At 45.9% G+C, this 144,179-nt stretch overlaps 1 pseudogene; it reads left to right on the top strand.

The window, feature by feature from the left end:
* Nucleotides 1-93,624: 93,624 nt before the first annotated feature.
* On the top strand, nucleotides 93,625-93,743 carry LOC134948651 (5S ribosomal RNA; annotated as a pseudogene).
* The last annotated feature ends 50,436 nt before the right edge of the window (nucleotides 93,744-144,179 follow it).

The raw sequence follows: 144,179 nt of genomic DNA, 5'->3' as shown, positions 1-144,179 counted from the left end.
ATTAACCTCAATAACAATCATTTCCACTAATTTCCAGTCTATTCTGAACACCTCACAATATTGTTTTTAGGCTTAAAAGTTGCACCGAGGTGGCTGTACGACTAAGCTAAGCGACACAAGTGTGCGGAACAAACACCTGGCCCATCTAGGAGTGGCACTGCAGTTGCAGACAAGATGGCACTATTCAAAAACTAGTCCCCAAACAGCACATAATGCAAAGAAGAAAAAGAGGTGCAATTAGGTAGCTGGATGGCAAAGCTAAGCGACACAAGTGTGTGGCACAAACACCTGTCCCTTCTAGGAGTGGAACTGCAGTTACAGACAGGATGGCAGATTTAAAAAATAGGCCCCAAACAGCACACGATGCAAAGAAGAAAAAGAGGTGCAATGAGGTAGCTGTACGACTAAGCTAAGCGACACAAGTGTGCGGCACAAACACCTGGCCCATCTAGGAGTGGCACTGCAGTGGCAGACATGGTGGCAGATTTAAATAATAGGCCCCAAACAGCACATGATGCAAAGAAGAAAAAGAGGCGCAATGAGGTAGCTGGATGGCCAAGCTAAGCGACACAAGTGTGCGGCACAAACACCTGGCCCATCTAGGAGTGACACTGCAGTTACAGACAGGATGTCACTTAAAAAAACTAGTCCCCAAACAGCACATGATGCAAAGAGGAAAAAGAGGTGCAAGATGGAATTGTCCTTGGCCCCTCCCACCCACCCTTATGTTGTATAAAGAGGATATGCACACTTTAACAAACCAATCATTTCAGCGACAGGGTCTGCCACACGACTGTTGCTAAAATGATGGGTTTGTTTGGGCCCCCACCAAAAAAGAAGCAAATAATCTCTCCTTGCACAAACTGGCTCTATAGAGGCAAGATGTCCACCTCATCATCATCTTCCAATTCCTCACCCCTTTCACTGCGTACATCCTCCTCACTGATTATTAATTCGTCCCCACTGGAATCCACCATCACAGGTCCCTGTGTACTTTCTGGAGGCAATTGCTGGTAAAGGTCTCCCTGGAGGACTTTATAATTCATTTTGATGAACATCATCTTCTCCACATTTAGTGGAAGCAACCTCCTACGCCAATCGCTGACAAGGTTACCGGCTGCACTATACACTCTTTTGGAGTACACACTGGAGGGGGGGGGGGGGGGGGGGCAACTTAGGTAAAATAAAGCCAGTTTGTGCAAGGGCTTCCAATTGCCTCTTTTTCCTGCCAGTATACGTACGGACTGTCTGACATGCCTACTTGGATGCTGTCACTCATATAATCCTCCACCATTCTTTCAATGGTGACAGAATCATATGCAGTGACAGTAGACATGTGAGTAATCGTTGGCAGGTCCTTCAGTCTCGACCAGATGTCAGCTTTCACTCCTGACTGCCCTGCATCACCGCCAGCGGGTGGGCTAGGAAATCTTATACTTTTCCTTGCAGCCCCAGTGGCGGGAGAAATTGAATGAGGAGCTGTTGACGGGTCAAGTTCGGATTGAGTTGACAATTTACTAACCAGCAGGTCTTTGCATACTTGTGTCTGCTGGAAAGAGAGATACAACGTAGGCTTTAAACCTAGGATCGAGCTTGGTGGCCAAAATGTAGTGCTCTGATTTCAACAGATTGACCACCCTTGAATCCTGGCAAATCGAATGAAGGGCTCCATCCACAAGTCCCACATACTTTGCAGAATCATCTTAGCACCTTCTTCAATTTCTCCAGCTGCTTCTGCAAAAGCCTGATGAGGGGAATGACCTGACTCAAGCTGGCAGTGTCTGAACTGACTTCACGTGTGGCAAGTTCGAAGGGTTGGAGAACCTTGCACAAGACGGAAATCATTCTCCACTGCGCTTGAGTCAGGTGCATTACCCCTCCTTTGCATATATCGTAGGTGGATGTATAGGCTTGAATGGCCTTTTGCTGCTCCTCCATCCTCTGAAGCATATAGAGGGTTGAATTCCACCTCGTTACCACCTCTTGCTTCAGTTGATGGCAGGGCAGGTTCAGGAGTGTTTGCTGGCGCTCCAGTCTTTGGCACGCTGTGGCAGAACGTCGAAAGTGGCCCACAATTTTTCGGGCCACCGACAGCATCTCCTGCACACCCCTCTAATTTTTCCAAAAATTCTGCACCACCAAATGAATTGTATGTGCAAAAGATGGGACATGCTGGAAGTTGCCCAGATGCAATGCACGCACAATATTGGTGGCGTTGTCCGATATTGAAAATCCCCAGGAGAGTCCAATTGGGGTAAGCCATTCTGCGATGATGTTCCTCAGTTTCCATAAGAGGTTGTCAGCTGTGTGCCTCTTATGGAAAGCGGTGATACATAGTGTAGCCTGCCTAGGAACGAGTTGGCATTTGCAAGATGCTTCTACTGGTGCCGCTGAGGGAGGCCATACATCTACCCAGTGGGCTGTTACTGTCATATAGTCCTTAGTCTGCCCTGTTCCATTTGTCCACATGTCCATGGTTAAGTGGACACTGGATACAACTGCATTTTGTAGGACACTGGTGACTCTTTTTCTGACGTCTGTGTACATTCTCGGTATCGCCTGCCTAGAGAAGTGGAACCTAGATGGGATTTGATACCGGGGACACACTATCTCTATCAAATCTTTAAGTGACACTGAACTAATGGTGGATACCGGAGGCACCTCTAACACCAACATAGCTGTCAAGGCCTCAGTTATCCGCTTTGCAAAAGGATGACTGCTGTCAAATTTCATCTTCCTCACAAAGGACTGTTGGACAGTCAATTGCTTACTGGAATGAGAGGGGTGTGCAGGAGATGCTGTCGGTGGCCTGAAAAATTGCGGGCCACTTTCGGCATTCTGCCACAGCGTGCCAAAGACTGGAGCGCCAGCAAACACTCCTGAACCTGCCCTGCCATCAACTGAAGCAAGAGGTGGTAACAAGGTGGAATTCAACCCTCTCTATGCTTCAGAGTATGGAGGAGCAGCAAAAGGCCATTCAAGCCTATACATCCACCTACGATATAGGCAAAGGAGGGGTAATGCACCTGACTCAAGCGCAGTGGAGAATGATTTCCGTCTTGTGCAAGGTTCTCCAACCCTTCGAACTTGCCACACGTGAAGTCAGTTCAAACACTGCCAGCTTGAGTCAGGTTGTTCCCCTCATCAGGCTTTTGCAGAAGCAGCTGGAGAAATTGAAGGAGGAGCTAAGACGGAGCGATTCTGCAAAGTATGTGGGACTTGTGGATGGAGCCCTTTATTCACTGTGCCAGGATTCAAGGGTGGTCAATCTGTTGAAATCAGAGCACTACATTTTGGCCACCAAGCTCGATCCTAGGTTTAAAGCCTACATTGTATCTCTCTTTCTGGCAGAGACAAGTGTGCAGAGGTGCAAAGACCTGCTGGTTAGTAAATTGTCAACTCAATCGGAACGTGACCCATCAACAGATCCTCCTTCACTTTCTCCCGCAACTGGGGCTGCAAGGAATAGGAAAAGATTTCCTAGCCCACCCGCTGGCGGTGATGCAGGGCAGTCAGGAGCGAAAGCTGACATCTGGTCCGAACTGAAGTACCTGCCAACGATTACCCACATGTCTCCTGTCACTGCATATGATTCTGTAACCATTGAAAGAATGGTTGACGATTATATGAGTGACAGAAGCCAAGTAGGCATGTCAGACAGTCCGTATGTATACTGACAGGAAAAAGAGACAATTTGGATGCCCTTGCACAAACTGGATTTATTTTACCTAAGTTGCCCCGCCTCCAGTGTGTACTCCGAAAGAGTGTTTAGTACAGCCGGTAACCTTGTCAGCGATCGGTGTAAGAGGTTACTTCCACAAAATGTGGAGAAGATGATGTTCATTGAAATGAATTATAAAGTCCTCCGGGAAGACCTTTACCAGCAATTGCCTCCAGAAAGTACATAGGGACCTGTGATGGTGGATTCTAGTGGGGACGAATTAATACTCTGTGAGGTGCAGGATGTACAAAGTGAAAGGGGTGAGGAATCAGAGGATGAGGTCGACATCTTGCCTCTGTAGAGCCAGTTTGTGCGAGGAGATATTGATTGCTTCTTTTGTGATGGGGGCCCAAACAAACCAGTCATTTCAGCAACAGCCGTGTGGCAGACCCTGTCGCTGAAATGATTGGTTTGTTAAAGTGTGCATGTCCTGTTTATACAACATAAGGGTGAGTGGAAGGGCCCAAGATCAATTACATCTTGCACCTTTTTTTGTTCTTTGCATCATGTGCTGTTTGGGGCCTAGTTTTTGAATAGTTCCATTCTGTCTGCCACTGCAGTGCCACTCCTAGATGGGCCAGCTGTTTGTGCCGCACACTTGTGTCGCATAGCATGGCCATTCAGCTACCTCATTGCACATCTTTTTCTTCTTTGCATTATGTGCTGTTTGGGGCCTAGTTTTTTTAAGTGCCATCCTGTCTGACACTGCGGTGCCACTCCTAGATGGGCCAGCTGTTTGTGCCGCACACTTGTGTCGCATAGCATGGCCATTCAGCTACCTCATTGCACATCTTTTTCTTCTTTGCATCATGTGCTGTTTGGGGCCTAGTTTTTTTAAGTGCCATCCTGTCTGACACTGCGGTGCCACTCCTAGATGGGCCAGGTGTTTGTGCCGCACACTTGTGTCGCTTAACTTAGTCATACAGCTACCTCATTGCGCCTGTTTTACTTCTTTGCATCATGTGCTGTTTGGGGCCTGGGTTTTTTTGAAGTGCCATCCTGTCTGCCACTGCAGTGCCACTCCTAGATGGGCCAGCACACTTGTGTCGCTTAGCTTATCCATCCAGTACCTCATTGCACCTCTTTTTCTTCTTTGCATTATGTGCTGTTTGGGGCCTAGTTTTTTAATAGTTCCATTCTGTCTGACACTGCAGTGACACTCCTAGATTGGGCCAGGTGTCTGTGCCGCACACTTGTGTCGCTTAGCTTAGTCATACAGCTACTTCATTGCACATCTTATTTCTTTGCATGATGTGCTGTTTGGGGCCTTGTTTTTTAATTGACATCCTGTCTACCACTGCAGTGCCACTCCTAGATGGGCCAGGTGTTTGTGCCGCACACTTGTGTTGCTTAGCTTAGTCATACAGCTAGCTCATTGCACCTCTTTTTCTTCTTTGCATGATGTGCTGTTTGGGGCCTTTTTTTAAATCTACCATCCTGTCTGCCACTGCAGTGCCACTCCTAGATGGGCCAGGTGTTTGTGCCGCACACTTGTGTAGCTTAGCTTAGTCATCCAGCCACCTCGGTGCAACCTTTTGGCCTAAAAACAATATTGTGAGGTGTGATGTGTTTAGAATAGACTGGAAATGAGTAGAAATTAATATTATTGAGATTAATAATACCGTAGGTAGAGATGTGCAGCGGACACTTTTCGTGTTTTTGTTCTAATTTCATTTTCGTGTTTTGGTTTTGGCTTGGTTTTTGCCAAAACCACCCTTTCGAGTTTTGGTTTTGGTTTTGAATCTGGAAGATTTTAAAAAAAAAAAAAACATAAAAACAGCTAAAATCACAGAATTTGGAGGTAATTTTGCTCCTACAGTATTATTAACCTCAATAACAATCATTTCCACTAATTTCCAGTCTATTCTGAACACCTCACAATATTGTTTTTAGGCTTAAAAGTTGCACCGAGGTGGCTGTACGACTAAGCTAAGCGACACAAGTGTGCGGAACAAACACCTGGCCCATCTAGGAGTGGCACTGCAGTTGCAGACAAGATGGCACTATTCAAAAACTAGTCCCCAAACAGCACATAATGCAAAGAAGAAAAAGAGGTGCAATTAGGTAGCTGGATGGCAAAGCTAAGCGACACAAGTGTGTGGCACAAACACCTGTCCCTTCTAGGAGTGGAACTGCAGTTACAGACAGGATGGCAGATTTAAAAAATAGGCCCCAAACAGCACACGATGCAAAGAAGAAAAAGAGGTGCAATGAGGTAGCTGTACGACTAAGCTAAGCGACACAAGTGTGCGGCACAAACACCTGGCCCATCTAGGAGTGGCACTGCAGTGGCAGACATGGTGGCAGATTTAAATAATAGGCCCCAAACAGCACATGATGCAAAGAAGAAAAAGAGGCGCAATGAGGTAGCTGGATGGCCAAGCTAAGCGACACAAGTGTGCGGCACAAACACCTGGCCCATCTAGGAGTGACACTGCAGTTACAGACAGGATGTCACTTAAAAAAACTAGTCCCCAAACAGCACATGATGCAAAGAGGAAAAAGAGGTGCAAGATGGAATTGTCCTTGGCCCCTCCCACCCACCCTTATGTTGTATAAAGAGGATATGCACACTTTAACAAACCAATCATTTCAGCGACAGGGTCTGCCACACGACTGTTGCTAAAATGATGGGTTTGTTTGGGCCCCCACCAAAAAAGAAGCAAATAATCTCTCCTTGCACAAACTGGCTCTATAGAGGCAAGATGTCCACCTCATCATCATCTTCCAATTCCTCACCCCTTTCACTGCGTACATCCTCCTCACTGATTATTAATTCGTCCCCACTGGAATCCACCATCACAGGTCCCTGTGTACTTTCTGGAGGCAATTGCTGGTAAAGGTCTCCGGTCTCCCTGGAGGACTTTATAATTCATTTTGATGAACATCATCTTCTCCACATTTAGTGGAAGCAACCTCCTACGCCAATCGCTGACAAGGTTACCGGCTGCACTATACACTCTTTTGGAGTACACACTGGAGGGGGGGGGGGGGGCAACTTAGGTAAAATAAAGCCAGTTTGTGCAAGGGCTTCCAAATTGCCTCTTTTTCCTGCCAGTATACGTACGGACTGTCTGACATGCCTACTTGGATGCTGTCACTCATATAATCCTCCACCATTCTTTCAATGGTGACAGAATCATATGCAGTGACAGTAGACATGTGAGTAATCGTTGGCAGGTCCTTCAGTCTCGACCAGATGTCAGCTTTCACTCCTGACTGCCCTGCATCACCGCCAGCGGGTGGGCTAGGAAATCTTATACTTTTCCTTGCAGCCCCAGTGGCGGGAGAAATTGAATGAGGAGCTGTTGACGGGTCAAGTTCGGATTGAGTTGACAATTTACTAACCAGCAGGTCTTTGCATACTTGTGTTTGCTGGAAAGAGAGATACAACGTAGGCTTTAAACCTAGGATCGAGCTTGGTGGCCAAAATGTAGTGCTCTGATTTCAACAGATTGACCACCCTTGAATCCTGGCAAATCGAATGAAGGGCTCCATCCACAAGTCCCACATACTTTGCAGAATCATCTTAGCACCTTCTTCAATTTCTCCAGCTGCTTCTGCAAAAGCCTGATGAGGGGAATGACCTGACTCAAGCTGGCAGTGTCTGAACTGACTTCACGTGTGGCAAGTTCGAAGGGTTGGAGAACCTTGCACAAGACGGAAATCATTCTCCACTGCGCTTGAGTCAGGTGCATTACCCCTCCTTTGCATATATCGTAGGTGGATGTATAGGCTTGAATGGCCTTTTGCTGCTCCTCCATCCTCTGAAGCATATAGAGTGTTGAATTCCACCTCGTTACCACCTCTTGCTTCAGTTGATGGCAGGGCAGGTTCAGGAGTGTTTGCTGGCGCTCCAGTCTTTGGCACGCTGTGGCAGAACGTCGAAAGTGGCCCACAATTTTTCGGGCCACCGACAGCATCTCCTGCACACCCCTCTAATTTTTCCAAAAATTCTGCACCACCAAATGAATTGTATGTGCAAAAGATGGGACATGCTGGAAGTTGCCCAGATGCAATGCACGCACAATATTGGTGGCGTTGTCCGATATTGCAAATCCCCAGGAGAGTCCAATTGGGGTAAGCCATTCTGCGATGATGTTCCTCAGTTTCCATAAGAGGTTGTCAGCTGTGTGCCTCTTATGGAAAGCGGTGATACATAGTGTAGCCTGCCTAGGAACGAGTTGGCATTTGCAAGATGCTTCTACTGGTGCCGCTGAGGGAGGCCATACATCTACCCAGTGGGCTGTTACAGTCATATAGTCCTTAGTCTGCCCTGTTCCATTTGTCCACATGTCCATGGTTAAGTGGACACTGGATACAACTGCATTTTGTAGGACACTGGTGACTCTTTTTCTGACGTCTGTGTACATTCTCGGTATCACCTGCCTAGAGAAGTGGAACCTAGATGGGATTTGATACCGGGGACACACTATCTCTATCAAATCTTTAAGTGACACTGAACTAATGGTGGATACCGGAGGCACCTCTAACACCAACATAGCTGTCAAGGCCTCAGTTATCCGCTTTGCAAAAGGATGACTGCTGTCAAATTTCATCTTCCTCACAAAGGACTGTTGGACAGTCAATTGCTTACTGGAATGAGAGGGGTGTGCAGGAGATGCTGTCGGTGGCCTGAAAAATTGCGGGCCACTTTCGGCATTCTGCCACAGCGTGCCAAAGACTGGAGCGCCAGCAAACACTCCTGAACCTGCCCTGCCATCAACTGAAGCAAGAGGTGGTAACAAGGTGGAATTCAACCCTCTCTATGCTTCAGAGTATGGAGGAGCAGCAAAAGGCCATTCAAGCCTACACATCCACCTACGATATAGGCAAAGGAGGGGTAATGCACCTGACTCAAGCGCAGTGGAGAATGATTTCCGTCTTGTGCAAGGTTCTCCAACCCTTCGAACTTGCCACACGTGAAGTCAGTTCAAACACTGCCAGCTTGAGTCAGGTTGTTCCCCTCATCAGGCTTTTGCAGAAGCAGCTGGAGAAATTGAAGGAGGAGCTAAGACGGAGCGATTCTGCAAAGTATGTGGGACTTGTGGATGGAGCCCTTTATTCACTGTGCCAGGATTCAAGGGTGGTCAATCTGTTGAAATCAGAGCACTACATTTTGGCCACCAAGCTCGATCCTAGGTTTAAAGCCTACATTGTATCTCTCTTTCTGGCAGAGACAAGTGTGCAGAGGTGCAAAGACCTGCTGGTTAGTAAATTGTCAACTCAATCGGAACGTGACCCATCAACAGATCCTCCTTCACTTTCTCCCGCAACTGGGGCTGCAAGGAATAGGAAAAGATTTCCTAGCCCACCCGCTGGCGGTGATGCAGGGCAGTCAGGAGCGAAAGCTGACATCTGGTCCGAACTGAAGTACCTGCCAACGATTACCCACATGTCTCCTGTCACTGCATATGATTCTGTAACCATTGAAAGAATGGTTGACGATTATATGAGTGACAGCAGCCAAGTAGGCATGTCAGACAGTCCGTATGTATACTGACAGGAAAAAGAGACAATTTGGATGCCCTTGCACAAACTGGATTTATTTTACCTAAGTTGCCCCGCCTCCAGTGTGTACTCCGAAAGAGTGTTTAGTACAGCCGGTAACCTTGTCAGCGATCGGTGTAAGAGGTTACTTCCACAAAATGTGGAGAAGATGATGTTCATTGAAATGAATTATAAAGTCCTCCGGGAAGACCTTTACCAGCAATTGCCTCCAGAAAGTACATAGGGACCTGTGATGGTGGATTCTAGTGGGGACGAATTAATACTCTGTGAGGTGCAGGATGTACAAAGTGAAAGGGGTGAGGAATCAGAGGATGAGGATGAGGTCGACATCTTGCCTCTGTAGAGCCAGTTTGTGCGAGGAGATATTGATTGCTTCTTTTGTGATGGGGGCCCAAACAAACCAGTCATTTCAGCAACAGCCGTGTGGCAGACCCTGTCGCTGAAATGATTGGTTTGTTAAAGTGTGCATGTCCTGTTTATACAACATAAGGGTGAGTGGAAGGGCCCAAGATCAATTACATCTTGCACCTTTTTTTGTTCTTTGCATCATGTGCTGTTTGGGGCCTAGTTTTTGAATAGTTCCATTCTGTCTGCCACTGCAGTGCCACTCCTAGATGGGCCAGCTGTTTGTGCCGCACACTTGTGTCGCATAGCATGGCCATTCAGCTACCTCATTGCACATCTTTTTCTTCTTTGCATTATGTGCTGTTTGGGGCCTAGTTTTTTTAAGTGCCATCCTGTCTGACACTGCGGTGCCACTCCTAGATGGGCCAGCTGTTTGTGCCGCACACTTGTGTCGCATAGCATGGCCATTCAGCTACCTCATTGCACATCTTTTTCTTCTTTGCATCATGTGCTGTTTGGGGCCTAGTTTTTTTAAGTGCCATCCTGTCTGACACTGCGGTGCCACTCCTAGATGGGCCAGGTGTTTGTGCCGCACACTTGTGTCGCTTAACTTAGTCATACAGCTACCTCATTGCGCCTGTTTTACTTCTTTGCATCATGTGCTGTTTGGGGCCTGGGTTTTTTTGAAGTGCCATCCTGTCTGCCACTGCAGTGCCACTCCTAGATGGGCCAGCACACTTGTGTCGCTTAGCTTAGCCATCCAGTACCTCATTGCACCTCTTTTTCTTCTTTGCATCATGTGCTGTTTGGGGCCTAGTTTTTGAATAGTTCCATTCTGTCTGACACTGCAGTGACACTCCTAGATTGGGCCAGGTGTCTGTGCCGCACACTTGTGTCGCTTAGCTTAGTCATACAGCTACTTCATTGCACATCTTATTTCTTTGCATGATGTGCTGTTTGGGGCCTTGTTTTTTAATTGACATCCTGTCTACCACTGCAGTGCCACTCCTAGATGGGCCAGGTGTTTGTGCCGCACACTTGTGTTGCTTAGCTTAGTCATACAGCTAGCTCATTGCACCTCTTTTTCTTCTTTGCATGATGTGCTGTTTGGGGCCTTTTTTTAAATCTACCATCCTGTCTGCCACTGCAGTGCCACTCCTAGATGGGCCAGGTGTTTGTGCCGCACACTTGTGTAGCTTAGCTTAGTCATCCAGCCACCTCGGTGCAACTTTTTGGCCTAAAAACAATATTGTGAGGTGTGATGTGTTTAGAATAGACTGGAAATGAGTAGAAATTAATATTATTGAGATTAATAATACCGTAGGTAGAGATGTGCAGCGGACACTTTTCGTGTTTTTGTTCTAATTTCATTTTCGTGTTTTGGTTTTGGCTTGGTTTTTGCCAAAACCACCCTTTCGAGTTTTGGTTTTGGTTTTGAATCTGGATGATTTAAAAAAAAAAAAAACATAAAAACAGCTAAAATCACAGAATTTGGAGGTAATTTTGCTCCTACAGTATTATTAACCTCAATAACAATAATTTCCACTAATTTCCAGTCTATTCTGAACACCTCACTATATTGTTTTTAGGCTTAAAAGTTGCACCGAGGTGGCTGTACGACTAAGCTAAGCGACACAAGTGTGCGGAACAAACACCTGGCCCATCTAGGAGTGGCACTGCAGTTGCAGACAAGATGGCACTATTCAAAAACTAGTCCCCAAACAGCACATAATGCAAAGAAGAAAAAGAGGTGCAATTAGGTAGCTGGATGGCAAAGCTAAGCGACACAAGTGTGTGGCACAAACACCTGTCCCTTCTAGGAGTGGAACTGCAGTTACAGACAGGATGGCAGATTTAAAAAATAGGCCCCAAACAGCACACGATGCAAAGAAGAAAAAGAGGTGCAATGAGGTAGCTGTACGACTAAGCTAAGCGACACAAGTGTGCGGCACAAACACCTGGCCCATCTAGGAGTGGCACTGCAGTGGCAGACATGGTGGCAGATTTAAATAATAGGCCCCAAACAGCACATGATGCAAAGAAGAAAAAGAGGCGCAATGAGGTAGCTGGATGGCCAAGCTAAGCGACACAAGTGTGCGGCACAAACACCTGGCCCATCTAGGAGTGACACTGCAGTTACAGACAGGATGTCACTTAAAAAAACTAGTCCCCAAACAGCACATGATGCAAAGAGGAAAAAGAGGTGCAAGATGGAATTGTCCTTGGCCCCTCCCACCCACCCTTATGTTGTATAAAGAGGATATGCACACTTTAACAAACCAATCATTTCAGCGACAGGGTCTGCCACACGACTGTTGCTAAAATGATGGGTTTGTTTGGGCCCCCACCAAAAAAGAAGCAAATAATCTCTCCTTGCACAAACTGGCTCTATAGAGGCAAGATGTCCACCTCATCATCATCTTCCAATTCCTCACCCCTTTCACTGCGTACATCCTCCTCACTGATTATTAATTCGTCCCCACTGGAATCCACCATCACAGGTCCCTGTGTACTTTCTGGAGGCAATTGCTGGTAAAGGTCTCCCTGGAGGACTTTATAATTCATTTTGATGAACATCATCTTCTCCACATTTAGTGGAAGCAACCTCCTACGCCAATCGCTGACAAGGTTACCGGCTGCACTATACACTCTTTTGGAGTACACACTGGAGGGGGGGGGGGGGGGGGGGGGGGGGGGGCAACTTAGGTAAAATAAATCCAGTTTGTGCAAGGGCTTCCAAATTGCCTCTTTTTCCTGCCAGTATACGTACGGACTGTCTGACATGCCTACTTGGATGCTGTCACTCATATAATCCTCCACCATTCTTTCAATGGTGACAGAATCATATGCAGTGACAGTAGACATGTGAGTAATCGTTGGCAGGTCCTTCAGTCTCGACCAGATGTCAGCTTTCACTCCTGACTGCCCTGCATCACCGCCAGCGGGTGGGCTAGGAAATCTTATACTTTTCCTTGCAGCCCCAGTGGCGGGAGAAATTGAATGAGGAGCTGTTGACGGGTCAAGTTCGGATTGAGTTGACAATTTACTAACCAGCAGGTCTTTGCATACTTGTGTCTGCTGGAAAGAGAGATACAACGTAGGCTTTAAACCTAGGATCGAGCTTGGTGGCCAAAATGTAGTGCTCTGATTTCAACAGATTGACCACCCTTGAATCCTGGCAAATCGAATGAAGGGCTCCATCCACAAGTCCCACATACTTTGCAGAATCATCTTAGCACCTTCTTCAATTTCTCCAGCTGCTTCTGCAAAAGCCTGATGAGGGGAATGACCTGACTCAAGCTGGCAGTGTCTGAACTGACTTCACGTGTGGCAAGTTCGAAGGGTTGGAGAACCTTGCACAAGACGGAAATCATTCTCCACTGCGCTTGAGTCAGGTGCATTACCCCTCCTTTGCATATATCGTAGGTGGATGTATAGGCTTGAATGGCCTTTTGCTGCTCCTCCATCCTCTGAAGCATATAGAGGGTTGAATTCCACCTCGTTACCACCTCTTGCTTCAGTTGATGGCAGGGCAGGTTCAGGAGTGTTTGCTGGCGCTCCAGTCTTTGGCACGCTGTGGCAGAACGTCGAAAGTGGCCCACAATTTTTCGGGCCACCGACAGCATCTCCTGCACACCCCTCTAATTTTTCCAAAAATTCTGCACCACCAAATGAATTGTATGTGCAAAAGATGGGACATGCTGGAAGTTGCCCAGATGCAATGCACGCACAATATTGGTGGCGTTGTCCGATATTGCAAATACCCAGGAGAGTCCAATTGGGGTAAGCCATTCTGCGATGATGTTCCTCAGTTTCCATAAGAGGTTGTCAGCTGTGTGCCTCTTATGGAAAGCGGTGATACATAGTGTAGCCTGCCTAGGAACGAGTTGGCATTTGCAAGATGCTTCTACTGGTGCCGCTGAGGGAGGCCATACATCTACCCAGTGGGCTGTTACAGTCATATAGTCCTTAGTCTGCCCTGTTCCATTTGTCCACATGTCCATGGTTAAGTGGACACTGGATACAACTGCATTTTGTAGGACACTGGTGACTCTTTTTCTGACGTCTGTGTACATTCTCGGTATCGCCTGCCTAGAGAAGTGGAACCTAGATGGGATTTGATACCGGGGACACACTATCTCTATCAAATCTTTAAGTGACACTGAACTAATGGTGGATACCGGAGGCACCTCTAACACCAACATAGCTGTCAAGGCCTCAGTTATCCGCTTTGCAAAAGGATGACTGCTGTCAAATTTCATCTTCCTCACAAAGGACTGTTGGACAGTCAATTGCTTACTGGAAGTAGTACAAGTGGTCTTCCGACTTCCCCTCTGGGATGACCATCAAATCCCAGCAGCGGCAGCAACAGCAGGCATAACACTCAAGGATCCTACGGAGGAATCCCGGTTAGGAGAGAACGCCTCAGCCTTGACAGTGACATGGCCTGCAGGAATACGGACATTCCTGATTGAGGAGGAAGTTGACGTTGAGGGAGTTGGTGGTGTGTCTTGCAGGAGCTTGGGTACAGGAGGAAGAAGGGATTTAGGTGTCAGTGGACTGCTTACGCTCTTACCCAAAGTTTCTGAACTTGACAGTGACTTCTGATGAATGCGCAGCAGGTGACGTAACTGGGAGGATGTTCCTAGGTGGATAACATCCTTACCCCTACTTATTAAAGATTTACTGAGGCAACAGATGGCTTGACACCTGTTGTCCGGATTTGTGGAGAAATAATTCCACGCCGAAGTGGTGGTTTTTTGTCAGTTTACCCGGGCATCTCAAAGGGCTTCTTCGTCCCAAGGAGAACAGGTGTCTCCCCCGGTGCCTGACTTAAACAAACCACATCACCATCAGAATTCTCATTGTCAACTTCTTCCTCAGCGCCAGCAACACTCATTTCCTCATCCTGGTGTACTTCAACAGTGACTTCTGCTATTTGAATATCAGGAACTGGACTGTGGTGCTCCTTCCAGCACTTGCAGGGGGAGGGCAAATGGTGGAAGGAGCCACCTCTTCCCTGGGAAGGTCAGGCATCGCAACCGCCGACACACTTGGACTCTCCTTGAGGATTTGTGATACCATCTCAGAGCACACAGTTCTTTTCTGTGCTCTTTCCAGCTTAACTCTTTTAATTTTTCTAGCTTGAGGATGTGTGAAGCTGAACCATTAGCCATGAACATAGGCCAGGGCCTTAGCCCATGTCGCAAATGGCATATTTACTTTTTACTGAACTTTGGCTTTTTGGATTTTACACGCCCTCTACCATCACATTGGGCATCGGCCTTGGCAGACGACGTTGATGGCATTTCATTGTCTATGACATGGCTAGTGGCAGCAGCTTCAGCACTTGGAGGAAGTGGTTCTTCTTGATCTTTCCCTATTTTCTCCTCAAAATTTTTGTTCTCCATTATTTTTTGGGAGTTATGTGAGACAATATGTGTCACAGGAATGATTGGTATTACTGATGACACAGGACACTACCACTGGTCTGATGCAGCACAACACATTGTTGTTATAATTATTATACTGCAGCAGTGGACATCTGGCAGCAGCGTATATAGTCACAGGAATTACTGATGACACAGGACACTACCACTGGTCTGATGCAGCACAACTAGTGATGTGCACCGGAAATGTTTTGGGTTTTGTGTTTTGGTTTTGGATTCGGTTCCGCGGCCGTGTTTTGGATTCGGACGCGTTTTGGCAAAACCTCAATGAAATTTTTTTGTCGGATTCGGGTGTGTTTTGATTCGGGTGTTTTTTTACAAACAACCCTCAAAAACAGCTTAAATCATAGAATTTGGGGGTCACTTTGATCCCATAGTATTATTAACCTCAATAACCATAATTTCCACTCATTTTCAGTCTATTCTGAATACCTTACAATATTATTTTTAGTCCTAAAATTTGCACCGAGGTCGCTGGATGACTAAGCTAATCGACCCAAGTGGCCGACACAAACACCTGGCCCATCTAGGAGTGGCACTGCAGTGTCAGACAGGATGGCACTTCAAAAAAATAGTCCCCAAACAGCACATGATGCAAAGAAAAAAAGAGGTGCACCAAGGTCGCTGGATGGCTAAGCTAAGCGACCCAAGTGGCCGACACAAACACCTGACCCATCTAGGAGTGGCACTGCAATGTCAGACAGGATGGCAGATTTAAAAAATAGTCCCCAAACAGCACATGATGCAAAGAAAAAAAGAGGTGCAATGAGGTAGCTGTGTGACTAAGCTAAGCGACCCAAGTGGCCGACACAAACACCTGGCCCATCTAGGAGTGGCACTGCAGTGTCAGACAGGATGGAACTTCAAAAAAATAGTCCCCAAACAGCACATGATGCAAAGAAAAAAAGAGGCGCAATGAGGCTGTGTGACTAAGCTAAGCGACCCAAGTGGCCGACACAAACACCTGGCCCATCTAGGAGTGGCACTGCAGTGTCAGACAGGATGGCAGATTTAAAAAAATAGTCCCCAAACAGCACATGATGCAAAGAAAAAAAGAGGTGCACCAAGGTCGCTGGATGGCTAAGCTAAGCGACCCAGGTGGTCGACACAAACACCTGGCCCATCTAGGAGTGGCACTGCAGTGTCAGGCAGGATGGCACTTCAAAAAAATAGTCCCCAAACAGGACATGATGCAAAGAAAAATGAAAGAAAAAAGAGGTGCAAGATGGAATTGTCCTTGGGCCCTCCCACCCACCCTTATGTTGTATAAACAGGACATGCACACTTTAACAAACCCATCATTTCAGCGACAGGGTCGGCCACACAACTGTGACTGAAATGACTGGTTGGTTTGGGCCCCCACCAAAAAAGAAGCAATCAATCTCTCCTTGCACAAACTGGCTCTACAGAGGCAAGATGTCCACCTCCTCCTCATCGTCCGATTCCTCACCCCTTTCACTGTGTACATCCCCCTCCTCACAGATTATTAATTCGTCCCCACTGGAATCCACCATCTCAGGTCCCTGTGTACTTTCTGGAGGCAATTGCTGGTGAATGTCTCCACGGGTGAATTGATTATAATTCATTTTTATGAACATCATCTTCTCCACATTTTCTGGAAGTAACCTCGTACGCCGATTGCTGACAAGGTGAGCGGCTGCACTAAACACTCTTTCGGAGTACACACTGGAGGGGGGGCAACTTAGGTAAAATAAAGCCAGTTTGTGCAAGGGCCTCCAAATTGCCTCTTTTTCCTGCCAGTATACGTATGGACTGTCTGACGTGCCTACTTGGATGCGGTCACTCATATAATCCTCCACCATTCTTTCAATGGTGACAGAATCATATGCAGTGACAGTAGACGACATCTAAGTAATCGTTGGCAGGTCCTTCAGTCCGGACCAGATGTCAGCACTCGCTCCAGACTGCCCAGCATCACCGCCAGCGGGTGGGCTCGGAATTCTTAGCCTTTTCCTCGCAGCCCCAGTTGCGGGAGAATGTGAAGGATCACATTCACGGGTCACGTTCCGCTTGACTTGACAATTTTCTCACCAGCAGGTCTTTGAACCTCTGCAGACTTGTGTCTGCCGGAAAGAGAGATACAACTTAGGTTTTAAATCTAGGATCGAGCACGGTGGCCAAAATGTAGTGCTCTGATTTCAACAGATTGACCACCCGTGAATCCTGGTTAAGCGAATTAAGGGCTCCATCCACAAGTCCCACATGCCTGGCAGTGTCTGAACTGACTTCACGTGTGGCAAGTTCAAAGGGTTGCAGAACCTTGCACAACGTTGAAATCATTCTCCACTGCGCTTGAGTCAGGTGCATTCCCCCTCCTTTGCCTATATCGTAGGCAGATGTATAGGCTTGAATGGCCTTTTGCTGCTCCTCCATCCTCTGAAGCATATAGAGGGTTGAATTCCACCTCGTTACCACCTCTTGCTTCAGATGATGGCAGGGCAGGTTCAGGACTGTTTGCTGGTGCTCCAGTCTTCGGAACGCGGTGGCTGAATGCCGAAAGTGGCCCGCAATTCTTCGGGCCACCGACACCATCTCTTGCACGCCCCTGTCGTTTTTTAAATAATTCTGCACCACCAAATTCAATGTATGTGCAAAACATGGGACGTGCTGGAATTTGCTCAGATGTAATGCACGCACAATATTGCTGGCGTTGTCCGATGTCACAAATCCCCAGGAGAGTCCAATTGGGGTAAGCCATTCTGCGATGATGTTCCTCAGTTTCCGTAAGAGGTTGTCAGCTGTGTGCCTCTTATGGAAAGCGGTGATACAGAGCGTAGCCTGCCTAGGAACGAGTTGGTGTTTGTGAGATGCTGCTACTGGTGCCGCCGCTGCTGTTCTTGCTGCGGGAGGCAATACATCTACCCAGTGGGCTGTCACAGTCATATAGTCCTGAGTCTGCCCTGCTCCACTTGTCCACATGTCAGTGGTTAAATGGACATTGGGTACAACTGCATTTTTTAGGACACTGGTGACTCTTTTTCTGAGGTCTGTGTACATTTTCGGTATCGCCTGCCTAGAGAAATGGAACCTAGATGGTATTTGGTACCGGGGACACAGTACCTCAATCAAGTTTTTAGTTCCCTGTGAATTAACGGTGGATACCGGAAACACGTTTCTCACCACCCAGGCTGCCAAGGCCCGAGTTATCCGCTTTGCAGCAGGATGACTGCTGTGATATTTCATCTTCTCGCAAAGGACTGTTGGACAGTCAATTGCTTACTGTAAGTAGTACAAGTGGTCTTCCGACTTCCCCTCTGTGATGACGATCGACTCCCAGCAGCAACATCAGCAGCGCCAGCAGCAGTAGGCGTTACACTCAAGGATGCATTGGAGGAATCCCAGGCAGGAGAGAACTCGTCAGACTTGACAGTGACGTGGCCTGCAGGACTATTGGCTTTCCTGTGTAAGGAGGAAATTGACACTGAGGGAGTTGGTGGTGTGGTTTGCAGGAGCTTGGTTACAAGAGGAAGGGATTTAGTGGTAAGTGGACTGCTTCCGCTGTCATCCAAAGTTTTTGAACAGGTCACTGACTTCTGATGAATGCGGTCCAGGTGACGTATAAGGGAGGATGTTCCTAGGTGGTTAACGTCCTTACCCCTACTTATTACAGCTTGACAAAGGCAACACACGGCTTGACACCAGTTGTCCGCATTTCTGTCTAAATAATTCCATACCGAAGAGGTAATTTTTTTTGTGTTTTGACCAGGCATGTCAATGGCCAAATTAGTTCCACGGACAACAGGTGTCTCTCCGGGTGCCTGACTTAAACAAACCACCTCACCATCAGAATCCTCCTTGTCAATTTCCTCCTCAGCGCCAGCAACACCCATATCCTCATCCTGGTGTACTTCAATAGTGACATCTTCAATTTGACTATCAGGAACTGGACTGCGGGTGCTCCTACCAGCACTTGCAGGGGGCGTGCAAATGGTGGAAGCCACAACCTCTTCCCATCCAGTGTTGGGAAGGTCAGGCATCGCAACTGACACAATTGGACTCTCCTTGGGGATTTGTGATTTAGAAGAACGCACAGTTCTTTGCTGTGCTTTTGCCATCTTAACTCTTTTAAGTTTTCTAGCAGGAGGATGAGTGCTTCCATCCTCAGGTCAAGCTGAACCACTAGCCTTGAACATAGGCCAGGGCCTCAGCCGTTCCTTGCCACTCCGTGTCGTATATGGCACATTGGCAAGTTTACGCTTCTCCTCAGACGATTTTGATTTAGATTTTTGGGTCATTTTACTGAGCTTTATTTTTTTGGATTTTACATGCTCTCTACTATGACATTGGGCATCGGCCTTGGCAGACGACGTTGATGGCATTTCATCGTCTCGGCCATGACCAGTGGCAGCAGCTTCAGCACAAGGTGGCAGTGGATCTTGATCTTTCCCTATTTTACCCTCCACATTTTTGTTCTCCATTTTTTAATGTGTGGAATTATATGCCAGTAATATATCAATAGCAATGGCCTACTACTATATATAATGCGCACAACTGAAATGCACCACAGTTTAGTGACGTGCACCGGAAATTTTTCGGGTTTTGTGTTTTGGTTTTGGGTTCGGTTCCGCGGCCGTGTTTTGGATTCGGACGCATTTGGGCAAAACCTTACCGAAAATTTTTGTCGGATTCGGGTGTGTTTTGGATTCGGGTGTTTTTTTCAAAAACCCCTCAAAAACAGCTTAAATCATAGAATTTGGGGGTCATTTTGATCCCATAGTATTATTAACCTCAATAACCATAATTTCCACTCATTTTCAGTCTATTCTGAACACCTCACACCTCACAATATTATTTTTAGTCCTAAAATTTGCACCGAGGTCGCTGGATGGCTAAGCTAAGCGACCCAAGTGGCCGACACAAACACCTGGCCCATCTAGGAGTGGCACTGCAGTGTCAGGCAGGATGGCACTTCCAAAAAATTGTCTCCAAACAGCACATGATGCAAAGAAAAAAAAGAGGCGCATCAAGGTCGCTGTGTGACTAAGCTAAGCGACCTAAGTGGCCGACACAAACACCTGGCCCATCTAGGAGTGGCACTGCAGTGTCAGACAGGATGGCACTTCAAAAAAATAGTCCCCAAACAGCACATGATGCATAGAAAAAAAGAGGCGCACCAAGGTCGCTGTGTGACTAAGCTAAGCGACACAAGTGGCCGACACAAATACCTGGCCCATCTAGGAGTGGCACTGCAGTGTCAATCAAGACAGGAAGGCCCTTCAAAAAAATACTCCCCAAACAGCACATGATGCAAAGAAAAAAAGAGGCGCACCAAGGTGGCTGTGTGACTAAGCTAAGCGACACAAGTGGCCGACACAAACACCTGGCCCATCTAGGAGTGGCACTGCAGTGTCAATCAAGACAGGATGGCCCTTCCAAAAAATACTCCCCAAACAGCACATGATGCAAAGAAAAAAAGAGGCGCACCAAGGTGGCTGTGTGACTAACCTAAGCGACACAAGTGGCCGACACAAACACCTGGCCCATCTAGGAGTGGCACTGCAGTGTTAATCAAGACAGGATGGCCCTTCCAAAAAATACTCCCCAAACAGCACATGATGCAAAGAAAAAAAGAGGCGCACCAAGGTCGCTGTGTGACTAAGCTAAGCGACACAAGTGGCCGACACAAACACCTGGCCCATCTAGGAGTGGCACTGCAGTGTCAATAAAGACAGGATGGCCCTTCAAAAAAATTGTCCCCAAACAGCACATGATGCAAAGAAAAAAAGAGGCGCACCAAGGTCGCTGTGTGACTAAGCTAAGCGACACAAGTGGCCGACACAAACACCTGGCCCATCTAGGAGTGGCACTGCAGTGTCAATCAAGACAGGATGGCCCTTCAAAAAAATACTCCCCAAACAGCACATGATGCAAAGAAAAAAAGAGGCGCACCAAGGTGGCTGTGTGACTAAGCTAAGCGACACAAGTGGCCAACACAAACACCTGGCCCATCTAGGAGTGGCACTGCAGAGTCAATCAAGACAGGATGGCCCTTCCAAAAAATTGTCCCCAAACAGCACATGATGCAAAGAAAAAAAGAGGCGCACCAAGGTCGCTGTGTGACTAAGCTAAGCGACACAAGTGGCCGACACAAACACCTGGCCCATCTAGGAGTGGCACTGCAGTGTCAGGCAGGATGGCCCTTCAAAAAAATTGTCCCCAAACAGCACATGATGCAAAGAAAAATGAAAGAAAAAAGAGGTGCAAGATGGAATTGTCCTTGGGCCCTCCCACCCACCCTTATGTTGTATAAACAGGACATGCACACTTTAACGAACCCATCATTTCAGCGACAGGGTCTGCCACACGACTGTGACTGAAATGACTGGTTGGTTTGGGCCCCCACCAAAAAAGAAGCAATCAATCTCTCCTTGCACAAACTGGCTCTACAGAGGCAAGATGTCCACCTCATCATCATCCTCCGATTGCTCACCCCTTTCACTGTGTACATCCCCCTCCTCACAGATTATTAATTTGTCCCCACTGGAATCCACCATCTCAGGTCCCCGTGTACTTTCTGGAGGCAATTGCTGCTGGTGAATGTCTCCACGGAGGAATTGATTATAATTCATTTTAATGAACATCATCTTCTCCACATTTTCTGGAAGTAACCTCGTACGCCGATTGCTGACAAGGTGAGCGGCTGCACTAAACACTCTTTCGGAGTACACACTGGAGGGAGGGCAACTTAGGTAGAATAAAGCCAGTTTCTGCAAGGGCCTCCAAATTGCTTCTTTTTCCTGCCAGTATACGTACGGACTGTCTGACGTGCCTACTTGGATGCGGTCACTCATATAATCCTCCACCATTCTTTCAATGGTGAGAGAATCATATGCAGTGACAGTAGACGACATGTCAGTAATCGTTGCCGGGTCCTTCAGTCTGGACCAGATGTCAGCACTCGCTCCAGACTGCCCTGCATCACCGCCAGCGGGTGGGCTCGGAATTCTTAGCCTTTTCCTCGCACCCCCAGTTGCGGGAGAATGTGAAGGAGGAGATGGTGACGGGTCACGTTCCGCTTGACTTGACAATTTTCTCACCAGCAGGTCTTTGAACCTGCTGCAGACTTGTGTCTGCCGGAAAGAGAGATACAACGTAGGTTTTAAATCTAGGATCGAGCACGGTGGCCAAAATGTAGTGCTCTGATTTCAACAGATTGACCACCCGTGAATCCTGGTTAAGCGAATTAAGGGCTCCATCCACAAGTCCCACATGCCTAGCGGAATCGCTCTGTTTTAGCTCCTCCTTCAATGTCTCCAGCTTCTTCTGCAAAAGCCTGATGAGGGGAATGACCTGACTCAGGCTGGCAGTGTCTGAACTGACTTCACGTGTGGCAAGTTCAAAGGGTTGCAGAACCTTGCACAACGTTGAAATCATTCTCCACTGCGCTTGAGTCAGGTGCATTCCACCTCCTTTGCCTATATCGTGGCCAGATGTATAAGCTTGAATGGCCTTTTGCTGCTCCTCCATCCTCTGAAGCATATAGAGGGTTGAATTCCACCTCGTTACCACCTCTTGCTTCAGATGATGGCAGGGCAGGTTCAGGACTGTTTGCTGGTGCTCCAGTCTTCGGTTCGCGGTGCCTGAATGCCGAAAGTGGCCCGCAAAACTTCGGGCCACCGACAGCATCTCTTGCACGCCCCTGTCGTTTTTTAAATAATTCTGCACCACCAAATTCAAGGTATGTGCAATACATGGGACGTGATGGAATTTGCCCAGATGTAATGCACGCACAATATTGCTGGCGTTGTCCGATGTCACAAAATCCCCAGGAGAGTCCAATTGGGGTAAGCCATTCTGCGATGATCTTCCTCAGTTGCCGTAAGAGGTTTTCAGCTGTGTGGCTATTATGGAAAGCGGTGATACAAAGCGTAGCCTGCCTAGGAACGAGTTGGCGTTTGCGAGATGCTGCTACTGGTGCCGCCGCTGCTGTTCTTGCTGCGGGAGGCAATACATCTACCCAGTGGGCTGTCACAGTCATATAGTCCTGAGTCTGCCCTGCTCCACTTGTCCACATGTCCGTGGTTAAGTGGACATTGGGTACAACTGCATTTTTTAGGACACTGGTGAGTCTTTTTCTGAGGTCTGTGTACATTTTCAGTATCGCCTGCCTAGAGAAATGGAACCTAGATGGTATTTGGTACCGGGGACACAGTACCTCAATCAAGTCTCTAGTTGGCTCTGAATTAATGATGGATACCGGATCCACGTTTCTCACCGCCCAGGCTGCCAAGGCCTCAGTTATCCGCTTTGCAGCAGGATGACTGCTGTGATATTTCATCTTCCTTGCAAAGGACTGTTGGACAGTCAATTGCTTACTGGAAGTAGTACAAGTGGTCTTCCGACTTCCCCTCTGGGATGATGATCGATTCCCAGCAGCAACAACAGCAGCACCAGCAGCAGTAGGCGTTACACTCAAGGATGCATCGGAGGAATCCCAGGCTGGAGAGGACTCGTCAGACTTGCCAGTGACATGGTCTGCAGGACAATTGGCTTTCCTGGGTAAGGAGGAAATTGACACTGAGGGAGTTGGTGGTGTGGTTTGCAGGAGCTTGGTTACAAGAGGAAGGGATTTAGTGGTAAGTGAACTGCTTCCGCTGTCACCCAAATTTTTTGAACTTGTCACTGACTTATGATGAATGCGCTGCAGGTGACGTATAAGGGAGGATGTTCCGAGGTGGTTAACGTCCTTACCCCTACTTATTACAGCTTGACAAAGGCAACACACGGCTTGACACCTGTTGTCCGCATTTGTGTTGAAATAATTCCACACCGAAGAGCTGATTTTTTTTAGTATTTTGACCAGCCATATCAATGGCCATATTCCTCCCACGGACAACAGGTGTCTCTCCGGGTGCCTGACTTAAACAAACCACCTCACCATCAGAATCCTCCTTGTCAATTTCCTCCCCAGCGCCAGCAACACCCATATCCTCATCCTGGTGTACTTCAACAGTGACATCTTCAATTTGACTATCAGGAACTGGACTGCGGGTGCTCCTTCCAGCACTTGCAGGGGGCGTGCAAATGGTGGAAGGCGCAAGCTCTTCCCGTCCAGTGTTGGGAAGGTCAGGCATCGCAACCGACACAATTAGACTCTCCTTGGGGATTTGTGATTTTGAAGAACGCACAGTTCTTTGCTGTGCTTTTGCCAGCTTAAGTCTTTTCTTTTTTCTAGCGAGAGGATGAGTGCTTCCATCCTCATTTGAAGCTGAACCACTAGCCATGAACATAGGCCTGGGCCTCAGCCGTTCCTTCCCACTCCGTGTCGTAAATGGCATATTGGCAAGTTTACGCTTCTCCTCAGACGCTTTTAATTTTGATTTTAGGGTCATTTTACTGAACTTTTGTGTTTTGGATTTTACATGCTCTCTACTATGACATTGGGCATCGGCCTTGGCAGACGACGTTGATGGCATTTCATCGTCTCGGCCATGACTAGTGGCAGCAGCTTCAGCACGAGGTGGAAGTGGATCTTGATCTTTCCCTTTAACCTCCACATTTTTGTTCTCCATTTTTTAATGTGTGGAATTATATGCCAGTATCAATAGCAATGGCCAACTACTATATTTACTGCGCACAACTAAAATGCACCACAGGTATAGAATGTAGATGGATAGTATACTTAATGGATGACGAGTGACGACACAGAGGTAGGTACAGCAGTGGCCTACCGGTCTGCTATATACAGTATACTGGACCTGGTGGACACTGTCAGCAAACTGCTAAACTAGTCTAAAAAAAAGGCACCACAGGTATACAATGTAGATGGATGGATAGTATACTTAATGGATGACGAGTGACGACACAGAGGTAGGTACAGCAGTGGCCTACCGTACTGCTATATACAGTATACTGGACCTGGTGGACACTGTCAGCAAACTGCTAAACTAGTCTAAATAAAAGGCACCACAGGTATACAATGTAGATGGATGGATAGTATACTTAATGGATGACGAGTGACGACACAGAGGTAGGTACAGCAGTGGCCTACAGTACTGCTATATACAGTATACTGGACCTGGTGGACACTGTCAGCAAACTGCTAAACTAGTCTAAAAAAAAGGCACCACAGGTATACAATGTAGATGGATGGATAGTATACTTAATGGATGACGAGTGACGACACAGAGGTAGGTACAGCAGTGGCCTACCGTACTGCTATATACAGTATACTGGACCTGGTGGACACTGTCAGCAAACTGCTAAACTAGTCTAAAAAAAAGGCACCACAGGTATACAATGTAGATGGATGGATAGTATACTTAATGGATGACGAGTGGTGACACAGAGGTAGGTACAGCAGTGGCCTACCGTACTGCTATATACAGTATACTGGACCTGGTGGACACTGTCAGCAAACTGCTAAACTAGTCTAAAAAAAAAGCACCACAGGTATACAATGTAGATGGATGGATAGTATACTTAATGGATGACGAGTGACGACACAGAGGTAGGTACAGCAGTGGCCTACCGGTCTGCTATATACAGTATACTGGACCTGGTGGACACTGTCAGCAAACTGCTAAACTAGTCTAAAAAAAAGGCACCACAGGTATACAATGTAGATGGATGGATAGTATACTTAATGGATGACGAGTGACGACACAGAGGTAGGTACAGCAGTGGCTACCGTACTGCTATATATAGTATACTGGACCTGGTGGACACTGTCAGCAAACTGCTAAACTAAAATGCACCACAGGTATAGATAGATGGATAGTATACTTAATGGATGACGACACAGAGGTAGGTACAGCAGTGCACTCTGCACTGTACTCCTCCTATATAATATTAATTATACTGGTGGTCCCCAGTCCCCACAATAAAGCAGCACACTGTGAGCACAGATATGGAGTGTTTTTCAGGCAGACAAACGTATACTGGTGGTCACTGTCAGCAAAACTCTGCACTGTACTCCTGCTATAGCTGCTCCCCAGTCCCCACAATTAAGCAGTGTGAGCACTCAGCACAGATATATCATGCAGCACACTGAGCACAGATATGGTATGGAGCGTTTTTTTTCAGGCAGAGAACGGATAAAAACTAAACTCTGCACTGTACTCCTCCTAACAGCTGCTCCCCAATCCTCCCCACAATTATAGTAATAAACAAGCAATCAAATCAACTGTCTTCTACTAAACGGAGAGGACGCCAGCCACGTCCTCTCCCTATCATCTCCAATGCACGTGTGAAAATGGCGGTGACGCGCGGCTGCTTATAGAATCCGAATCTCGCGAGAATCCGACAGCGGGATGATGACGTTCGGGCGCGCTCTGGTTAACCGAGCCATACGGGAGAATCCGAGTATGGCTCGGACCCGTGTAAAAAAGGTAAAGCTCGGGGGGGTTTGGTTTCTCAGAAACTGAACCCGCTCATCACTACCACAGTTATGGATGGATAGTATACTTGACGACACAGAGGTAGGTAGAGCAGTGGCTTTCTGTACCGTACTGCTATATAGTATATACTGGTGGTCAGCAAACTGTGCAAAACTGAAATGCACCACAGGTATGGATGGATAGTATACTTGACGACACAGAGGTAGGTAGAGCAGTGGCCTTCTGTACCGTACTGCTATATAGTATATACTGGTGGTCAGCAAACTGTGCAAAACTGAAATGCACCACAGGTATGGATGGATAGTATACTTGACGACACAGAGGAAGGTAGAGCAGTGGCCTTCTGTACCGTACTGCTATATAGTATATACTGGTGGTCAGCAAACCGTGCAAAACTGAAATGCACCACAGGTATGGGTGGATAGTATACTTGACGACACAGAGGTAGGTAGAGCAGTGGCCTTCTGAACCGTACTGCTATATAGTATATACTGGTGGTCAGCAAACTGTGCAAAACTGAAATGCACCACAGGTAAGGATGGATAGTATACTTGACGACACAGAGGTAGGTAGAGCAGTGGCCTTCTGTACCGTACTGCTATATAGTATATACTGGTGGTCAGCAAACTGTGCAAAACTGAAATGCACCACAGGTATGGATGGATAGTATACTTGACGACACAGAGGTAGGTAGAGCAGTGGCCTACTGTACCGTACTGCTATATATTATATACTGGTGGTCATCAAACTGTGCAAAACTGAAATGCACCACAGGTATGGATGGATAGTATACTTGACAACACAGAGGTAGGTAGAGCAGTGGCCTTCTGTACCGTACTGCTATATAGTATATACTGGTGGTCAGCAAACTGTGCAAAACTGAGATGCACCACAGGTATGGATGGATAGTATACTTGACGACACAGAGGTAGGTAGAGCAGTGGACTACTGTACCGTACTGCTATATATATAGTTATACTGGTGTTCAGCAAACTGTGCAAAACTGAAATGCACCACAGGTATGGATGGATAGTATACTTGATGACACAGAGGTAGGTAGAGCAGTGGCCTTCTGTACCATACTGCTATATAGTATATACTGGTGGTCAGCAAACTGTGCAAAACTGAAATGCACCACAGGTATGGATGGATAGTTAACTTGTCGACACAGAGGTAGGTAGAGCAGTGGCCTTCTGTACCGTACTGCTATATAGTATATACTGGTGGTCAGCAAACTGTGCAAAACTGAAATGCACCACAGGTATGGATGGATAGTATACTTGACGACACAGAGGTAGGTAGAGCAGTGGACTACTGTACCGTAATGCTATATATATAGTTATACTGGTGGTCAGCAAAATTCTGCACTGTCCTCCTACTATATACTACAATGCAGCACAGATATGGAGCGTTTTTCAGGCAGAGAACGTACAGTGGGGATTGAAAGTTTGGGCACCCCAGGCAAAAATTCATTTTAATGTGCAAAAAGAAGCCAAGGAAAGATGGAAAAAAACTCCAAAAGGCATCAAATTACAGATTAGACATTCTTATAACATGTCAAAAAAAAGTTTGATTTTATTTCCATCATTTACACTTTCAAAAGAACAGAAAACAAAAAATGGCGTCTGCAAAAGTTTGGGCACCCTGCAGATTTAATACCTTGTACTGCCCCCTTTGGACAGCTGAGACCTGGCAGTGTCATGGATTGTTCTCAATCATCGTCTGGAAAGACCAGGTGATGTCGATCTCAAAGGTTTTAAAAGCCCAGACTCATCTGACCTTGCTCCAACAATCAGCACAATGGGGTCCTCTAAGCAGTTGTGTAGAACGCTGAAACTGAGAATAGTTGACGCTCACAAAGCAGGAGAAGGCTATAAGAAGATAGCAAAGCGTTATCAGATGCCCATATCCTCTGTTCGGAATGTAATTAAGAAATGGCAGTCATAAGGAACAGTGGAAGTTAAAGCAAGATCTTGAAGACCAAGAAAAATATTAGACAGAACAGCTTGCAGAATTGTGAGAAAAGCAAGTCAAAATCCACGTTTGACTGCACAATCCCTCCAGGAAGATCTGGCAGACACTGGAGTTGTGGTACACTATTCCACTATAAAGAGATACTTGTACAAATATGGTCTTCATGGAAGAGTCATCAGAAGAAAACCTCTTCTACGTCCTCACCACAAAAATCAGCATTTGAAGCTTGCAAATGAACATATAGACAAGCCTGATGCATTTTGGAATAAAGTTCTGTGGACCGATGAGGTTAAAATAGAACTTTTTTGCCGGAATGAGCAAAGGTACGTTTGGAGAAGGAAGGGCACAGAATTTAATGAAAAGAACCTCTGTCCAACTGTTAAGCATGGGGGTGGATCAATCATGCTTTGGGGTTGTATTGCAGCCAGTGGCACAGGGAACATTTCACGAGTAGAAGGAAAAATGGATTCAATAAGATTCCAGCAAATTTTGGACGCTAACTTGATGCCATCTGTGAAAAAGCTGAAGTTAAAGAGAGGCTGGCTTCTACAAATGGATAATGATCCTAAACACACCTCAAAATCCACGGTGGATTACATCAAGAGGCGTAAACTGAAGGTTTTGCCATGACCTTCACAATCTCCTGACCTCAACATAATTGAAAATCTATGGATAGACCTTAAAAGCGCAGTGCGTCACAGACGGCCCAGGAATCTCAGAGAACTGGAAGACTTTTGTAAGGAAGAATGGGCGAAGATACCTCAAACAAGAATTGAAAGACTCTTGGCTGGCTACAAAAAGCGTTTACAAGCCGTGATACTTGCCAAAGGGGGCAGTACAAGGTATTAACTCTGCAGGGTGCCCAAACTTTTGCAGACGCCATTTTTTGTTTTCTGTTCTTTTGAAAGTGTAAATGATGGAAATAAAATCAAACTTTTTTTGACATGTTATAAGAATGTCTAATCTGTAATTTGATGCCTTTTGGAAATTTTTCCATCTTTCCTTGGCTTCTTTTTGCACATTAAAATGAATTTTTGCCTGGGGTGCCCAAACTTTCAATCCCCACTGTATAATACTGGTGGTCACTGGTCAGCAAAACTCTGCACTGTCCTCCTACTATATAATACTGCTGGTCCCCAGTCCCCACAATAAAGCAATTAGCACACTAAGCACAGATATTTGCAGCACACTGAGCACAGTCAGATATGGAGCGTTTTTCAGGCAGAGAACGTAGATATTTGCACTTGCAGCACACTGAGCACAGATATTTGCAGCACACTGAGCACAGCTATTTGCAGCACAATTTGCAGCCCACTGAACATAGAAACTGAGAGGACGCCAGCCACGTCCTCTCACGATCATCTCCAATGCACGAGTGAAAAATGGCGGCGACGCGCGGCTCCTTATATAGAATACGAATCTCGCGAGAATCTGACCGCGGGATGATGACGTTCGGGTGCGCTCGGGTTAACCGAGCAAGGCAGGAGGATCCAAGTCTGCTCGGACCCGTGCAAAAAAGGGTGAGGTTCGGGGGGGTTCGGATCATCACTAAGCACAACACGTTGTTGTTGTTGTTATAATTATTATACTGCAGCAGTGGACATATAGCAGCAGCGTATATCGCCACTAGAATTACTGATGACACAGGACACTACCACTGGTCTGATGCAGCACGACATGTTGTTGTTGTTATAATTATTATACTGCAGCAGTGGACATATAGCAGCAGCGTATATCGTCACTGGAATTACTGATGACACAGGACACTACCACTGGTCTGATGCAGCACAACACGTTGTTGTTATAATTATTATACTGCAGCAGTGGACATATAGCAGCAGCGTATATCGTCACTGGAATTACTGATGACACAGGACACTACCACTGGTCTGATGCAGCACAACACGTTGTTGTTATAATTATTATACTGCAGCAGTGGACATATAGCAGCAGCGTATATCGTCACTGGAATTAATGATGACACAGGACATTACCACTGGTCTACACAACACAGCAGAGAACACCAACACTGTGAATGGCTGGACTGATGCAGCACAATACACTGTCTACACTGGACTGGTCTGCACAACACATCACCACTTATACAGCTACACTGGATATATGGCAGCAGAGAACACCAACACTGTGACTGCCTGGACTGATGCCGCACAATACACTGAGTGACTACACTGGACTGGACAACACTTGCCACCCCACTTTCCCGCCCCAACACACAGACACTGAACACTGAGGACACGTCCTCTCTATACACTCTCCAAGACTGGAGTTAAAAATGGCCGTGACGTGCGGCTTCTTATATGGAATCCAAATCCCGCGAGAATTCGACAGCGGGATGATGACTTTTGCCGCGTTCGGGTTTCCGAGTCAGGCGGGTAAAACCCGAGCCGGGATCGGATCCCGACTCGGAAGGCAAAGTCCGGTAGGGTTCGGTTCTCTGAGAACCGAACCCGCTCATCTCTAGTTTTAATTTGGCTGTGGATCAATACAAGTTTGGTCGCAAAATACGATTAAAGGAGTTTTTTTCACAATAAAGACACCGGTGATGTTGGTACGTTGGATTCCAACTCGCTTCGGAGACCAAGCATGTTTGATCCACAGTGTATGAACACTAGTGTACGCACTTATCTGCGGATGGTAGATCAAGATTTTGGTGCACAGGATGTGAAGCCGCAATATAATAAATTATCAGCTGATCAATACCAAGTTCTAAAGACCCTCAGGAGTAACCGGTCCATTACTATACGTCCCGCAGATAAGGGAGGGGCGGTAGTTGCACAGGACACCTGCGACTACGATCGTGAGATTAGATGTCAGTTGGCTGATAGCTCCACTTATTTACGCTGTAGTTCTAATTAGAGATGAGCGCCTGAAATTTTTCGGGTTTTGTGTTTTGGTTTTGGGTTCGGTTCCGCGGCCGTGTTTTGGGTTCGAACGCGTTTTGGCAAAACCTCACCGAATTTTTTTTGTCGGATTCGGGTGTGTTTTGGATTCGGGTGTTTTTTTCAAAAAACACTAAAAAACAGCTTAAATCATAGAATTTGGGGGTCATTTTGATCCCAAAGTATTATTAACCTCAAAAACCATAATTTACACTCATTTTCAGTCTATTCTGAATACCTCACACCTCACAATATTATTTTTAGTCCTAAAATTTGCACCGAGGTCGCTGTGTGAGTAAGATAAGCGACCCTAGTGGCCGACACAAACACCGGGCCCATCTAGGAGTGGCACTGCAGTGTCACGCAGGATGTCCCTTCCAAAAAACCCTCCCCAAACAGCACATGACGCAAAGAAAAAAAGAGGCGCAATGAGGTAGCTGTGTGAGTAAGATTAGCGACCCTAGTGGCCGACACAAACACCGGGCCCATCTAGGAGTGGCACTGCAGTGTCACGCAGGATGGCCCTTCCAAAAAACCCTCCCCAAACAGCACATGACGCAAAGAAAAAAAGAGGCGCAATGAGGTAGCTGTGTGAGTAAGATTAGCGACCCTAGTGGCCGACACAAACACCGGGCCCATCTAGGAGTGGCACTGCAGTGTCACGCAGGATGTCCCTTCCAAAAAACCCTCCCCAAACAGCACATGACGCAAAGAAAAAAAGAGGCGCAATGAGGTAGCTGTGTGAGTAAGATTAGCGACCCTAGTGGCCGACACAAACACCGGGCCCATCTAGGAGTGGCACTGCAGTGTCACGCAGGATGTCCCTTCCAAAAAACCCTCCCCAAACAGCACATGACGCAAAGAAAAAAAGAGGCGCAATGAGGTAGCTGACTGTGTGAGTAAGATTAGCGACCCTAGTGGCCGACACAAACACCGGGCCCATCTAGGAGTGGCACTGCAGTGTCACGCAGGATGTCCCTTCCAAAAAACCCTCCCCAATCAGCACATGATGCAAAGAAAAAGAAAAGAAAAAAGAGGTGCAAGATGGAATTGTCCTTGGGCCCTCCCACCCACCCTTATGTTGTATAAACAAAACAGGACATGCACACTTTAACCAACCCATCATTTCAGTGACAGGGTCTGCCACACGACTGTGACTGATATGACGGGTTGGTTTGGACCCCCCCAAAAAAAGAAGCAATTAATCTCTCCTTGCACAAACTGGCTCTACAGAGGCAAGATGTCCACCTCATCTTCACCCTCCGATATATCACCGTGTACATCCCCCTCCTCACAGATTATCAATTCGTCCCCACTGGAATCCACCATCTCAGCTCCCTGTGTACTTTGTGGAGGCAATTGCTGCTGGTCAATGTCTCCGCGGAGGAATTGATTATAATTCATTTTAATGAACATCATCTTCTCCACATTTTCTGGATGTAACCTCGTACGCCGATTGCTGACAAGGTGAGCGGCGGCACTAAACACTCTTTCGGAGTACACACTTGTGGGAGGGCAACTTAGGTAGAATAAAGCCAGTTTGTGCAAGGGCCTCCAAATTGCCTCTTTTTCCTGCCAGTATAAGTACGGACTGTGTGACGTGCCTACTTGGATGCGGTCACTCATATAATCCTCCACCATTCTATCAATGTTGAGAGAATCATATGCAGTGACAGTAGACGACATGTCCGTAATCGTTGTCAGGTCCTTCAGTCCGGACCAGATGTCAGCATCAGCAGTCGCTCCAGACTGCCCTGCATCACCGCCAGCGGGTGGGCTCGGAATTCTGAGCCTTTTCCTCGCACCCCCAGTTGCGGGAGAATGTGAAGGAGGAGATGTTGACAGGTCGCGTTCCGCTTGACTTGACAATTTTGTCACCAGCAGGTCTTTCAACCCCAGCAGACCTGTGTCTGCCGGAAAGAGAGATCCAAGGTAGGCTTTAAATCTAGGATCGAGCACGGTGGCCAAAATGTAGTGCTCTGATTTCAACAGATTGACCACCCGTGAATCCTTGTTAAGCGAATTAAGGGCTGCATCCACAAGTCCCACATGCCTAGCGGAATCGCTCCCTTTTAGCTCCTTCTTCAATGCCTCCAGCTTCTTCTGCAAAAGCCTGATGAGGGGAATGACCTGACTCAGGCTGGCAGTGTCTGAACTGACTTCACGAGTGGCAAGTTCAAAGGGCATCAGAACCTTGCACAACGTTGAAATCATTCTCCACTGCACTTGAGACAGGTGCATTCCACCTACTATATCGTGCTCAATTGTATAGGCTTGAATGGCCTTTTGCTGCTCCTCCAACCTCTGAAGCATATAGAGGGTTGAATTCCACCTCGTTACCACTTCTTGCTTCAGATGATGGCAGGGCAGGTTCAGTAGTTTTTGGTGGTGCTCCAGTCTTCTGTACGTGGTGCCTGTACGCCGAAAGTGTCCCGCAATTTTTCTGGCCACCGACAGCATCTCTTGCACGCCCCTGTCGTTTTTTTAAAAATTCTGCACCACCAAATTCAAGGTATGTGCAAAACATGGGACGTGCTGGAATTTGCCCATATTTAATGCACACACAATATTGCTGGCGTTGTCCGATGCCACAAATCCACAGGAGAGTCCAATTGGGGTAAGCCATTCCGCGATGATCTTCCTCAGTTGCCGTAAGAGGTTTTCAGCTGTGTGCGTATTCTGGAAAGCGGTGATACAAAGCGTAGCCTGCCTAGGAAAGAGTTGGCGTTTGCGAGATGCTGCTACTGGTGCCGCCGCTGCTGTTCTTGCGGCGGGAGTCCATACATCTACCCAGTGGGCTGTCACAGTCATATAGTCCTGACCCTGCCCTGCTCCACTTGTCCACATGTCCGTGGTTAAGTGGACATTGGGTACAACTGCATTTTTTAGGACACTGGTGAGTCTTTTTCTGACGTCCGTGTACATTCTCGGTATCGCCTGCCTAGAGAAGTGGAACCTAGATGGTATTTGGTAACGGGGGCACACTGCCTCAATAAATTGTCTAGTTCCCTGTGAACTAACGGCGGATACCGGACGCACGTCTAACACCAACATAGTTGTCAAGGACTCAGTTATCCGCTTTGCAGTAGGATGACTGCTGTGATATTTCATCTTCCTCGCAAAGGACTGTTGAACAGTCAATTGCTTACTGGAAGTAGTACAAGTGGGCTTACGACTTCCCCTCTGGGATGACCATCGACTCCCAGCGGAAACAACAGCAGCGCCAGCAGCAGTAGGCGTTACACGCAAGGATGCATCGGAGGAATCCCAGGCAGGAGAGGACTCGTCAGAATTGCCAGTGACATGGCCTGCAGGACTATTGGCATTCCTGGGGAAGGAGGAAATTGACACTGAGGGAGTTGGTGGGGTGGTTTGCGTGAGCTTGGTTACAAGAGGAAGGGATTTACTGGTCAGTGGACTGCTTCCGCTGTCACCCAAAGTTTTTGAACTTGTCACTGACTTATTATGAATGCGCTGCAGGTGACGTATAAGGGAGGATGTTCCGAGGTGGTTAACGTCCTTACCCCTACTTATTACAGCTTGACAAAGGGAACACACGGCTTGACACCTGTTGTCCGCATTTCTGGTGAAATACCTCCACACCGAAGAGCTGATTTTTTTGGTATTTTCACCTGGCATGTCAACGGCCATATTCCTCCCACGGACAACAGGTGTCTCCCCGGGTGCCTGACTTAAACAAACCACCTCACCATCAGAATCCTCCTGGTCAATTTCCTCCCCAGCGCCAGCAACACCCATATCCTCCTCATCCTGGTGTACTTCAACACTGACATCTTCAATCTGACTATCAGGAACTGGACTGCGGGTGCTCCTTCCAGCACTTGCAGGGGGCGTGCAAATGGTGGAAGGCGCATGCTCTTCACGTCCAGTGTTGGGAAGGTCAGGCATCGCAACCGACACAATTGGACTCTCCTTGTGGATTTGGGATTTCAAAGAACGCACAGTTCTTTGCGGTGCTTTTGCCAGCTTGAGTCTTTTCAGTTTTCTAGCGAGAGGCTGAGTGCTTCCATCCTCATGTGAAGCTGAACCACTAGCCATGAACATAGGCCAGGGCCTCAGCCGTTCCTTGCCACTCCGTGTGGTAAATGGCATATTGGCAAGTTTACGCTTCTCCTCCAACAATTTTATTTTAGGTTTTGGAGTCCTTTTTTTACTGATATTTGGTGTTTTGGTTTTGACATGCTCTGTACTATGCCATTGGGCATCGGCCTTGGCAGACGACGTTGCTGGCATTTCATCGTCTCGGCCATGACTAGTGGCAGCAGCTTCAGCACGAGGTGGAAGTGGATCTTGATCTTTCCCTAATTTTGGAACCTCAACATTTTTGTTCTCCATATTTTAATAGGCACAACTAAAAGGCACCTCAGGTAAACAATGGAGATGGATGGATTGGATACTAGTATACAATTATGGACGGGCTGCCGAGTGCCGACACAGAGGTAGCCACAGCCGTGAACTACCGCACTGTACTGTGTCTGCTGCTAATATATAGACTGGTTGATAAAGAGATAGTATACTCGTAACTAGTATGTATGTATAAAGAAAGAAAAAAAAACCACGGTTAGGTGGTATATACAATTATGGACGGGCTGCCGAGTGCCGACACAGAGGTAGCCACAGCCGTGAACTACCGCACTGTACTGTGTCTGCTGCTAATATATAGACTGGTTGATAAAGAGATAGTATACTCGTAACTAGTATGTATGTATAAAGAAAGAAAAAAAAACCACGGTTAGGTGGTATATACAATTATGGACGGGCTGCCGAGTGCCGACACAGAGGTAGCCACAGCCGTGAACTACCGCACTGTACTGTGTCTGCTGCTAATATATAGACTGGTTGATAAAGAGATAGTATACTCGTAACTAGTATGTATGTATAAAGAAAGAAAAAAAAACCACGGTTAGGTGGTATATACAATTATGGACGGGCTGCCGAGTGCCGACACAGAGGTAGCCACAGCCGTGAACTACCGCACTGTACTGTGTCTGCTGCTAATATATAGACTGGTTGATAAAGAGATAGTATACTACTAATATTATATATACTGGTGGTCAGGTCACTGGTCACTAGTCACACTGGCAGTGGCACTCCTGCAGCAAAAGTGTGCACTGTTTTAATATAATATTATGTACTCCTGGCTCCTGCTATAACCTATAACTGGCACTGCAGTAGTGCTCCCCAGTCTCCCCCACAATTATAAGCTGTGTGAGCTGAGCAGTCAGACAGATATATAATATATATAGATGATGCAGCACACTGGCCTGAGCCTGAGCAGTGCACACAGATATGGTATGTGACTGACTGAGTCACTGTGTGTATCGCTTTTTTCAGGCAGAGAACGGATATATTAAATAAACTGCACTGTGTGTCTGGTGGTCACTCACTATATAATATATTATGTACTCCTGGCTCCTGCTATAACCTATAACTGGCACTGCAGTAGTGCTCCCCAGTCTCCCCCACAATTATAAGCTGTGTGAGCTGAGCAGTCAGACAGATAATCAGATATATATAATATTATATATAGATAATAGATGATGCAGCACACTAGCCTGAGCCTGAGCAGTGCACACAGATATGGTATGTGACTGAGTCACTGTGTGCTGTGTATCGCTTTTTTCAGGCAGAGAACGGATTATAAATAAAACTGGTGGTCACTATCAGCAAAACTCTGCACTGTACTGAGTACTCCTAATGCTCCCCAAAATTAGTAAATCAAGTGTCTCTCTAATCTATTCTAAACGGAGAGGACGCCAGCCACGTCCTCTCCCTATCAATCTCAATGCACGTGTGAAAATGGCGGCGACGCGCGGCTCCTTATATAGAATCCGAGTCTCGCGATAGAATCCGAGCCTCGCGAGAATCCGACAGCGTCATGATGACGTTCGGGCGCGCTCGGGTTAACCGAGCAAGGCGGGAAGATCCGAGTCGCTCGGACCCGTGAAAAAAAACATGAAGTTCGTGCGGGTTCGGATTCAGAGAAACCGAACCCGCTCATCTCTAGTTCTAATCCGATTCCACAGATTAAAAGAACTATTGACAATGCCCTTGACAGAGCAGTTAGTCATGGTTGTCTCACTGAACAGATTGTGGAATATTTTAAGGTTGACCATCCAGTGTGTCCGGTAATTTACTCTTTACCAAAGGTTCACAAAACCTTAATAGATCCCCCTGGCAGGCCTATTATCTCCACCAGGGGTTCAATTCTGCAGCCTTTGGCCATTTTTGTTGATAATTTTTTACAGGGCCTTGTCCAAGATTCTGACTCTTGATGATCTAACTGAGGACATACTCCTTAACACATTAGATGTGTCCTCCTTGTATACAATTATCCCGCATGACCAGGGTATTGCGGCAGTTCGAAAACTGATGACTAGGCATGCATTTGTCGTAGAGATGATTTTGGAGTTACTTGAACTTATTTTAGTCCACAATCATTTCATGTATGAGGGCGATTATTGCATTCAATGCGCTGGGACCGCAATGGGGTCTAATGTGGCCCCCATTTATGCAGGGGTCTATATGCATGAATATGAATCTACACACATTTTTCCTAGGTTTAATGATAGGATTATTTATTATAAGAGATATATTGATGACATCTTCCCGCTGTGGAGGGGCACCGAGGAGAATTTTAATGACATGTTGATTACATTCAATTCTCTCGACAGCACTGTCCGTTTCACAGGACATTGCAGTCGCGAGTTTATACATTTTTTGGATGTAACTGTTTCACGGGATGGCCCAAAATTAAAGACAACCCTATTTCGTAAAGATATGGACAGGAACACTATACTGCACGCCGCAAGTAATCACCCTCCACATTTGAAAAATAGCTTCCCCATCTCACAGTTTATGCGGGTGAGAAGAAACAACTCTGATCCTGTTGTAGCTGAAGGTCAACCAGCAGAAATGATACAGCGTTTCTTGGACAGGGGCTACAACATTAAAACCATAGAGGGTTGCCTCACCAAAGCACATAGAAAGACATGCAGACATGTAAACAAGAAACGTGAGTGGATGACTTTTGTGACCCAATTAGAGGGGAGATCACCTTGGGTCACTAGATCCATTAAGCGGCACTGGCCAATTGTCTCCACAGATCCAGCCTCAGCATTGCATAACAATGAGGTACCAATGATGTCCTATAGAAGGGGCAGAAACTTAAAACAACTGTTGATGCACCCCAGCAGAGTGAACAAGACTGAAGACAGTAATTGGTTATTAACACAGAAACCTGGCTGTATCAAGTGTACTGGTTGTTACATAGTTACATAGTTACATAGTCAATGAGGTTGAAAAGAGGCAAAATGCCCATCGGGTTCAACCTGTATTCTGCATTAATCTGTTCATATTATACTGTGCATGTTGAAGTAATGGTTTAGTACCGATTTACAACAATGATTCCAACCACTCCCAGATAATATTAATGTCAATATGCTAAATGCTAAAGCCCTTGATACATTTTCCTGTTAGAAATTTGTCCAATCCGTTTTTAAATGCAATTAGAGAGTCTACCATTACTACCTTCTCCGGCAGTGAGTTCCAAATCTTTATTCCCCTTACGGAGAAGAACCCTTTCCTATGTTGTGTATGGAATTTTCTCTCTTCTAGCCTCAATGAGTGCCCACACGTCCTATACAGAGTTCTTTTAACAAACAAATCCGCTGCTAACTCCTTGTAATGACCCTTTACATATTTGAAGATATTAATAATGTCTCCTCTTAGTCTCCTCTTTTCTAGTGAATACATATTTAATTTAGTAAGCTTCTCCTCATATTCCAGTGTCTCTAACCCTTTAATCAATTTAGTAGCTCATCTTTGAACTCTTTCTAGTTCCCCGATATCCTTTTTGTAATATGGGGCCCAAACTGAACGCAATATTCCAGGTGTGGGCATACCAATGATTTGTACAATGGCAGAATTACATCCTCATCCCTGGTCTCAATGCCCCGTTTAATGCACGCAAGCACTTTACTTGCCTTCTTTGCTGCAGTTTGGCATTGTGTACTGTTACTAAGCCTATGGTCTGTGAGCACCCCCAAATCTTTTTCCACCATAGTTACCCCTAGATTTTCTCCATCTAGAGTGTAGGATGCAAGTGTGTTTTATGTCCCAAAATGCATAACTTTGCATTTTTCTATATTGAATCTCATTTTCCATTTAGATGCCCAGAATTCCAGTTTAATTAAGTCATTCAGTAGAGACTCCACATCGGTTTCTGAGTTAATTACCTTACACAGTTTAGTGTCGTCTGCAAAGATTGACATTGTGCTTTCCAGGCCTATTCCTAGATCATTGAAAAATATAATGAACAGCAGTGGGCCAAGAACGGACCCTTGTGGTATTCCGCTGACTACTGGTGCCCAGCTGGAGAACATCCCATTGACCACTACTCGTTGTATCCTGTTATCCAGCCAATTACCTATCCATGTACAAATAGTATTTCATAGGCCAAGTTCCCTTAATTTGTGGACCAGTCTCCTATGTGGCACTGTATCAAAAGCTTTTGCAAAATCTAAGTAAACCACGTCCACTGCTTTTCCATGGTAAAGATTCTTGCTCACTTCCTCGTAGAAGCTAATTAAGTTGGTTTGACATGATCTGTTCCTTACAAACCCATGCTGACTTTTAGTAATAAACTTAGTTGCCTGTAGATGATCCTCCATGCTATCCCTCAAAATGCCTGCTAATATTTTACCCACTATAGAGGTTAAACTAACTGGTCTATAGTTTCCAGGATTATTTTTAGTTCCTTTTTTAAATAAAGGCACTACCTCAGCTATGTGCCAATCCTTTGGTACCATGCCTGATCTAATCGAACTATTGAAAATCAGGTATAGGGGCTTTGCTAGCTGTGTCCTAAGCTCAATAATAACCCTATGATGAAACCGTCTGGGCCTGGTGATTTATTAATCTTTATCTTGCTTAGCCTCTCCAGGACTACTTCCTCACTTAAACAGGTATCTAGCCAAGAGTCATTACCTTCACTGTCGTTAAGCACTACTGTCACCTGTGCATCCTCCCTGGTGAATACTGCCGAAAAAAATTTGTTCAATATTTCCGCTTTTAATTTGTCATCGTTTGTCAATGATCCCAAGTAATCTTCTAATGGACCCACGTTCTCCTTCTTCAATCTTTTGCTGTCGTTCGATGGTGCCTGGTAAGAGCTTCCCACATCCACAGACAGGTAGGCCGATCCATATACGATACAAGCTCCACTGCCACATGGAATATGTGATCTATCTACTCACCTGCCCGTGCGGGTTGTCCTATGTCAGGATGACCACGTGCACCTTCCAGGAGAGAATGGCTAATCACAGGATGACGATACGCCAGGCTTTATCTACTGGGGCCACTGACAAACCAGTTGCGCATCATTTTATGACCTTTGGACACCAGATCTCCACTTTGCAATGTCGTATCATCGATTGGGTTCCACCATTGGCACGGGGTAGTGATAGAGCACTGATTCTTAAAAAACTTGAAGCAAGATGGATCTTCCGTTTAGGAACTGTCTCACCCCATGGATTAAACGAATATAATTCACTCAACGTGTTCCTTCGTTGATCTTGGACCATCCTTATTAATAATAATTGTTAATGATAATTATTAATAATTAACATCACCACTTGGTCTTTTGACTTGTTTTTTTTTTTGTTTGTTTGTTTTTTTGTTTTGGTTTCTTTATTCACCCCATATTGGCTAATTATTGATTTGGCAAATATTATAATCTTTTCTCTGACGTCCTAGTGGATGCTGGGAACTCCGTAAGGACCATGGGGAATAGCGGCTCCGCAGGAGACTGGGCACAAAAGTAAAAGCTTTAGGACTACCTGGTGTGCACTGGCTCCTCCCCCTATGACCCCCCTCCAAGCCTCAGTTAGATTTTTGTGCCCGAACGAGAAGGGTGCACACTAGGTGGCTCTCCTGAGCTGCTTAGTGAAAAAGTTTAAGTATAGGTTTTTTATTTTCAGTGAGTCCTGCTGGCAACAGGTTCACTGCACCGAGGGACTAAGGGGAGAAGAAGCGAACTCACCTGCGTGCAGAGTGGATTGGGCTTCTTAGGCTACTGGACATTAGCTCCAGAGGGACGATCACAGGCCCAGCCATGAATGGGTCCCAGAGCCGCGCCACCGGCCCCCTTACAGAGCCAGAAGACAGAAGAGGTCCGGGAAATTGGCGGCAGAAGACGTCCTGTCTTCAATAAGGTAGCGCACAGCACCGCAGCTGTGCGCCATTGCTCTCAGCACACTTCACACTCCAGTCACTGAGGGTGCAGGGCGCTGGGGGGGGGGCGCCCTGAGACGCAATAAAAACACCTTAGATGGCGAAAAATACATCACATATAGCTCCTGGGCTATATGGATGCATTTAACCCCTGCCAGTTTTCCTTAAAAAAGCGGGAGAAAGGCCGCCGAGAAGGGGGCGGAGCCTATCTCCTCAGCACACAAGCGCCATTTTCCCTCACAGCTCCGCTGGAAGGACGTCTCCCTGACTCTCCCCTGCAGTCCTGCACTACAGAAACAGGGTAAAACAAGAGAGGGGGGGCACTAATTTGGCAGATTAATCAATACAGCAGCTATATAAGGGAAAAACACTTATATAAGGTTATCCCTGTATATATATAGCGCTCTGGTGTGTGCTGGCAAACTCTCCCTCTGTCTCCCCAAAGGGCTAGTGGGGTCCTGTCCTCTATCAGAGCATTCCCTGTGTGTGTGCTGTGTGTCGGTACGTTTGTGTCGACATGTATGAGGAGAAAAATGGTATGGAGGCGGAGCAATTGCCTGTAATAGTGATGTCACCCCCTAGGGAGTTGACACCTGACTGGATGGTCTTATGGAAGGAATTACGTGATAGCGTCAGCACTTTACAAAAGACTGTTGACGACATGAGACAGCCGGCAAATCAGTTAGTACCTGTCCAGGCGTCTCAAACACCGTCAGGGGCTCTAAAGCGCCCGTTACCTCAGATGGTCGACACAGACCCAGACACGGACACTGACTCCAGTGTCGACGGTGAGGAAACAAACGTGATTTCCAGTAGGGCCACACGTTACATGATCACGGCAATGAAGGAGGTTTTGAACATTTCTGATACTACAGGTACCACAAAAAAGGGTATTATGTGGGGTGTGAAAAAACTACCCGTAGTTTTTCCTGAATCAGATGAATTAAATGAGGTGTGTGATGAAGCGTGGGTTTCCCCCGATAAAAAACTGCTAATTTCTAAAAAATTATTGGCATTATACCCTTTCCCGCCAGAGGTTAGGGCGCGTTGGGAAACACCCCCTAGGGTAGATAAGGCGCTCACACGCTTATCAAAACAAGTGGCGTTACCGTCTCCTGATACGGCCGCCCTCAAGGAGCCAGCTGATAGGAAGCTGGAAAATATCCTAAAAAGTATATACACACATACTGGTGTTATACTGCGACCAGCAATCGCCTCAGCCTGGATGTGCAGTGCTGGGGTGGCTTGGTCGGATTCCCTGACTGAAAATATTGATACCCTGGACAGGGACAGTATATTATTGACTATAGAGCATTTAAAGGATGCATTTCTATATATGCGAGATGCACAGAGGGATATTTGCACTCTGGCATCAAGAGTAAGTGCGCTGTCCATTTCTGCCAGAAGAGGGTTATGGACGCGACAGTGGTCAGGTGATGCGGATTCCAAACGGCATATGGAAGTATTGCCGTATAAAGGGGAGGAGTTATTTGGGGTCGGTCTATCGGACCTGGTGGCCACGGCAACGGCTGGGAAATCCACCTTTTTACCCCAGGTCACCTCTCAGCAGAAAAAGACACCGTCTTTTCAGGCTCAGTCCTTTCGTCCCCATAAGGGCAAGCGGGCAAAAGGCCACTCATTTCTGCCCCGGGGCAGAGGAAGGGGAAAAAGACTGCAGCAGGCAGCCTCTTCCCAGGAACAGAAGCCCTCCCCCGCTTCTGCCAAGTCATCAGCATGACGCTGGGGCCTTACAAGCGGACTCAGGTACGGTGGGGGGTCGTCTCAAGAATTTCAGCGCGCAGTGGGCTCACTCGCAAGTGGACCCCTGGATCCTGCATGTAGTATCTCAGGGGTACAAATTGGAATTCGAGACGTCTCCCCCTCGCCGGTTCCTGAAGTCTGCTTTACCAACGTCTCCCTCCGACAGGGAGGCGGTATTGGAAGCCATTCACAAGCTGTATTCCCAGCAGGTGATAATCAAGGTACCCCTCCTACAACAGGGAAAGGGGTATTATTCCACGCTGTTTGTGGTACCGAAGCCGGATGGCTCGGTGAGACCTATTTTAAATCTGAAATCCTTGAACACTTACATACAAAGGTTCAAATTCAAGATGGAGTCACTCAGAGCAGTGATAGCGAACCTGGAAGAAGGGGACTATATGGTGTCTCTGGACATCAAGGATGCTTACCTCCATGTCACAATTTGCCCTTCTCACCAAGGGTACCTCAGGTTTGTGGTACAGAACTGTCACTATCAGTTTCAGACGCTGCCGTTTGGATTGTCCACGGCACCCCGGGTCTTTACCAAGGTAATGGCCGAAATGATGATTCTTCTTCGAAGAAAAGGCGTCTTAATTATCCCTTACTTGGACGATCTCCTGATAAGGGCAAGGTCCAGGGAACAGTTAGAGGTCGGAGTAGCACTATCTCAAGTAGTACTACGACAGCACGGGTGGATTCTAAATATTCCAAAATCGCAGCTGATTCCGACGACACGTCTGCTGTTCCTAGGGATGATTCTGGACACAGTCCAGAAAAAGGTGTTTCTCCCGGAGGAGAAAGCCAGGGAGTTATCCGAGCTAGTCAGGAACCTCCTAAAACCAGGCCAAGTGTCAGTGCATCAATGCACAAGGGTCCTGGGAAAAATGGTGGCTTCTTACAAAGCGATTCCATTCGGCAGATTCCACGCAAGAACTTTTCAGTGGGATCTGCTGGACAAATGGTCCGGATCGCATCTTCAGATGCATCAGCGGATAACCCTGTCTCCAAGGACAAGGGTGTCTCTCCTGTGGTGGTTGCAGAGTGCTCATCTTCTAGAGGGCCGCAGATTCGGCATTCAGGACTGGGTCCTGGTGACCACGGATGCCAGCCTGAGAGGCTGGGGAGCAGTCACACAGGGAAGAAATTTCCAGGGCTTGTGGTCAAGCATGGAAACGTCATTTCACATAAATATCCTGGAACTAAGGGCCATTTACAATGCCCTAAGTCAAGCAAGGCCTCTGCTTCAGGGTCAGCCGGTGTTGATCCAGTCGGACAACATCACGGCAGTCGCCCACGTAAACAGACAGGGCGGCACAAGAAGCAGGAGGGCAATGGCAGAAGTTGCAAGGATTCTTCGCTGGGCGGAAAATCATGTGATAGCACTGTCAGCAGTGTTCATTCCGGGAGTGGACAACTGGGAAGCAGACTTCCTCAGCAGACACGACCTACACCCGAGGGAGTGGGGACTTCACCCAGAAGTCTTCCACATGATTGTGAACCGTTGGGAAAAACCAAAGGTGGACATGATGGCGTCCCGCCTCAACAAAAAACTAGACAGATATTGCGCCAGGTCAAGGGACCCTCAGGCAATAGCTGTGGACGCTCTGATAACACCGTGGGTGTACCAGTCAGTGTATGTGTTCCCTCCTCTGCCTCTCATACCCAAGGTACTGAGAATCATAAGAAGGAGAGGAGTAAGGACTATACTCGTGGCTCCGGATTGGCCAAGAAGGACTTGGTACCCGGAACTTCAAGAGATGCTCACGGAGGACCCGTGGCCTCTACCTCTAAGAAAGGACCTGCTCCAGCAGGGACCCTGTCTGTTCCAAGACTTACCGCGGCTGCGTTTGACGGCATGGCGGTTGAACGCCGGATCCTGAAGGAAAAAGGCATTCCGGATGAAGTCATCCCTACCCTGATCAAAGCCAGGAAGGATGTAACCGTGCAACATTATCACCGTATTTGGTGTAAATATGTTGCGTGGTGTGAGGCCAGGAAGGCCCCTACAGAGGAATTTCAACTGGGTCGTTTCCTGCATTTCCTGCAAACAGGACTGTCTATGGGCCTAAAATTAGGGTCCATTAAGGTTCAAATTTCGGCCCTGTCGATTTTCTTCCAGAAAGAACTGGCTTCAGTTCCTGAAGTTCAGACGTTTGTCAAGGGGGTACTGCATATACAGCCTCCTTTTGTGCCTCCAGTGGCACCTTGGGATCTCAGTGTAGTTTTGGGGTTCCTAAAATCACATTGGTTTGAACCACTCACCACTGTGGACTTAAAATATCGCACATGGAAAGTGGTAATGCTGTTAGCCCTGGCTTCAGCCAGGCATGTCTCAGAATTGGCGGCTTTATCCTATAAAAGCCCTTACCTAATTTTTCATACGGACAGGGCAGAATTGAGGACTCGTCCTCAATTTCTCCCTAAGGTGGTTTCAGCGTTTCACTTGAACCAGCCTATTGTGGTACCTGCGGCTACTAGGGACTTGGAGGACTCCAAGTTGCTGGACGTAGTCAGGGCCCTGAAAATATATGTTTCCAGGACGGCTGGAGTCAGAAAATCTGACTCGCTGTTTATCCTGTATGCACCCAACAAGCTGGGTGCTCCTGCTTCTAAGCAGACTATTGCTCGTTGGATTTGTAGTACAATTCAGCTTGCACATTCTGTGGCAGGCCTGCCACAGCCAAAATCTGTAAAAGCCCATTCCACAAGGAAGGTGGGCTCATCTTGGGCGGCTGCCCGAGGGGTCTCGGCTTTACAACTTTGCCGAGCAGCTACTTGGTCAGGGGCAAACACGTTTGCTAAATTCTACAAATTTGATACCCTGGCTGAGGAGGACCTGGAGTTCTCTCATTCGGTGCTGCAGAGTCATCCGCACTCTCCCGCCCGTTTGGGAGCTTTGGTATAATCCCCATGGTCCTTACGGAGTTCCCAGCATCCACTAGGACGTCAGAGAAAATAAGAATTTACTTACCGATAATTCTATTTCTCATAGTCCGTAGTGGATGCTGGGCGCCCATCCCAAGTGCGGATTGTCTGCAATACTTGTACATAGTTATTGTTACAAAAATCGGGTTTTTGTTGTTGTGAGCCATCTTTTCAGAGGCTCCGCTGTTATCATGCTGTTAACTGGGTTCAGATCACAGGTTGCAGGTTGTACGGTGTGATTGGTGTGGCTGGTATGAGTCTTACCCGGGATTCAAAATCCTTCCTTATTGTGTACGCTCGTCCGGGCACAGTATCCTAACTGAGGCTTGGAGGGGGGTCATAGGGGGAGGAGCCAGTGCACACCAGGTAGTCCTAAAGCTTTTACTTTTGTGCCCAGTCTCCTGCGGAGCCGCTATTCCCCATGGTCCTTACGGAGTTCCCAGCATCCACTACGGACTATGAGAAATAGAATTATCGGTAAGTAAATTCTTATTTTTTGGATATATATAAAAAGTTTTTTTGGTATTGTTTGTCTGGCCAGCACATTCTCCATTTTTGTTTTATTTTTATAATGTATTTATGTGGGGTTAAATGTTGTTTGTGAATTTTTACTACAAACTGTGTTGTTTGTTGTTTATATGCATGTGTTTACACATTTATAAGTATATGTTTACTAATATTGCTACTCTCTGACAGGCTCCTTGTGTACACGCAGCGGTCTCTGATATGCTTTTGCGTACACTAAGTATTGAATATAGGATCTATGTTTTGGTAGTGATAATCATCATCCGTAACGCATCGGGGGTGATGTTCACCCTTTTGGCACATTGTTTGATATTTCTCATCACTGTAGTGTCTGCTGTGATGGAGGTTAATTCCCAGGCACTGTGGTAGTGGACCCAGGTGACAGGATACTCCGAGGGACACCGTTACTATGTATGAAGCGTTACCGGAGGTGACGTGGAGATGTGTGGCCACATCAGTTCCAGGAAGCACTGTGCGTTCCACTGGGGGTTAGTGGAGCGCACGTCGGCGCTGACCTACCCCGTCCACGGTTTGATTTGGTTAGTACCATTTTGTGAGGTAAACCTTCTATTGTTTGCACTCTGTTTTCAGTGCCCTATAGTTGGTGCTCTACGTTGTATCCCCCATTTGAAAATAGTCTATCCTTGAAACAATGACAGTACTTGAATTTTGGCGCAATTTCTGAGAATGTTGCAGGTATATATAGGGGCCCATCAGGCATACATCATTTGATGCTGGTATCCATGGGCAATTGAGTCATGTTGTCTTTTGCTGCATAAATTGAAAATCCTGAGGAAGATCCGGAATGGATCGAAACGTTGAGGAGATTGGATCTGTAAATTGTCAAGTATGAATTAAACATTCTTTTAAGTGCAAATTTCTGGTGAGTGCCCCTCTACTCTGCTTTCTATATTTGGTTGTCTGGACGCTGTCCTGGACTTCGTGGGAGTCACCCCAGTTAATGTGATGCTGACTTTGATGTGAGTGCAACCCATTAGGGAGATATATATATATATATATATATATATATATATATAATATATAGAAAAGGATAAAAAAAACTATCCTACTGCGCTATTAAAGAAAAATGAAAAGAAGAATTTATAATTAGGCTGCCTTGTCTCACTGGGTTCCCTGTTAGGAAGAACTCAAGAAATAGAAAACATACAACAATAGTAAGACTGGCGCCTCGGGGTTCTATCAACACCCTAACACTTATTGCCCCTAATATAGAGGTTACGTATATGCTCAGATGAAATACGCTATTATACGAGGAGTAATGTTAAACAGTGTATTCTGCTAATATAATTTATTAAAAAATTCATGAAATATGAAAACAGTCCATAATTACAGACATTTCAAAATAGGAAATAATTCCAGATGGTAACAACAATTTAAAATTCACCACTGATATCGATGTACAGATGTATAGATGTTCGTTTACAGTCTCCTCCTTCTGTAAGAGATCATGGTAAATGTATCAAAAGTCCCACGCGTTTCATCTCATAACGAGACTTCATCAGGGGTACATCTTAATTTGTGAATAATTACCATCTTTACAATAATGAAACCGCAAATGTTATAGTTCATGGACACTTTATAACATGGGTCCCTAACATCCCTAATACTATCACATTATATACATTTATCAAGGTCTTACCTTCCAATTCCCCTCTGGGGTAGAGAATGCTGTTTTTGCCTTAGCAGCTTCAGCCAAAGGAATTTGCCAGTGCCCTTTTGTCTGGTCAAGACAAAAGGGCGCTGGCAAATCCAGTTGGTTCCCAGTTGGTTCCTCAGTATCAGTAGTTCCCGAGCAATAGTACTAGACTTCATATTACTTAATGGAATAGCCTACGGATACCTGGTAGCTTAATCAACCACTATTAGTATATACTAATGCCCACAAGCAGATTTTTCCACTGGCACTATCAGATCCATACCAATTCGCTCAAAAGGCAAATGATAGGTAGGTTAACCAAGGGCGCTCTAAACTTTGGTCGTGGTGCTGTCTTTTGGCACTCTGGACACTCCTGACAATATTTATTTACTGCCGCATGAATGTCTGACCAAAAGATCTGTAACTGGATACCCTGGAGAGTATTCTCCTCCCCAAAATGGCCACCGCAAAAATGCATGTGAGCCACCCTTAATACCAGTTGCTCGTGTTTCTGGGGAACAAACAGCTGGTCTACTCACTTACCCTGCAAATAGGTTGCCCGGTACAATAAATCATTTTTCAACATAAAATATGACACACCTTCTGGTGGCAAAGCAGTAACTACTATACAATTTACCTCCACAACATTTTCAAATGCATTTATTAAATTACCATAATTCTGTTGGTCCCACCCACAGTCATGTAAAGACACTCTCTAATCAATGGGAGACCAAGGCCTCTCAGTCTCATTTTCCTCCTGCCGCTCACTGGCCAAAGAGGGATTTACAGTCATAGAACTTTGGCAACTTATAAATTTGCTTTCCTGATGTCTTAAGCCTCAATTTACCCGTCTCTGTTATGCCATGTAACCACCTCTTGTAACAGCGGAAAGTCCCGTCCTAAAATGTTCATGATCGTCCTATTATCACCAAGGGAAGGTGCACCTGTGGTCTTTCTTCTAAATACCCTTGGATACATAGCACTTTTACAGGGGGTTACACCTGATCAGCCCCGGGAGGAACCAGGTTAGCAGAGATAAGGGATAATTCCCTGCTAGTATCACCTATGGCCCAGACCTCCGATCCTTCCACCTGCACCATCAGACAGAACAGAGTAGTTTCTGCCAGGGAAATGCTTCTAGGTGTCATGCTGGTCACATTCGTGATTTTCCCTGTGCTGAAGTCCATTGGCTCACTCTGCTTTGGGCAGTTTTGGCATATATGTCCTGGCTCGCCACAGTCAAAACACACTGGTGGAGGCGGGTTAGTTTGTTTAACAACTGGGACCCTGGACCTGGGTTTAGGTACTGGTGGTAACCCTTGGGTGGCTTTATACAATTTCTCTAGGGTCAGGTACTGCTCAATTGCTACAGCTAACTCTTAAAACATTTGAGGGTCAGTCTGCAGGGCCCACTGTTGTATGTGACGGTACAATACCCATATAGCATGGTCTTAAGCAATAAATTCTACTATAAGTAAAGCAGTATGTTTCTCTGGCTGTAGCCATGCTTTACTCAGTCTGGCTAATTTGGCCAGCTGGACCCTTGGAGGCTCTGATGGGCTCAGCCACCACTCATGAAACTCTTGGGCTTTACTGGGGCCTGTCACCCCAACTCTGCTGAGTATAGACTCCTTGAGATGAGGATAAGAGCTAGCTTCAGATATTGGCAAGTCAATAAAGGCTCGCCGCGACTCCCCTGTGAGGGAGAGTGCTAACCTGGCAGCCCATTCCTCCTCTGGCCTCTTTAACCATGTGGCAGTGCATTCAAAGATGCACAAAAATGCCTCAATATCATCTGATGGTGTAAGTTATTCTAACACTTACCGGTGCTGCCCACCTTGTCTTATTTCTGTTAACTCAGCATGCAATAACTGTATTTGGGTTTTGTTAGCCTATAGCCTGCTCAGCAAACACTTTCATCAGCTCTTTCATGTTTCTCTGCTTTTCATACACAAATTTAGCACTACCTCAGCTGGTTTCCCCTAATACTGCACACTATTCCCTGGGCTTCTAACTAGAGATGAGCGCCTGAAATTTTTCGGGTTTTGTGTTTTGGTTTTGGGTTCGGTTCCGCGGCCGTGTTTTGGGTTCGAACGCGTTTTGGCAACACCTCACCGAATTTTTTTTGACGGATTCGGGTGTGTTTTGGATTCGGGTGTTTTTTTCAAAAAACACTAAAAAACAGCTTAAATCATAGAATTTGGGGGTCATTTTGATCCCAAAGTATTATTAACCTCAAAAACCATAATTTACACTCATTTTCAGTCTATTCTGAATACCTCACACCTCACAATATTATTTTTAGTCCTAAAATTTGCACCGAGGTCGCTGTGTGAGTAAGATAAGCGACCCTAGTGGCCGACACAAACACCGGGCCCATCTAGGAGTGGCACTGCAGTGTCACGCAGGATGTCCCTTCCAAAAAACCCTCCCCAAACAGCACATGACGCAAAGAAAAAAAGAGGCGCAATGAGGTAGCTGTGTGAGTAAGATTAGCGACCCTAGTGGCCGACACAAACACCGGGCCCATCTAGGAGTGGCACTGCAGTGTCACGCAGGATGGCCCTTCCAAAAAACCCTCCCCAAACAGCACATGACGCAAAGAAAAAAAGAGGCGCAATGAGGTAGCTGACTGTGTGAGTAAGATTAGCGACCCTAGTGGCCGACACAAACACCGGGCCCATCTAGGAGTGGCACTGCAGTGTCACGCAGGATGTCCCTTCCAAAAAAACCCTCCCCAATCAGCACATGATGCAAAGAAAAAGAAAAGAAAAAAGAGGTGCAAGATGGAATTGTCCTTGGGCCCTCCCACCCACCCTTATGTTGTATAAACAAAACAGGACATGCACACTTTAACCAACCCATCATTTCAGTGACAGGGTCTGCCACACGACTGTGACTGATATGACGGGTTGGTTTGGACCCCCCCCAAAAAAGAAGCAATTAATCTCTCCTTGCACAAACTGGCTCTACAGAGGCAAGATGTCCACCTCATCTTCACCCTCCGATATATCACCGTGTACATCCCCCTCCTCACAGATTATCAATTCGTCCCCACTGGAATCCACCATCTCAGCTCCCTGTGTACTTTGTGGAGGCAATTGCTGCTGGTCAATGTCTCCGCGGAGGAATTGATTATAATTCATTTTAATGAACATCATCTTCTCCACATTTTCTGGATGTAACCTCGTACGCCGATTGCTGACAAGGTGAGCGGCGGCACTAAACACTCTTTCGGAGTACACACTTGTGGGAGGGCAACTTAGGTAGAATAAAGCCAGTTTGTGCAAGGGCCTCCAAATTGCCTCTTTTTCCTGCCAGTATAAGTACGGACTGTGTGACGTGCCTACTTGGATGCGGTCACTCATATAATCCTCCACCATTCTATCAATGTTGAGAGAATCATATGCAGTGACAGTAGACGACATGTCCGTAATCGTTGTCAGGTCCTTCAGTCCGGACCAGATGTCAGCATCAGCAGTCGCTCCAGACTGCCCTGCATCACCGCCAGCGGGTGGGCTCGGAATTCTGAGCCTTTTCCTCGCACCCCCAGTTGCGGGAGAATGTGAAGGAGGAGATGTTGACAGGTCGCGTTCCGCTTGACTTGACAATTTTGTCACCAGCAGGTCTTTCAACCCCAGCAGACCTGTGTCTGCCGGAAAGAGAGATCCAAGGTAGGCTTTAAATCTAGGATCGAGCACGGTGGCCAAAATGTAGTGCTCTGATTTCAACAGATTGACCACCCGTGAATCCTTGTTAAGCGAATTAAGGGCTGCATCCACAAGTCCCACATGCCTAGCGGAATCGCTCCCTTTTAGCTCCTTCTTCAATGCCTCCAGCTTCTTCTGCAAAAGCCTGATGAGGGGAATGACCTGACTCAGGCTGGCAGTGTCTGAACTGACTTCACGTGTGGCAAGTTCAAAGGGCATCAGAACCTTGCACAACGTTGAAATCATTCTCCACTGCGCTTGAGACAGGTGCATTCCATCTCCTATATCGTGCTCAATTGTATAGGCTTGAATGGCCCTTTGCTGCTCCTCCAACCTCTGAAGCATATAGAGGGTTGAATTCCACCTCGTTACCACTTCTTGCTTCAGATGATGGCAGGGCAGGTTCAGTAGTTTTTGGTGGTGCTCCAGTCTTCTGTACGTGGTGCCTGTACGCCGAAAGTGTCCCGCAATTTTTCTGGCCACCGACAGCATCTCTTGCACGCCCCTGTCGTTTTTTAAAAAATTCTGCACCACCAAATTCAAGGTATGTGCAAAACATGGGACGTGCTGGAATTTGCCCATATTTAATGCACACACAATATTGCTGGCGTTGTCCGATGCCACAAATCCACAGGAGAGTCCAATTGGGGTAAGCCATTCCGCGATGATCTTCCTCAGTTGCCGTAAGAGGTTTTCAGCTGTGTGCGTATTCTGGAAAGCGGTGATACAAAGCGTAGCCTGCCTAGGAAAGAGTTGGCGTTTGCGAGATGCTGCTACTGGTGCCGCCGCTGCTGTTCTTGCGGCGGGAGTCCATACATCTACCCAGTGGGCTGTCACAGTCATATAGTCCTGACCCTGCCCTGCTCCACTTGTCCACATGTCCGTGGTTAAGTGGACATTGGGTACAACTGCATTTTTTAGGACACTGGTGAGTCTTTTTCTGACGTCCGTGTACATTCTCGGTATCGCCTGCCTACAGAAGTGGAACCTAGATGGTATTTTGTAACGGGGGCACACTGCCTCAATAAATTGTCTAGTTCCCTGTGAACTAACGGCGGATACCGGACGCACGTCTAACACCAACATAGTTGTCAAGGACTCAGTTATCCGCTTTGCAGTAGGATGACTGCTGTGATATTTCATCTTCCTCGCAAAGGACTGTTGAACAGTCAATTGCTTACTGGAAGTAGTACAAGTGGGCTTACGACTTCCCCTCTGGGATGACCATCGACTCCCAGCGGCAACAACAGCAGCGCCAGCAGCAGTAGGCGTTACACGCAAGGATGCATCGGAGGAATCCCAGGCAGGAGAGGACTCGTCAGACTTGCCAGTGACATGGCCTGCAGGACTATTGGCATTCCTGGGGAAGGAGGAAATTGACACTGAGGGAGTTGGTGGGGTGGTTTGCGTGAGCTTGGTTACAAGAGGAAGGGATTTACTGGTCAGTGGACTGCTTCCGCTGTCACCCAAAGTTTTTGAACTTGTCACTGACTTATTATGAATGCGCTGCAGGTGACGTATAAGGGAGGATGTTCCGAGGTGGTTAACGTCCTTACCCCTACTTATTACAGCTTGACAAAGGGAACACACGGCTTGACACCTGTTGTCCGCATTTCTGGTGAAATACCTCCACACCGAAGAGCTGATTTTTTTGGTATTTTCACCTGGCATGTCAACGGCCATATTCCTCCCACGGACAACAGGTGTCTCCCCGGGTGCCTGACTTAAACAAACCACCTCACCATCAGAATCCTCCTGGTCAATTTCCTCCCCAGCGCCAGCAACACCCATATCCTCCTCATCCTGGTGTACTTCAACACTGACATCTTCAATCTGACTATCAGGAACTGGACTGCGGGTGCTCCTTCCAGCACTTGCAGGGGGCGTGCAAATGGTGGAAGGCGCATGCTCTTCACGTCCAGTGTTGGGAAGGTCAGGCATCGCAACCGACACAATTGGACTCTCCTTGTGGATTTGGGATTTCAAAGAACGCACAGTTCTTTGCGGTGCTTTTGCCAGCTTGAGTCTTTTCAGTTTTCTAGCGAGAGGCTGAGTGCTTCCATCCTCATGTGAAGCTGAACCACTAGCCATGAACATAGGCCAGGGCCTCAGCCGTTCCTTGCCACTCCGTGTGGTAAATGGCATATTGGCAAGTTTACGCTTCTCCTCCGACAATTTTATTTTAGGTTTTGGAGTCCTTTTTTTACTGATATTTGGTGTTTTGGTTTTGACATGCTCTGTACTATGCCATTGGGCATCGGCCTTGGCAGACGACGTTGCTGGCATTTCATCGTCTCGGCCATGACTAGTGGCAGCAGCTTCAGCACGAGGTGGAAGTGGATCTTGATCTTTCCCTAATTTTGGAACCTCAACATTTTTGTTCTCCATATTTTAATAGGCACAACTAAAAGGCACCTCAGGTAAACAATGGAGATGGATGGATTGGATACTAGTATACAATTATGGACGGGCTGCCGAGTGCCGACACAGAGGTAGCCACAGCCGTGAACTACCGCACTGTACTGTGTCTGCTGCTAATATATAGACTGGTTGATAAAGAGATAGTATACTCGTAACTAGTATGTATGTATAAAGAAAGAAAAAAAAACCACGGTTAGGTGGTATATACAATTATGGACGGGCTGCCGAGTGCCGACACAGAGGTAGCCACAGCCGTGAACTACCGCACTGTACTGTGTCTGCTGCTAATATATAGACTGGTTGATAAAGAGATAGTATACTCGTAACTAGTATGTATGTATAAAGAAAGAAAAAAAAACCACGGTTAGGTGGTATATACAATTATGGACGGGCTGCCGAGTGCCGACACAGAGGTAGCCACAGCCGTGAACTACCGCACTGTACTGTGTCTGCTGCTAATATATAGACTGGTTGATAAAGAGATAGTATACTCGTAACTAGTATGTATGTATAAAGAAAGAAAAAAAAACCACGGTTAGGTGGTATATACAATTATGGACGGGCTGCCGAGTGCCGACACAGAGGTAGCCACAGCCGTGAACTACCGCACTGTACTGTGTCTGCTGCTAATATATAGACTGGTTGATAAAGAGATAGTATACTCGTAACTAGTATGTATGTATAAAGAAAGAAAAAAAAACCACGGTTAGGTGGTATATACAATTATGGACGGGCTGCCGAGTGCCGACACAGAGGTAGCCACAGCCGTGAACTACCGCACTGTACTGTGTCTGCTGCTAATATATAGACTGGTTGATAAAGAGATAGTATACTCGTAACTAGTATGTATGTATAAAGAAAGAAAAAAAAACCACGGTTAGGTGGTATATACAATTATGGACGGGCTGCCGAGTGCCGACACAGAGGTAGCCACAGCCGTGAACTACCGCACTGTACTGTGTCTGCTGCTAATATATAGACTGGTTGATAAAGAGATAGTATACTCGTAACTAGTATGTATGTATAAAGAAAGAAAAAAAAACCACGGTTAGGTGGTATATACAATTATGGACGGGCTGCCGAGTGCCGACACAGAGGTAGCCACAGCCGTGAACTACCGCACTGTACTGTGTCTGCTGCTAATATAGACTGGTTGATAAAGAGATAGTATACTACTAATATTATATATACTGGTGGTCAGGTCACTGGTCACTAGTCACACTGGCAGTGGCACTCCTGCAGCAAAAGTGTGCACTGTTTAATTTTAATATAATATTATGTACTCCTGGCTCCTGCTATAACCTATAACTGGCACTGCAGTAGTGCTCCCCAGTCTCCCCCACAATTATAAGCTGTGTGAGCTGAGCAGTCAGACAGATATATAATATATATAGATGATGCAGCACACTGGCCTGAGCCTGAGCAGTGCACACAGATATGGTATGTGACTGACTGAGTCACTGTGTGTATCGCTTTTTTCAGGCAGAGAACGGATATATTAAATAAACTGCACTGTGTGTCTGGTGGTCACTCACTATATAATATATTATGTACTCCTGGCTCCTGCTATAACCTATAACTGGCACTGCAGTAGTGCTCCCCAGTCTCCCCCACAATTATAAGCTGTGTGAGCTGAGCAGTCAGACAGATATATAATATTATATATAGATAATAGATGATGCAGCACACTGGCCTGAGCCTGAGCAGTGCACACAGATATGGTATGTGACTGAGTCACTGTGTGCTGTGTATCGCTTTTTTCAGGCAGAGAACGGATTATAAATAAAAGTGGTGGTCACTGGTCACTATCAGCAAAACTCTGCACTGTACACTACTGAGTACTCCTAATGCTCCCCAAAATTAGTAAATCAAGTGTCTAAACGGAGAGGACGCCAGCCACGTCCTCTCCCTATCAATCTCAATGCACGTGTGAAAATGGCGGCGACGCGCGGCTCCTTATATAGAATCCGAGTCTCGCGATAGAATCCGAGCCTCGCGAGAATCCGACAGCGTGATGATGACGTTCGGGCGCGCTCGGGTTAACCGAGCAAGGCGGGAAGATCCGAGTCGCTCGGACCCGTGAAAAAAACATGAAGTTCTGGCGGGTTCGGATTCAGAGAAACCGAACCCGCTCATCTCTACTTCTAACCCGATATTTGGAATTGATCAATTATATTTACTGTGCACAGACTGCAAAAGCCACGCATAAGTATACACTGCCATTTTATTCAGACTCAACAAGCCGCTCTGCAGCTAGTAGTGTCCTGCAATGTGTTTCACTGCCATTGTGGATGGATCTGGTTATACCCCTTTTACACTCGCATGAAAATCCCGGGATATTGCACGTGAACGCGCATCATCCCGGGTTTTTTGTCAGTGTGAAAGGGTACAGGGATAATTTCCCGGGTCGAGCATCCCGGGATTTCAACCCAGGTCTCGACCAGGGTTGAATCCGGGACCGTCCCGGGAAGCTGGGTAGTGTGAAAGGGCCCGTCCCAGGATTCACTACCCGGGACTGTTAAAAGGCCTCCGATTGGAGCTTTCATGGGCTCAGAAAAGATGATGTCATCTTCCAGAGCCCTGGGGAGCAGCCTGGATGCGTGTGAGGAAGGCAGCATGGCGACCTGGACAGACCAGGAGGTTAGAGAGTTGCTGAGCATTAGGGGAGAGGAGGAAATAATGAGGCAGATCACAGGCACAGTTAAAGATGCAGTGATTTATAAAAACATCTCCAAGATGCTGGAAGCCAGAGGAATCATCCGCACACAGCAGCAAGTGTTAAACAAAATGAAAACTCTTAAAAAGCAGTTCCTGAAGGTGCATGACAACAACAGGAAAAAGAGCGGTGTTGGCCGTATCGACTGGCAGTACTATGACATCTGCGCCAATATCTTTGGAAACACAGCTATATGCAGTCCGGTGAGTCTGTCTTCCAGTTCACAGTACACAGCTACAGAAGGCACTCCAGAAGAGACACAGACAAGCAGTGACGTCTGTCCGTCATCACCGTTGTTAATTGACGACACACCTGAGGACAGCGACACATCCTCCCAGCTGTCCATAAACACATCCAGAAACTACGACAGTATAACTGCAACCTTTGAAGACGTCGTGGATGCTCAGACCAGTGACAGTGGGACTGTACAAAGTGACGTCACTTCCGGTAACGCGGCTTCCGGGATTTTGAAGTGGAGCGCAAACGTCACTTCCGGTGACGTGTATGTGACAACCGGGAGGACGCCAGAGATTCTAACAGCTGTTCCCATTTTTATCAATCAGTGGGCTATTTAAGGCTTCTAAGTTCAGTTGTCCCTCACGCTTCTGAAGAAGGATAGACAATCCGAAAGCGCTTAAGTCTGGGGTACTCACCTGTGTGGCATCAACGGAGGATCCGGAGGACGTACTCGGCAGTTTGGGGACACCTTTAGTAACCGAGACTTTGGGTGACTATACTTCTACACTGTCCGCTGCGGTTTCCTGATTGTCCTGGATGCTTTTTACTACTTGCTGTTTTTTAACCTTTGTTTGTGAGTGTGTCTTGTATTAAAATTAATTTTTCAAATACATAGACGATATTGCACTATCATTATTCTCTGTTCAAGCTCCATATGGAAATTATATGGTCAACACATCTATGAAGTAGAGCCAGCCAGAATGAGATTCTGCTAACTACATGCAAATTTATCAGCTGTGCTATGTGAGTGGGGCCATTGATTAATAAAATCACACTTCTATTCAAGCGGAATACACTATGTGTTGTATTTTTCTGTTATCTTTTTAGTACATTGTTAATCGATTTGGAGCTGGAATCATTCTGCTTTAACATTTGTGTAAGCTATTTTTGACCACATAGCTCTTGATGTGTTAAGGTTGCGCCACTTGGTCTCACTAATTTTGGGGTTCACGAGTGGAAATAGTCCCTGTTGGTCGGCATGCCGACCATCGGGATAGTGAGGGGGCGGGATGGTAGAGGAGGTCATGTGACTGTCGGTCTCCCGACCGCCGGTCACATCCATACCACCCGTACAGGATCATATATGTCAGTTTTGACCAATATATCCCGTAAATTCCTGGTACGTCTATAGCAAGGCCTAAGCCTCATATTATCTGGTTTTAAATCAGGATCTGATTGTACCAATTGCCAATGTTTCTTAACAGAACCTTTAATTGAGTCACTAATAGAATTAAAACCATGCACCCATGGTATATAGGTATTCTCCGATTTTACTTTATGTGAGTGAAGGAGTTGATGGCGATCTAATTTTACTTTTGTAATGGACCTACATTTGAAATAATCCACTCATATATCATTTGAGAAATGACTATCTATATTACAATATCCAGGGTTATAGGTCTGCAACTTTTGTATCCAATTACATGTCCAGAGATATATTGGGGCAATTTTTCGACCCCTCAATGGCTTTGGCTGGGAATCAGGAATATTAAACATGTTTAAAAATCCCGACCGAAAATGATCAGATTTGGCAAATCTGGAATTTTTAACATGTTTAATGGATTCTCAGACAGATCTCTGATTATCTCTGGCTGCCGATCAGCAAAACGGCGGTGCCAGCAAATTAGGAAGTCGGGGAAATGAGGCCACAAATGGGGGTCTGAACTCCCTCTGAGGACATAGTGTAAAGCTGTGCCTACTGGTAACACAAACAGACAAGAATAAGCATGAAGGTGTGGACTAGCAGTGACATGGTCAATAGAGTGTCAGAGCTGAGGAGCCATGAGGTAGGGAGGTCCCACGTTCCACCAATGAGGGAGAAGAGCTTGGCCATGGCTACCACCACAATACCCATCCAATGTCCATGAAAAGTCCCCATTGCAATAAGAGGATTGCAGCCAGAAGCAGTCAGCATGGCCATACCACTGATATCTCACTCTGCAGCACCCATGAAAGGTGAAAGAGCTGCAGGTTCATATTTAGAGGGGGAGTCCCTATTAAAATTAAAGAACACTGTGTTCACTCCTGGAGAGCAGCTGCCGGAGCAGCATTGTATCTTATAGAGTTTGGCTATAGAGCCTGGTGTCATAGAGACAGTTTATTAAAGTTTATTTGTTTTGAATGAGAGATGGTCTGAGGGCCATCTTGTTCATCCAGGTACTGTTAATGTATTTCATGCCAACTGTGATCATATTTTGACTGTTATTACACCTGCATAACTTCTAGTCATGAAGAGCTGGCCGGGGTATGGGAAAAAAGTGTTATTAAGTAGGAATGCATTGAAGTACATTTGTGATGTATTCAATTCTATATAATGGGATACAGCACCATATCGACATTTTAACCACGTCGACAATCTCACTTGCGCTCCAAAATGTCCCAAACGCTTAACAATCCTCAATTTGATGTTTTCACAACAATGAAATGTCCAATGGTAATCTCTAAAGGAACAGAAAATCACAAAATAGTGTGATACTGTAAAAATATTCAATTTAACTCAATTGGTGTTTTTAAGCAAAAAGGAGGTGATGTAGAAATAATTCCATTCCAATTTCAGGTTTTCTCCCTCCTCCACGTCAACACCAGAGGTAGTGACAGATAACACTTGAACAGGATGCTTACACGAATGCTTACTTGTAAACAACAGATGCAAAGCACATAAAGGCTTCTTTGGTTCTCTATGTAGTCCTCATCAGATATATTGGGGACTGGTGCCTCATTACATATGTATATAAAACCAGAGATGGACCGTATTAGAATCCAAAACTATTTAACAAATATATATGGAACAATACAACCATACCATAATCATGTTGGACATGCAATGCACTGAAAGCTGTAACCCAGATATAAATACACAGTGGGTGCAGGAGTATGGAGTAGGTTGTTTGACCGATATAATAACACTGCTTTCCATGCATTTCGACACTCTGTGGCGTCTTTTTCAAGTTGACAGCAGTGTAGCATACCCTCCAACATGACCCGTTCCATTAGGTACACATAAGCTCTGTTCCTGGACTTCTTTACCAGTGGCAGTTACAGAGGTGAGGCTGCAGCACAGTCCAAAATTAAATAGGAGAGCCACACCAACTGCCACCCCAAACACTGCCTAACATCACCGGCCAGGACTCAATGGCAGTTGGTGTGGCTCTTCTAATTGAATTTTGGACTGCGCTGCAGCCCCACCTCTTATACTGCCACTGGCAAAGAAGTCCAGGAACAGAGTATTTTGTACCTAATGGAACGGGTCATGTTGGAGGGTATGGTGTAGTAAGCTATAAAAAAAGACATTATCAATGTCTATCCATAAACAATCTTAATAAACTTACATAATAAATGTAATTATATTTAAAACAATATAAATATCATAATCAGCTATAGCCATACATTTCTATACGATAGCATTTTAAGTAAATGCATAAATAATTCACATGGCACATACCACTGATGTGTCAGAATAGTTCCCAGTTGGTGTGTCTGTTAAAACAACCCCACAATGCACTTCTGTAAGGATAAAAACTCATCAGTTGCTTAGCAACTGACAGTTGGAGCCAATAGGACGTTACCATGATGCCCCTCTGAAAAGTCATCAGCCAATCATAACCAAAATCCTGCTAAAAGCACGAAGACGACGGGAACATGTGCAGTAACCAAAGGCCAAAGGAACAGGGCCAACAATGAGCAACTGAAAACTGGAAAACCAAAACTCTAAGCTAACCACTTGGCCATGGTGTCCAGAAACAACACTTATTATTAGCAGAAACTATGGTGGGTGGCAGTGGTGTACAATGGAGGGTGGTTTATTGACCAGGTATAAAACAGGAACTGGTAACACAGGGTTAACAGCAGGATCCATGCAATTTCAATCTGAAACCCCCAGCAGAAAACACTGGGCCGCATGCACAGTGCCGTGTATATTGTGGTAGGTTTGGTGACCCATTTTGTACTTTCTTTTGCTGCTTCAATTGACAACGCCATAGGAGGAATTGTTTTCTTACATAGGATCATGGATACACGGACACTAAAAATACAGTGCTCACATTCCCACCTTATTAACATACTGAATTGTGACATTCTAATGTCGACATTTTGAAAAATAATATACAAAATATAATAAACCCCTATATAAAAGCTATACTTTATTGATGATTGAAGCTAGGGATCCAACTGACCCAGTTAGTGATCATTTTGCTGCCTGTGTGAGGGACTTTAGTCCTTCATGCAGGGATATACAGACTAGAGATGAGCGGGTTCGGTTCCTCGGAATCCGAACCCTCCCGAACTTCAGCCTTCTTACACGGGTCCGAGGCAGACTCGGATCTTCCCGCCTTGCTCGGCTAACCCGAGCGCGCCCGAACGTCATCATCCCGCTGTCGGATTCTCGCGAGGCTCGTATTCTATCGCGAGACTCGGATTCTATATAAGGAGCCGCGCGTCGCCGCCATTTTCACACGTGCATTGAGATTGATAGGGAGAGGACGTGGCTGGCGTCCTCTCCGTTTAGATAGAGAGTGAGACACTTGATTTACTAGTAATTTAATTTTAGTAATTTTGGGGAGCATTAGGAGTACTCAGAGAGTGCAGAGTTTTGCTGATAGTTATACTAGTGACCACCAGTTTTATTTATTATTTAAAATCCGTTCTCTGCCTGAAAAAAAACGATACACAGTCACATACCATCAGGGCCGGTGCAAGGTTTCTCAGCACCCTAGGCAAATTGTCAGCTGCCCCCCCCCCCCCACATATATGTGTGTGTATGTAGTCTCATATATATATATATAAATATATATATATATATATATATATATATACACAGTGGTCGAAGTGGAAATTTTGAAGTGGGGGTATGCAAAAGTCAAGGAAAAGGGGGCATGGTCACCCAAAAGGGGGCGTGTCTCGTGTAGTAGAACCCCTTATACTATCTAGTACTGGGGCCCCTTTCACATTATAGCACACGGTACGAGCCGAAATTCACATTATAGCACACTGAATGAGCCGAAATTCACATTATAGCACACTGAATGAGCCGAAATTCACATTATAGCACACTGAGTGAGCCGAAATTCACATTATAGCACACTGAATGAGCCGAAATTCACATTGTAGCACACTGAATGAGCCGAAATTGACATCGTAGCACACTGAATGAGCCGAAATTCACCTTGTAGCACACTGAATGAGCCGAAATTCACATTATAGCACACTGAATGAGCCGAAATTCACATTATAGCACACTGAATGAGCCGAAATTCACATTATAGCACACTGAGTGAGCCGAAATTCACATTATAGGACACTGAATGAGCCGAAATTCACATTATAGCACACTGAATGAGCCGAAATTCACATTATAGCACACTGAGTGAGCCGAAATTCACATTATAGCACACTGAATGAGCCGAAATAGACATCGTAGCACACTGAATGAGCCGAAATTCACCTTGTAATACACTGAATGAGCCAAAATTCACCTTGTAGCACACTGAATGAGCCGAAATTCACCTTGTAGCACACTGAATGAGCCGAAATTCACTTTATACCACACTCGGAGGGAGACAGTGCAAGCCACAGCCGCTGGATAGAAGAGGGACGGGTGCCACAGGCCGCCTGATCACTGCCAGCGACAGTGATCGATTCGGGGGGGGGAAAAAAAATCATATCTCTGCATAATTCGAGATTATATATATATATATATATATATATATATATATATATAAACAGTAGAAACATGCAGCGGCACTCAGAGACTCCTCCCAACACGTTAAAATGTAAACAGTGATTTATTGCATCCTGAAAGTGACCAACGTTTCGGGGCCGTGGCGCCCCTTTGTCAAGGTGATCACCAAAGGGGCGCCACGGCCCCGAAACGTTGGTCACTTTCAGGATGCAATAAATCACCGTTTACATTTTAACATGTTGGGAGGAGTCTCTGAGTGCCGCTGCATGTTTCTACTGGTTTCATGTCAATTCCCCCCAGAGGGCACCGGAGCTTAAAGTAAATAGGGTGTGTGCCGGGTCTAATACCGTGTGTGTGTGTGTGTGTGTGTGTGTGTGTGTGTGTGTGTGTGTGTGTGTGTGTGTGTGTGTACATATATATATATATATATATACACACACACAATGTATATCACTGTAGTAAAATAATACATTGAAAATATACATTGCCAGGATGCATGAGCAATTGTTTTATACAACAGAGACTTGACTCACCAAGCCCTGAGCACAGTAGAGATCCCGTGCAGTAGCATGTAGAGGGAGAAATGAGAGTGCAGGGAGAGAGACACTTTCCGTTTCACATTAGCAGAAGTCCGTGCCTTAGGAGGAATTTTTATGGCTGTTGGTGTATTTAGCGTGGATTTCCATGACCCCACGCCCCCTGCATGCAGCTGTGAATACTGTGGCCGAGAAAGAGATCCACAGTGCGGCAGGGACATCACAGCTGTGCAGGGGACACTACAAAACAAACTGCCACCCTCACTCTCTCTGCAGCCTGCTCACTTCTGACAAGCAGGAGCTGAATCGACTTGTGAATGTGAGTGTTCGGGCCGGCCAGCAGCATGGCGAGCCGGCCAGACAAGAGAGGAGACTGGGGCTGGTGATCTCTCCCGATGTCCCTGTGGCAGATAATGTGAACGGGGGGGGCGAGCTAGTAACAAGATGCAAGGAGGGGGGGAGGCAGCAGGTAACACTCTGAAGCGAGAGCCCAATTGCGCGGGGGGGGGGGAGGGGCGCGGCATAGCGGGTAACGAGATGCGGCAGCAGAGTGCTGGTGCTGGAGGTGGGGGGACGGCAGGATGATATAGACAGCATTCTCTCATTCACTGACTGTGCGGTGCCGCCCTCCAGTGGTCGCCGCCCATAGGCAGCTGCCTAAAGCTGCCTAGTGGTAGCGCCGGCCCTGCATACCATATCTGTGCTCAGCCTCAGTGTGCTGCATGATAATATCATCTATGTATATCTGACTGTGCTGAGTGCTCACTGCTCACACAGCTTAATTGTGGGGGAGACTGGGGAGCAGTTATAGCAGGAGTACATAACAGTGCACACTTTTGCTGCCAGTGTGACTGACCAGTGACCACCAGTATATTGTCTGCCTGAAAAAGTTAAACACTCGTGTGGTGTTTTTTTTTTTTATTCTATAAACGCATTCTGCTGACAGACAGTGTCCAGCAGGTCCGTCATTCATTATATTATAATATATACCTGCAGTAGTGATATATATATATTTTTTATATCATTATCATCCAGTCTATACTAGCAGACGCAGTACGGTAGTCCACGGCTGTAGCTACCTCTGTGTCGGCAGTGCTCGTCCATAATTGTATACCTACCTGTGGTGGGTTTTTTTTTTTCTATCTTCTTCATACTAGTAGTTTAGGAGTCTGCTGCTGACAGTGTCCAGCAGGTCCGTCATTATATAATATATACCTGTCCTGCAGTAGTGATATATATATATTTTTTATATCATTATCATCCAGTCTATACTAGCAGACGCAGTACGGTAGTCCACGGCTGTAGCTACCTCTGTGTCGGCGGTGCTCGTCCATAATTGTATACCTACCTGTGGTGGGTTTTTTTTTTCTATCTTCTTCATACTAGTAGTTTAGGAGTCTGCTGCTGACAGTGTCCAGCAGGTCCGTCATTATATAATATATACCTGTCCTGCAGTAGTGATATATATATATTTTTTATATCATTATCATCCAGTCTATACTAGCAGACGCAGTACGGTAGTCCACGGCTGTAGCTACCTCTGTGTCGGCAGTGCTCGTCCATAATTGTATACCTACCTGTGGTGGTTTTTTTTTTCTATCTTCTTCATACTAGTAGTTTAGGATTCTGCTGCTGACAGTGTCCAGCAGGTCCGTCATTATATAATATATACCTGTCCTGCAGTAGTGATATATATATATTTTTTATATCATTATCATCCAGTCTATACTAGCAGACGCAGTACGGTAGTCCACGGCTGTAGCTACCTCTGTGTCGGCAGTGCTCGTCCATAATTGTATACCTACCTGTGGTGGGTGTTTTTTTTCTATCTTCTTCATACTAGTAGTTTAGGAGTCTGCTGCTGACAGTGTCCAGCAGGTCCGTCATTATATAATATATACCTGTCCTGCAGTAGTGCTATATATATATTTTTTATATCATTATCATCCAGTCTATACTAGCAGACGCAGTACGGTAGTCCACGGCTGTAGCTACCTCTGTGTCGGCAGTGCTCGTCCATAATTGTATACCTACCTGTGGTGGGGGGTTTTTTTTCTATCTTCTTCATACTAGTAGTTTAGGAGTCTGCTGCTGACAGTGTCCAGCAGGTCAGTCATTATATAATATATACCTGTCCTGCAGTAGTGATATATATATATATATTTTATATCATTATCATCCAGTCTATACTAGCAGACGCAGTACGGTAGTCCACGGCTGTAGCTACCTCTGTGTCGGCAGTGCTCGTCCATAATTGTATACCTACCTGTGGTGGGGTTTTTTTTTCTATCTTCTTCATACTAGTAGTTTAGGAGTCTGCTGCTGACAGTGTCCAGCAGGTCCGTCATTATATAATATATACCTGTCCTGCAGTAGTGATATATATATATTTTTTATATCATTATCATCCAGTCTATACTAGCAGACGCAGTACGGTAGTCCACGGCTGTAGCTACCTCTGTGTCGGCAGTGCTCGTCCATAATTGTATACCTACCTGTGGTGGTTTTTTTTTTCTATCTTCTTCATACTAGTAGTTTAGGAGTCTGCTGCTGACAGTGTCCAGCAGGTCCGTCATTATATAATATATACCTGTCCTGCAGTAGTGATATATATATATTTTTATATCATTATCATCCAGTCTATACTAGCAGACGCAGTACGGTAGTCCACGGCTGTAGCTACCTCTGTGTCGGCAGTGCTCGTCCATAATTGTATACCTACCTGTGGTGGGGTTTTTTTTTCTATCTTCTTCATACTAGTAGTTTAGGAGTCTGCTGCTGACAGTGTCCAGCAGGTCCGTCATTATATAATATATACCTGTCCTGCAGTAGTGATATATATATATTTTTTATATCATTATCATCCAGTCTATACTAGCAGACGCAGTACGGTAGTCCACGGCTGTAGCTACCTCTGTGTCGGCAGTCACTCGTCATCCATAAGTATACTAGTATCCATCCATCTCCATTGTTTACCTGAGGTGCCTTTTAGTTGTGCCTATTAAAATATGGAGAACAAAAATGTTGAGGTTCCAAAAATAGGGAAAGATCAAGATCGACTTCCACCTCGTGCTGAAGCTGCTGCCACTAGTCATGGCCGAGACGATTAATGCCATCAACGTCGTCTGCCAAGGCCGATGCCCAATGTCATAGTACAGAGCATGTAAAATCCAAAACACCAAATATCAGTAAAAAAAGGACTCAAAAATCTAAAATAAAATCGTCGGAGGAGAAGCGTAAACTTGCCAATATGCCATTTACCACACGGAGTGGCAAGGAACGGCTGAGGCCCTGGCCTATGTTCATGGCTAGTGGTTCAGCTTCACATGAGGATGGAAGCACTCAGCCTCTTGCTAGAAAAATGAAAAAACTTAAGCTGGCAAAAGCACAGCAAAGAACTGTGCGTTCTTCGAAGTCACAAATCCACAAGGAGAGTCCAATTGTGTCGGTTGCGATGCCTGACCTTCCCAACACTGGACGTGAAGAGCATGCGCCTTCCACCATTTGCACGCCCCATGCAAGTGCTGGAAGGAGCACCCGCAGTCCAGTTCCTGATAGTCAGATTGAAGATGTCAGTGTTGAAGTACACCAGGATGAGGAGGATATGGGTGTTGCTGGCGCTGGGGAGGAAATTGACCAGGAGGATTCTGATGGTGAGGTGGTTTGTTTAAGTCAGGCACCCGGGGAGACACCTGTTGTCCGTGGGAGGAATATGGCCATTGACATGCCTGGTGAAAATACCAAAAAAATCAGCTCTTCGGTGTGGAAGTATTTCAACAGAAATGCGGACAACATTTGTCAAGCCGTGTGTTGCCTTTGTCAAGCTGTAATAAGTAGGGGTAAGGACGTTAACCACCTCGGAACATCCTACCTTATACGTCACCTGCAGTGCATTCATCATAAGTCAGTGACAAGTTCAAAAACTTTGGGCGACAGCGGAAGCAGTCCACTGACCATTAAATCCCTTCCTCTTGTAACCAAGCTCACGCAAACCACCCCACCAACTCCCTCAGTGTCAATTTCCTCCTTCCCCAGGAATGCCAATAGTCCTGCAGGCCATGTCACTGGCAATTCTGACGAGTCCTCTCCTGCCTGGGATTCCTCCGATGCATCCTTGCGTGTAACGCCTACTGCTGCTGGCGCTGCTGTTGTTGCTGCTGGGAGTCGATGGTCATCCCAGAGGGGAAGTCGTAAGACCACTTTTACTACTTCCACCAAGCAATTGACTGTCCAACAGTCCTTTGCGAAGAAGATGAAATATCACAGCAGTCATCCTGCTACAAAGCGGATAACTGAGGCCTTGGCATCCTGGGCGGTGAGAAACGTGGTTCCGGTATCCATCATTACTGCAGAGCCAACTAGAGACTTGTTTGAGGTACTGTGTCCCTGGTACCAAATACCATCTAGGTTCCATTTCTCTAGGCAGGTGATACCGAAAATGTACACAGACCTCAGAAAAAGACTCACCAGTGTCCTAAAAAATGCAGTTGTACCCAATGTCCACTTAACCACGGACATGTGGACAAATGGAGCAGGGCAGACTCAGGACTATATGACTGTGACAGCCCACTGGGTAGATGTATGGACTCCCGCCGCAAGAACAGCAGCGGCGGCACCAGTAGCAGCATCTCGCAAACGCCAACTCTTTCCTAGGCAGGCTACGCTTTGTATCACCGCTTTCCAGAATACGCACACAGCTAAAAACCTCTTACGGCAACTGAGGAAGATCATCGCAGAATGGCTTACCCCAATTGGACTCTCCTGTGGATTTGTGGCATCGGACAACGCCAGCAATATTGTGTGTGCATTAAATATGGGAAAATTCCAGCACGTCCCATGTTTTGCACATACCTTGAATTTGGTGGTGCAGAATTATTTAAAAAACGAGAGGGGCGTGCAAGAGATGCTGTCGGTGGCCAGAAGAATTGCGGGACACTTTCGGCGTACAGGCACCACGTACAGAAGACTGGAGCAACACCAAAAACGCCTGAACCTGCCCTGCCATCATCTGAAGCAAGAAGTGGTAACGAGGTGGAATTCAACCCTCTATATGCTTCATAGGTTGGAGGAGCAGCAAAAGGCCATTCAAGCCTATACAACTGAGCACGATATAGGAGGTGGAATGCACCTGACTCAAGCGCAGTGGAAAATGATTTCAACGTTGTGCAAGGTTCTGCAACCTTTTGAACTTGCCACACGTGAAGTCAGTTCAGACACTGCCAGCCTGAGTCAGGTCATTCCCCTCATCAGGCTTTTGCAGAAGAAGCTGGAGACATTGAAGGAGGAGCTAACACAGAGCGATTCCGCTAGGCATGTGGGACTTGTGGATGGAGCCCTTAATTCGCTTAACAAGGATTCACGGGTGGTCAATCTGTTGAAATCAGAGCACTACATTTTGGCCACCGTGCTCGATCCTAGATTTAAAACCTACCTTGGATCTCTCTTTCCGGCAGTCACAAATCTGCAGGGGTTCAAAGAACTGCTGGTGAGAAAATGGTCAAGTCAAGCGGAACGCGACCTGTCAACATCTCCTCCTTCACATTCTCCCGCAACTGGGGGTGCGAGGAAAAGGCTCAGAATTCCGAGCCCACCCGCTGGCGGTGATGCAGGGCAGTCTGGAGCGACTGCTGATGCTGACATCTGGTCCGGACTGAAGGACCTGCCAACGATTACGGACATGTCGTCTACTGTCACTGCATATGATTCTCTCCCCATTGAAAGAATGGTGGAGGATTATATGAGTGACCGCATCCAAGTAGGCACGTCAGACAGTCCGTACGTATACTGGCAGGAAAAAGAGGCAATTTGGAGGCCCTTGCACAAACTGGCTTTATTCTACCTAAGTTGCCCTCCCACAAGTGTGTACTCCGAAAGAGTGTTTAGTGCCGCCGCTCACCTTGTCAGCAATCGGCGTACGAGGTTACTTCCAGAAAATGTGGAGAAGATGATGTTCATTAAAATTAATTATAATCAATTCCTCCATGGAGACATTCACCAGCAGCAATTGCCTCCACAAAGTACACAGGGAGCTGTGATTGTGGATTCCAGTGGGGACGAATTGATAATCTGTGAGGAGGGGGATGTACACGGTGATGAATCGGAGGATGATGATAAGGTGGACATCTTGCCTCTGTAGAGCCAGTTTGTGCAAGGAGAGATTAATTGCTTCTTTTTTGGTGGGGGTCCAAACCAACCCGTCATTTCAGTCACAGTCGTGTGGCAGACCCTGTCACTGAAATGATGGGTTGGTTAAAGTGTGCATGTCCTGTTTATACAACATAAGGGTGGGTGGGAGGGCCCAAGGACAATTCCATCTTGCACCTCTTTTTTCTTTCATTTTTCTTTGCGTCATGTGCTGTTTGGGGAGTGTTTTTTGGAAGGGCCAGCCTGCGTGACACTGCAGTGCCACTCCTAGATGGGCCAGGTGTTTGCGTCGGCCACTAGGGTCGCTTATCTTACTCACACAGCTACCTCATTGCGCCTCTTTTTTTCTTTGCGTCATGTGCTGTTTGGGGAGTATTTTTTGGAAGGGCCATCCTGCCTGACACTGCAGTGCCACTCCTAGATGGGCCAGGTGTTTGTGTCGGCCACTTGGGTCGCTGAGCTTAGTCACACAGCTACCTCATTGCGCCTCTTTTTTTCTTTGCGTCATGTGCTGTTTGGGGAGTGTTTTTTTGAAGGGCCATCCTGCGTGACACTGCAGTGCCACTCCTAGATGGGCCAGGTGTTTGTGTCGGCCACTAGGGTTGCTTAGCTTACTCACACAGCTACCTCATTGCGCCTCTTTTTTTCTTTGCGTCATGTGCTGTTTGGGGAGTGTTTTTTTGAAGGGCCATCCTGCCTGACACTGCAGTGCCACTCCTAGATGGGCCAGGTGTTTGTGTCGGCCACTAGAGTCGCTGAGCTTAGTCACACAGCTACCTCATTGCGCCTCTTTTTTTCTTTGCATCATGTGCTGTTTGGGGAGTATTTTTTGGAAGGGCCATCCTGCGTGACACTGCAGTGCCACTCCTAGATGGGCCAGGTGTTTGTGTCGGCCACTTGGGTCGCTGAGCTTAGTCATCCAGCGACCTCGGTGCAAATTTTAGGACTAAAAATAATATTGTGAGGTGTGAGGTGTTCAGAATAGACTGAAAATGAGTGGAAATTATGGTTATTGAGGTTAATAATACTTTGGGATTAAAATGACCCCCAAATTCTATGATTTAAGCTGCTTTTTAGGGTTTTTTGAAAAAAACACCCGAATCCAAAACACACCCGAATCCGACAAAAAAAATTCGGTGAGGTTTTGCCAAAACGCGTTCGAACCCAAAACACGACCGCGGAACCGAACCCAAAACCAAAACACAAAACCCGAAAAATTTCCGGTGCACATCTCTAATACAGACCCACCTCGCTGTTAGAGGGGTAGGAGTGTTCTGTAGAAAAAGCCACAAAGTTAGACATACTGCACTATTACAAAACAAAAACTCTGCTTTACTGGACTAGCGGCTCCATCTACCGTAACCGGTATGATTATGTTCCCATTCGACTCAATGTTTTAAATCTGCATGATATATGTGTTTATTTGTATTTTAATACATTTTACACTTGTATCGTTATTCATATAGTGTAAGTGTGAAGCTTTTCTGATAATTTGCACCCTGCAATCGGTGTACTACTTATGCACATTACACCTATACAAAAGGGTGAAGGATTTAGCGCCAAAGGAAAATTTAACTTTTTCTAGTTTTATACTGTACTATTAAACTACATGAAAATAAATACTGTGCTTTACAGACAGCCACCAAAACCTTCAGCCATGTGGTGTATTGGTAAGAAGTGATAGATTAAATAATATTGTGTTTCAATTGCTAACATTGTAGGATAAATAATGATTTATCAGGATACTGAAATAACAGCTCTTCTTTTTCATCTTTGAGGGATTTTCTTCATAATAAGACCACTGTTTGTAATTGTTAATTATTGGGATCCAGAGGGACAGTGGGGCTAATAGTCCTGTTTTGCACTGAAAATTGTATTTTTCCCCAAGAAATACTCCCATAGCACTGAGGTATTTCTTCCCTGTTACAGATAATGGAGACTAATAGAGCAGTGAGAGTATACATGGTATATTCCAGGGTGGGCATCTGAGGCTCCATATTTGTTTTGATGTGTTTATACAGTATATAAATACAATAACAAAGAAAATAAGAAAATTCACTACTGAAAAAAGGTGAATTGCAAATAGTAAAAAAAAAGGGATATACCTCTCAGCCGTGACTAAAACAAGACATGCATAGTGTAGTGTTCTACTTTTTATTGTTACTGCTGTTATTGTTATCCCAAAATTAGTGGTATTACAAGTTGTGGTGTGACCATAGCTTTATAGACATGGACCCTACTCAAAATACTTTAAACCAGTCTCACTACCTGCCTCTAGTTCCTCTAGTGTCCACCAGCCCTGTACATCAGAAACCAGTCCCAGGGTTGCGACCTGCGTATCAGATGCAGGAAAACTCAAATCCTCTTCCGTGGTTTCTCAGAAGGGGAAACCACAATTACTGTCAATATCCACGCCAACCCTGCAAGAGTTGTGACAATAACAGTTAATAACCAGACATGAACACACTATTGGTTGGACACACTAGAATCTAAGGCTTTACATTGAAAACAAAGGGACACGTACCAAGATCACCAAGAGAAGAACCTATAAAGAACTACACAATAAAAAATGATGTACGCAATAGTATTAAAATATCAATAAACATATTACAAATGTAAGTCTTTGTATACATGGAGGGCATTTACCATCTAATAATGGTGAGACCTACTGATGCTAATGGTGGTCCTCTTGACTTTCCAACCACGACAAGCCAAGCTGAACAAGCCCAACAGAAACTGTGTCTGGCGCACTGTTTAATTTCCCCTGCAACTTCAACACTTGTCTGATGGGAGATGACAGTGGCTACACACACTAAAGCAGCAATGTGCTGAATTATATGAAAAATGCACAGGACATGGAATGCCCCATAGGCCAGCACTTGTCTATGCACTATCTGTCATCCATGGAAAATCCACTGTACCTGAAAGAATCAGGATACAAAGGAAGCAAATGAAAAGCAAAGTCAGCATCTCCATTACCCAAAACGGCTTTACCAGGTCCAAGGGCAAGTGATGGAACAAAATGTTTATGGAACACTATCATTAACTGACATCCCCGCAGGTTACGATAGATGCTTAATAAAGCAAAAAGGTTCTGGTGTTTTCTTAGGGAAACCAAACCTGCAATAAGTGGTTTTGAGAATGAGCCAATCATGTTGCTTAGCTGAACATCCTTGATGATCAGCAACAGATTCTATACTCTTTAAAAAACGACAGGGGCGTGCAAGAGATGCTGTCGGTGGCCCGAAGAATTGCGGGCCACTTTCGGCATTCATGCACCGCGTACAGAAGACTGGAGCACCACCAAACATTCCTGAACCTGCCCTGCCATCATCTGAAGCAAGAGGTGGTAACGAGGTGGAATTCAACCCTCTATATGCTTCAGAGGATGGAGGAGCAGCAAAAGGCAATTCAAGCCTATACATCTGGCCACGATATAGGCAAAGGAGGTGGAATGCAGTGCACCTGACTCAAGCGCAGTGGAGAATGATTTCAACGTTGTGCAAGGTTCTGCAACCCTTTGAACTTGCCACACGTGAAGTCAGTTCAGACACTGCCAGCCTGAATTAGGTCATTCCCCTCATCAGGCTTTTGCAGAAGAAGCTGGAGACATTGAAGGAGGAGCTAAAACAGAGCGATTCCGCTAGGCACGTGGGACTTGTGGATGGAGCCCTTAATTTGCTTAACCAGGATTCACGGGTGGTCAATCTGTTGAAATCAGAGCACTACATTTTGGCCACCTGCTCGATCCTAGATTTAAAGCCTACGTTGTATCTCTCTTTCCGGCAGACACAAGTCTGCAGAGGTTCAAAGACCTGCTGGTGAGAAAATTGTCAAGTCAAGCGGAACGTGACCCGTCACCATCTCCTCCTTCACATTCTCCCGCAACTGGGGGTGCGAGGAAAAGGCTAAGAATTCCGAGCCCACCCGCTGGCGGTGATGCATGGCAGTCTGGAGCGAGTGCTGACATCTGGTCCGGACTGAAGGACCTGGCAACGATTACTGACATGTCGTCTACTGTCACTGCATATGATTCTCTCACCATTGAAAGAATGGTGGAGGATTATATGAGTGACCGCATCCAAGTAGGCACGTCAGACAGTCCGTACGTATACTGGCAGGAAAAAGAGGCAATTTGGAGGCCCTTGCAGAAACTGGCTTTATTCTACCTAAGTTGCCCTCCCTCCAGTGTGTACTCCGAAAGAGTGTTTAGTGCAGCCGCTCACCTTGTCAGCAATCAGCGTACAATCACTGGCCACCATCACTTGATTCTATACTCTAAAATTTCTAATGAAGGCCAAAGGAACAGGGCTAACAATGAGCAACTGAAAACCGGAAAACCAAAACTCTAAGCTAACCACTAGGCCATGATGTCTACAAAAAACACTTATTATTGGAAGAAACTATGGTGGGTGATAGCTGTGTGCAAATGGAGGGTGGTTTATTAACCATGTAGAAAACAGGATCCCCCAGTAGTAAACATTGGGACGCATGCACAATGCCGTAACTAAACATTTTGAGAATTGGTGCGCCCTTCCCCCATATTCAAAACAGAGATAGCACGCGCCAAAAATAAACAACATGACTTTGTGGGAAAAGGGGCATGACCAAATAGTACCAATGCACATTACACCGCACAGCAGTGTTCCTTATTCACACTGTACCATCTCCGGAGATACAGCATCTCAGTGGATAGCATTGCTGCCTAGCAGGTCATAAGGTCATAGGTTCAGTTTCGGACAGGTCCCTGTCTGTGCACAGTTTTTATGCTCTTTCCGACAGAGAGAGAGAGAGATAGGATATGTATATAAAACGAGAGAGAGAGATAGGATAGATATGTACATAGACAGTATATCACAGGTGGAATCAGACGGTTCTCCACCCACAGGGCATGTGCACTGTGTGCTGAGCACTATCAGCACCACACTAGATATAGTATGTGCAGGTGAGGCAAAACCATGGGGTGCTGGCACCCGATTCAGAATCACCCCCAAAGTGCCTAATTCACTGAACCTCACGTGAAACATTTAGCAGAGCGGCACTATATCCCACTTACCCATACAGTGCTGCTCACCTCACAATGGTCAGAGCAAGCAGCCCCATATACTCCCCTTAGCTTACAGCCAATCACAATGGGCTTCCCTCTCTGGCCATTTGTGAGTGACTTGTAGCGAAAGGAGAGCAATGAATAAATGTCAAAGAATGAACATTCTTCCTTGTCATAATAATCCAGATAAGTGCCAACCCACCAAGTAATTCAATTCAGCAGCATAGAGATGCCACGGCACTCTCTGTCTCTGGAGCCGGCCCACCACAACAGGACTTTGGGGCAGAAAACAGGCAACAGCTGCAGATTATGTGACGGTTATATAGTTTTATAAATATACTGTATGTGCATTTGCATGAAATTACATGTAGCACATGTAACTATAGTGTATGTTTATTAGGGGGTATATTCAATTAGAGTCAGATCCTCTCCAGCAGGTTTTGCCCGTTTTTGACAATAGCGATCTGACTCTTTTTTAAGTCGAACTGGCATTGTCGAAAACTGGTCAAAAACCAGTTGGAAACGCCTGCAAATTCGACAAAAAACGTGGATCCGCAGATCCACGTGTTTTCCGAGAAGTCAGAAAAACGGCACTGGACTTAAACGTGTCAAATCCAGATTCGACCTAAAAAGTCAGAAAGTGACGTTTTTCCGACTTTTTGGAAATTCCGTCAATAATTGAATAGATCCCTAGATTGCAATTCAAGAACATCTCACCATCCTCAGCATGGGGAGCATATTCATTTGATAACAATTTATTGTACACATAAGAAAGTTACACATGTGGTGTACTGATTAGGGCCCTTAATTTCAATGCTAATACACTCACAGCTGCAAATTTGAACAGGACTGGGCAATTGCTGCTACACCCACTTACCTTATCTGCATAGAGAGCAGACCACCATCAATGTCAAATCACACATACACCTCGTTAAGGACAAGACCTCAGATGAATGTGGGGTGACAACTCAATTACAGTGTAATATGCTCACCTGGTCCTGGCTGCCTTCTGTCCCCCCCATCTCTTGTTTCTTACAGCTTTGTGTTCTTTGATTGGTGGATAGTTTCAGTTTTTCTTCCTTGCAGTGCATGTGGATACCAACGTGTACCAGTAGACAGGTAGAAGAAGATGCTTCCCGGCCACTATGATTGTATCTTTTCACTGCATCTTGACTGTCTTTAATATGCCTGCAGCCCTAAGAATCAAAAATTGAAGCTGTCCAGGAGGCAGATGCCACCCTGTGTCCTGGCCCATCCCACCCATGGTCAACAAAAAATGCATCCCAGGATGGCCACCTAATAGGCAATTGTGCACATGGTTGGAGGGGGATAACCTGTGGGTACTGGACCCGTGGTGCAAATTGCGAGCGGATGATGTTGATGGCTGCTGCCCACGTCTGATTCATCAACTGCGTCTAAGACACGCCTGGCATTTTTCCTAACCGCAATTTACTTTTGCGCTTAGTAAAATAAGGCTCAAATTATACAATGTACCATTTACGCTTCAACAAACTCAGCATGATTCAAATAGTTTATCTTGATCACATTTCTCTCATTTATTAATTTACTTATTAATTTATTTATTGATTGATTACAGAATTCATCGTACATTTTCAAAGTTTAAAAACAGCTCAAAAACCACTTTGAAACATTTTTAGGTGGTGGTAATATCAAAATTTTCAGTACCAAAGTAACTATCTCATAAATGATCCATACCCACTTCACATAAACCATACCCTGCCCCCATTTGCTTCACTACGTGGCATGCCCAGCACTATCCAAGACGCTGGGCTGCCGCCAGGCTCTCCCTACACTGTGTATAGATGTTGTGCAGATGTTATGCAGAGTAACGGTAAGGTATCAGTGTGCTCCCCCCCCCCCCCAACTCCCGTTTCCCCCGTGAGTGAGGCAGCAAGTCAGTCCCAGAAATACACATAACTAAGAGGGAGATTTATCAAAGCTTGGTGAGAGAGGAAGTGGAGAGAGATAAAGTACTAACCGATCAGCTTCTAAAGCTAGGTACACACTATACAATTATCTGTCCAATCTGGCTGGTTGGAATGAAAATCTGGTAATGTATGGGAGTAACTGACAGTCAGGGGTGAATTGGTCATAAGATTTACTGGGGAGATTCCCGGGAGACTGACACCCTGTCCTGTGTGTGTGCCAGCCCCCACTAAAGGGTCAGGAGTTGGTATTAACTTTGTATTTCTGGGGTGATTCCTGGCTCCATGGGTGGGGGTGATGATATTTGTGATCTTTGGGCAATGAGTTTGGTCTCTCTGTGGTAATGATTGTGTATCTATTTGGTGGAGGTTTTGGGGTCTGTGTTCAGTCTTGGTGGTGGTGGCTGGGTGTTATTTGGAATATGGAGGTTTGGGGTTTGTCACTGCAGGTTAAAGGTCTGTGTGTGTGTTTCGGCCAACACTACCAATTACCGTATATACTCGAGTATAAGTCGACCCGAATATAAGCCGAGGCACCTAATTTTACCACAAAAACCTGGGAAAACTTATTGACTCGAGTATAAGCCTAGGGTGGGAAATGCAGCTCTAGCCGTACACAGCCCTCATAGTGCCAGATATGCCCTCATACTGCCAGATATGCCCCCACAGGGCCAGATATGCCCTCATGCTGCCAGATATGCCCCACAGTGCCAGATATGCCCTCATGCTGCCAGATATGCCCCACAATGCCAGATGTGCCAGATATGCCCTCATGCTGCCAGATATGCCCCACAGTGCCAGATGTGCCCGATATGCCCCACAGTGCCAGATATGCCCTCATGCTGCCAGATATGCCCCACAATGACAGATGTGCCCCACAGTGCCAGATATGCCCTCATGCTTTCAGCTATGCCCCACAGTGCCAGATGTGCCAGATATACCCCACAGTGCCAGATATGCCCTCATGCTGCCAGATATGCCCCACAGTGCCAGATATGCCCTCATGCTGCCAGATATGCCCCACAGTGTCATATGTGCCAGATATGCCCAACAGTGCCAGATATGCCGCACAGTGCCATAGATGCCCTCATGCTGCCAGATAAGCCCTACAATGCCAGATATGCCCCACAGTGCCAATTTGTTACTTACCCTCCGTCGCTCCCGCGCTGTCCCGTCGCTCCCGCGCTGTCTTCTGAAGGAGGGACACGGATGGCACAGCGCGCGGCTCTCCTGTGTCCCTCCTGCGTCTCCGGCGGCAGCGGCGTGTGTGTGTTAAAGGAAGTGCACTTCCTTTAACACACACACGCCGCTGCCTCCGGAGACGCAGGAGGGACACAGGAGAGCCGATTGCTGTGCCCTCCGTGTCCCTCATAAATACTCACTCGAGTATAAGCCGAAGTGGCTTTTTCAGCACAAGAAAAGGTGCTGAAAAAGTCGGCTTATACTCGAGTATATACGGTATATATATTGAAACCAATAACTTCCACACAAGTGTTGTGATGTCCTAATCCCGCTTACTTTTGTGTTGGTCCCGCCTACCGTTCATTTGGTGCTGCCAATGTGAGGCCACTTCTAGAAATTTTTCCAGGACCACTTTTAGGTCCCAATTCGCACCTGGTGACAATTGATCATTTCGTCCCGCACACTGGATTATGAATACAAATGGTCGTTCAGATAAATTGAATACATCAAACAGATTTTACCAATTCGTCTGAACAATTGTTTTGCCTGTTTTCCAGTGTTTGGGAGCAAATGGTCGATTATCATTTGCTTCCATACATTACCAGATTTTCACTCCAACCAGCCAGATTGGACAGATAGTTGTATAGTGTGTACCTAGCTAGATTAATTGTCATTTTTTAAACATAACCTGTAAAATGACAGTTAGAAGCTAGTTGGTTAATATGTTGTTTCTCTCCACTATATCTCTCTAAAAGCTTGACATACGCTATATAATTATCTGACATATCAGCTGCCAGATCTGGATGAGAGTAAATGACAATTGACGATTTTCTCCCAAACACTGGAAAATGGGGGGGGGAAACAATTGTTCAGACAGATTGGTAAAATCCATTTGATTTAACCAATTTATCTGAACGGCAGGTTTTGTCCATTTTCCAGTATTTGGGAGTAGATGGTCGATTGTCATTTGCTCTCCTCCATTACCAGATTTTCATTCCAACCAGCCAGATCTGGCAGATGATATACCAGATAATTGTAAATTGCATACCCATTTTAAGATTTGATAAATCTTCCTCTAATCCTTACCAATTGGTGCAAAATAAAAATGTGGTGCCAAAGCAACCTGATTCAGAGATGGACACAGTTCACATTGCTGCTGTGTCTTTGGACACCAGCAATGCAAAATTACAGTATGCTAATGAAGCTGGAGGCGTCTGAGGGAGAAAAGACGCATACTGCCTGCATCGGAGATCCGAGTGCTTTGTCCTAAAATGCAGCATCGGATCATCTGTGAAATCATCGGCCATTTGAGTAACCCTGAGATTACTTGGATTGGCCATCACAGCTCAGTAGCCGAGGCACTTGCAGAAAATGGGGAAACAGGCCCCCCTTTTTGAGGACGCTGCCCACTTCTGCCCACTCTACATCCCCAAACGGCCACAGGCTGTCAATCAGGCTGTGACTCAGGGGGCACTGTGAGAGACAATGCAGGACCCGTTCTGCTCATGCTCAGAACAGAGTCCAGCACATTCGGAGGCACCCCACCAACAGAGATGTACTGAAACCATCGGGTCTGCGTACAACTCCAAATTTGGCCCTTTATTACAAGTGTCTTTTCGCCATTGTATTTTTCAATATGAAAGCAAACATTTAATTGGCTATGAACAGCAAAGTTGCTTAAAATCATTAAGTAACCATCAGCACCATAAAGAAGCTTTTAGCACAAAATGCGTTTTTAGTCAGTAGTGAATATTTAATTATTTAAATCTACACACAGACCATATTAGACGTAATCAAGCACATAAGTAAATCATACTTACCTACTTTTTAAGTTTCCTCTCCAGCAGAAGCCCAGAAGGAGACACTTCAGGAAACTTCAGGGGGCGGGGCCGTAATGTCTCGTCATTAGGCCCGAGCCCAACACAGGAAAACACCTGCAATTCGCTGGTTCGCTGTATGGGGTCAGAGTTAAATGCCATGATTCAATCCTTCCCGCAGACCCCGCAATTGCTGGCGTTTAACACACAATCCTGGGCTCTTCACTATGGAAGCGGCAGGTTGCTGGAGAACCATCTACTCTTTCCGGGGCTGCAGGGGTCTCCCCCAAAAATCGGGAGCCTCCCGCAGCTTCCGGGTGGGTAGGCAAGTATGAAGTAAATTTACTTAATCACGTTTGCCATCTGAAATTTATTTTCCGAATTCACAGTGCCTCAAATGTATGTACAATCTTCTTATACTGCAAACTTAACATTATTAAAGTTATAACAAAACATGATAAGTGAACAAAAGCCGAAATGCCGGGAACAGTTTGTACAATTGCAGCTACCAGAGGAATTACAGCTAACGCACTTTTAAAATAATAGATTACAAAAGATATTTCAATGCAAGTTCTCAAATAACCTTATGAAATACATCAGTTAAAGGATTGTTGTGACACTTCTGTCTGATTTTATACTTCTCTAATTAAATATCATGTCACTCATTGCAAAATATACCACAGTGCATTCTTCCCATCTGCTAGTAAAAGAAGGCATTTCTACCGTATGTTAGATATTTAACACACGGAACATAACAAAAAAACCAAAATAAAGAATGTATATGTGCAATTAGAATAGCAAGTGTTTTTAACATTTCTTGAAAGCTAAAAGAAAAAATAATCACACATGGCTAGAAACTGTCATTCTTAGCCAATTATTATTTAATTGCATGTAAAAGTCACAGGGAACACAGGAAATTTCAAAATAGTACAGATGGGTGAGATGAGATTACTGGGTATCATGTTGCATTTTTGTAATTTGCTAATGAATACTCCAAGGAGGGTGTCTCACAAACAATGCTACTGCAGTTCCAAATAGGATCTATGCAATTAAGAAACAGTAATAATTAGATTATTATTTTTTTGCTTTGGTTTTGGACATGTTACATCTTTGAAATGGTCAAAGATTGGTCATAGGTTTGTTAACTTGGATGGATTTATTTATAATACAGGTTGAGTATCCCTTATCCAAAATGCTTGGGACCAGAAGTATTTTGGATATCGGATTTTTCCGTATTTTGGAATAATTGCATACCATAATGAGATATCATGGCGATGGGACCGAGGTCTAAGCACAGAATGCATTTATGTTTCATATACACCTTATATACACAGCCTGAAGGTCATTTTTAGCCAATATTTTTAATAACTTTGTGCATTAAACAAAGTGTGTGTACATTCACACAATTCATTTATGTTTCATATACACCTTATACACACAGCCTGAAGGTCATGTAAAACAATATTTTTAATAACTTTGTGTATTAAACAAAGTTTGTGTACATTGAGCCATAGAAAACAAAGTGTTACGTTCACTGTACTTGGTACTCCTGAAACTGGGCGGATGAGCCTCAAGTACAGGAACGTAATGCTGGAGTGGGAACGGAGTTCCGCTGCAACCCCTACAGAAACCCTGACTCCGTTGTTCCACCCGCGTGGTCAGTCTACGCCTGCGAGACTATGTTTGCTTGGGCCCACGGCAGCCGCGTTTGAAGGGCAGATTATGTCTGCCCAACTCAGATGCCCCCCATTCTTAGTTGGAGACAAGGCATAGACTGAGACGGGGCGAGAACAAGGGGAACCTCTAACTAAACAGAAACCCGAGTTAGCGGCAACTACAGAACTCAAAAGTATGTGCAGCGCGGCAGCCAAGACGAACTACAACAAAGGAAATGCTGACCACACGTCGACACAATACTGTTGTGTCCTGGCGATGACAGCATACGCAGAACCCTCTGCAGAAAATCCAAAGCAAATATAACAAGAAGCTACGGCCAAGGCCGTAAGGTGCAGCAAAGCCGCTACTCACAACACCGGTGCTAATACAGGCAGGTGAACAGGTACCCCAAGGCCACAGGCACAGGCTCAAAGGAATGGAAAGCTGGAAGGATTCCAGCAACAAGCCACAGGACTCAGGATTACAGGATCAAAGGCAGAGAAAACTCAGGATTCCAGGACAGGAACGCTCCTGGGCAGGAAGCAGCTCACAAGAAGCTCCAGACTCTGACAGAGCTGAGTACACAGGATTCCAGTATCAGACAGGGCCAGGACACAGATGCAATACTGGACTAGACACTAATCAGGAACATCCAGGTATAACAACAAACGTCTATCACCAGCTCAGAACTGCATAGCTAGCTAGGTAATAAGGGAACACGCCACAATCAGGATAGCTGGAAGCCAGGCACAAGATAATGACCAGAATAGCTGCAAGTGAGAGTAACACAGACAAGAGCCAGATTGCAGTACAGAGATTCACCACATAATGATCAACTATCAGACAGGTGAGGCTAAACACATAGAAACAGGCTGTAATTACACCGACTCACCACCGGCGGCCAACAAGAGTCTTCTAAACCATTGCAATGGAAATCCTGGCATGCAAACAGAACTATAGTACAAAATACATAAACGGAAACTGGGCGGATGAGCCCCAAGTACAGGAACGTAATGCTGGAGTGGGAATGGAGTTCCGCAGCAACCCCTACAGAAACCCTGAATCCGTTGTTCCACCTGCGTGGTCAGTCTACGCCTGCGAGACTATGTTTGCTTGGGCCCATGGCAGCCGCGTTTGAAGGATGGATTATGTCTGCCCAACTCCGATGCCCCCCGGTCTTAGTTGGAGACAAGGCATAGACTGAGACGGGGCGAGAACAAGGGGAACCTCTAACTAAACAGAAACCCGAGTTAGGGGCAACTACAGTACTCAAACAAAAGTATGTGTGGCTCAGCCGCCAAGACGAACTACAACAAAGGAAATGCTGACCACACGCCGACACAATACTGTTGTGTCCCGGCGATGACAGCATACGCAGAACCCTCTGCAGAAAATCCAAAGCAAATATAACAAGAAGCTACGGCCAAGGCCGTAAGGTGCGACAAAGCCACTACTCACAAAACCGGTGCTAATACAGGCAGGTGAACGGGTACCCCGAGGCCGCAGGCACAGGCTCAAAGGAATAGAAAGCTGGAAGGATTCCAGCAACAGACCACAGGACACCAGGACTCAGGATTACAGGATCAAAGGCAGACAAAACTCAGGATTCCAGGACAGCAACGCTCCAGGGCAGGAAGCAGCTCACGAGAAGCTCCAGACTCTGACAGAGCTGAGCACACAGGATTCCAGTATCAGACAGGGCCAGGACACAGATGCAATACTGGACTAGACACTAATCAGGAACATCCAGGTATAACAACAAACGTCTATCACCAGCTCAGAACTGCATAGCTAGGAAGCCAGGCACAAGATAATGACCAGAATAGCTGCAGGTGAGAGTAACACAGACAAGAGCCAGATTGCAGTACAGAGATTCGCCACATAATGATCAACTATCAGACAGGTGAGGCTAAACACATAGAAACAGGCTGTAATTACACCAACTCACTACCGGCGACACCCATAAGAGTTCTGTCCTTGAAAATTAAGGTATTCTTAGCATGCATTATAATTATTTTCCTATAACATTATCCTGAAGAAATTAGAGATTTTATATCAACTTTAATATAGTTGTCCCCAAACTCAAGCCACCCTAACAGTCCAGGTTTTCAGGATATCCATGGCTGAGCACGGATAGTTAAGCTACACTGACTGAGGTACTAATTAAGTCACCTGTGCCCAAACATTGTTATCCTTAAAAGCTGGACCATTAGGTGACTTGAGAACAGAGTTTGGGAACCTCTGCCTTAATGGTACAGAAGAAGGATGTACACCAACAATATATGCGCAGTGAAATGAACTGAGCAGCCCTGCTACTTCACCAAGCGGGACAAACACATAAATCCCAAAAGTTCAAAGTAGGGAGAATAAAGTGCAGCATGCATTGGCGCTCATATCATAAGATGAATCCCTTATTTTAAAAGCAGATAGACTGAACCATGAATTTAAAATAAATCAAATGCATTTATTACATGGACAGACTGGTATACATATATAAACAATAAAAGAATCCAAGGATGGAACCTGGAGATAGTGTCTGATATAAAGTGACTGTGCAGATAGATGAACAAACAATCTCTCACCATAGGATGGCCCTGCGGTGGGCTAGCTTAGAATAAGCAATTTGTGGTCCAGAGCTGAATTAGCTCGGCACCACCGCACAGGGCTTAAATCAGCAGGTTGGTTGTTCCAGAGATGTCACTGCTCCAAGGTCCAAAGGCAATCTTCTATCCAAATAACAACGCGTTTCGGTCGGTAAACTCCGACCTTTTTCAAGTTTTGGATAGATGTACTGAGTCCAAACAGCTATTTATACCCATGTACATGATTAACATCACTAACACCTGTGTTTGGAAGGCATAGCACACTTTCCCGGCGCTTGTTGCCGGAAGTGAAGCGCTATGCGTTCCAACGCCGGCCGGAAGTCCCGCCGCATGCGTTCCATTGCTTTGCTGGAATCATTCTTTCAGCCGTGATGTTCTTCAATATGCTGTATCTTTTGTATTCTCCTCATATGTGACAAGTGTAAAGGACAAACAATGTATAATACATTATGTTGCTCAGATAATAACAAACGACGAATCCTCATAAAACAAGTCCTCGTCCGCCATCTTTGTTGAGGGAAAAGGACACCTTTTTCCATATTCTCAATGGGATTGTTGTGAGATCTGCCCATATTTCTTCTTAATCTTATATAGCTTTCCCAGAGGAGGACCCACTCTGACCAAGCTTAGTGGTACTTAGTATTCCCACTAGTCCTTCCCTATTACCCGAGTGGGATCGCTCCTTACCGGTGAATTTTGGGCGGAATTTCATTGGAGGACAAATAGCAACATATGGATGCCCAGATATAGGAAGAAAGAAAAAGACATGATTAAAACACATATACTGATTAAAAAATGTAAAATGAAATATGTAGTCCATTAATCTAAAAACCACTTTAATTCAAAGTCGGCATTATGCCCATTGGGTTTTAAAGAGTTAAGGTCAAATAACCAACGCATCTCACTTTGCGCCAGACGTTTTTCAAGATCCCTATTTTTCCAATTGGATTTGACTTGTTGGATTCCCAAGTATCTAATAATATTCCCTTCACATTTCTTGTGCACCTTATTAAAGTGCTCTGAGAAAGGGTGACTGTCTAGGCCCTTGCGGATATTGTAGATATGTTCCGCTATTCTGGTTTTTAAGGGCCTAGATGTTTTTCCCACATATACTTGCCCACACCTGCACTCAAGAAGGTATATAACATTTCTTGAGTTGCAGGTGATGAAGTCCCTGATTTTATATTTTTTCCCATTTACTATAAAGTCTGTAGTTTTTCGTGGGAGATCTTTTTTGTAAGTGGTCCGACACATTAAACAGGCCCCACACCTGTTTAAACCTTGGTTACATGTCCTAGCCAGGGTCTTATCTGGTAAACTACTCTTAACCAAATGGTCCTTCAGGGACTTAGCTTTTTTGTAGGTAAACGTGGGTTTGTTGGGAATAATTTTTCCAATGACAGGGTCATCTTGCAAAATTCTCCAGTTCTGTTTGAAAATCCGCTCAATTCTTTTATGATATGCCCCATATTTGGTGACAAAAGCCCATTCATAAGGATTCCCACTCGTTTCAATGGGGGCTTTTTCTGATAACAATGCCTTTCTATCTATATTTATCACTTGTTCTTCTGCTTTTCCTAGAAGGGACTCGGGGTACCCTTTTTCCCGAAAGCGATTTTCCCATCTCTTTTAGTTGAACTTCCAATATTTTCGGATCTGTACAGTTCCTTTTAAGGCGTTTGTATTGCCCGGTTGGAATATTTTCCAGCCACTTATGATGGTGCTCGCTGTCTATATTAATGTAGGCATTTGAGTCTGTCGGTTTTCGATGGGTTTGTATACAGATGGAGTTCCCCTCAATATAGATTTTTAGATCTAAAAAGACCAACTCTTTTTTGCTCTGAGAAAAAGTTAGGTGGATGTTAAAATTGTTTTGATCTAACAATTCTAAAAAAGGGGGTAAACTTTCGTCAGTTCCCCTCCAAATGAAAAAAATGTCATCTATAAATCTCCACCATGACACCAGGTTCGCCCCCAGTGCTCTGGCGGTGTCCACAGTTATCATTTCCCAGTATGCCATAAACAAGTTGGCATAACTAGGGGCGAACCTGGTGCCCATGGCGGTGCCCCTGATCTGAAGATAATAGACGCCATCAAAGTAAAAATAGTTGTTAGAGAGGATAAAATCAATGGATTCTATAATGAATGACCGTACCTCCTCTTTATATTCACTTTTTTGTAGGAAAAACTCTATGGCCTTTTTCCCCTCACTCCAATTGATAATGGTGTATAGAGTGCTAACATCTGCACTTACCATAGTGCATTCGTCAGTCCAGGATATTTCCTCCAGCTTTCTCAGTACATCCCCTGTATCCTTTAGGAAAGCAGGAGTATTACTCACTAGAGGCTGGAGAAAAGAATCAACCATTGCTGATAAATTTGACGTTAAACTATTTGTGCCCATAATTATAGGGTGACCTGGGGGGTTCACCGGGTCCTTATGGACCTTCGGTAAGACATATATAGTTGGTGTTGAAGGATTGTCTTCACTCTGCTGAGGGGAATGTACCCATGATTCAACAGTTTTACCCAGGCTACACTTCTGTAAAGCCACTCCAGTATTGGACCAGTTTACTCCACTCTACCATGGACGTCATACTTGTGATGTGGACCTGAACCACCGCCATGTTGGAGTCACTCTTTCAGGTGAGATGTATTGGCCAAAACTCCATCTTGTCTGAGTAACCTGTGTATATGCGCAGTGTTGCTGGGACCTTTTGTTCTTTCCCAGGGTGGAGGAAACGCTCTCAAATGACCTCCTTATTCTCTTCCGCAGGTCTTGTGGAGTATCCGTCCCGATTTGCAGGAACCAGCCTGGATATGAAGGGACACGACAGTTCCCCTGCGGCACCATGGGCAACCTAGTTGTGATGTGGTCCTGAACCTCCGCCATGTAGCAGACACCCCCGCCCCTCAGGTGAGGTGTATTGCCCAAAACTCCCTCTTGTCTAAGTAACCCAGGCATGTCCCAACTGTGGCCCTCCGGCATTTGCAAAACTGCATATCCAATCATGCCCTGACACAGCAATGCTTACGCTGTGCCAGGGCATGCTTGGATGTGTAGTTTCTCAAGTGCCGGAGGGTTGCATTTGGGACACAGGCCAATGTAACCTGCTTGTTTCCAAGTGTTGCTTGTACCTTGTCTTTGGATGACACCATACTATTCTCTTCCACAGGTCTTGCGGAGTATCCTTCCCAAGGTGCAGGAACCAGCATGGATGTCAAGGGACATGACAGTTCCCCTGCTGTACCATGGGCGAACTACCACAATACCACTACATCTCTGAAATGCCATATTTTACATTTTATTAACTAAGAATTTAAAGAAAAACCACATAAAACTTCTCATTTTAAAAATTTATTGAAGAATTAAAATTGTATTTTATTTTGGATTAAAAAATAAAATGTAATAAAACAAAAAAAGTAGTGTTTGTTCTTCTTTACATTCTTTTCTTGTGTAGAGATCTGTGAAAAAAAAGAAATTCCATATTAAGTAAAGACACTAATGATGTCATGTTCATTCCTTTCCCAAGAATATTTGTGGAACCACACAGTCCAACATGACCCATTGCTGGACTGTGTTGTTCCCCAGGGTCAGACGGTCCAAAGTGCCAGAGACAAGACAGTGGTCAGTACTTTGATACGGCTGCACTTGTGGAACCACACAGTCCAGCATGACCCATTGCTGGACTGTGTTGTTCCCCAGGGTCAGACGGTCCAAAGTGCCAGAGTCAAGACAGTGGTCAGCACTTTGACACGGCTGCACTTGTGGAACCACACAGTCCAGCATGACCCATTGCTGGACTGTGTTGTTCCCCAGGGTCAGACGGTCCAAAGTGCCAGAGTCAAGACAGTGGTCAGCACTTTGACACGGCTGCACTTGTGGAACCACACAGTCCAGCATGACCCATTGCTGGACTTTGTTGTTCCCCATGGTCAGACGGTCTAAAGTTTCTGGAATATATACTAGAATCATCGCTTTACTCACCTTGGTACGCACAACACATCTACGTCATCCACTTCTATTTTTCAAACAATCCTATGAAGAAGCAAAAAACAAACACTAGTGAATAGTAAATTCACACTACAGTGAAAGCCTAATTTACACCAAATCAAAAATGATTTTTTGGTATAAAAAAAAAGAAGTGGTATCAGAATAGTTCTTTGGCCCATCATATATGTAACCACAAGGAGCTTTCATCAGTTACCATACGCGCCTGCATACATGCCCGCGCATGTATGCCTAGATATAAAGCTCCTTGGTAGTATCCGGTCTGGGGTGGAGGAGCCCAACACAAATATAAAACAATAGTAAGAAAAAAAAAACTAATGGGAGGGGGAGAAAGGGAAACATGAAAAACATAAAGAGTAAATGATAAAACAATACGACCGGGCTTATGGTTGTTGTCCATCCGGATCCTCTTCTTCCTCCTGATGTGACGTCAATGCCCTGGGCGGCTGTGGAGTGCGTTGAATTGGCCTTGGTGGGCGTGCTGGTGTAGATGATGCGGCCGGTGTTGGTGGTGGAGGCATCTGGTAGGTGGGGTACATCCCTGTATATCCTTGGTACAGCTGTCACCGTCCATACCAGGATGGTGGTGGAGGAAGGGCAGGAGGCGTCCGTGTGGCTTGTGATGGCGGATGTGGTGGTTCACCAGCGTGTTTATGAGCTGGCTCTGGGAGCTTATCGTACATCATCTGCAGCGTGGTTGCGATCTGGTGGCTGGCTGCCGAATGTCGTTGGCTCTCCGACATGTTGTCAACGCTGTGTGCCAGGCATGATGTTTTATCCACCAGCTGGTTGATGGATGTGGCCAGAACTTGAAGGATGTCCATAGTCTCCCTGTGATCTTCTCGTCTGGTCTTTTGCGTTTCTGCTGTGCTGTCGGCAAGAGCCTTTTGCATTTCAACCAAACTGTTTGCCATCTTCTCCATTGTCTTCTCAATGGCGTCCAGTCTGGTTTCAACGACATTCATGTAATTATCCTGGCGGGCAGTCATCTCTGCTGCCAGGGTGTGTACCCTCTGAACATTTGAGGGATCCTGCCCTTCCTGTACATCTGCCACCAATTGCATTTGTGAAGCTGAAAAGAAAATTAGAAATTAGTATACACATTCACACATTTGTTTGAAGGTTCACAATTTGATAATTACTCACACAGGGATGTGGAAACAGCGGGCTGCTGCACTTCCACCTCGTCGTCCGACGAATCCTGTAAGAGATCCTTCCTGAAGTAGGAACAAATCCCAGACGCAAGTCCGCTGCTGGTCCGTGGCACCTCTGTTTGCAAAAGAAAAGCGCAGGTGAAAATCTGCATGCTGATGTTTGGCGCGCAGGTGATGGTCTGCGCGCTGACAATGTCTGGTGCGCAGGTGACTTTCTGCGCGCTGATGATGTCTGGCGCGCAGGTGACTTTCTGCGCACTGACGATGTGTGGCGTGCAGGTGATGATCTGCGCGCTGCTGATGCTTGCTGCGCAGGTGATGGTCCGCGCGCTGCTGCCGATGCCTGCTTCGCAGGTGATGGTCCGCGCGCTGCCGTTGTCCTGCGCGCAGGTGATGTCCTCTGTGCAGGCGTGTCTGGGGAAAAAGAACAAACACATTAGCAAATAAAAAAAAATATTTAGTACAGCTCATCTGAATGTATTCTTACCATAAGGCCTCCTTTTGGACTGCTTGTCTCCCGCCGTCTTCCATCTTCTGGGCGGTTCTTCCTCCTCGGGAAAGCCAGCAGGACAGCTGGAGTCCACACCTCCGCGAACTCCTTGGACCATGACAGGGTTCATGCGCCTTTTAATAACGTTCTCCCAGGGTAGCCATTTCAGATTGAGAGCCAGACCACCTCCCGTAGCTGTCTCATGTCGGCGCTGATTCCCCATCTTCTTCTTGGTCTGTCTGCGGCAATCACTGTACCGCTTCATGCAGTTTCTGGTAATCCAACGGTTTCCAGATACTGCAGTGACTTGTCTCACGATGGCATCCCAGATGTTTCGCTTGGTCTTAGCTGCTGTGGTCTGTGCCCTTGGTCCATACAGAACGTCGTAGAACCTGTCAACACCATCCACTAGGGCACAGTTTTCCGCCTCAGTGTATCTGGGTCCACGCGGCTTCTTCTGTCCTGCGTCTTCACCAGAGGCTTCCTCCTCCGACTGATCCTCTGGCTGGCTTCTTGCCTTTAGGGATAAAAAAACATGCAATTAATATGATTGGTATGTACCTGTGAGTGTGTCAGTATCCCTGGCAGTGCGCAAAGATACCTGTAGGTGTGCATAGCAGTGCGCTAACTAGGGTGTGTCAAGTTGGATGCTATTGTGTCTGCAGGTGTTGTCAGTATTTACCTTTCTAGGCCTTTTCTTTTTCTTTTGCTTCTCCCTTTGGTCCCTTGACAACCGCGGCTGGTCACTGCATGCCTGGTCGGTCGTATCCTCCTCCTGGGTCGGCTCCCACTCCTCATTGCTGTGCAGGGAAAATTCTTCTGAGGGGTAGGGGGAAAGGGGGGATCGGGGCCGCTTGTCCCTGGACATCTCTGTTGTAAAAAAGAAAAAAAAAATGACAAATTTAAACACACACATTACATAATTACATGCAACCACACGTCATGCTGCTGGGACCCCAGTGCTCAAGCAGGACCAAACACACAAAAAATTTTTAAAAATTTAAAAATATCTCAGCCAAACAAGCCAAAACCCCCGTACAAGCATCCCTGCACATGCTGGAGGTCAACCAATGCTAAAAAAGGAGCAAAAAAACATGTTTGGCAAACAAACGACAGCACATGTCGACCACATGGATGATACCGACATGCTCAAAGTCACCCCAAACAAGACAAAAAGTACCTCCAGCATGTGCAGGGATGCACCAGTGCTAAAATAGGAGCAAAAAAAAACATGTTTTGGAAACAAACGACAGCACATGTCGACCACATAGATGATACCGACACTCTCAAAAGTCACCCCAAACAAGCCAAAAAGGTCATCCAGTGCTAAAGTAGGAGCAAAAAAATGTGTTTGGCAAACAAACGACAGCACATGTCGACCACATGGATGATACCGACACGCTCAAAGTCACCCCAAACAAGCCAAAAAGTACCTCCAGCATGTGCAGGGATGCACCAGTGCTAAAATAGGAGCAAAAAAACATGTTTTGGAAAGCATTCAAGTGTTGCCCCTGACAAGTGCTGCCTCCAGAAACGTACCTCATGTGCCTAATGGGAAATTCACCCCTGATTAATGCTCAAACTGGGAGAACTTCTGTTTTGAGTAGGATAGGAACTATTGGTATTTTCAATCTCATCTGCTCCACCCACTGGTTTGAAAGTGAAAATGGAGTACAGCAAAGACAACACTACACTATTTCTTATTGTCACAACTGAGGGCTGGTGTTGGTGTGAGGCCACCTCAGTTGCAGGGGCTGGTGTAAAGGTGAATCTGGGTGGCTGAATAAGACTCCTAGACATAGAGGACTTCTACCACCAATGCCCGAATATGTGACCACGACAACAAAGATAAAATGAAGACTTATTTATTCAAACACAGTTCTGGTGGTACACCAGCAGTTGCACAGTATATGAGAAAATGGTTAAAAACAGTACATAGTTCCACAACAGCAGCAGTTGTAACTTTCCCCTAGGTGTGGTATCCGCCCAAGACTAGCTTGGGAAATAAGGAGATGGTCAGTCCTTACCAACACCTGGGTGCTGTAGAATAAATGAGAGCTGGAACTGGTCAGCAGATGGAATACAGAGGCTGAACGTACTGCAGAATGAATGGTATTTGTAAACTGACGGTTTTGCCGGATGAAACGGATGTTTGAAGAACTGTGAAGAAATGCAGATCCGGATGTAACGGATAATGAGGTTGAATAGTACTGTAGATGCTAGAGATCGTAGACTTGAGAAATAGATGACTTGATACTGTAAATATCCAGAACACCGATGGCGGAGCACCGATGATAATAGGTAGCTGAACACCACTGGAAGCCCAATGCTGGAAGCTGGTGTTTTATGAAGCACTGCCGACTGCAGAATACACTGGGACTGCTATGAAGTCAGACTGGCACCGCAGGGTTGTGATTGGTGCAGGTCTCTATAGAAATGGAGACTTCAGGAGCTGGAATACCTGGAACACAGTTAGAAACTCAGAGAGCAGAGACAGGATACACTCGGTGATGACAACCAAAGCACTGATGATTTCCTGGTCTAAGATCAGTCTCTTTATACCCTCAGCAGTGCAGGGATTGGATCAACAATCAGGCTGAGCTCAGCAGGACTATGGATTGGTAGAAACAGTATCACATGATCAGAACCAACATGGCTGCGCCCATACTGATTCTTGGAGGGAAACCCGGCTTGTAGTTCTAGTTCTATATGGAACTTTCACAGTAATGGCGGCAGCGGACGCAGAACCCAGAGAATGTCACAACTGCACAGTATGCTCCCGGCGCCAAAAGCTACAGCGGGTGAGAAGCGCCGCACAGAGCCGTAGCACTTAACATAGTGATCGCGGCAAGCGGCTGACAGGAGACGCCAGGAGATCCGTCCTCACGCTGGGAGCGCAGCAAAGGCGGCAGAGGCCGCAACCGTCAGTGAATGCTATGCAGAGCCGTCCCAATGCTGAGAGTCCGGTAATGGCGGCGGAGGCCGTGATGAGCCAGAGACGCCATTCCATATAAGAGTTCCCTGTAACGGCACCTACATACTAATAAGGAGAAAATATGTAGTAAGGACATTAATGACATGACTGAGACCCGGCCCTGGAACACTGAGCCAGCCTCAGGAGACACCTGAAAGGTAGAAAATAATGTCCAGTAGTCCGGATCGTGACACTTCTGATACATTGCTACTTAGTAATACGTTTTTTCTTCTTTACCTCACCAACATACAGTTCAGCTAATGCTTGTAGTAACACTTTGACTAAACTCTGGAGTGCAGTTATCCATTGAAAACAACTGCTTACCTCTCTATGCACTTGAGCTAAAGCTACCTGTTGTCTATTCAAGGTGTATCTCACCATAATTTGTTTTTTGAGCTGATTCCTTTCTCCTTTTTGATAGAATAACCTCAGGTGCGCACCTGATTCTGCATGCATGCACACACTTTCTGATGTGTCTTGCTTAAAGATTGCTACACTTGTTACCTGGAGCCGTATTTTGAAATGCATAATTTACCATTGGCTACAGGAATTTCCCTGCAGGACTAGTGTACCATAATAGGATTTCCTATTAGGAAAACTCCATTTATAGATCAGTCTATCTGTCTGAATTGTAATTTTCATTTCTGTACATGGTACATATGACGTTAAACTTCATCTTCATCGTGCTACTCTGATTTTTTTCTAGATTCCATCAGTGGACTCTAATCCGCAATTCAGAGGAGGGACCTGACGTCAGAGACATGGTGTAAGGGCCTCTGTCTAATGCTGACAGTAGATCCACTACCTTCTCTTTCTTCTTTCTTTTTTTTCTTCCTACCCCAACCACGTTTTTTTCTACGCATCCCACTTCCTTTCAGGTGCACTCTTATTAGTGGTCAGAAATACTGGCCATATTTTCCCCTACTACCATACCTCCCTGCTTATGCCTAATCTCGTCTGATCTTGGAAGTCAAACGTTGGAGGGCTAGGTTAGTACCTGGAAGGGGGACCCCCAGAGAACACCAAGTGTAGTAGGGGGGCATTTACCATCCCTTCTGACAATAACACTAACAGCAGTATCACCACTTTTCTTCTCTCCCTCTTGTTCTTAATTGGCCACTTTGCCCCTTCACATATTGTACAGTCACATGAAATTTGGAAAGAGGTAGAAAATGAACATTTGAGAGATACATTTACCGCATTTGTTGAAAATTGCCATTGTGGTAGCTTTAGTCTGGTGTAAGGGCCCTCTTCACACTGATTGACTCATTGTGGTCTCATTAAAACAAACTTGGTTTATACTGATCCTAGGAAGACGGAGGTAGTACTGCTGGTGTCTACATTCCCGTCGAGAATCACAATACGTATTATGGATTAGAACACATTGTTTTTAAAAAATTGTGGTATACAAGCTTTATTTTATGTACTAAACTAGTAAAAAGTTGTTTTAATCCTCTTACCTAATACTATTTCTCATTGCTATTAATAAGAGTGCACCCAAACAAGAGTCTTCCTCTCTTCATTTTTGTCTACGTCAATCTAATCAGCTTCAAGTTTATGTGTATCTGCCATTTAGTTCCAGGTCTGACCTGTTCTTCAGCACTACTGCTCCCTGCAATTCCAGCTCTAGCCTGGTTAATAAAGCTCCCTGCTCTCACCTGTTCTGCATCACTACTGCTTCCAGCAATTCCAGTTCCACTCTAGTTAATACAGCAAAGCCGGTCCCAGCCTGGGATCCAGAATAGCCTGTCCCAACATGGCATCCAGCTTACTTTGGGCCTGATTCAGACCTGATCGCAGCAGCAAATTTCTTAGCTAATGGGCAAAACCATGTGCACTGCAGGGGGGACAAATATAACATGTGCAGAGAGAGTTAGATTTGGGTGGGGTGTATTCAAACTGAAATCTAAATTGCAGTGTAAAAATAAAGCAGCCAGTATTTACCCTGCACAGAAACAAAATAACCCACCCAAATCTAACTCTCTCTGCACATGTTATATCTGCCTCCCCTGCAGTGCACATGGTTTTGCCCAATTGCTAACAAACTTGCTGCTGCGATCAACTCAGAATTACCCCCCATGTGCACTGCAGAGGGGGGCAGGGGCAGATACAACATGTTGCGAGAGAGTTAGATTTGGGTGGGGTGTGTTCAAACTGAAATCTAAATTGCAGTGTAAAAATAAAGCAGACAGTATTTACTAGTGATGTGCACCGGAAATTTTTCGGGTTTTGTGTTTTGGTTTTGGGTTCGGTTCCGCGGCCGTGTTTTGGGTTCGGACGCGTTTTGGCAAAACCTCACCGAAATTTTATTGTCGGATGTGGGTGTGTTTTGGATTCGGGTGTTTTTTTTAAAAAAAAAACTAAAAAAACAGCTTAAATCAAAGAATTTGGGGGTCATTTTGATCACATAGTATTATTAACCTCAATAACCATAATTTCCACTCATTTTCAGTCTATTCTGAACACCTCACATCTCACAATATTATTTTTAGTCCTAAAATTTGCACCGAGGTCGCTGGATGGCTAAGCTAAGCGACCCTAGTGGCCGACACAAACACCTGGCCCATCTAGGAGTGGCACTGCAGTGTCAGACAGGATGGCCCTTCAAAAAAATACTCCCCAAACAGCACATGATGCAAAGAAAAAAAGAGGCGCAATGAGGTAGCTGTGTGACTAAGATAAGCGACCCAAGTGGCCGACACAAACATCTGGCCCATCTAGGAGTCGCACTGCAGTGTCACGCAGGATGGCCCTTCAAAAAAATACTCCCCAAACAGCACATGACGCAAAGAAAAAAAGAGGCGCAATGAGGTAGCTGTGTGACTAAGCTAAGCGACCCTAGTGGCCGACACAAACACCTGGCCCATCTAGGAGTGGCACTGCAGTGTCATGCAGGATGGCCCTTCAAAAAAATACTCCCCAAACAGCACATGATGCAAAGAAAAATGAAAGAAAAAAGAGGTGCAAGATGGAATTGTCCTTGGGCCCTCCCACCCACCCTTATGTTGTATAAACAGGACATGCACACTTTAACGAACCCATCATTTCAGTGACAGGGTCTGCCACACGCTGTGACTGAAATGACTGGTTGGTTTGGGCCCCCACCAAAAAAGAAGCAATCAATCTCTCCTTGCACAAACTGGCTCTACAGAGGCAAGATGTCCACCTCCTCCTCATCGTCCGATTCATCACCCCTTTCACTGTGTACATCCCCCTCCTCACAGATTATTAATTCGTCCCCACTGGAATCCACCATCTCAGGTCCCCGTGTACTTTCTGGAGGCAATTGCTGCTGGTGAATGTCTCCACGGAGGAATTGATTATAATTCATTTTAATGAACATCATCTTCTCCACATTTTCTGGAAGTAACCTCGTACGCCGATTGCTGACAAGGTGAGCGGCTGCACTAAACACTCTTTCGGAGTACACACTGGAGGGAGGGCAACTTAGGTAGAATAAAGCCAGTTTGTGCAAGGGCCTCCAAATTGCCTCTTTTTCCTGCCAGTATACGTACGGACTGTCTGACGTGCCTACTTGGATGCGGTCACTCATATAATCCTCCACTATTCTTTCAATGGTGAGAGAATCATATGCAGTGACAGTAGATGACATGTCAGTAATCGTTGGCAGGTCCTTCAGTCCGGACCAGATGTCAGCACTCGCTCCAGACTGCCCTGCATCACCGCCAGCGGGTGGGCTCGGAATTCTTAGCCTTTTCCTCGCACCCCCAGTTGCGGGAGAATGTGAAGGAGGAGCTGTTGACAGGTCACGTTCCGCTTGACTTGACAATTTTCTCACCAGCAGGTCTTTGAACCCCTGCAGACTTGTGTCTGCCGGAAAGAGAGATACAACGTAGGTTTGATGGCAGGGCAGGTTCAGGTATTTTTGGTGGTGCTCCAGTCTTCTGTACGCGGTGCCTGAACGCCGAAAGTGGCCCGCAATTCTTCGGGCCACCGACAGCATCTCTTGCACGCCCCTGTCGTTTTTTAAATAATTCTGCACCACCAAATTCAAGGTATGTGCAAAACATGGGACGTGCTGGAATTTGCCCAGATGTAATGCACGCACAATATTGCTGGCGTTGTCTGATGTCACAAATCTCCAGGAGAGTCCAATTGGGGTAAGCCATTCTGCGATGATCTTCCTCAGTTGCCGTAAGAGGTTTTCAGCTGTGTGCGTATTCTGGAAAGCGGTGATACAAAGCGTAGCCTGCCTAGGAACGTTTTGCCTTTTGATAGATGCTGCTACTGGTGCCGCCGCTGCTGTTCTTGCTGCGGGAGGCAATACATCTACCCAGTGGGCTGTCACAGTCATATAGTCCTGAGTCTGCCCTGCTCCACTTGTCCACATGTCCGTGGTTAAGTGGACATTGGGTACAACTGCATTTTTTAGGACACTGGTGAGTCTTTTTCTGAGGTCTGTGTACATTTTCGGTATCGCCTGCCTAGAGAAATGGAACCTAGATGGGATTTGGTACAGGGGACACAGTACCTCAATCAAGTCTATAGTTGGCTCTGAATTAACGATGGATACCGGAACCACGTTTCTCACCGCCCAGGCTGCCATGGCCTCAGTTATCCGCTTTGCAGCAGGATGACTGCTGTGATATTTCATCTTCCTCGCAAAGGACTGTTGGACAGTCAATTGCTTACTGGAAGTAGTACAAGTGGTCTTCCGACTTCCCCTCTGGGATGACGATCGACTCCCAGCAGCAACAACAGCAGCGCCAGCAGCAGTAGGCGTTACACTCAAGGATGCATCGGAGGAATCCCAGGCAGGAGAGGACTCGTCAGACTTGCCAGTGACATGGCCTGCAGGACTATTGGCTTTCCTGGGTAAGGAGGAAATTGACACTGAGGGAGTTGGTGGTGTGGTTTGCAGGAGCTTGGTTACAAGATGAAGGGATTTACTGGTCAGTGGACTGCTTCCGCTGTCGCCCAAAGTTTTTGAACTTGTCACTGACTTATGATGAATGCGCTGCAGGTGACGTATAAGGGAGGATGTTCCGAGATGGTTAAAGTCCTTACCCCTACTTATTACAGCTTGACAAAGGCAACACACGGCTTGACATCTGTTGTCCACATTTGTGTTGAAATAATTCCACACCGAAAAGCTGATTTTTTTTGTATTTTGACCAGGCATGTCAATGGCCATATTCCTCCCACGGACAACAGGCGTCTCCCCGGGTGCCTGACTTAAACAAACCACCTCACCATCAGAATCCTCCTTGTCAATTTCCTCCCCAGCGCCAGCAACACCCATATCCTCATCCTGGTGTACTTCAACACTGACATCTTCAATTTGACTATCAGGAACTGGACTGCGGGTGCTCCTTCCAGCACTTGCAGGGGGCGTGCAAATGGTGGAAGGCACAAGCTCTTCCCGTCCAGTGTTGGGAAGGTCAGGCATCGCAACCGACACAATTGGACTCTCCTTGGGGATTTGTGATTTTGAAGAACGCACAGTTCCTTGCTGTGCTTTTGCCAGCTTAAGTCTTTTCTTTTTTCTAGCGAGAGGATGAGTGCTTCCATCCTCATGTGAAGCTGAACCACTAGCCATGAACATAGGCCAGGGCCTCAGCCGTTCCTTGCCACTCCGTGTCGTAAATGGCATATTGGCAAGTTTACGCTTCTCCTCAGACGCTTTTAATTTTGATTTTTGGGTCATTTTACTGATCTTTTGTGTTTTGGATTTTACATGCTCTGTACTATGGGCATCGGCCTTGGCAGACGACGTTGATGGCATTTCATCGTCTCGGCCATGACTAGTGGCAGCAGCTTCAGCACGGGGTGGAAGTGGATCTTGATCTTTCCCTATTTTTTTAACCTCCACATTTTTGTTCTCCATATTTCAATGCGCACAACTAAAAGGCACCACAGGTATACAATGTAGATGGATGGATAGTATACTTATGGACGACGAGTGACGACACAGAGGTAGGTACAGCAGTGGCCTACCGTACTGCTCTATACAGTATAATAAATGGACCTGGTGGACACTGTGAGCAAACTGCTAAACTAGTATAAAGAAGAAAAGCCACCACAGGTATACAATGTAGATGGATGGATAGTATACTTATTATTATTAATGGATGACGAGTGACTGACGACACAGAGGTAGGTACAGCAGTGGCCTACCGTACTGCTATATACAGTATAATGGACCTGGTGGACACTGTCAGCAGACTGCTAAACTAGTACTACTAGTATAAAAAAAAAGCCACCACAGGTATACAATGTAGATGGATGGTAGTATACTTATGGACGACGAGTGACGACACAGAGGTAGGTACAGCAGTGGCCTACCGTACTGCTATATACAGTATAATGGACCTGGTGAACACTGTCAGCAGACTGCTAAACTAGTACTACTAGTATAAAGAAAAAAAGCCACCACAGGTATACAATGTAGATGGATGGATAGTATACTTACTATTATTAATGGATGACGAGTGACTGACGACACAGAGGTAGGTACAGCAGTGGCCTACCGTACTGCTATATACAGTATAATGGACCTGGTGGACACTGTCAGCAGACTGCTAAACTAGTACTACTAGTATAAAAAAAAAAGCCACCACAGGTATACAATGTAGATGGATGGTAGTATACTTATGGACGACGAGTGACGACACAGAGGTAGGTACAGCAGTGGCCTACCGTACTGCTATATACAGTATAATGGACCTGGTGGACACTGTCAGCAGACTGCTAAACTAGTACTACTAGTATAAAAAAAAAAGCCACCACAGGTATACAATGTAGATGGATGGATGGATAGTATACTTATGGACGAGTGACTGACGACACAGAGGTAGGTACAGCAGTGGCCTACCGTACTGCTATATACAGTATAATGGACCTGGTGGACACTGTCAGCAGACTGCTAAACTAGTACTACTAGTATAAAAAAAAGCCACCACAGGTATACAATGTAGATGGATGGTAGTATACTTATGGACGACGAGTGACGTCACAGAGGTAGGTACAGCAGTGGCCTACCGTACTGCTATATACAGTATAATGGACCTGGTGGACACTGTCAGCAGACTGCTAAACTAGTACTACTAGTATAAAGAAAAAAAGCCACCACGGGTATACAATGTAGATGGATGGATAGTATACTTATTATTATTAATGGATGACGAGTGACTGACGACACAGAGGTAGGTACAGCAGTGGCCTACCGTACTGCTATATACAGTATAATGGACCTGGTGGACACTGTCAGCAGACTGCTAAACTAGTATAGAAAAAAGCCACCACAGGAGTGTTTTTCAGGCAGACAAACGTATACTGGTGGTCACTGTCAGCAAAACTGTGCACTGTACTCCTGCTACAGCTGCTCCCCAGTCCCCACAATTAAGCAGTGTGAGCACTCAGCACAGATATATCATGCAGCACACTGAGCACAGATATGGTATGGAGCGTTTTTTTCAGGCAGAGAACGGATAAAAAAAAACTGGTGGTCACTATCAGCAAAACTCTGCACTCTACTCCGAGTCCTAACAGCTGCTCCCCAATCCTCCCCACAATTAGTAATAAAACAAGCAATCAACTGTCTCTTCTACAATTATAAACGGAGAGGACGCCAGCCACGTCCTCTCCCTATCAATCTCAATGCACGTGTGAAAATGGCGGCGACGCGCGGCTGCTTATATAGAATCCGAATCTCGCGAGAATCCGACAGCGGGATGATGACGTTCGGGCGCGCTCGGGTTAGCCGAGCAAGGCGGGAGGATCCGAGTCTGCTCGGACCCGTGTAAAAAGGGTGAAGTTCGGGGGGGTTCGGTTTCCGAGAAACCGAAACCGCTCATCACTAGTATTTACCCTGCACAGAAACAAAATAACCCACCCAAATCTAACTCTCTTTGCAAATGTTATATCTGCCACACCTGCAGTGCACATGGTTTTGCCCAATTGCTAACAAACTTGCTGCTGCGATCAACTCAGAATTACCCCCCATGTGCACTGCAGAGGGGGGCAGGGGCAGATATAACATGTTGCGAGAGAGTTAGATTTGGGTGGGGTGTGTTCAAACTGAAATCTAAATTGCAGTGTAAAAATAAAGCAGCCAGTATTTACCCTGCACAGAAACAATATAACTCACCCAAATCTAACCCTCTCTGCACATGTTATATCTGCTCCGTCTGCAGTGCACATGATTTTGCCCAACTGCTAACAAATTTGCTGCTGCGATCAGGTCTGAATTATGTCCTTCATTTCAAGATTGGTATTCACCAGTCCCAGTTTGGCACCCAGTTCTGTTAATCTATGCCTCCTTTTTAAGTGTTGGTGTGAGAGATACAGTCAGTGTGGCGTGTGTGACCCAAGTGTGTGACAGGTGCCATCGGTAAGTGCTGTGTGTGTGACCCCAGGTGTGTAAGAGATTCCATCAGTCAGTGTTGTTTGTGTGATAATCACAGTGTGTGAGAGATGCCGTCAGTCAGTTTCATGTGACTGCAGTTGTGTGAGGAATGCCATCAGAGTCGTGTGTGTGACTCCCGGTGTGTGATAGATGCCTTCAGCCAGTGTCGTATGTGTGATCCCCGGTGTGTGAGCTGCCGTCAGTCAATGTCTTGTATGTAACTCCCAGTGTGAGAGATGCCTTAAGTCAGTGTTATGTGTGTGACTGCAGGTATGTGAGAGATGCTGTCAGTCAGTGTCTTGTGTGGGATCCCCAGTGTGTGAGATGCCATCAGTCAATGTCGTGTGTGAGGGATATCATCAGTCAGTGTGGTGTGTGTGACTGAAGGTGTGTGAGATGCTGGCAGTTAGTGTCATGTGTGTGACCCCTGGTGTGTGAAATGTCATCAATCAGTGTCATGTGTGTGGCTCTCAGTGTGAGAGATGGCATCAGTGTTGTGTGTGTGACTCTTGGTGTGTGAGAAATGCCATCAGTAGGTGTCAGTGAGCATGTGTAACTTATGCGGTGTGTGTCCCAGTCGGCAGTGTGGAGCATGCGGCAGCCGGACACAGGTCGAAATACATCGGAATGTGCCTGGTGTTCCATAGCTGCATCTTTTTTTTTTCTCCCCCACAGGTATTTGCCCACAAACAATTTTGCACACCCGCAGTAATTCAAACTGGTTGAGGTCCGCTGAATTGTTTGCAGCCAAAATCCCTAGCACAACAGAATATATACCCAGGGCTTAAAGTGGTACTGGTGAGGTGGTGGAACTCATGGAGGAGGATCATGGAGGCACCAGGACCTGAGGAAGGAGTAGGTGGCTGCAGCTCATCAGTAACACTAGTGCCGCCTGTATCATCGATTGACGCAGATGATGGGGTGGGCTTTTCTGTTGGAATTACTGTGCAAGGCAATGGAGATGGTAGAACTAGTTCCCCCTACCATTACAGGTGGTGGAACTCCGTTCCACCTCGTTCCCCCCCACTTTAACTAGAGATGAGCGGGTTCGGTTCCTCGGAATCCGAACCCGCCCGAACTTCATTTTTTTTTACACGGGGCCGAGCGACTCGGATCTTCCCGCCTTGCTCGGTTAACCCGAGCGCGCCCGAACGTCATCATCCCGCTGTCGGATTCTCGCGAGGCTCGGATTCTATCGCGAGACTCGGATTCTATATAAGGAGCCGCGCGTCGCCGCCATTTTCACACGTGCATTGAGATTCATAGGGAGAGGACGTGGCTGGCGTCCTCTCCGTTTATAGAGAAGAGAGTGAGACTAGAGTAGAGAGAGACACAGTAGTAATTTTGGGGAGCATTAGGAGGAGTACTACTACTTGCTGAAGTGATAGATAGATAGTGTGACTGTATAATGTATATCTGACTTGTGGGGGAGACACTGACAGTGGGGAGCAGTTAGAGTCTGAGAGCAGGACTCAGGAGTACATATAACGTACAGTGCACACTTTTGCTGCCAGAGTGCCACACTGCCATTGTGACCACACTGACCACCAGTATAATATATATTGTGATTGTCTGCTTAGGAGTACTACTTGCAAGTTGCTGATAGTGTGACCAGTGACCTGACCACCAGTTTAATAATCACCACCAGTTTAATATATATATATATATATATATAATTGTATATAATATATATATAATATTGTATACCACCTACCCGTGTTTTTTTTTTTTTCTTTCTTCTTTATACATACTACTATAGTAGCTTACTGTAGCAGTCTGCGGTGCTGCTGAGCTGACAGTGTCCAGCAGGTCCGTCATCAGTCATTACATAATAAATATATATACCTGTCCGGCTGCAGTACTAGTGATATTATATATATATATATTGATTTCATCTCATTATCATCCAGTCTATATTAGCAGCAGACACAGTACGGTAGTCCACGGCTGTAGCTACCTCTGTGTCGGCAGTCGCTCGTCCATCCATAATTGTATACCACCTACCCGTGTTTTTTTTTTTTCTTTCTTCTTTATACATACTACTATAGTAGCTTACTGTAGCAGTCTGCGGTGCTGCTGAGCTGACAGTGTCCAGCAGGTCCGTCATCAGTCATTACATAATAAATATATCTACCTGTCCGGCTGCAGTACTAGTGTGATATTATATATATATATATATATATATTGATTTCATCTCATTATCATCCAGTCTATATTAGCAGCAGACACAGTACGGTAGTCCACGGCTGTAGCTACCTCTGTGTCGGCAGTCGCTCGTCCATCCATAATTGTATACCACCTACCCGTGGTTTTTTCTTTTTCTTTCTTCTTTATACATACTACTATAGTAGCTTACTGTAGCAGTCTGCGGTGCTGCTGAGCTGACAGTGTCCAGCAGGTCCATCATCAGTCATTACATAATAAATATATCTACCTGTCCGGCTACAGTACTAGTGTGATATTATATATATATATATTGATTTCATCTCATTATCATCCAGTCTATATTAGCAGCAGACACAGTACGGTAGTCCACGGCTGTAGCTACCTCTGTGTCGGCAGTCGCTCGTCCATCCATAAGTATACTAGTATCCATCCATCTCCATTGTTTACCTGAGGTGCCTTTTAGTTGTGCCTATTAAAATATGGAGAACAAAAATGTTGAGGTTCCAAAATTAGGGAAAGATCAAGATCCACTTCCACCTCGTGCTGAAGCTGCTGCCACTAGTCATGACCGAGACGATGAAATGCCAGCAACGTCGTCTGCCAAGGCCGATGCCCAATGTCATAGTACAGAGCATGTAAAATCCAAAACACCATATATCAGTAAAAAAAGGACTCCAAAATCTAAAATAAAATTGTCGGAGGAGAAGCGTAAACTTGCCAATATGCCATTTACCACACGGAGTGGCAAGGAACGGCTGAGGCCCTGGCCTATGTTCATGGCTAGTGGTTCAGCTTCACATGAGGATGGAAGCACTCAGCCTCTCGCTAGAAAAATGAAAAGACTCAAGCTGGCAAAAGCACCGCAAAGAACTGTGCGTTCTTCGAAATCCCAAATCCACAAGGAGAGTCCAATTGTGTCGGTTGCGATGCCTGACCTTCCCAACACTGGACGTGAAGAGCATGCGCCTTCCACCATTTGCACGCCCCCTGCAAGTGCTGGAAGGAGCACCCGCAGTCCAGTTCCTGATAGTCAGATTGAAGATGTCAGTGTTGAAGTACACCAGGATGAGGAGGATATGGGTGTTGCTGGCGCTGGGGAGGAAATTGACAAGGAGGATTCTGATGGTGAGGTGGTTTGTTTAAGTCAGGCACCCGGGGAGACACCTGTTGTCCGTGGGAGGAATATGGCCGTTGACATGCCTGGTGAAAATACCAAAAAAATCAGCTCTTCGGTGTGGAAGTATTTCAACAGAAATGCGGACAACATTTGTCAAGCCATGTGTTGCCTTTGTCAAGCTGTAATAAGTAGGGGTAAGGACGTTAACCACCTCGGAACATCCTCCCTTATACGTCACCTGCAGCGCATTCATAATAAGTCAGTGACAAGTTCAAAAACTTTGGGCGACAGCGGAAGCAGTCCACTGACCAGTAAATCCCTTCCTCTTGTAACCAAGCTCACGCAAACCACCCCACCAACTCCCTTAGTGTCAATTTCCTCCTTCCCCAGGAATGCCAATAGTCCTGCAGGCCATGTCACTGGCAATTCTGACGATTCCTCTCCTGCCTGGGATTCCTCCGATGCATCCTTGCGTGTAACGCCTACTGCTGCTGGCGCTGCTGTTGTTGCTGCTGGGAGCCGATGGTCATCCCAGAGGGGAAATCGTAAGACCACTTTTACTACTTCCACCAAGCAATTGACTGTCCAACAGTCCTTTGCGAGGAAGATGAAATATCACAGCAGTCATCCTGCTGCAAAGCGGATAACTGAGGCCTTGGCATCCTGGGTGGTGAGAAACGTGGTTCCGGTATCCATCATTACTGCAGAGCCAACTAGAGACTTGTTGGAGGTACTGTGTCCCCGGTACCAAATACCATCTAGGTTCCATTTCTCTAGGCAGGCGATACCGAAAATGTACACAGACCTCAGAAAAAGAGTCACCAGTGTCCTAAAAAATGCAGCTGTACCCAATGTCCACTTAACCACGGACATGTGGACAAGTGGAGCAGGGCAGGGTCAGGACTATATGACTGTGACAGCCCACTGGGTAGATGTATGGACTCCCGCCGCAAGAACAGCAGCGGCGGCACCAGTAGCAGCATCTCGCAAACGCCAACTCTTTCCTAGGCAGGCTACGCTTTGTATCATCGGTTTCCAGAATTCGCACACAGCTGAAAACCTCTTACGGCAACTGAGGAAGATCATCGCGGAATGGCTTACCCCAATTGGACTCTCCTGTGGATTTGTGGCATCGGACAACGCCAGCAATATTGTGTGTGCATTAAATATGGGCAAATTCCAGCACGTCCCATGTTTTGCACATACCTTGAATTTGGTGGTGCAGATTTTTTTTAAAAACAACCGGGGCGTGCAAGAGATGCTGTCGGTGGCCAGAAGAATTGCGGGACACTTTCGGCATACAGGCACCACGTACAGAAGACTGGAGCAACAACAAAAACGCCTGAACCTGCCCTGCCATCATCTGAAGCAAGAAGTGGTAACGAGGTGGAATTCAACCCTATATATGCTTCAGAGGTTGGAGGAGCAGCAAAAGGCCATTCAAGCCTATACAATTCAGCACGATATAGGAGGTGGAATGCACCTGTCTCAAGCGCAGTGGAGAATGATTTCAACGTTGTGCAAGGTTCTGCTGCCCTTTGAACTTGCCACACGTGAAGTCAGTTCAGACACTGCCAGCCTGAGTCAGGTCATTCCCCTCATCAGGCTTTTGCAGAAGAAGCTGGAGACATTGAAGGAGGAGCTAACACGGAGCGATTCCGCTAGGCATGTGGGACTTGTGGATGGAGCCCTTAATTCGCTTAACAAGGATTCACGGGTGGTCAATCTGTTGAAATCAGAGCACTACATTTTGGCCACCATGCTCGATCCTAGATTTGAAACCTACCTTGGATCTCTCTTTCCGGCAGACACAAGTCTGCTGGGGTTCAAAGACCTGCTGGTGAGAAAATTGTCAAGTCAAGCGGAACGCGACCTGTCAACATCTCCTCCTTCACATTCTCCCGCAACTGGGGGTGCGAGGAAAAGGCTCAGAATTCCGAGCCCACCCGCTGGCGGTGATGCAGGGCAGTCTGGAGCGACTGCTGATGCTGACATCTGGTCCGGACTGAAGGACCTGTCAACGATTACGGACATGTCGTCTACTGTCACTGCATATGATTCTCTCCCCATTGAAAGAATGGTGGAGGATTATATGAGTGACCGCATCCAAGTAGGCACGTCACACAGTCCGTACTTATACTGGCAGGAAAAAGAGGCAATTTGGAGGCCCTTGCACAAACTGGCTTTATTCTACCTAAGTTGCCCTCCCACAAGTGTGTACTCCGAAAGAGTGTTTAGTGCCGCCGCTCACCTTGTCAGCAATCGGCGTACGAGGTTACTTCCAGAAAATGTGGAGAAGATGATGTTCATTAAAATTAATTATAATCAATTCCTCCGTGGAGACATTGACCAGCAGCAATTGCCTCCACAAAGTACACAGGGAGCCGAGATGGTGGATTCCAGTGGGGACGAATTGATAATCTGTGAGGAGGGAGATGTACACGGTGATATATCGGAGGATGATGATGAGGTGGACATCTTGCCTCTGTAGAGCCAGTTTGTGCAAGGAGAGATTAATTGCTTCTTTTTTGGTGGGGGTCCAAACCAACCCGTCATTTCAGTCACAGTCGTGTGGCAGACCCTGTCACTGAAATGATGGGTTGGTTAAAGTGTGCATGTCCTGTTTATACAACATAAGGGTGGGTGGGAGGGCCCAAGGACAATTCCATCTTGCACCTCTTTTTTCTTTAATTTTTCTTTGCGTCATGTGCTGTTTGGGGAGTGTTTTTTGGAAGGGCCATCCTGCGTGACACTGCAGTGCCACTCCTAGATGGGCCCGGTGTTTGTGTCGGCCACTAGGGTTGCTTATCTTACTCACACAGCTACCTCATTGCGCCTCTTTTTTTCTTTGCGTCATGTGCTGTTTGGGGAGTGTTTTTTGGAAGGGCCATCCTTCGTGACACTGCAGTGCCACTCCTAGATGGGCCCGGTGTTTGTGTCGGCCACTAGGGTCGCTTATCTTACTCACACAGCTACCTCATTGCGCCTCTTTTTTTCTTTGCGTCATGTGCTGTTTGGGGAGTGTTTTTTGGAAGGGCCATCCTGCGTGACACTGCAGTGCCACTCCTAGATGGGCCCGGTGTTTGTGTCGGCCACTAGGGTCGCTTATCTTACTCACACAGCTACCTCATTGCGCCTCTTTTTTTCTTTGTGTCATGTGCTGTTTAGGGAGTGTTTTTTGGAAGGGCCATCCTGCGTGACACTGCAGTGCCACTCCTAGATGGGCCAGGTGTTTGTGTCGGCCACTAGGGTCGCTTATCTTACTCACACAGCTACCTCATTGCGCCTCTTTTTTTCTTTGCGTCATGTGCTGTTTGGGGAGTGTTTTCTGGAAGGGCCATCCTGCGTGACACTGCAGTGCCACTCCTAGATGGGCCAGGTGTTTGTGTCGGCCACTAGGGTCGCTTATCTTACTCACACAGCTACCTCATTGCGCCTCTTTTTTTCTTTGCGTCATGTGCTGTTTGGGGAGTGTTTTTTGGAAGGGCCATCCTGCGTGACACTGCAGTGCCACTCCTAGATGGGCCCGGTGTTTGTGTCGGCCACTTGGGTCGCTTATCTTACTCACACAGCTACCTCATTGCGCCTCTTTTTTTCTTTGCGTCATGTGCTGTTTGGGGAGTGTTTTTTGGAAGGGCCATCCTGCGTGACACTGCAGTGCCACTCCTAGATGGGCCAGGTGTTTGTGTCGGCCACTAGGGTCGCTTATCTTACTCACACAGCTACCTCATTGCGCCTCTTTTTTTCTTTGCGTCATGTGCTGTTTGGGGAGTGTTTTTTGGAAGGGCCATCCTGCATGACACTGCAGTGCCACTCCTAGATGGGCCAGGTGTTTGTGTCGGCCACTAGGGTCGCTTATCTTACTCACACAGCTACCTCATTGCGCCTCTTTTTTTCTTTGCGTCATGTGCTGTTTGGGGAGTGTTTTTTTGAAGGGCCATCCTGCGTGACACTGCAGTGCCACTCCTAGATGGGCCCGGTGTTTGTGTCGGCCACTAGGGTCGCTTAGCTTAGTCATCCAGCGACCTCGGTGCAAATTTTAGGACTAAAAATAATATTGTGAGGAGTGAGGTATTCAGAATAGACTGAAAATGAGTGGAAATTATGGTTTTTGAGGTTAATAATACTTTGGGATCAAAATGACCCCCAAATTCTATGATTTAAGCTGTTTTTTAGTGTTTTTTGAAAAAAACACCCGAATCCAAAACACACCCGAATCCGACAAAAAAAATTCGGTGAGGTTTTGCCAAAACGCGGTCGAACCCAAAACACGGCCGCGGAACCGAACCCAAAACCAAAACACAAAACCCGAAAAATTTCAAGTGCACATCTCTAACTTTAACCCCTGTATATACCTATATGTTATTGACAATGCCAGTACAGTCAGGGAATAGTTTAATAGAATCCCACTTGTGCACAACACAAATGGTTAACATAATACTGTGAAGGACAGAAGGACTCTCAAAAACAACAAACCACAATAATTTACAGTTTGAAAACCACAGCTTCCTCAGGTTAGCATTGTCTTGTGGTTTCCTTTTCTTCCTCTCTGCAACACTTCATTCTCTTAAAGGTTACTTAAGTCTTACTGCTCCTCTTCTTCCTTCTTGCCTGATGCTTCTCATGTAGAGTCCACCTATTGCATTCCTGTTTTTACTGGTTTCTTACCATTTTCTTTTCTTTCTAAATATACTTATTGTAATAATATTTTTTTCAATTCCTCTTCTTCTCTCCAGTCTTCACTTATTCAATGGGGCAAATACATTAAGCCTTGGAGAGTAAAAAAAACTGTGAGCAATAAGCCATTCAGCTGCTAGCGGTCATTTTTCAAGCAAACTGTAGGTCAGATGTGAGCTGATTGGCTGGTACTTTACCTCTGTCCACTCTCAAAGGTCTAGTACATATGCCCCATTATCTCTTATGTTTTTAAAGTTTTAAATGAACAGAAATTGTCTTTCTTCTATCTTTTTTGCTCCTTTTTTTAGTTTACTGCTCTTTTTTCCTGTTATTGTCCACTGCATTGCGCAAATAAATAATACAATAACCTTTCTGTGTACATTTTTAAATGGAAGGGAGCAGGGCCGGACTGGGACTAAAAATAGACTCTGGCATTTTTGAAGCACACAGGCCCACCTCTGTGACTCCTCCCCTTACTATTCCTCCCACTTATTAGTCTATGCTCTTACAAATATAATTAATATTCTAACAACATACAAGCGTACATCATTCTCTATTAAAATACACACAACCAGTGGTTGAAGTGGAAATTTTTAAGTGGGGGTATGGAAATGTGAAGTTTTGCGCTCCGGAAAAGGGGGCGTGGCCACTCAAAAGGGGGCGTGACCTTCAGTGTAGTTTACCACACCATACACCCCTTATACGCATTATGCACCACAATAGTAGGACCCCTTATACTATCTAGTACTGGTGCCTCTTTCACATTATACCACACAGTATGAGCCAAAATTCACATTATAGCACCCAGTATGAGCCGAAATTTACATAATATGCCCCCAATAGTGCAGTGCCAGATCCACAATTGCCCCCACAGTGCCAGGTATACAAATGCCCCCACAGTGCCTGGTATATAAATGCCCCCACAGTGACAGATTCACAAATGCCCCCACAGTGCCAGGTATACAAATGCCCCCACAGTGCCAGGTAAACAATTGCCCCCACAGTGCCAGGTATACAGATGCCCCCACAGTGCCAGGTATACAAATGCCCCCACAGTGCCAGGTATACAAATGCCCCCACAGTGCCAGGTATACAAATGCCCCCACAGTGCCAGGTATACAAATGCCCCCACAGTGCCAGGTAAACAATTGCCCCCACAGTGCCAGGTATACAAATGCCCCCACAGTGCCAGGTAAACAATTGCCCCCACAGTGCCAGGTATACAAATGCCCCACAGTGCCAGCCAATTGCCCCCACAGTGCCAGGTATACAATTGTCCCCACAGCAGCCAGTGCTGCAGCTGCTTACCTCTGCTGCACTGCTGCTGCTGCTGCTCCTCCGGGCTGTAAGGGACGGAGGTGAGTCAGGAGAGCAGAGCGCCCGCCAGCGCGGATGTCTGGCACTGCGGCGTATAGCGGACTTCGTTCAAACCAGCCGCCGGTTCGTGAGCCAATCAGAGCTCGCGGACCGGCGGCTTCTGATTGGCTGCCGGTCCGCGAGCTCCGATTGGCTCACGAACCGGCGGCTGGTTTGAGGTCCGCTATACGCCGCCGCGCCAGACACAGCCGCGCTGGCGGGCGCTCTCCTCTCCTGACAGCTGAGACATGCCGCCGGACTGAGCGGCAGCGTGTCTCAGTGACCGCTGGATCGGCCCACGTGGCCTTCGGCCCTTCTGGCATTTGCCAGAAGTGCCAGATGGCCAGTCCGACCCTGGAAGGGAGGAACATTACTCCTGTGCTCAGGACAACTGAATTTATAAAATGTCCCACTTGAGAAAAGCACATGATGCAAAAAGCCCTGAAAGCCATTCTAGCCCATGTTGTCAATATGAATTTGCTGAAGAATATAACAGTCTCATCAGGCTAAGTATGAACATGTCAGTATAACACGGTTATCATTGTTAGCTTATATAGAGACACAATGCTTTCTAAGTATTAAAAAAGAAAACTGCCATCAAGTGAATAATAATGATGATTCCAGCTATTATGTGTTGTGTAAGAAGTTTGGGTTTGGCAGGAGCTGAGGTTATTTGTCATCATACATTTAACCTTAAACAATCTTTACAGGAACCTCAGAATCCTGCTGCTACTGTAGTTTTTCAGGCAATGAGTCATGGAAAGGTAAAGGTCTTGGGGCATTGCTCAGCAGCTTGGGACTATTAGCTGCAGTACCATTTCTGTTTCCAGGGGCTACCTGCTGTGACTTCCTGCTCATCAACAGGCCCGGCGACAGGGGGGGTCAAAGGGGACAGCCGTCCCGGGCCCCGACGTTGTGAGGGGCCCCAAGGTCCAGCGGCGGCAGTGGCCCCCCTGTCCGTTCTCCCTCCGTCGTCCGTCCCCGCGCCGCCGCACAGGAAAATGACGGGCGCCCGCTGAGATTGTGTTACCAGCGGGCGCCCGTCTCCCTGCACAGCCAGGCCCGGCGACAGGGGGGGGTCAAAGGGGACAGCCGTCCCGGGCCCCGACGTTGTGAGGGGCCCCAAGGTACAGCGGCGGCAGTGGCCCCCCTGTCCGTTCTCCCTCCGTCGTCCGTCCCCGCGCCGCCGCACAGGAAAATGACGGGCGCCCGCTGAGATTGTGTTACCAGCGGGCGCCCGTCTCCCTGCACAGCGGCAGCCGGAGCAGGAGCTCAGTACTGAGCTCCTGCCTCCGGCGCCGTCACTGTGTGCTGCGTGCGCTATGGGAGAGACGTCAGTCATGACGTCTCTCTCATAGTGCTGAGGAGAGGACGCCAGGAGGATGTCTGGAAGCGGGAACGGGGATCGGTAAGTATGTCCTTTTTTTTTTATCTTTCTTAGTGCAGCGGGGGCACCTACTGGGGGCAACTTACGGGGGACATTACTACTGACGAGGGGGCAGCAGCAAGGGGCATTACTGCTGGGGGCATTATTACTGGGGTGCATTGGCTACTGGGGGGAGTCATCTATTGGGGCATTACTACTTGGGGCATTATTACTGGGGGGCATTACCACTGGGGGGGGAGTCATCTATTGGGGCATTACTACTGGGGGCATTACTACTGGGGGGGAGTCATCTATTGGGGCATTACTACTGGGGGCATTATTACTGGGGGGCATTACCACTGGGGGGGAGTCATCTATTGGGGCATTATTACTGGGGGGCATTACTACTGGGGGGGAGTCATCTATTGGGGCATTACTACTGGGGGCATTATTACTGGGGGATATTTTTACTGGGGGCAAACTGCTGGGGGACATTATTACTGGGGGGCATCTACTGGGGGCAAACTACTGGGGGACATTATTACTGGGGCAAACCACTGGGGGTAAGCTACAAGGGGGCAAACTACAAAGGGCTAACTACTGGGGGCATACTGCAGGAGGGCATTACTACTGGCGGCGTAACTACAGGGGCATTACTACTGGCGGCGTAACTACAGGGGCATTACTACTGGCGGCGTAACTACAGGGGCATTACTACTGGCGGCGTAACTACAGGGGCATTACTACTGGCGGCGTAACTACAGGGGCATTACTACTTGGGGGCTAAACTACAGGGAGGCCAAACTACTGGGCGATAACTACAGGGGCCAAACTACTGGGGGCATTACTACTGGGGGCTAAACTACAAGGGGGGCATAACTACAATGGTGCAAACTACAAGGGGGCATTACTATTGGTGGCTAAACTACAAGCAGGCAAACTACTGGGGGCATTACTACTGGGAGGCTAAACTAAAGGGGGGGTAAACTACTGGGGTCATAACTGCAGGGGCATTACCACTGGGGGCATAACTACTAGGGTGCTAAATGACTGGGGGTATTACTACAGGCAACATTACTACTGGGGGCAATACGGGCATTGCATAAGGGGCACCACTACTATGGGGTCTGTATAAGGGGCACTACCAGTACAATGGACATTGCATAATGAGCGCTACAACTGTGGGCATTGTATAAGAAGCGCTACTGTGGTGGGCATTATGTGTATTACGGGGTGCTACTACTGTGGGCATTATTACGCTGCCCCCTGCCCCTCACACACTGCCCCCTGTACCCAGCACCACACACATTTCCCCCTGCACCTTGACCTTCACACGCTGCCCCCTGTCCCTCAAACGCTGCCCCTGCACACTGCACCATGCACCGAAGCCGCACGCAAATGTACTTGCCCCTTCCATGGTGCCCCCCCTATCATTTTCTTCTGGATCCGCCCCTGAGCGGCGGCAGCATGTAACAGATCTAAATAATTATATATATTGCGGCATCGCGCCAGCTGCGGGCCGCCCGCTGTGCTGTTAAAAGTAATCAATAACTGACCTTTTTTTTCAGCTCCCCCACCCCCATGATCTGTGGTCACCACTTAGCATCCCCAAGCCCAGCCCCAGGTCAGCTGTCACACAACGCTACCTCCGGACCTCCCCTCCTCTCCCAGTCATCCCCGCCCGCCCTGTCTCTGCTGTGAGGAGCGTGAGCAGGCAGGCAGGAGCAGGATTGCGGGACTGCTGGCAGCTTGTTGCGGCGGGGTGCATCAAGCTGGTCACTCGGAGGCTGAGCCTCGTTGATTCACGGCGCCGGCGGCTGTGTCTGGTAAGTCAAGTGTCTGCATTGCAGGTGCACTCGGCTCTCCAGCAGGAGTTTGGGGCTTTGGGTTTGGGATGGGCTGCGTGCAGGCACATATCATGGATGCATGTGCATGCATTACATCTGCCCTGTAAACCTGGTATTACTGTAGGTAAGAGCGAAGATTGCAGGGCGAGAAAAGGTAGGGATGGCCATTATGGTGGGGCATGCTGGCTCGTTACAGGTGAGTATAACTCTCTCCCCCTCCCATAATGTGTAAAAATGGGGTCTGCCTGCCATAATGTGTAAAAATGGGGGACTTTGCCTGCCTAATGTGTAAAAAAGGGGATTCTGCTGCCATAATGTGTAAAAAATGGGACTCTGCTGCTGTAATGTGTAAAAAGGGAGACTCTGCCTGACGTAATGTGTAAAAGGAGCTCTGTGGTCACGCCCCTATATTTGTATATCGGGGGGGCCCACAGGGACATCAGTGTACCGGGCCCCAAGATTTCTGTTGCCGGCCCTGTGCACAGCGGCAGCCGGAGCAGGAGCTCAGTACTGAGCTCCTGCCTCCGGCGCCGTCACTGTGTGCTGCGTGCGCTATGGGAGAGACGTCAGTCATGACGTCTCTCTCATAGTGCTGAGGAGAGGACGCCAGGAGGATGTCTGGAAGCGGGAACGGGGATCGGTAAGTATGTCCTTTTTTTTTTATCTTTCTTAGTGCAGCGGGGGCACCTACTGGGGGCAATTTACGGGGGACATTACTACTGACGAGGGGGCAGCAGCAAGGGGCATTACTGCTGGGGGCATTATTACTGGGGTGCATTGGCTACTGGGGGGAGTCATCTATTGGGGCATTACTACTTGGGGTATTATTACTGGGGGGCATTACCACTGGGGGGGAGTCATCTATTGGGGCATTACTACTGGGGGCATTACTACTGGGGGGAGTCATCTATTGGGGCATTACTACTGGGGGCATTATTACTGGGGGGCATTACCACTGGGGGGGAGTCATCTATTGGGGCATTATTACTGGGGGGCATTACTACTGGGGGGGAGTCATCTATTGGGGCATTACTACTGGGGGCATTATTACTGGGGGATATTTTTACTGGGGGCAAACTGCTGGGGGACATTATTACTGGGGGGCATCTACTGGGGGCAAACTACTGGGGGACATTATTACTGGGGCAAACCACTGGGGGTAAGCTACAAGGGGGCAAACTACAAAGGGCTAACTACTGGGGGCATACTGCAGGAGGGCATTACTACTGGCGGCGTAACTACAGGGGCATTACTACTGGCGGCGTAACTACAGGGGCATTACTACTGGCGGCGTAACTACAGGGGCATTACTACTGGCGGCGTAACTACAGGGGCATTACTACTGGCGGCGTAACTACAGGGGCATTACTACTTGGGGGCTAAACTACAGGGAGGCCAAACTACTGGGCGATAACTACAGGGGCCAAACTACTGGGGGCATTACTACTGGGGGCTAAACTACAAGGGGGGCATAACTACAATGGTGCAAACTACAGGGGGGCATTACTATTGGTGGCTAAACTACAAGCAGGCAAACTACTGGGGGCATTACTACTGGGAGGCTAAACTAAAGGGGGGGTAAACTACTGGGGTCATAACTGCAGGGGCATTACCACTGGGGGCATAACTACTAGGGTGCTAAATGACTGGGGGTATTACTACAGGCAACATTACTACTGGGGGCAATACGGGCATTGCATAAGGGGCACCACTACTATGGGGTCTGTATAAGGGGCACTACCAGTACAATGGACATTGCATAATGAGCGCTACAACTGTGGGCATTGTATAAGAAGCGCTACTGTGGTGGGCATTATGTGTATTACGGGGTGCTACTACTGTGGGCATTATTACGCTGCCCCCTGCCCCTCACACACTGCCCCCTGTACCCAGCACCACACACATTTCCCCCTGCACCTTGACCTTCACACGCTGCCCCGTGTTCCTCAAACGCTGCCCCTGCACACTGCACCATGCACCGAAGCCGCACGCAAATGTACTTGCCCCTTCCATGGTGCCCCCCCTATCATTTTCTTCTGGATCCGCCCCTGAGCGGCGGCAGCATGTAACAGATCTAAATAATTATATATATTGCGGCATCGCGCCAGCTGCGGGCCGCCCGCTGTGCAGTTAAAAGTAATCAATAACTGACCTTTTTTTTCAGCTTCTCCACCCCCATGATCTGTGGTCACCACTTAGCATCCCCAAGCCCAGCCCCAGGTCAGCTGTCACACAACGCTACCTCCGGACCTCCCCTCCTCTCCCAGTCATCCCCGCCCGCCCTGTCTCTGCTGTGAGGAGCGTGAGCAGGCAGGCAGGAGCAGGATTGCGGGACTGCTGGCAGCTTGTTGCGGCGGGGTGCATCAAGCTGGTCACTCGGAGGCTGAGCCTCGTTGATTCACGGCGCTGGCGGCTGTGTCTGGTAAGTCAAGTGTCTGCATTGCAGGTGCACTCGGCTCTCCAGCAGGAGTTTGGGGCTTTGGGTTTGGGATGGGCTGCGTGCAGGCACATATCATGGATGCATGTGCATGCATTACATCTGCCCTGTAAACCTGGTATTACTGTAGGTAAGAGCGAAGATTGCAGGGCGAGAAAAGGTAGGGATGGCCATTATGGTGGGGCATGCTGGCTCGTTACAGGTGAGTATAACTCTCTCCCCCTCCCATAATGTGTAAAAATGGGGTCTGCCTGCCATAATGTGTAAAAATGGGGGACTCTGCCTGCCTAATGTGTAAAAAAGGGGATTCTGCTGCCATAATGTGTAAAAAATGGGACTCTGCTGCTGTAATGTGTAAAAAGGGAGACTCTGCCTGACGTAATGTGTAAAAGGAGCTCTGTGGTCACGCCCCTATATTTGTATATCGGGGGGGCCCACAGGGATATCAGTGTACCGGGCCCCAAGATTTCTGTTGCCGGCCCTGCTCATCAATGATGTTAAGGAAATCCAGTCCATTGGTGCATGCAGGGAGGGGGGGGGGGGGGGAAGAGGGGGGTTCTGAGTACCCAGCATCCACCTTGATGGACCAAATATGTTTTGAGTGGTCCCACATGCCGCGATCGGAGCCCTGCAGCATATTGTCATTATGTCATGGGGATGGGGCTTAATGACGAAAAACAGCCTGACTCAGACCCCAGCCCACCATCGACATTCTCCTGCCCCTGCAGTATTCTCTTTCCTCAGGCAAGTGTGTGTATGTGCGCATATGGTGCATTGAGGCTAGGGGGCATATTTACTAAAGTGTGCATTTTTAGAAGTATAGCTGTTGCCAATAGCAACCAGATTCTACTTATCACTTATCTTGCAACTATTAGAATATAATAGCTAGAATCTGATTGGTTGCTATGGGCAACATATTCACTTCTAAAATCCAGCACTTTAGTAAATATACCCCCAGGTCTTTGAGGACAAATCTGTATATACAGAGAAGGAGCATATACTGACAGAAGGAATTTTGAATATCAGAATGAAGAAGCAGAGAATAAGCAAGTTCTCACCAGTTCTGCCGATGAATGAATATTCCAGGCAGAGGAAGCCAGTAAAACAATTATAGCAACATATTGCTCTATATTTCTATTACTCTAGAGGAGGTACCACAAATGTAACAATATAGGAAAGTAAAATTAGGAAATTAAGAAATATAGTAAAATATTTCAGCATCTATTTCCAGAGAAAAAAATTTAACAAATAAAATGCTACAGCTAGAAAGTTAGGTCCATAAACAAGCAGTAATCATCAGACAGCAGGGGCCGGATGTAATGACGCCCGAGTTCGGCGGCTGTGCAGGATGCCGTCCAAACTGGGACTTTTTTAAAAGGGCAATCACTTACAAGGCAAAACCAAACATTGTAAGTGATTGCCCCTTTAAAAAAGTACCAGTTCGGCCGGCATCCCGCATGGCCACCGAACTCGGGCATCACTACATTCAGCCCCTAAAATCTACAGTACAGGTTGAGTATCCCTAATCCAAAATGCTTGGGAGCAGAAGTATTTTAGATATCAGATTTTTCCGTATTTTGGAATAACTGCATACCATAATGAGATATCATGGCGATGGGACCTAAGTCTAAGCACAGAATTCATTTATGTTTCATATACACCTTATACACACAGCCTGAAGGTAATTTTATACAATATTTGTAATAACTTTGTGCATTAAACAGTGTGTGTGTGTGTGTGTGTGTGTGTGTGTGTGTGTGTGTGTGTGTGTGTGTGTGTGTGTGTGTGTGTACATTCACACAATTCATTTATGTTTCATATACACCTTATACACACAGCCTGAAGATCTTTTAATACAATATTTTTAATAACTTTGTGTATTCAATAAAGTTTGTGTACACTGAGCCATCACAAAACAAAGGTTTCACTATCTCACTCTCACTCAAAAAAGTCCGTATTTCAGAATATTTGGATATGGGATACTCAACCTGTATCTGGAATTAAGGAACTTTTATTTACGCTTTTGTCTATAACTACAGTAGTAAGTAAAGTTATTATTGTATCATATGTGTACATATGTATCATGTTGTGATTTTTTGTGTCACACAATACTGTACTGTATATTTCACAGATTACTGTATGTTTTTTTCTGGCAACAATGAAAACTTTTCAAGGGAATGTGTCATTCTGCCATGTTACAGCTTAGAGTGCTGTGTACAATAAAGCTGGCAGTGCAGGTTCATTAATTTTATGAATGTTTTGCTTTTAAAATGACAAGAGATCAGGCACATCAAGGTCAGTACTAGTGATTGGTATGTGTACATTGTATTACAAATAAAGAAAGAACATACCTTTCTTCCAATCTGCTGTTGCACAGACTATACATCTCTAGTTTATTTTCCAAATGGAGCCATTTTAAAACTAACAAGAACAAATACAGTACGAACTCTGTACAAAATACAATTACGTCACACACACACATATATATATATATATACCAGGTTATCTTCAAGACCCTAGTGAGGGTCTCAAATAGAGGGCACTCACCAGTTTCCATAGATAAAAAGATTTATTTAGACCATTGAAGTCATCACATACGTGTCGACGTTTCGGCTTCGCAGAGCCTTTCTCAAGACCACCACAGGAGACATCTGTTCAGCACGCCAGAGAGCAGCATGCTCTCTGGCGTGCTGAACAGATGTCTCCTGTGGTGGTCTTGAGAAAGGCTCTGCGAAGCCGAAACGTCGACACGTATGTGATGACTTCAATGGTCTAAATAAATCTTTTTATCTATGGAAACTGATTGTTGAGTGCCCTCTATTTGAGACCCTCACTAGGGTCTTGAAGATAACCTGGTATATGTGGAGGTTTATATAGGCCTCCTTGAGGTACACCCCACTGATGACTGTGATATAGCTGGGAGTGCGGACATCTACAATATATATATATATATATATATATATATATATATATACACATATACACATACACACACACACCCATACATATTGGGGCTTATTCAGTCGGATGCAAAGTGCCTATGTTTGCGTGATGCCGCATAAGCCTGACTTACTACCTTAAGCTAATGGGAGTTTCCGCAGAGCTAATGTGACAATACGGAGGCTTTAAGTCGCTCCTGCAGCCACAACGGTCATTATTGTTAACTACACTTGCACCAGTCACATGGGTGGTGCAAGAAATGTATGTCAGAAACACATGAAACTCAAGATACACGCCCACAAGACAAAACAGCTCCGCAGTACGATCTCAGAGTCGCTGCCCAGTTCCCACCCCAATGCACCCATTTGACTGCATTAAAGACCTGACAAGCTCTATCTGACACAGAATAGGACAGAGATACGTAAAAATGCCCGTGCATGTCCTGTATGATACAAACTACCTAAAAGTGTCTGTGCACAGAGATCCCTCTGATTTAGAATCATCCCCATAGTGTACATGGAGTTTTCATTCATACGGGTCAGAAGATGCATGTAGTACATAAGCCAGGCTGTGTTTTATTCGGGTAGAATGCAAGTCACAGTAACATTAATACCAAAAAGTAAGCTCCACTGTGCATCACCAAAATAGAGGGAATAATATTTAACTCTCAGGCAAAATCCCTCCCCCTTTCAAAAGGAAAACTGTCCACCGGTAAAACCTGGAGCAGTCAACTCCTTACTCAGATCACATAGCAAAGCATCTTGGGAAAATATTACTACATCACAGATTGTACTAGACTCATTCTCACATGTCCCCATCCTTGCATTGTTCCAACCTGTAGGGTTGAAGACTGTTGGAGGAACACACACACTATATATATATATATATATATATATATACACATACACACCCTACACAGAGGATCAGTGCTTTAACAACAATTGCATCACTAACTGGAGTATCCTGAGGATGCTCTGGTCAGCTGTACAGGAACCAGGGTGTCTGTCTGGATAATCAACCCAGATCATAGTATAGGCAGGGCCGTATTAAGCCTTGGGGGTGTCCGGGGCACTTAAGGCAGGGGGCCCCGATGGAAGTTGGGGGATGTATGTTAAATTGTGCATACCTCCCATTCCAGGAGAGACAAAATGGTCTCTACCTGGACTTCCCACTGAATATATGATTGGTGTTACCTGTGTTGAACTATTTAATTGATAAGAAAGGTACTTTAACACAGGTGATTGCAATCATAATGAAGGAAGTCCAGATAGAGAGCATTTTGTCCCTCCTGGAATGGGTCATGGTGGGAGGTATAGATTGTGTATATTAAATTTAAACCAATGGCGTATATTAGTTTTAACTAGTTTAATAAAGTCTGGGTACTGTTTATAGCTCCACCTAATTGAAAGACAACTATTTTATAAACTTTTCTTGTAGTGGAACAAAGACAACTTAACCTTAAAATACACATAGACAAATAAAATAATTTATCTTGTCACATGCAAGAACAGCAGCAACCTATGTGCTACTTACACACTGGGACAGGACTCAGGAGGACTCTCTGTGTATGTCTCTCTCTATACACTCATTAGATAACAGGTTACACAGGACTCAGACACCCAGGTGGGGAGGAGGAGAAGCTGGGAACCTTGTGTCACTTACAGCTCTCTCCAGCCTCCTATCTCTCCTCTGGTCAGAAAGCTCTGTCGGTAGCTCATGATATTCCTGTGTCTCTATCTGCACTGCATACTGTCCTGCTCACATTCTGGCTGCTGGTTCTGCTGCTGCTTAAGAGGTAAAGCTAGTGATGTCAGTGTGCTCTGGCCGGGGGGGGGGCCCTGACAAAGGAGGAACTGGGGTACAGTATGCCTTGCATCCCCCCCTTAATCTGTCTATGAGTACAGGCAGTGCACACAGAACCATATCCAATTCTCTAAATGCATTGTTTGCATTAGAATGCCAATCACTGTAACCAGGACTGACTTACTTTCCCGAGTCAGGTCAAATAAAGGTGCAGCAATCGTGACAGTTTGGTATAAACCTTCAGTAGTAACCATAAAGACCAAAAAATGGCTTCTTCAAAATAGATTGTGGCCAACCATATATATCCTCTGTCTTATTTACATGAGGTTTTAATGTGTCTAGCCCTATGACATAACATATGTTCCTCAAGTCAATAGCGCACTTCTTTGGGTTTATTATGACAGTTTGGTTTTTATCTCTACAACCTCTACAAAGTGTATTAGGTTGATGACAACTCAAACGCATAATACGCTATTCCCTTCAGGGGGTGGGACTTCTCTTGACACAACTCCCAGGAGATGGGGCAATCTGTTCCCATTATTACATTCCACAGTAGGGCCCAGACACTCCTCTACATGGGAAACTAAATCTTTTGGTTTCTGGACTGTACTAGGGTCATGGGATAATCATTTATGACCCCATGTACACATATAACCCCAACAAAAGTGTTTTTCAATTTCCCACCAAACTGTGCACCCCAAAGTTACCTTTCACTTTGTCAACAGAAAAATCTATTAATTCACTCTCACCCAAAGTGAGACTAGTATTTCCATTTTTCATTTCGGGTAATCTAAAGCATCTGGTTTCCTAAGATTAAAAACAGTGCCCTGGACATCCGGCGGGTGGCGCATCCAAGATGGCCACGTTTTAATGGAGCTCTGCTCATACTGGCTCCATCCACCACCATCTACCGGCTTTCCAGTTGTTTATATGGACTACACATACGGAATTATCCTCCCCTTGCATAGGGGTACGCACTGCCACCTTTGTTGGAGCGATATCTTGGGTGGGAGCCCTGTTCCCTGGAGTCTGGCCCATGCTCGGGCCGCCGCGTGGAGAGTTTCCGCGCTCCCTAATGCACCTGTTTGTGCCTTCTTATGGGCATTGCTGGCTTGCCTGCCGCTCCTCCATCTGGGACCGAGTGGGGACTGCTTCCCTATCCCGTCTGCCTATTGTATGCCCGCTGACCGCTAAAGACCCTGCCCGAGTCTCCGCGGGTGAGACTGCTTTGATTGCTGTCGGGCCAGCGGGGGTGGAAGTCAATGGTGGCGATCACAAGCACTGCCGCCTTACCGCTCCCAGAATAATAGCGACGACTGGACCGAGGTGGTGGCGATATCCCCTGGGCTGAGGTGAGCGGGGATCCACCGCCTTCATCGCTGATCAGCCCCTGCCTGCTCTACAGCTCACCTGTGCGGCTGGCGGCCGCTTGTCGGGACCCCTCCTGTGACGGTGCGCCGATCCTGCTGCCTTGTCCGCGATAGTGCCTGGACCTCCAGATGACCCCTTTCCTGCTGCCTGTATTCTGATGGGAGCCTCCTGAGTGTCCTTTGAATCGAGGCAGCAGTGCCTGCACTGAGTTGACCCTGCTGGCGCCTGCCGTCCCCTGTGGTAGCCTTGTTCCCCCGGCGTGAGGAGACCCTGCTTTGCCTGTTAACTACTGTTTAAGACGGGTGCTGTTGATGGGCTCGTCTTTCCCCTGGTGTGGGTATACTGATGCCTGCCTTTTATCCCTGAACTCCTGCACCTGCTGTTTGGACGATTGCTGCTTTGCCGGGCTTCTGGGACTGCTGCTGCATCTTTGGAGTCCTGGGGGGATCCTGGTGGTCACAGATACCCCTGAAGACGGCTGATTATCCGGCTCCGGAGGGACGTTGTTGGGTCCCTTTAATATCGTGGTGGCTGACCCTGGCTCTTCATGCACTCCCAGGACATTGATAATTTGACTCCTACGAGGGTCTGCTAGGTATACTCACTGCCTTTTCTTATTCACTATGCTAATCAAACACTCCTCTTACTTTCATCTTGCCTTTCCTTTCATTTCTTCCTTCTTTGGTGCTGCCCTTGCTTCCCTATTCTCCTTCTCATTTCCATTCAACTGCTATTACCTATTCTCCCCTTTTCTTCACATTGCTTTTATATGGGCTGTGTCTGTTTCCACGTAATTGTGCATGTTGGCTTGGTAGACACTGCCACCTTGTGGCCGACTACTGTTATTGTTCATATTATTTGCCTTGCTGATGTCATATTATCAATGTGTACTCTGATTTTGTCCAAATATTTTTGCTATTGAGACACGATTGTTTTTCTGTGTGTGGCATTCTATGTGGGTTTTTTTATGCCATTTATTTACTACTCACCACCTCTGAGCCTACTGCCCACGGGTTTATAATCCGCAATTTCACTACACGTTTGTGGATTTATTTTATTTATTTATTATTCCTTCTCCTCTGCTTGGTTTTCTGGTTTAGTTGCAGGAGTAATGATATGCTGTCTGGCAGTGTCTTATTGCATTCCTTGGTAGGTGTGTTTATTATTTGACTATTATAATGTAAGGTTCTACATTTCCCTTTGTGGTATTATACTTTACGATTTCAGATGCACTTCATCTGATTCTTTTATTTACTGGTGAACCGTATCTGATCCCTCTGGATCTATCCTTTTCGGTGCTTCATAATTGATGGAGAGATTTCTAAATAGGACCGTTTCAGACAGCATGGTTAGGAGAAAGTCACAAAAAGCTGGTGGTTCTTCTCCTGGTCATTCGCAACCTAAGGCAACTATGGCTGGGAATTTAGATCCTGCACCCCAACTGGACACACCTGCCCCAGTGTCTCAAACTGCTAAAGAAATTCTTTCGGTGCTTATGCCCCATATTGAAACTGGACGAATTTAAGGAATCGTTCCAATCTATCCTACGGGAGGTTGCCTCCAACTCTTCCCGATTATCAGAGGTAGAGCAGAGAGTTAGTGATTTAGAGGATACGGTCCAGAATGCCGAGTCCTCGGCTGACTCGTCCATTGGCATGATTCGGGAACTCTAAGAAAAATTAGATGATCTCGAGAATAGGAATCGTACGGTTAACCTCCAGTTTAACGGAATCCCGGAAGATGTCAAGCCCACCTTTTTGAGAGAATACCTGACTTCTCAATTAGTTACTGCTCTTCGCATTTCTGATACGATGGAGTTTCCCCAGGTTGAAAGAGTCCATAGGGTTGGGATTGAAAGGGACAATCTCAATCCTCATCCTAGACCGGTGGTGGCCCGCTATTTTGATTACAGGACCAAGGAAATAATATTGAAAGCATATAAAACACTGGGTAAATTAGTCATTGACGATAACCGTATTCTGATTTTTCAGTGATAGTTACTCAAAAACGCAGGGCTTTCTCGTCAGTTTGCAAATTCCTAGTGGAATCACAGAAACGTTTTGCCCTTCTATATCCTGCTAAGTTGAGGGTCACTGATAATGGTCAAACTTTATTATTTTATAACCCAGAAGAAGCTCGTAAACACTTTTTGCCCTCTTCCACTCCATTGAGTTCACCAGTATCTCCTTCCCTGAGGTCTCCCAATCGCTGAATATCAGTGCTGAAAAATGCGCTATAATTCTATTTCTGTTCTGTTGCTCCTTTAGCAACAGGGAGCTGCGTTTTGTTATTAATATGACCCCCAAAGATAGAGATGTTCATGTTATCACTTTGGAAATTAGTTTTCCTTTTCAAATTTACTGTTTGTTTTTTGACTATTGTTTTGGTCGATCGCAGTGTCACCGCTGTGATCCTCCAAGTTAATTTTTGGTTTGAGAAAATACAGAAAATGTTATTGAGGCATGATTTTCCATGTATTGTTGATTGTAATACATTCAGAATGTTGACTTCTCTATTTTTTTGAGCTAATATTTGGTGCTGTGGGAATGGAGAGACGGGGTCATGTGGACGAGATGGTATTCTTTGGTTTGCCCCCACTTGCTGGGATAGGGGACCCCGCAAAATATTAGTAGGAATCTACCGCAAACTTAGCAATGCAAAAACTGGGATTGGATGACGACAAGTAATATTCTTAGTTTACCATATTCACCTCCTAACGATTCGATTAAATGTCTCTCATGGAATGTTGGGGGACTTAACTCCCCCATTAAGCATCAAAGAGTCCTATCCCACCTTCAGAGGTTCCACCCTGACATCATATTTTTGAAAGAAACCCACTGGAGGGAGGGTGATGGCTCATCCCTTCGAGCCGGTTGGTTGAGTGATTGCTTTTCGGCCCCATATGTAAATAAGTCCAGAGGCATGGCTATCCTTTTTGCGCGGCACCTTTCATGCACAATTTTGAACATACTGTTAGACCCTAATGGTCGATATTTATTGATAGATGTTAAGATTGGAGATGCCACATATACACTTTTAAACACATACGCTCCTAATGCCCAGGTATCGGAGTTTCTGAAACGGATTACCCTCCTGATACAACAAAGGGAAACCTTCACACTGATAGTTGGGGGGGACTTCAATACGGTGCATGATCCGGCCATAGACAAGACTCCGGCTCCGTCCAATCGTTACTCTTAAATTTGGTCTGCACTTGTGCAATTTATGTTGGGACTCCATCTGACTGATGTTTGGAGACTCTTCAATCCGTCAGACAAGACTTATACTTTTCATTCGTGGGTCCACCACACTGTTTCCCGTATAGACTACTTTTTAGTAGCGGATAATTTGATAACTGCTGTGAAATCAGCTAATATTGCTGAAATACTGGTTTTCGGATCACGCACCTATTGAATTCTCATTTAAATTGCCGAACTTGGGCCCAGCACACCGCAATTGGAAATTCCCCGCATATTTATTTCAGTCTGAAAAATTCCGGGAATGCTTAAAGCGTAATTGGTTAGACTATGTCGATAATAACATTGCCCATTGGGATAACCCGGTCCTTTTTTGGGAAGCATCGAAGTCTGTGATGCGAGGTTGTATCATCTCGTATGTGTCCAGTCGCAGCAAAGTTCAGAAAGACCAATGTAACTCCCTCTCTCAAACGCTACAGACCACGTTTGCAGACTATGTTGCGGATCCCTTGGAGATAAAATTCACTATATATACTCAAGCCAAATCTGTATTGGAAAATGTCCTATTTTCTCAAGCGCAGGCGCGTCTAGATTTTATGAAAAACAAGTATTATAGGTGGGGTGCTAAGATGGGACGTTTACTGGCCTCATTAACTAAGGGATACAAACGGAGAAATCATATTGTCTCTATTAAAGAGACTGGGACCTCCTCATGTCTGACAAAAACGTCCGACATTTCAAAAGCTTTCCATGAATACTATTGCAATTTATACTCTGCTAGGCCGTCGAACTCAGACTCGTTGGAAGATGTAATTAGGGAGGCCAACTTGCCAAGTTTGGAACCTGACCAAATAGATCTTTTAGACTCTGAAATCACGGAAGAGGAAATAAGGTCGGCAATTTCTTCTCGGGAGAATATTTTAAAATCTTGTCCACAGACATTGTACCGACTCTATTAGAACTCTATCGCACCACACATAAAAAATGCCCATCTTATCCTTCTTTCAACAAAGCTTTCACTACCCTAATTCCGAAACTGGACCGCGACCCTACATTGTTGACTTCATATCGTCCCATTACCTTACTAAACGTAGACTTTAAAATTCTGTCCAAAATTATGTCTACTAGATTACAATCATTTTCTTCTTCTCTTTGTTCGTCACACCAACTAGGTTTCACCCGAGGTAGGCAATTAGTTAAGGGTATCCGTACGGCTATTGCATCTATAGTTGCAGCCAACAATAATCCTGCTGTTCCAAACACGCTATTGAGTCTTGACGCCCAAAAAGCTTTTGATACGGTATCCTGGCACTTTTTATTTAAAGTACTGTTGACTCGAAATTCGGCCCCAATTTTATCAATCTAATAAAGTTTTTTTACAGTTCTCTTATGACTTCTCTTTTAATTAATGGCACAAGGAGTGATCCTATTACTATGTCCAGAGGCACTCGTCAGGGCTGCACTTTATCTCCCCTACTTTTTTATTTATCCCTTGACCCTTTACTTCGTATAATTGATTCCTGGCCTGTTTTGAAAGGTATATCTGTTGGCGCTGCTGAGGTGAAACTTACCGCATTTGTGGATGATGTCTTAATATATATATCCAATCCTAAACATTCTCTTACTCCGCTATTGGATTTGCTGGATAGGGTGGGATCTCTTTCTGGCTTTTTTGTTAATTTCTTGAAATCTAGTGCGCTTTATTTGAAATAAGGATTCTATAGGCCATTATGGGCGGCACAATTGGCCCTTGAGTTGGGCGAAACAGAGACTCCCATACTTGGGAGTTATTCTCCCTAAAAATATTGTAAATCTCTATGACATTAATATCAAGAAAACGCTTTCTAAAATTGTAAGGGATCTTGGAGATATGGATCGCTTACAACTTTCCTTTCTAGGCAGAGCAAATATCCTTAAAATGATATACTTTCCAAAACTCCTTTTCCCATTGCAAGTTCTCCCCCTTCTGCTTTCTAAACAAGACCTATTACAGATAACATCGACTTTTAGGAAATTCCTTTGGAATAATAAGCGAGCGAGAATTGGTTTATTTAAATTGTGTCAGCCTAAATCTAATGGGGGGATTAATTTTCCAGATATTTTGATGTACAGCTATGCATATCCGCTACATTAGGGACTGGCTATCTGGTGCTCAAATTTATACTGACTCATTTCTCGAACAAAATTGTATTCCTCATATATACTTAATAGCTTTTTTACATCTAACTGACGCTGAGATTTCTGCAGACTTGACTATTAACCCCCTTTTAATGACTACGAGAAAAGTTTGGTTGTCATTGAGACATAAATATAAATTACATAAGCACCTGTCTATCCACTTGCCTTTCTTACGATAATCCCAGTTTTCAAAGTGGCGAGGCCACCTATCCTTTTACTGAATGGGATTCACAGGGGCTTTGCAGTGTAGGACAGCTGATTAATTTTGACTCTCATAGATCACTATCTTACACAGAGGCCGTATCTAAATATACATGCATTGGCCCCCAGAATTTTGCTTTCCTTCAAGCCCAGCATTACGCTAGTAAGGTCTCTACATTATTGCCGACGGGCGACTGGGATAACCATCTGGATCGCTTGCTATTGAAACCAGTGCAATCCAAGGGTGCTATCTCTTTCTACTATAAACATCTCCATACCATAATAGAACATTCTACATTTAAAACAGGAATAATCCAATGGTTAGACCATTTTCCACACCTAGATGTCGATAAGTTATTACACATGTTACATATTTCCACCACTATGTTCCCAGCGGCCAAATATACTGAGATGTATCTCAATATATTTCGTAGGTCTTATATTTCTCCCCATAGGGGATTTTTGATAGGCCTTTTGGCTGACCCTTCTTGCCCCAAAAGTGGACATCACACTGCAGACCTTTATCACTGTTTATGGGCTTGCCCACTTCTGAGACGGTTTTGGCTAACAGTATGGCGCTTTGCTTCCCAACATTTAGTGAATTATGTCCCCTTAACACCGGAGTGGGCGATTTTTGGCCTGCTCCCCCCTGGTACCAGAACTACCAAGGCCGTAAAAAAAACTACTTTTAGCAATTTCATCAGCCGCCGAAAGGCCGTTTTGCAAATGTGGATACAATGTTCTGTTCCGACTTTGGAGATGTTTAAAGACAAACTATTTTTTATATGTCACATGGATTGGTTAGAGGCCTTGCTCCAAAAAGAGTCTCGCACCGAATAATTTTTTGCAACATGGGAAAGTTTTATTGAGACGTTGCCCACCCCTACTAAAGAGGCAATTAATCATTGTTTTCGCAATACGCTTTGGTATGAAACCAGGATTTTTCTTAGAGACCCTCCCATCACCTTCGATAGTGCAGGGCTCGCGGCCATAACATGATCCCATCTCTCCAAGCAGTATAGGTGCACTTATGACCATTAGCTGTCGAACTATAATATTGCATTTGTTATATTTGGCCATGATTCTGATATTAAATCTCGACATCTCCCCCACATTGTCCAGCATGTTTTGTATCATATGCACTGTATTTCTTGTGTTATTATTACTCACAATGCTCATGTGAATGTTGTTACTTTTTCCTTTGAAATGCTTCAATAAAGAAAGAAATGTTTAAAGAAAAAAAAAAACAGTGCCCTGAGGATCACCTGTCAACAAGACTGCTAGTACTTCTGCCCACTGGCCTGCAGGCATCAACTCTCTCACTCTCTCTACAATATCCTGAAATACTGCCAAATATGCTTCAACATAATCTGTGCCTGAGATCTTCTGTAAAGATGTTTTCAACATCCCTGAAGGTAGACCCTAGCACATGGGTTCTCAAAAAGAAATTCTGCTATCAAACGTTATGCCTCTTACAAATGGTCATTAACCTGTGCTAGGTTAGCATTGGCATTTTGCCTAAATGGACTCCTCCATGGGCACAGGTGGAACAGGCAGAGCTGTGACTGCTTTACCCAAGACATATAACACCAACAAGTTCTCATACATACAGCAGAGCATAGGACAAAAAATAAATATATATTTTCCCCACAGTAGGTAACTCTAGCAGGCAGTGTACTTGTTATCCTCTTTACCTTGGCAGAAGAGGTGTGAAACTACAATTACCAACATGAACAAAAGTATATATTTTTTCTTCTGGACCACATACCCCTCAAGTGTGTCCAACTGAAACACCTTTCAAAAGAAACAATGAAAAGAGTGGAGAAGTGAGCCAGTGGAGAAGTTGCTCATGGCAACCAATCAGCATTGAAGTAAAATGTATCAAGTACATTCTATAAAATTACATGTAGCAGCTAATTGGTTGCCATAGGCAAGTTCTCCACTGGCACACTTCTCCTGACTGCTTTATGAATAGACCCAAAATAAATTTGGGGTTTCTGCTGTTTGGAGTGAAAATAATGGCTGCTTTTTAGCTCAGCTCCTCTCGGCGTGAAAGGAATCCCTAATCATCCTCCTCTTCTACCTTAGATAACCCATCAAAACTGACAGCCTGTATGACTGCCAACTCCCTATGTGGCGTGAAAGTTTCTCACCTGTGGCGTCTGATCAAGTGTGCTGTTGGGGATTAGTTTGACACTGGAATCATGCCCCTGCCTTGGTGGAGCTCTGAAGCGTGCCCCCGTGGTAGTGCCTTCCTTCATCTCCTCGGCTGCAGACCTTTGCTACTGACCACTGTGCCCTGGCGCTTGTTGCCTGCTGGGGACCTGCCCGTGGTACTGTCCCCCATGACGGAGATAGTGGTCCGCAGCTGTCCCTCCTGGTGTCCATCTTATCGGCTGCTGCTGGAATTTGCCCTGCCGGGAGTGACACTTTTCCTTTAGACCTCCCACTGTCCTGAGGAGTGCTTCCTCTCTGCTTCAACCTACATTGGATGCCCAGCTGGAGGTCCATCCTACACTCTCTACTGTTGGTGGCCACCGGAGTCAGGGATCTGACCTACCTGTTATCGCCATCAGTTTGGCTCCCTGCATCTGCTGGTACTTCAGGCTGTGGTAACCTGAACTTTTGTGGTGACTGTTGATAGATGTCCCATGTGCCTTCCTGCTGCCCATCTCCTCGGGTACCGCTGGCCCTTTAGGTTAGTTTCACACACACAACAGATTGTAACAGTTGTTTTTCTTCATCGATGACTTCCTTTCACAGCAACAGTTTTTAGTTGGATCATTAAAACAGGTAAACAAGCAGACTGTGCATGACTACAAGGCACCCGGATGTCTGAAATGTGTAATGTGTGTGAAAGCATGCATATACTCATGTGATTCACTGGGTGGTATTCAAATGATATGTCACGCCCAATCTCCTTTCTAAAATGATCCCCATTGTCGCAATACTGTATTGTACCCATAGTAATCAGGTTTAGCTGCATAAAGGGTTGGGCTCCCTTGCTACGCCAGGGGTAACGAGCTGAAATGATTACACCACCAGGGCTGGAACTAGGATTTTCATCACCCAGGGCAAGGCGGTAATTTGGCGCGCCCCCCCCCCCCCAAAAAAAAAAAAAACAAACAAAATAAAAAAAAAACTGTCAGACTAAAATAATCAGATTATCAAAAAAAAAATTGAAAAAAGGAAGATACTATTGGACAATATTACCCTATGTGCCTCAAATGCCCTATGCATCACATGCCCTGCCAGCGTGTTCAACTACATTCTCCTCTATGTGTCCCCATCATAACACTTCATCACTGCATTACATTCCCCTATCCACTGCACTACATCACTATACTACATCCCTTACACGCTGGACTACATCACTACACTACATACCCTATATGCTACACTACACTACATCCCCTTATATGCTACACAACATCAGTGCACTACATGCCCCTATATACTGCAATACATTACTACACTACATACTGTCAGGTCCGGGTGTTTTTGTGAATCCGTTAACCCGGGACCAACCACAGGTGTAGGTGCTGGGCTATGAAGAAAGCAGGGAGGACGAAGAAAGTTCCGATTCATATATTTATTCAAAATAACAATTCAGTAAAGAGTTAACTGACAAGTTGTTAATCATCATATTATACTGAAGTATTGCAGGAATAATATGCAAGAGAAAACTCAAAAATACATAAAAGAAATGTTCATGGAAACATATGCAAAACAAGCTGATGAATAAATGTTGGATTGTCCAAATATAAACGAGCTTTGATGCTGAACTGCAGAATATGATTAACTGGATAATGCAGACATGAAGAGATAACTGTAAGGATTTGCAATGGAGTTTTGAGAGTTAACTGAGAGACTGAAGAATTATCCTTGTTATGACAACATAGCAAATATAAACAAGCTTTGATGCTGAACTGTAGATTGTGTTTAACTGGTTAATGCAGACATGGAGAATTAACTGTAAGAATTGGCAATGGAGCTTTGAGAGTTAACTGAGAGACTGTGATGAATTATCCTTGTAATGACAACATAGCAAATAAAAGTACTGAATTGGGTTACTTGCGGGTTCCGGAGATCACTGTGAAACTGTAGTAGAAGACAAGGTGATGAATGGGTTAAATGCAGAGTTGAACAAACGAACAGCTGAGAGAAACAGAATCCTCCAGACTTTGAATGATAGGCAGACTGACAAGGTAACCTCATGCAGGACACTGGGAATCCAACTATTTCCAATAGGAGTGCAATTAACTGACAGCACAGCAGAGAGCCGGTGGATCTTTCAGCAGTGAAGGCTGCAGACGGACCTCTGGGAACGGAGGCGATATCTGGACCACGGGAATCACACAGGAATGCACGGAGAGAGCTCAGAGCTAGAGCACAGCTTTGATACAACAAAGCACTGGCCCAGAGTAACATAATCCCAGCCTACTTAAAGGCAGCACAAGCACGGGATTGGATTACACCTGCCCACAGGTGTTTTCACAAGTGCTCAGTATTAGCTATTTGGTCTCCAACATGGCCACCTCCTATACAGCAGACACACCGCAGTGCCTTAGGCCATTTGGTCCCCGCACTCACAGTTCCCAGACTCTGCATTACCTGTGCCATTGATCACGCCGTGTCCCCACACGGGCGCACAGCACCGCGAGCAACCGCACTGGCAACGGATGAACCCCAGAACCCGCAGAGGTAAGAGACCGGTTCGTGACAGTACCCCCTCCTCTAAGGGTGGTCTCCGAACACCTTTGAACCTTATCAGGATTTTTGGAGAAGTATTTCTGTACCAGTCTTGGAGCATGAACATCTTCAGAGAAAACCCAGGATCTTTCCTCTGGACCGTAACCCTTCCAGTCGACCAGAAACTGTAAACGTCCATATCGGGAATGTGAGTCCACAATCTCTTTAACTTCAAATTCCTCATTCTGCAAAGAGTGAACTTTAGGAGATTTGGACTGGGTAGTACGGAACTTATTGAGAATCAAAGGCTTCAGTAAAGATGTATGAAAGGCGTTAGGAATTCTCAAAGACGGTGGCAACTTGACTTTGTATGACACAGGGTTGAGTACCTTAACAATGGGAAATGGACCAATAAACTTGGGAGCAAATTTCTTAGAAGGAACTTTGAGCTTGAGATTGCGCGTAGAAATCCAAACTTGGTCTCCCACTTTGTAACTCGGTACAGCTTTACGTTTTCTATCTGCAAAAGATTTATAACGAGCGGAAGTTTTGACCAAGGACTTACGTACACAACTCCAGATGCTAGATAGACGTTGAAGCTCTTGATCTGCTGCTGGAACCTCTAGGGCTGGCAATGGATGAAACTCTGGTGGAGAACTTCTTGGACTCTTATGTTGGGCACATTTAGGACATGCTGCTATAAACTCTTGGACATCGGCTTTGAGACGTGGCCACCAATAAGACTGTTGAATAAATTTGAGAGTCTTTAGAACCCCAGGATGACCCATGAAGGAAGAGGAGTGAGCCCAGGTAAGCAGCCGTTTTCGAAGACTTGTGGCGACAAAGGTCTTGCCAGGCGGAGGAACTGGAGAGGTTCGAGTCATTAAGAAGGACGTAGGATTCACAATGGCTTGATTCGTGGTAGCATCATTTAATTCAGAAGAAGCAAAGGACCGGGAAAGGGCATCTGCCTTTTTGTTCTGAGACCCTGGACGATAGGTGAGTTTGAAATCAAATCGTGAGAAGAAAAGCGCCCATCGAGCTTGTCGTGGATTCAAACACTGAGCTGACTGCAGATACAGAAGATTCTTATGATCAGTATAAACTGTAATGCGATGTTGAGCTCCTTCTAGAAGGTATCTCCACTCGTCAAATGCCAACTTGATGGCAAGTAACTCTTGCTCACCGATTGCATAATTACGTTCTGCCGGGAGGAACTTACGGGAGAAATATCCGCAGGGATGGACCTTTTTATCTTCAAAGACTTGTGACAACACAGCTCCTACTGCTTCTGTAGATGCATGCACCTCTAGTAGAAAGGGACGATTCAAATCAGGCTGTCCAAGAATGGGGGCTGACACAAAGGCTTGCTTTAAATCAGAGAAGGCTTTGATTGCTTCAGAAGACCAGTTCGTAGGATTTGCTCCCTTGCGAGTTAGGGCTGTGATAGGAGCAGCTAACGTAGAATAATTCTTAATGAATCTCCTATAGAAATTAGCAAAGCCAAGAAATCGCTGAATCCCCTTGAGAGTTGTAGGAGTGGACCAATCCCGGATAGCTCGCGTCTCTGGGATGGATAGCGGATGAATTTGTCCCCTAGGAGGGGTCTTGCCCGGAACCAGGACGACTGGACAGTCCCATTCACGATGAGGAGGTAGAGAGTCTGCTGCTTGCTTACTGGAAACATCCGCAAGGGATTGATACACCGGAGGTAGATCGGAAAGGCTAATTGACCGAAGAGGTACAATTGTAGCTACACAGTCCTTGGTACAAGATTTACCCCATGAAAGGACTTCCATGGTTTGCCAATTAAGTTGAGGATTATGTTTCTGCAGCCAAGGTAAACCAAGTATCACATCTTGAGAGGCTTTGGGAATCACGTAGAAGGAGAGGTATTCGGAATGGAGCTCACCAACTTTCATCTTGAGACATACGGTTCGATGAGTAATTATACCATCTGGAATTCGACTTCCATCCACTGCTGTAACAGCAACTGCTGCTTCCAGGGGCATGGTTTGAACTTTAGACCGTATGACAAAGGCTGAGGAGATGAAGTTCTTGGCTGCCCCGGAATCTAGGAGGGCTGAAACTTTCACTGTAGAACTTGGAACTTCTAATTGAATAGACAAGGTTGGCTCTTTCCCAGAACGTGATTCTAAAGTAACTCCTAGCTTAACCTCTCTTGAATAAGCTAGGAGGAGAGAGTTTCCCGGTCGGAGTTTGCAGAATTTAACTAAATGTTCGGAGGACCCACAGTACATGCAGAGGTTACCCTGTCGACGACGAAGTCGTTCCTCCTCTGTGAGGCGAGAGTGCCCAATCTGCATAGGTTCTTCAGTCATTACTGGAGACTGTGATGAAGAATCTTGTCGAGGTCTAGGATGATCACGTGGACTGGATCGCTCTGCCCTGGATTTCTCTAAACATCGCTCCCTGTAACGTAGATCAAGTTTGTTACAGAGAGAAATCAATTCATCCAGTTTAATTGGCACATCCCGGATAGTTAAATCATCCTTGATTCTTTCTGAAAGTCCATTCCAAAACGCGGCGATCAGGGCCTCCTCATTCCAGTTTAACTCTGAAGACAACGTGCGAAACTGAATAATATATTGACTGACAGGACGTAAACCTTGACGTAGACGGAGAATCTCCAAGGATGCTGAGGTGGTCCTGCCTGGTTCGTCAAAGATTCTCCGGAAGGAAGATACGAACTCTTTGTAATTAGAGAGGATAGGATCACCTCTCTCCCATAATGGTGATGCCCACTCCAGAGCCTGACCGGAGAGGAGGGCAATAATATATGCAACCTTAGAACGAGCTGATGGGAAACTGGCAGACATCAGTTCAAACTGGATCTCGCATTGATTCAGGAATCCTCTGCAAAGTTTTGGAGTTCCGTCAAACTTACTCGGAGAGGGTAACTGCAAGCGGGACGTAGGCAGCGTCACAGGAGAAGCTGTAGTGGTAACTGGGACATCTGGGGTTGGAATCTGGACTTGGAACGTTTTAATAGCCGTATGAAGAGTCTCTAAACGGTCTGCCATAGTTTGCATAAACTGCACTATTTGTGTCTGTATAGACTCCTGGTTTTCCAGACGGGAAAGGATATCTGACGTAGCACCGCCTCCTGCGAATTGGTCACTTGACGGATTCATGTGGCCAGTGCTTACTGTCAGGTCCGGGTGTTTTTGTGAATCCGTTAACCCGGGACCAACCACAGGTGTAGGTGCTGGGCTATGAAGAAAGCAGGGAGGACGAAGAAAGTTCCGATTCATATATTTATTCAAAATAACAATTCAGTAAAGAGTTAACTGACAAGTTGTTAATCATCATATTATACTGAAGTATTGCAGGAATAATATGCAAGAGAAAACTCAAAAATACATAAAAGAAATGTTCATGGAAACATATGCAAAACAAGCTGATGAATAAATGTTGGATTGTCCAAATATAAACGAGCTTTGATGCTGAACTGCAGAATATGATTAACTGGATAATGCAGACATGAAGAGATAACTGTAAGGATTTGCAATGGAGTTTTGAGAGTTAACTGAGAGACTGAAGAATTATCCTTGTTATGACAACATAGCAAATATAAACAAGCTTTGATGCTGAACTGTAGATTGTGTTTAACTGGTTAATGCAGACATGGAGAATTAACTGTAAGAATTGGCAATGGAGCTTTGAGAGTTAACTGAGAGACTGTGATGAATTATCCTTGTAATGACAACATAGCAAATAAAAGTACTGAATTGGGTTACTTGCGGGTTCCGGAGATCACTGTGAAACTGTAGTAGAAGACAAGGTGATGAATGGGTTAAATGCAGAGTTGAACAAACGAACAGCTGAGAGAAACAGAATCCTCCAGACTTTGAATGATAGGCAGACTGACAAGGTAACCTCATGCAGGACACTGGGAATCCAACTATTTCCAATAGGAGTGCAATTAACTGACAGCACAGCAGAGAGCCGGTGGATCTTTCAGCAGTGAAGGCTGCAGACGGACCTCTGGGAACGGAGGCGATATCTGGACCACGGGAATCACACAGGAATGCACGGAGAGAGCTCAGAGCTAGAGCACAGCTTTGATACAACAAAGCACTGGCCCAGAGTAACATAATCCCAGCCTACTTAAAGGCAGCACAAGCACGGGATTGGCTTACACCTGCCCACAGGTGTTTTCACAAGTGCTCAGTATTAGCTATTTGGTCTCCAACATGGCCACCTCCTATACAGCAGACACACCGCAGTGCCTTAGGCCATTTGGTCCCCGCACTCACAGTTCCCAGACTCTGCATTACCTGTGCCATTGATCACGCCGTGTCCCCACACGGGCGCACAGCACCGCGAGCAACCGCACTGGCAACGGATGAACCCCAGAACCCGCAGAGGTAAGAGACCGGTTCGTGACACATACCCTATATGGTACACTAGATCACTACACTACACCCCCTATAAGCTACACCAAATCCCCCCATCTGGGAGGCAAAGCGGAGGTTGATACTGCTAACTGGGAGCAGAGTGCGCTTCGGGAGCTGTCTGCTGTCTCACTGGAGCAGCGCAGCAGTGCCAGTAAAAAAAAAAAATCCTGCTCCTCTGTAACTTCTTTGCGCCCCCTCCAATCCTGCACCCGGGGCGCATGCCCCCTTAGCCACGCCCTAGTCATGGCCCTGACACCATACTCATCAGCAGAAACAGAACGGGTGTGGAAGGGGGTGAAAAGGATTTAATACCGCCCACTAAGTTCTGGGGACAGTATGTGATGGCACGGCAGCTGTCCAATTAAGTAGTGGAGAAGGCTGTATGACGGTGGCTGTTCTGTGGCCGTGCCGTGTTTGTGCAGTGTGAAAGCCCTAATGTAGTTGTAACTTTCACTGGAAAAAAACAACGGGAAAAAAAACAACCGTTTTTTTTGCCAGAGGGCCAATGCCGTCGTGTGTGAAATAGTCCTTACTCTGCTAGGAGTGGCGTTCCCTGTCAGATTCTAATGCCCTCTATTCCTCTGCAGAGCTGCCTCTGAGAGTGGTTACCCTTCTTCCACTGTATTCCTGTCTGTCTCTGAGCTATGTGCCTGCTGCCTCCATTGATTTACCTTCCTCCGTGAAATCGGCTGTGGTGACCAGCACTTTGATGATTGTGTTGACTGCAGATAGAAGTTCTCTCACCCGGTACTAATCCTGTTTATTTTACTCCCTCCTCCCTCTTTTTACTTCTTTTAACACCTCTCTAACTTAACCCGTTGCTTTTCCCTCACTTGGGTCCCTCCCCTCTGTGTGTTATCCTTACCCTCTAGTACCTCTTTACCATCCCTTGTCTCCTGTCCTCTCCTTCTCTCCCATTTTTCCCACTTCTGCGTGCATAAGCCCGGACACCTCCACTGGGACTTGGTGGCTGGAGACGCCTGTGTTGCTGTCCTTTTGTACACCTGCAATAGACTGTCTACATTCTCATCAGAAACAACCCATTTCCTGACTGCATCATCACCCCTCCCTCTGGATAGTTCTCAAATTATGGCTTCTCAGTTTGCAACACAAGGTTACAATTTCTGTTCATTGATCATTCAGAGATTTAAGTGTCTCATTTTTGTTTTTTGTGCATCACTATCTAATCTACCAATTTTACTGCTGCAATTTCCATTTGCTGCTCTCAAAAGAAGGCATTCCCAACCTCGGTCCTCAAAGCGCACTAACAGCCGAGGTTTAGTGATACCCATGTTTGAATAAATGTAACTTAATTAGTACCTCAGTTATTTTGATTTTACCATCTGTGCTGAAGCCATAAAAATCCCAGGTTTTTTTTATTGTTAATGCGCATCAACCCGGGATCTTTGGCAGTGGAAAAGTGTCTGAGCCGAGTCCGACCCACGTCGGGCAGAGGACTCAGAAATTTGCCGGGTTGCAGACCTGCCAGTTTCTCGGATCCGTTGTGGAAAAGGGATATTAGTGTGCCTTAAGGACTGAGGTTGGGAATGTCTGCTTTATTACCTGCAGTTATTCACTGTATTTTTTCCTTTATGTAGCTGTATGTGTCCCTAACATCCACTGTAGTTGAAGTCATTGTACAGTACTCTTAAAAGGTGTTAAATGGTGAATTTGTGTATTTTCTAAAAGTTGAAAAATGACAAAGTAAACAAATTTAGTTTAATTACAAAGAGATTAAATAATAAAAACAATTATTCTGGTTGAAATAAATACTTTAATTAAATTTGGGGTTTATAATCTAACAAAAAAGTTGATTTGGGGGTAATTTGAGGCCATTTATATTTTTAACTCCAAAAATGACATGTAATTTTTACCCAAAGAAGCTGATTGATAACATCCAAAAGCATAATAAGTCATTAGGTGGGTTGGCAAGTGGTTCTGAAGCAAGGCACAAAATGTTTACCCTAAAATAAATATTTTCCCTACCTTTTCACACCCTCAAGGGGGTGCACACAAAAAATGCAAATTTCCTTTGAAAAAAGCAATGCAAGTGTGGAATTTTATTGCAAATGTCATTCGCTGTGCACATTTGCCGTGAAAACGGCTTGCACAAGCCAACTCACACCTAATTGGATTGATCCCTTTGACTTATTCTCCTTGGCCTTTTAAAGTACACCAAATGCTATGTTCCTAGCAACCAACCAGTGAAGAAACTGTCAAAGTCGGAAAAATATCATGAATCACATGCCTTGTACTAACCCCATGCACATGCCCACTGCGCGTGCACACGCTCTGCCGTGCGTGCGCATATTCGCACTTTGCGTAAAAGAGCTTCTACGGCCGTGCGCTTTGGCGCGTGGTATGCGCATTTACAGTAGGGTTTCTGAGCGTGTAGCGGACGACTCGATCATAGCATATTTAACCCATATAGTGTGTTTTATAGATAATATTCCCCTTAACAATGTCAGCAAGTATGTTTAGTTTAAACGGTTCTTGGACAGAGAGATTCCTCTTTGCATGATAGGAAGGGTCAGATAAAGGTTGAACGGTGATGTCTAGTATCCAGCTGTAGAGTATTTTAATGATAACATTTCGGTGTTGGTTAAGAAGAGATTGCTCGCTCCTGCGTATAGTTATGTACAAAAGTAGTTTATAGACATTTACTGTATTTGCTGTTCATTATCCATGCGGCGGGAATCCTGAGGATACCTCCCACCTGAGCAGTTGGAGAAAGACACAGCCCACCTGTTCGAACCCACCTATGACCTTTTGTTATAATGCAGAGACACATTCCTGTGTCCAATGAACCATGAGATTATAGGGACCATTGTATTGTAACTGTATGCTGTGTATATAAAGACCACCATTGCCTGTCCAGTCACTCACTCTCTCTGAAAGGCTTTCTCATTGAATGCTGAGGGCTGGATCCATGACGCGCTTGCGAATCATTCCCACGTGTGTAAGTTTCTCTGTAGCCATTTTGTTATCCTTAGTGTTTGCCATTTATTCTCATTCTGTTTGCTCGTGTTTGCGATCGTTCGCTATTGTTCATATTATTCCTTGTTATTCTGTTTAGATTTTGATGTTAGTTTTGTAGTGTATAAGCTGTACTGTTTTTCCCTTTTAACTCTAAAGAATCATCCACGAAGGTGTTAGAGCCGGAGTGGTTTTTAAATCCAAACCAGGTCTTGTGTTTTCACTAGTTACTGTAAAGGGTTTTCTGAGCATCTCAATCGCTCAAACAGCTTACATATTATCAAGGTTAATAAGCGTTACATCATTATAGTATTACATTGCCAAGGTTTAGAGTATAAGCATACCCTTACTGTGTGTTATTACTAAGGTTTACTGTGTATCATTCCATGAGCGTACGTGTCGCTCGTGCGTCGTGCCCACGGCCTAGTGTCTGCTACGCTAAGTGCGTACCCTTACGGTACTCAGTGCGCCAATAGCGTACTTAGTCCGTAATAGAATATAGCTTAATGTTTATAGGTAATAATTGACATTATCAATTGAGGGCTCGTCCGTCCTCCTCATATCCTCAACCTAGCGGAACCAGGCAGACTTTATCCATCAGCAAAGGGCGGGAAGGTAGTATCCCCTGTTAGCCGTTCGGTGGTCGGGGATACGGTAGTGCTGATTAGATAAGCGTCTGCTCCGTTTGGTTTGTAGGGATGCTGGTGGGATCCGGAACCGAAAAGGTAAGAACGTTAAGCTATTGTCTTTTAAATCTGTTTAAATTTCTGTATTGGTGAAAATTGCGCACGCAACACACGCACACACCTGTATTTTCATTTGCGTATTTTCACATATCTACCTTTCTGTTTGCCATTAGCATTGATCACGTGCTGAGAAAATTTGTTGCTATTTAGTTAAAAGTAAGATTAATACTTAAGGGAGTAATTGTAAAACACGCACGCAGCCTGTCCCAGTTATAAAGGTTATACAGGAGATACTGTGTGGTGCTTGGTAAACGATTATAGTTAAATATCGTTTGCATTTATAGAAGCGTGTTATTTGTGTTACTGCGGGAGTATCCGGCCTGTGTACACGTGTCTCTGACCAAGTGCGAGACAGCGTACGCAACGCAAAGGCCTACACACGTGGCGTAAATTACGCAACGTGCGTACAGATATGCCCACTAAATACAAGTCACACGATAGCATTGTTTTAGTAGGCGATACGGGAGCCACGCGATAATAGCACAAATTTGTTCAGTTTCCAAAATTTCAGTTTAAAAAGATCCTCCTCTCGTTGCATTACCTCTGGGATTAGCCTGTGTTACCTGAATTAAAGAAATTTTCTGTACAGAAAAATCAAAGTATATATATGAAGTGAAAGAGCGTGTGTATGCAAGTAAAGTTTTCTTTTGTGTGAACCACGGAATTCGAGATCTCGTAGAAGGACACCCGTGAAGTGAACACATGGTGGCGTGGGAGAAGGCCATCTCACGTTAACAGTGTATAAGGTAAAAGGAGCAATTAGTAGTACAGCAGACCAAAAGGTCCGCGAGAGTCAGAAATCCGTTTAAGGTAAGTAACAAAGCACTGAAGACCCTGACTTAAGAAAGGTCAGAGGTAGTGAGCGCAGCCCCGGGGGTTGGCACAGTACCCATATAGGCCCGTTTTGAGAAGACGCTCCGGCTGAAGGTTTCGTAGCCTAAACAACCGATTCCGCTGGTCGTTCAGTGGAAAAGTAATAGTTACTTATACGCAGTGCGACTGTACCGCATGTAATTGTGTGCATTAGTTGGTTACCTTGATACCCATTACGCAATTTGCGTACGCTTTGCGGGATCATAAACGCTATTTGTACATTTTGACGTGATTTGTGTAGATTTTTTTTATTTTAAGGGAGGTTCGCTGATCACTCAGGAATTCTCCAGCAACTGATATTTACTGGGTAGGGTAGCATACTCCCACACACCCCAGTAAATAGAGGTTACATAGGGGCCCTGGGTTGAGTACGCCCGCGCTGAGGCAGTGTGTGGGCGTATTGGTCGACGTGGGCGAGAGTGGGTGAGAGCACTCGTTGGACTTTCACCGTTGCCTCTGAGAACGTGGTTTTTGTAGGAATTCGCTGAGAAGGCAATACCTGCAAAGATGGGGGCCAGTGGCTCAAGTAAGGGACGATCAACCAAGGTTCAGGTTGATATAATTCCGCGGCCAGTAGGGTCGGCGAGGTATATAATGTGTGAAAAATATGGATCACACGCCGAGGTTTTATGCAATGAGTGGGAACGTATGACTGTGAACGATGGGGAGAAGTTCCCTAGGGTAGGCAGTTTTAATCCTGATGTTTTGCAAAATTTAAGGAGAAGGATATGTCTGATAAAATCCGGCAAGCAACGGATTAGACATTATGATTATTTACAGTTATGGCAACAGGAAGGTGAGATACAACGAGGATTAGCTCAAGCAGCTGGTTCCAACCCTATCAGGAAACTAATAGCTACCGCACCACCACCACCATACATAACAGGAGAGAAAGTGGCTACAGAGAATGGCATACTGGTATATGATAAAAGTGCACTTAATAAATGTATTAATGATAAGAGTAAAGTAGATAAGTGTATTGATGCTAATGCTAACCCGTGCAAGTTGTATCCTGTCTTAAACTTCCCTCAGGACTGCGACCAGGAAGATGAGCCTACCACAATATCGGCACTCTCTCTAGCAGCCACCATACGAGAGACTACAGTGGGCACGGCCCAACCAGTAAGAGAAGTAGCAAAGGCCCCTATTGGAGGGACGGGTGAGGTCGTGTCCGCAGGTAAGTACAGTACTGTACATTATGCAGAAACAATTACACCACACATTGTAGAATCAACCCAGAGTGATGTGATTGAACTTAATCCTGTCAGGGTAATTGCAGTCCCAAATGGAAAAACTGACGCTTCGGGAATCACTCCCATCAGGAACAATGCAATGCATTGTCCCTTTTCCCGGACAGAATTAAGAACAATGATGTCTGAATTCCCTGATCCTAGGAAAGATCTAGTTGCAAGCCAAAGGTTCATTAGAGAACTAGGTAACTCCGCAGAACCCAATAACAAAGATTGGCGGACATTGCTGAGGGCATATTTGCCCCCCAATATCGACTCTGCGAGATTTATCACTGATTGTAGGTTAGATGAAGAGGTACCTCTCACTGATGAGTACAATCAAGACAATGTAAAACGGATCAACCTGCAGTTAGGAGTATATTTCCCAGCTGTTGTCAAGTGGAACAAAATCTTCTCCATAAGACAAAAAGAAGGTGAAATTGCTTCTGATTATTTCCATCGGGCACTGCAGGAAATGGCTAGGTACACTGGAATAGAAGACATTAAGACAAATGTGCACCATAGGGAAGTAGCAGTTTCTGTATTAATGGATGGTTTAAAGGAAGTGTTGAGGACAAGGGTACAGACCACTCAACCAAACTGGAGAGGTATGTCGGTGGCTGCTTTGAGAGAGACCGCTATTGAGCATGATCGTAACATCATGAGACACAGGGAGTCACAGGGCGATAAGCTGATGGCAGTAAGTATACAAGCCCTTACAACAAAGCCACCTCAGCCTAAGCCCCAGAACCCTGTGGGTAAGTCAAATGTGATAACATGTTATAACTGTCAGAGAGAAGGACATATTGCACGAGGTTGTATGTTTAAAGACACATATAAGGTATATCAACCCCCTAGACAACGACATGACACACGTAATTGGGATCAGGGACCGCAGAGACGGAGTTATGAGCCACATGCAGGGGAAACAAGAAGGTACCCACCAAAAAGAGACTGGCAAGTCTCTGAAAATTCCCAGTTACCCCCTTCACATGTTGTAGCTGCCAGCGCGCTGCGGGGAGGTCACCACATACAATAGGGGTGGGGCCACACCTGTAGTCTGCAGCCAGTGAAATTAATTGCGAGCCTTGGAAGTGAACCCGAGGTCACAATTGATGTAGCTGGTAGATCTCTACCTTTCCTTGTAGATACGGGGGCGGCCAAGTCAGTGTTAAATTCAACAGTGGGTATGAAGACCACTGGTAAAACAATTCCAGCCATGGGAGTAACAGGAGTAGTACAACACTACCCTTTAAGCAAACCAGCAGAGATTACGATAGGGCCTTTGCAGACCAAGCACTCCTTTTTGCTAGCTGCATCGGCAACGACTAATCTACTTGGGAGAGATTTACTGTGCAAGATGGGGTGTGTCATATATTGTACTCCTGGAGGTGTGTTCTTAGATATACCCGAGAATCACGCTAAGGAAGTGCAGGATATGCTAGACTCCCCACAAAGGTTAATGTCACACACTGCTGTTACAGATAGGTGTCCATCCGAGGTAGAGGAAATG

The sequence above is a fragment of the Pseudophryne corroboree genome, chromosome 1, assembly GCF_028390025.1.
Source record: "Pseudophryne corroboree isolate aPseCor3 chromosome 1, aPseCor3.hap2, whole genome shotgun sequence".
Classification (NCBI taxonomy): domain Eukaryota; kingdom Metazoa; phylum Chordata; class Amphibia; order Anura; family Myobatrachidae; genus Pseudophryne; species Pseudophryne corroboree.
Note: the sequence above shows the minus strand (reverse complement) of the source record. Positions and strands in the feature narration are given on the sequence as shown.